Genomic DNA, 136,835 nt, shown 5'->3' on the forward strand with positions numbered 1-136,835 from the left:
AGGAGAAACCTAATGGAGGACAAGGGGGAGGGGAAGAGGGAAAGACAGTTGGGGAGAGAGAGGGATGCAAAACTTGAGAGACTATTGAATGCTGAGAATGAACTGAGGGTTGAAGGGGAAGGGGGAGGGGGGAAAAGAGGTGGTGGTGATGGTGGAGGGCACTTAAGGGGAAGAGCACTGGGTGTTATATGGAAAACAATTTGACAATAAAATATTATGGAGAAAAAAAAAGAAAATAAGAAACTGCACAGCAAAAGAAACTACAAAACTAAAGGACAACCTATGGAATGGGAGAAGATATTTGCAAATGACATATCTGACAGTGTCCAAAATCTATAAAGAACTTTTTAAACTCAACACCCATAAAAACAAATTTTCCAATTTATGTTTTTTTTTTTTAATGTTTATTTATTTTTAAGAGAACATGAGCAGGGGAAGGCACAGAGAGTGGAAGACACAGAATCTGAAGCAGGCTCCAGGCTCTGAGGTGCCAGCACAGAGCTGGAAATGGGGCTTGAACTCACAAATAATGAGATCATGACCTGAGCCAAAAGTCGGAGGCTTAACTGACTGAGCCACCCAGGTACCCCTAAATTTTCCAATTTGAAAATCAGCAGAAGACATGAACAGAGAATTCTCCAAAGGAGATACACAAATGGCCAAGAGGAAATACCACCTTACACCTGTCAGAATGGATAAAATCAAAAACACAAGAAACAAGTATGGCAAGGATTTGGAGCAAAGGAAACCCTCATGCCTTGATGGAAATGCAAACTGGTGTAGCCACTGTGGACAACAGCATGGAGATTCCTCAAAAAACTAAAATCGAACTGCCATATGATTCAGTAATTCTACGACTGGGTATTTCCCCAAGGAACGCAAAAATATGATTTGAAAAGGTATATGCACTCCCATGTTTATTGCAGCTTATTTACAACAGCCAATTACAGAAGCAGCCCAAGTGTCTATTGATAGATGAATTGGTAAAGAGGTAATAATGCAAAACTATTCAGCCACAAAAAAGAATGAAATCTTGGTATTTGCAACAACGTGTATGGATATAGAGGGTATAATGCTAAGTAAAATGAGAGAAACACAAATTCCATCATATGTGGAACTTAAGAAACAAATGAGCAAAATAAAAAGCAGAACAGAGTTTTAAGTATAAAGAACAAACTGATGGTTTCCAGAGGGAAGGTAGGTGAGGGGATGTGTAAAATAGATGAAGGGGATTAAGACACCCTTCCTGCGATGAGCACTGAGTAATGCGTATAATTGTTGAATTATTATATTGTACACCTGAAACTAATATAACACTGAATTATATTGGAATTAAAATTTTAATTAAAAATATTTTAAAGCCATGCATATCTGAGGAGTGAGAGTTTATTTTTTAAATTTTTAAATTATTTTTTAGTAGAATTTATTGTCAAGTTGGCTAACATACAGTGTACACAGTGTGCCCTTGGTTTTGGGAGTGGATTCCTGTGATTGATTGCTTACAAACAACAGCAAATGCTCAGCCCAACAAGTGTCCTCCTCAATGCCCATCACCCATTTTCCCCTCTCCTCTGTCCATCCCCCATCAAACCTCAGTCTGTTCTCTGTATTTAAGAGTCTCATATGGTTTGCCTCCTTCCCTCTCTGTTTGAAACTATTTTTCCCCTTCCCTTTCCCCATGGTCTTCTGTTAAGTTTCTCGAGTTCCACATATGAGTGAAAACATATGATATCTGTCTTTCTCTGACCTATTTCACTTAGCATAATACCCTCTGGCTCCATGTTGCTGCAAGTGGCAGCATTTCATTCTTTCTCATGGCCATGTAGTATTCCATTGTATAGATAAACGACATCTTCTTGATCCATTCATCAGTTGATGGACATTTAGGCTCCTTCCATAATTTGACTATTGTTGGAAGCGCTGCTATAAACATTGGGGTACATGTGCCCCTATGCATCAGCACCAGAGAAGTGAGTTTTTACATGAAGATGGAAGAGTAGTGATCTGGAACTAGCATTACAGGTGGACAAAATTCTTGACACTCCTGACCCAAAGAAGCAGGAGGTTCTACAAAGAAACCAGAGAATAAAAACATCAATTCTTGGCTTTTGATATTTCAAAAGCTGTTGTTTAGGTGTAAATCCTAAAGATTTGGAAGAATATATAATATATGACTATCCCTCTACCATCCCCCGCTCACTCCCACACCCGCTCCTGTGAGTCTACAGGAACGTTTATAAAAGCACTGAGAATTCTGGCTAGGGAAGAAAGAAGAAAGCCACTAAGGCAGAGAATAGACACTGGTGAGTGAGAGAAGACCTGCAACCTGCACCACCTGTGCCAGGCTGAGCACAGCAGTGGGAGTGCGGGATTTGCCATACCACATGACTAATGGACAGAATTCTTCATATCACACTTCTTTTTTTGTTTTTTAAAATATTTATCTTAGAGAGCAAGCAAGCAGGAGAGGGCTAGAGAGAGAGGGAGAGAGAAAATCCCAAGCAAGTTCTGCACTGTCAGCACAGAGCCTGAAGGCGGGGAGGGAGGGGCTTGAACCCATGAACCATGGGATCATGAGTGAGCCAAAACCAAGAGTTGGAAGCTCAACCAACTGGCACCCAGGTGCCCCTCATATTACACTTATTTTTAAATTAACTGTAGGTTTTTATTTTTAATGCAGTGAACATATTTAGCAGCTCTTACAAATCACTTTGTACATAACTGATATTAATTGAACTGATTCTTCAAAATGCTTCAAATTTTCATTTGGTTACAAATCTGGGTTGTTCCTTTGGACATTAAACATGTTACCCGTCAAATGTGCTACTCACTACATTTATGGTCTATTCAAACAATTCAATTTCAAACTGCCCCCAATGCTTAAAACATCCCCCAATATAGAGATTTTTAAACTTCCAGAATCTCCCTTTTCTCTTTTTAAAAAATTTTTTAAAATTTGTTTTTGAGAGAGAGAGAGAGAGAGGGAGACACAGAATCAGGAGACAGGCTCCAGGCTCTGAGCTGTCAGCACAGAGCCCGATGTGGGGCTCAAGCCACAAACCGAGAGATCATGACCTGGGCCGAAATCGGATGCCTAACCGACTGAGTCACCCAGGCGCCCCTCTTTTCTCTTTTAAAACCTATTTTCTAATTGAAGACTTTCCTTAATTCCAGCATGTATATAATGAAACATTCTATTTTATACAAACTTTAAGTGTAGCGACCATAGGTCCAAACCTTTTGCTGTTTATATTTTCCCCATAAATTGTCAAGTTTCTAAAAATACGCTGGTAAGCAGCAACCACATGAAACAAACATTTACCACATGTGCTTTTTATGCTTAAAAAAAAAATCTTTGAAATTGGCCTTCTATCAGTATAACCAGTACATAACTACTAAGGGTAACTCTCCTCAGTACTAAAGATGAAGCAGTAAACAAAATACATTCTTTACCAGAGTACTTGTGCTGATTCCTGTCAGAAAACAAGGTCTCATATTCACACTTCTCAAACTGATTCAAGGTATGGAAAATGCACCAGAGGAGTCAGAAGTACAGGCAGTGCAATCTTTCTAGTCAAAGATGGATGGGAGCCAAGGATAATACTAAACCACAAAATTTGTGATTACAAATATCATTTGTAATTTCAAGCTGTAGTGGGCCGTTTTGAGCTATGTCCATGGACAGTCAGTTCCCAGATTTGTCAAAACTCAAAGATGGAACAATCTGGACTAGAAACTCAGCGTTCAGGCAGTGCCTTCTCAGCGTCTGCTCCTCCTCAGACACTCTTAACCAGAGCCTCTGGTACTCGGTAAACGGAAGCATAGAAAGGCACAGCCATTCTTGGATTCAGCATTTCCCTGACAAAGAGTGAAGTGTGCACTGGGCATGGGTCAGTGTTTAAGGCAGCACCGGAGCACCAGAGCCAGAGCTCCCTTGCAGTCAGCCGTGTGGCTGGTGCACATCTCCCCTCCACCAGTTTGGGAAAAAGAATGAGGCCGCAGGCTTCGGGCACTAGAGGAACCTTTCTCGACGAAGTGTTCCGGGGACGGCGAGACCTCCTTCGGTTTCAGCTGCAGTCCGCGGCGCAGCCCCCGCCCTGCTCCGGCTCCCGCTCGGAATCCCCCCGCCCCCGGCTCCCGGGCGACGCCCCGTGACGTCAGCGCGAGGCGCCGAGGGCGGGCTGTGAGTCAGTAAATCTTGGTGACAGCTCGTGACCATCTCCTTCCCAAGCTTCTGGGTGTCTGTCCCCTCAGGTCTTGTGGTCTTAGCTGTAAGGGGGAAGGGCGTGGGACGGTTCTGATCTGACACTCTGGAGGAAGGAAGAGGCGCCAACTTCGACGGTGTGAGCACCGAGCGCCTTGAGAAGGAGTTACTGGAAGAAATCCATCTGAAGTGAGTTGAAGGGCGGCGCGCGGACTTTCGCGCGGGTATAGGGTTCAGGTACACGTTGCCCAAGGAAGGGCACCTGTGTGTGCTCCGCCCTTCAAAACTGAAGCCTGAGGTCGATGTGACAAAACCAGTGTGACCGTGTTTTATAGGAAAGATTCACTTGCTTCTTTTGATTAAGCATTTGGTATTAGAAATAGATTTTGAGGTAGGGGTTTCTGTCTTTAGGGTCAGATCAGAGGGAGTGTACTGTGTGCGTATACTATACTACTAAACTATATGTTTGGTTTTCATGTTCCACTAAATTCAGCTTTTCTGTTTCAAATAACAGGTTTTGTTCAATATGCTTCTCTTTCATCCCTTTAGAAGAACTTAAGAAATGGTGGCATTTTGTAAAAATGATGCCTCTCCTGTATACTTAAAAAAGTGCTCGTTATTATAATTCGTATTAAACCTTTGAAACATTTTAAGTATTAAAAAAAAATAATTCCAGTCCCACCAGCAGTCCCCACAAGATTTAGACTCTCCTGTGTGTCCTAAAGTCTCCTGTGCTCTCCTCTATTGTGGCTCCAACCACCCTGTTTTAGTTATTTGGTTATTTCTTGGTCTGATACTAAACCCTAAGCATTCTGAGGACAGGGTGCATATTCCCTGAGGCAGTTCGTAGGAGGAATCCTGCATACATTCAAATCCCAGCTCTTATCACTTCGTAAGTACCTAATCTTGGGCAAGTTAATGAACCACTAAGCTTCAGTTTTCTCAACTCTGAGGTTGGCGTAAGAATCATTATACTTGATATGGTTATTGCCAGGATTGAGTGGAAAGCATGTAAAGCACTTTTCATCAGCTAATAAGCATTCAGTGGAAGCTGCTGCTATTGTTCATTTCACTTATTCACTGTAGTATGTAAGCATTTAGCACAATGCTTTGACATTATAGGCAATCAAAAATACATATTGCATAAATGATTTGTCATTAAATTAAATACAGGAAATAGTAGTACCAAGATCTCAGCACTACTTTTTGGCAGCATTAATAATAATTTATTTATTATTAGGTTTTAAAGCTAATATTTTCAATGTCAAACCTGTTACTGTATAATTATTCATCTACTTACAAGTTCAAAATGTTCATTAGTTAGCAAACCTTTGTTACATGACATCAATACATTATTGTTTTTGGTAGATAATAAAATACCACAACTTTTCTATTTAACTTAATACCTTCTGGATTTGGCTATAACTTTAAAATCTTTATCTAGATTTTGTCTATTTGTCTTGGAAAAATGGCAGGGCAAGTGGGAGAAGGGACAAGTGTTGTGCACAAGCACACACACACACACACATCTGCACACCCACATACCCATATATCCTTAAAACTTAAAATGTATGTAAGATATTAATTCATTCCACAAATATGAGACCCTGGCATATGTCAACACATTGAATGGAAGACTTTTCTTTTCCCTGTTCAAAAAAGGTTCAGTGACTTTTGGGAGAAAGTATCAAACTAAAATATGAATACAAGAGGGGATGTAAGTTCTGCATAAGGAGAAATGGAAACCTAGTTAAGGGAACCTAACACAACTTGAGTGAAGGCATAAAGACAGCCTTTCCAGAGGAGGTAGTGCTTGAACCGAATGCTAAAGAACAGTAGGATTATATTAGGTTTATGGGGTGGACTTTGATTCTTAAACCCATTTATACTTTTCTATTAGGGAAACCATGAATAAAATATTAGTAACTATATAAGAAGTAAAATGCTACTTTTCTTAAGTACCCAAGCCTCTTTTAAAGCTTAATTGGAGAACACTGCTCTGTCCCAAGCCTGAAGTAGCTTGCTACGTCTTCGTATCTGGGATATAACTATTTCTGAGCTCTAACTGTATCTGTGGTGGGGAGACTGTGAGTGCACTTACCTAGTAGTTAAAGTGGCAAGCCTAGCTGAATTTTCTCTTCTATCCAGTTACAGACAAAACGGATCACACTCACAGATACGCATGCAGTGCAATAACCATGCCCACTAGTAAAATGTAAGCCCAACAAATTGTATTACCAACAAGTCTTCTCATGGGGAGGGGCTGGTTTGTGTGCATGAAAAGAAAAGGTAGATGTGCCTGGGTGGCTGAGTTGGCTGGGCATCTGACTCTTTCTCTCAGCTCAGGTCTTCATCTCAGGGTCTTGAGTTCAAGCCACATGTTGGGCACCGTGCTGGGCATGGAGCCTACTTTAAAAAAAAATAAAAGGTAAAATGATAGGCAGGAAAGTTCTTTCCTCTGTGGGCCAAAACTATAGCCAGAGATGAAGGGGTCAGAAACGTATACTCCTTTTTTAACTAAGGCCAGGACTGTGTCAGGTGAGGTGGTTGTTATTATTCCCATTTATGGAAAAATAGAATTTAGGAATTTAGTAATAAATAACTTGCTAAGGTCATATAGCATATCATTTCATCCTAGATCTTCTGTCTCTCACCATACTGTTGCTATGGCAGCTGCTGTCCACCACATCAGCATGAACAGTTCCGGTTGCTGCATGGCAAACTACCTAGGAGCCTGAAGTAGCAAATTATCTCTCACAAATTTTTGGATTGATTGGGTTCACCTGGGAAGTTAGTAGTTGGAGTCTCCTGTGATTGCAGTTAGATGTCTGGAGGTCGGTCGTCTGAATGTTCCACGGGGCTGAACATCCCCCGATGACTCACTCACACGGCTAGCATCTGATGCTGGCTGTTGGCTGGGAGCCCAGCGGGATTGCCTATGGCTCTTGTAGCTTTGACTTCTCACGGCATGGTGCCAGGTCCCAAGAGGATGTCTCCCAACAGCAAGCATTTCAAAAGGCACAAATGACAGAAACTGCCAGACCACTTAAGGGCTACCCCCAGAACTGGTATAATGTAATTTCCACTATATTCTCTTGGTCAAAAACAGTCACAGATTCAAAGGCATGTAGAAGTAAAGTGTACTTAAGAAGGTCACAGTACAGAAGAATATAGGGGTGGGATATATTATTTCAGTAATCTTTGGAAAATACAATCTGTCATAGGGAGCATTAAGTATAATGCCATTTGAGGAGAACTCTTAAATAATTGATAAACACGGAATATAGATGGGTTCGAGAATATAACAGGAGATGAGATTAAGGTTTACGAAGATGACAAAGGAAGAAAAGTCTTTAATATGATGCTAATGAATTTGTATTGATCCTAAAGACAATGGGGCAATATTAAAGTTCAAAAAATAAATTTATTACTTTTTAATATTATAAAAGAAATACGTGCACAAGTGACAACTATGGGTACATCTTTTAATTTTTTTAATGTTTATTCATTTTTGAGAGACAGAGAGGACAAGAGGGAGTGGAGCAGAGAGAGAGAGGGAGGCACAGAATCCAAAGCAGCCTCCAGGCTCTGAGCTGTCAGCACAGAACCCACCTTGGGGCTCAAACTCACAACCTGTGAGAGCATGACCTGAGCAGAGGCCAGATGCTTAACTGACTGAGCCACCCAGACGTGCCTGGGTACATCTGTTTAGGTGATTATTTCATACTTGCGACTGTCCCCAAATCTCTATCACCTCTCTCCCCATCTCACTGTCAGCTATAAGCTTGCCTTCAAAGAGAAAATAGAATCAGAAGATTTCCACCTGTTTCTACCAAGAAAGCTATGCACCTGCCTGCTTTGCACATCATCTTCCTTTCCTTCTGTTCGTCTGCGTGTTCTTAGCTAATGTTATTCCTCCACTTGTGTGATAGAACCCATCTTCTCTCACCTGCAAGGACGTGCCTCCAGCAATTGTCCTCTTTCTTTCTCATACCACCTGGATCATTCCCAAAGCATATGAATGGGCTGAATTTATTTTGTCAAAAAAATAGCAAAGCTCCTTTGGCCCCCACATTTCCTTTTATACTGTCATATTTCACTGTGTACAGCAAAACTCTTTAAAAGAGTGGTTTCTATTTCCACTCTTAACTTGTTTATACTTGTTTAATCTAGCAGGCTTGTAACTGGATTCATTTTTTAGGCTGAATAGCAAATACAACTGCAAAGGGCTTCACTTTTCATAGTGGCCTCTTGAAGCCCTTTAGGATTCATAGGAAATATATGCAGAAAAAGTGGTTTATATTTTAGCATATGTGCTGCAAAGAGGTGATTTATGTTTTAATTTGAAATTCATCTTAAAGCTTAGTGACAAGACAAAGAACAAGAAGGAAGATGTTCAGGTGAGTTTTTTTAAAAAGTGAGAAGAGTCAGTATTTGTGTAGAGCTTTAAGTGTATTTTAAAAATTGAAACTACCTTTTGAGAAAAGTACTGTTACCCCATTTAATAGATGAAAAAACTGAGATCCATGGGTCCTAAATATCTCTCTCAAGGTTAATGAGGTGGTGAGTACTAGATCTGTATTGGAATCCAGGAATTCTGGCATCAAAGCCTGCGCCCTTCGCCTCTGCTTCTTTTACCACTTATGCTTAAGTTTGTTTCTCTTCTCAATATCTTTTCATCTAGAGAAGAGAAATTTGATTTACTGAAGTTCTGGGACATTTGCTCATCTAGGGATAGGAATGGACTGGATTTGCCCAACACAATCATGATAGTCTGGTTGTCTCTTGAACTCACTCTAATTAGAAGTTTTACCTCCATTCAACTGAAACTGCTCTTGTCAAGGTCTCCAGTGACTTCCAGTTTGCTAAATCCAATGTCAACTCTCAGTCCTCATCTTACTCGACTTAGCAGCATTGGCACAAGTGATGATCCCCATCTTTGAAACCCTTTGCTCGCTTGGCTTCTGGGATACTACATTTTCTTGGTTTTCTTTGTACCTACTGTCCACTCCTTATTTCTCTTCATCATAATTATTCTGAAAACTTGGCTTACCCAGGGCTCAGTCCTCTCACTTTTCTTTGCTACATGCACCTACCGCTTAAGTGATCTCCTCTGATCATATACTGTTAAATCCCACCTGTATACTGACAACACAGATTTACATCTCCACCCCAGACCTCCCCTTTGAGCTCCTTTGAGCCTTCATTTATAGGCTGGTTTCTATCTCCAAGCCCTTTTGGTTATTGAGTAATACATTGATAGATCAAATAGTTTAAAAAATTTTTTTTGATGTTTATTTATTATTGAGACAGAGAGAAACAGAAGATGAAGGGAGAGGGGCAGAGAGAGAGGGAGACACAGAATCTGAAGCAGGCTCCAGGCTCTGAGCTGTCAGCACAGCCCAAGCGTGGGGCTCGAACCCACAAACTGCGAGATCATGACCTGAGCTGAAGTCGGATGCTTAACTGACTGAGCCACCCAGGTGCCCCCAAATAGTTTTTTTAAGACTCATCTCAGTAATGCTAAAAACGTTTTAATAAAATTCAAATTTTCTTCCTTTTTTTAATACAAAAGAATACTTCTGTTTATCTTAAACTGGCATAATACTAAGTGATGAAACACTAGAGGCATTCCTATTCATGGAGAAAATAAAAACCCCAAAATGCCAGGTGCTACCATTAGAATTTAATATTTTTGCAAGTTTCAGTCAAGCAATCAAATCTGAAACAGACATAAGAGTTGTAGCTATTAGGAAGAGATAAAACAATTATAATTTTCAGCTTTTATAATTTGATATCCAGAATTTTCCACAGGATCAATTGGAAAACTACTATATTAGTGAAGAATTAGGAAATGGTTGGGTACAGTAATGGAAGAAATATTTATTTAAGACAAGAAAAAAAAAACCCACCAGCAACACCAGTTTGAAAATAGGATTTCTAAATGACTGTGCTCCAAGTTCAGCCCAAACTATAAAATATCTGACAAAACCCTTGATAAAAGATATTCAGAACCTGTGTAAGGCAATAATAACAGTTCAGCCAGAATTCTCACCTTATTCAACATAAGGGATTTTACACTGGAAAGAAACCCTGGAATAAAGTGAAATTGAACTGAGAAAGTTTGCAGCTTTAGCCTTGCACATGCCTTGCTGAGTCCAAGATGAAGCTGTTGTCAGGTGGTTTTCTCTGAGGCCTCTCTCCTTGGCTTGTAGATGGCCATCTTCCTGTGTCTTCATGTGGTCTTCCCTCTCTACCTGTTTGTATCCTAATCTCTCCTAAGACCCATCATATTAGATTATGGCTGCCCGTATGATCTCATTTTACCTTAATTACCTCTTTTCAAGGCCCTTTCTCTATAGTCATATTCTGAGTCCTGGGGGTTAGGACTTCAAAAACATGAATTTGGGAGGAGGAAAGATTCTGGTTTATTAAAACCATATTATAATGGTGTGAAATTCAGAGTCAGATTATATTTAATTTAACTTCATATTTTCCATTATTTCTTCCAATTATTTATGGAAAAAAGGAGAAAAACATTTTCATTTATGAAACCTGTGGGAAATGCATTATTACAAACAAAGCCTGAACCATACATTGAAATAGGAAAGTACCAAAAGATGATTGTTTCAGTCTGCTCTGGCTGCCATAACAAAATATCACAAATTGAGTGACTTAAACAACAGATTTATTTCCTCATAGTTCTAGAGGCTGGGAAGTCTAAGATTAAGGTCCTGGCGAATTTGAATCCTAATGAGGGCCTACTTCCTGCCTTCTCATTGTGTTGAGACAGAGAGCTCTGTATCTCTTCTTCTTCTTAGAAGTGTACCTTCCCTATCAGGTTAGACCCCCACCCCTTCTGACCTCATTTAACCTTTATCACTTCCTCCCAGTGAACGTTTCCAAATAAAGTTAGATGGGGGTTAGGGCTTCAACATATAAATTTTAGGGGATGCAACATTCAGTCCATAACAATCAAGAAGCTGTCATTCTCTAATTGCTATCTGGCCCTGCCAGCCCAAGTTTGGGAAGAGGCTTCTGGGCAGAGAACTGGAATCAACAAGCCAGTTATCAATAATGTTTTAGTGGAATTTATGTAGACCTTTAAAGGAGCTGAAGGAAAAGTGATGAATTATTCAATAAGTTCTGTTTGGAAAATCAGTATAACATTTAGAAAAAAAATCCTTTAGATTTTCACTCTCTACTTAATTCTAAAACCTTCCAGATGCATTATGGGGTTAAATATTTTTTTAGTTATAAGAAAATATAGGTAAATATATATATCTGTTTATGGATAAGGAATGCCTTTCTTAGTTTAAGAGGAAAATATGTTTAGGTTTGACTTCAGAAAAAAATGCCTTTCTTTTGACTTAAAAAAAATTCATATGAGAAGTTAAACAGAAATATGGGAAACACATTAGTAGCCAAGATGATAGACAAAAGGGATATTTTCACTACATTTATATCCTCTGCAACTGAATTAGAAAAAAAAGAATAAGTCCTCAGTAGATAAATATGAGTAGAACAGAGAGAATTCATGAGTATAGAAAATATCCAACTTGTTCTTTCTTCAGAGAAATTTGAATTGAATTGAAAAACATACAATTTGTTGCCTGTTGAAGTAGAGTTTTGGTTTGGTTTTGTTTTAAGTGAAATTAAAACTTTATACATTGCTGTTAGCAATGTAGTGCTACCCTTTTAGAGAACAATTCTGTGGTAAATTGCTGCTGCTGATGACAGTGATGATGGAGAAGAAGAATAAAATAATGACAATATCAACAACTCTTATAGCATTTTGTGTGTGCCTTCCACCGTTCTAAGTATTTTATACATTTTACGAATCCTCCCAATATCCTATGATTTAGGAACTTCAGTTATCCTTATTTTATTTTATTATTATTATTTTTATGTTTATTTATTTATTTTGAGAGACAGAGTATGTGTGCAGGAGTGGGGCAGAGAGAGAGGGAGAGAGAATCCCAAGCAGACTTCTTGCCCTCAGCATTGAGCCTGACTCACAGCTCAGTCTCACGAATTGTGAGATCATGACCTAAGCCGAAACCAAGACTGGACAAAGTTTAACTGACTGAGATACCCAAGCACCTCTCATATCTAAAATATGAGAAATTGAGGTGCAGTATAGGTAACTTGCTCAAGATCACATAAATAAGCTAGTAAGTGATGGAGACATGACTCAAACTCACTAGTCCTACTTTTCCCTCATTGTATCCTCTCCTTTGTTGACACATTGGTAATTTTGTTCATGCTGCTCTTGCTGCTTACATATCCTTTCTCACTTCCTCTGTCTTGGAACAGGCGTCATTTCCCCCAAGAGCATTTCCTGACCCTCTTCAGTCTTGACCTCGCTATCTCTCAGTGGCTTGTGCCACCTTCCATATTGGATGTCCTGTCGTGCGTTCCATCGCATCCACTTAACCAATAGTCTCAAACGTTCTGGCTGTACATCTCCCCCACTCCCACCACCATTTGTCCTAATGCTAGTTGATTGCTGGGACTGTGTCTCTCTTATTTTTGTATCCCTAGTGCTTAGTACAGTGCTAAATATTCGGCTTTTTCCTTTCCTTGTTAACGTTTTCTTACTTTACAAAGTCTTTTCAATTCAACATAACTTCATCACTGTTGTCATTATAAATACAATGACCGACACAATTAAACTTGACTGAATTATTAAAATCTATGTAGGGTCAAGTTTCAACCAATTCAACTGTGTTCTTTTCAACACTTTAAAATGTATTATTTGGCATTGTTGCTTAGTGAGGCTTTTTGTTAACACTGCTCTCTCTCTTAGGCCAAAAAAAGAAATCCATATTTAACAGATGGGGTTTCACCAATTTTCTCTTGCTTTATGAGCTTCCTCTTCCAAGGTCAGTTCATAAAAAACTGATCATGAATTGAACTTCTAGAATGTTTCTGTTTTGGTTTGATTTTGCTTTTTCTTGTACTGATCCTAGCCAACATCCCTTTTTAAGATTACAAAGCAATTTGATTTTTTCTTTAAAAAATAGTGCTTATATTTTGTTTGTTTTTAGAGTTACTGAAGGAGCAATGGTTCATGGAAGTTTCCCTCAGGATATTTTTCTACCAAGAAACACAAATGTTTATGCTAAATTTTTATCCTCATAGTCTGCATTTTATTTTGTATTTTTGTATGTATGTATGTATTTATTTTTGAGAGAGAAAAAGAGGGAAAGCAGGGGAGGGGCAGAGAAAGAAGGAGCCAGGGAATCCAAAGCAGGCTTGTGCTGACAGCAGAGAACTCAGTGTGGGGCTCAAACTCACAAACTGTGAGATCATGACTTGAGTTGAAGTCAGAGGCTTAACCAACTGAACCACCTAGGTATCCCTCATAGTATGTATTTTATTTTATCTTATTTTTAAAAATGTTTATTTATTTTTGAGAGACAGAGCATGAGCGGGAGTGAGGCAGAGAGAGGGAGATGCAGTATCCAAGCAGGTTCCAGGCTCTGAGTTGTCAGCACAGAGCCTGACATTGGGCTTCAACTCATGGACCAGGATATTATGACGACCTAAGCCAAAGTTGGACACCCAACTGACTGAGCCACCCAGGCACTGCAGTCTGTATTTTAAATACTTGTGTATTATACGTGTATTGTATGCCTTGATACATTGACTGCTGTTGTGCTCAACATTAGGAAGCATATTTCTTGATGTTGAATTTATTGTGGCTGTCTCAAAGATAGCACATCTCTTATTTGGGTTAGTTTCAGATGTCTCTTAACTTCCCTTAATATCACAACTTGCTATTTTTTATTGTATTTTATTTTTTATCTAAAAAATATTTGAGAGGGTGGAGAAGGGAAGAGCGGGGGAGAGAGAGAGAGAGAGAGAGAGAGAGAGAGGGAAAGAAAGAAAGAAAGAAAGAAAGAAAGAAAGAAAGAAAGAAAGAAAGAAAGAAAGAAAGAATCTCAAGCAGGCTTCAGACTTGATGCAGAGCCCAACACAGGGCTTGATCCCATGACCACAGGATCATAACCTGAGCTGAAATCAAGAGCTGGACACTCAACTGACTGAGCCACTCAAGCACCGTCCCAAAATTGCTATTTTTAACTGCTACTCTTATTCTTATTTGAAAAGCTATTTAAACATCACTGCATTTTATTTAATTTTTATAATTTTTTAATGTTTACTTATTTTTGAGAAAGGGAGAGAGAGAGAGAGAGAGCGAGAGCGAGCGCGAGCCTGATGTGGGGCTTGAACTCACCAGCCATGAGATCATGACCTGAGCTGAAGTTGGACACTCAACCGACTGAGCCACCCAGGCACCCCAACGTTACTGCATTTTAAAGAGGGACAAAGAGTTATGCAAAAATTATAAACCTTAATATTTTGGGTACTTTTGGGTTATCACAGAGGAAAATGTGGTAGGGAAAGAAATAATCAGTGTTGTCCTTTTTTAGAAAAAGGGAATACTTGATAATTAGGAAGTTGATGTGATTTGTGGGAGCCAATGCTGTTTTGTGAAACCAATTTAATTAATCTCCAGTTTTGTGGGCCTCCATCCACTTGTTAAGGAATCAGAAATTATAACACATTTTGGTATTAGCCATGTAAATCAGTGATGGCTGCAGGTTTTGGTAAGTTATATAGTCCTCATTTTTATGCACTTCGATTTTAATTAATTATTAATTACTAAATGTTAATAATGTATATGCTATTTTCCCAGGGTTAGGAACATAATTGACCTGGAACAAATCAATGTTTTATTTAACTGATAGATCTGTCTGTCTTTTCATATCCTGTCAGTTCAACAACAGTAACTGATCAGTTGGGCTCAGTTTATACATCTTAAGGTTTTCCTAAAATAAATTCTCCTGTTAGTTCACACATCTTAAGATTTTTCTAAAATAGATTCTCCTGTTTTATGTGTCTTCCTTCTCATAGCAAGATCAAAACAGCAATGAATACACTGTCAGGTCAGCTTTGGCAAAGTGGCAATACTTAGTGCAAGTAGGATAAATTAGGTTTAGATATGAACTCATTGCAAAACTCAAACAAAAGTATTCCAAATTAAGTCTGGACATCAGTCCCAGTGATTACCCAGTAGTCTAGACAGCTTAAGAACAGAGTATTCTTTCCTCCGAACAGATTAATTTGTACTCTTTATTAAGAAGTTGACCTAGAACTAGCCAAGCTTGCTTTCATACTTTCTCTGACTGACTTATCCATTAGGCACAGTAGACACATTATTAAGGTCCCTTGATGATACCTTTAGAGGCCAATGAGATATTTTATTTTAAAAATCAGAAGAAAAAATTTAATATGATCCAGTTTGCATTATATTTGTCTTTATACCAACATAGTAGTCAAATAGAATTTTTAGTATTTTTTTTAATGGAGAAAGAGGCCCACAAAGGCAAAAGTGCCAAACTCCCATGAAAGTCCAATGTGACCCTACAGTTGCATAAAGACCATTTTTTCATTTTTTAATAGACACTACTGTTTTAAAATTTTGCCCTTTAATTCCACAGTCATCACGCTTTCTCTTTGTCTTTTGTCCCCTACAACACAGCCATCTGCGTACACCGAAGGACTTAAACGTTCGAGTGTGTACGTTTGAGGTCAGTTCACCACACTGGGGGTTGTGAATATTGACATCATTACCTTTAAGGCCTTGCACTTATTAATACATGGTAGTATACCATTAGGCTTACTTATATTTGAGGATTTCTAGATCAGTATATTTTAAAGTGGAGGCAAACATTTATAAACTATAGTCAGATGTGTTAAAGAGAATTACATTCTTAATTTTTTGGTCACTGCTCTGGTTTTGCTCTGAAGCCTCCATTCTCATGGTGGGGAAAGGGGTCGAATTACAAAGAGAACTTCAGCTAGTCAATTATACAGATAATTCCATCTGTTTGGACTCAGTGGTATCTTTTGGATAAATCCTCAGTCTCTCTTCTCTTTCAGCCTTCTCTTCAGACTTCTCTTTTCTTGTTCCCTAAAGCATTTGGATTAATGACTTCTGGCTTCAGTTGGGGAGGACGGCCCTGCTCGTCTTTGGAACGTTAGAGATGAGGCGCTAAGGGAGACCTGTGGCCAGGTTGAGGAGGCCGAGGCCAGTGATATGTGCTCGTGCTCTTGCTGCTTAACCTCCTCCGTCAACTATTATGGAACAGAAATTGCCTCATCTATGTAAAGCAAGCTATCTTTTTTTCCTCTCTATGAAGTGTGACTTTGAAGTTAAAATAAAATTAGTTTTGGGCCTTAAAGCCAACCAAAGATGTTTTAATTCTAGGCTGTATTCTCCTCCTCTCCTATAGCAATAAGACAAATGTCTTCGCCTTCATAGCCAAAGGATTTTGGTGAAATAAACCTGTTTAAGAATAAGGGAAGATGCCTGAATAGGCAGCTACATGTATTTGCATAGCAGTTAAGAGGATGCACTTGTGGGGTACCTGAGTGGCTCAGACATTTAAGTGTCTGACGCTTGATTTTAGCTCAGGTCATAATCTCACGGTCATGAGATAGAGCCCCATGTCGGGCTCTGTACTGGGTGTGGAGCCTGCTTAGGATCCTCTTTCCCTGTGCCCCCTCCCGGTTGCTTGCTCTCTCTCAAAAAAAGAGGGTACACTTTCAAGTCAGATAAAACCCAGTCCCCCATCTATTAGCTTTGTCATCTTAAGAATGTTATTTGACATCTCTGAGCTTTGGTTTCCTTGTATGTAAAATAGATAACTAAGTTTTTTTTTAATGAGGAATAATTACTTAATACATGTAAGGCATTGTGTACGTTACACATAACAAACAGAGTTCAGAATTTGTTTGCAAAGCAAAGACTATAAACATGACATTGGACGGAAGACTAGTATCATTTAGGCTATTATGTGTGGATATTTCAAGCTTCTATAGAAGCAACATGTTCCTGATAGTCCCTCTCATAGAATTCCTTGGAGATAGGGAGTGAGAAGACCAGGAATCACATTATTCCTAGTGAGGTCTGGCTGGGTGGTAATCTGACTGTGAATCTACTGTCTGTAATCTGAAAGATCCTACCTAACAGAGAAATGCATGCTGAAAAATTAGTTCACTCTAGGGGTGCCTAGGTGGCTCAGTTGGTTAAGTGTCTAACTTTGGCTCAGGTCATGATCTTGCGGTTCATGTGCCGGAGCCCAGCTCCAGCTGAGCTGACAGCTCAGAGCCTGGAGCCAGCTTCAGATTCTGTGTCTCCCCCTCTCTCTGTTCTCCACCCCCAGCCCTTGGCTCTCACTCTGTCTTTCTCTCTCAAAAATAAATGAAAATGAAACAAAAAATTAGTTCACTCTAGTTCATCTACATTGCTAACAAAGTCAAGTACAGTAAGATTGAGCCAACTAATAGCATTTTAATGAATAAATGAGAGGTGGCAAAGTGATCTTGATTTTCCCTCCTTTTTCATTCAGGTGGTGAATGGAGTTTGTTGTGAGACACAACTTGAACTGAATGATCAACTAGAAAAGCAAATTGTCTCTCTAGAAGACAAAATGGAAAAAATCTGTGGAAATCCTTCAGGTACAGAAGCACCTCTATCTCTATCTATCTCTATCTATCTAGCTATCTAGCTATCTAGCTATCTATCTATCTATCTATCTATATGTTTTTTAAGTTGATTTAAAAGTGATAGGATATTAATTGTTCATATTTGTTTTATTGTAGATAGATTGTCTTCCATTTGTGTCTATGAAAAAATATCAGTGGTGAGTCAAATCTGGTTAAATAAGAGTAATTGAAAGAAAGAAATGATGTATTTTCTTTTTAAGACAGATTCCCCAAAACATTTAAAGACTGTAGCAAGTTCCAAATAAAATATTTTGTTCAATGGAACTGTTCCTAGAAAGGAAAGAATCCTGTGGCAAAGCTTTCAACATAATGTCCACCTTATAAAGTTGGGCAGGTTTGCAGGTATAACCAAAATGGAAGAAAAAGAATTTCAGTATTCAGTCTGGGTGAAAACCAAGTGTGTTTATTTCCTGTAACCTAAAAAAACCTATGAAACACAGAAATCCAGATCTTACACTATCTAAAAACATTTGCATTCTATTTCCTCTGGAATATACATATACATGTATGTATGTATATATGAACACACACACACACAATATGTATAAAATCCAACAGAGAACCCACAAAATTACCCTATAACATGAAGGAAACCTCATTGAGCTGATCTGCCTACTTTTTTGGGGGGCAGCCCTAATAACATCCTTTCCTCCTGATAAATTACTTAAATTTATATGTTTTATATTATACAAAGTACATTTATTTGTTGTTCACTGATTTAAATGTTTATCCTTTAAAATGTAGAGAAGATCTGAAGTATGACTTTTGCTGGGTCTAGAGCATGCCTTTTCTTTATAATTCATGCTGCATTTTTCCTTAAAGGATATTCAAAAAAACATGGAAATCTTACTAAAAATCAAGGGTACCTAATATGAAAATGAAAATATAATACTCACCTAAATTGGCAGGATTACAACACTCCATGAAATAAAATTTAATATCATTCCCTTTAATACATGTGACGTTAAGCTTAAAACAATGAAGTGAGGGGTGCCTGAGTGGCTCAGTCGTTTGAGTCCAACTCTAGATTTCAGCTCAGGTCATGATCCCAGGGTCATGGGATCAAGCCCTGTATCAGGCTCCATATTGAGTGTAGAGCCAACCCCTTTCCCCTGTGCTCTCTCACTCTTTCTCTCTCCTACTCTCAAAACAAAAACCAAAAAAATGATTAAGTGATTTGCTCAAAATCACACAGTCTGGAAATGTGGAAGTCGATTTTCTTTCTCTAAAAAACCTATACCCATTTGACTACACCATACTATGCCACCTGCCACTGATCAGAAATAACATGGTTTTTAATAGTGTTACACAGAGCACTACACTGACTGCTATATTCACAGAGGTCCTGGGGACCAGAGCATTTATGGAGACTGCTGTTTGTTTGAATAACTGTAGACCTTCAGTGACAAATACAGAAAAATCTTGTATTTTTTTAAATAATGAATCAGGGAAGAAATAATCTAATCTGTATACCTCTGTTATTTTCAACCCAGAAATACCTTTATTTTTATGTCTTGGAAAGTCAGGAAAATAACATTTTTTCCCCTACCATAGAGTCATATCCCCATCTTGTGGTATTGAGAAATTGCTGCAAGGGCTCTTTTAAGCCTTGTCTTTCTTAACTGTAGATAGAATTTTAATTCTACCTATGGAATATAAAATACTACCTACAGAACATAAAATATTCTGGCTCCCTGTTTCTTGATAACTTATCCTCAGTATTAGCTGAAGAAGTCGGGTATCACCAGCCTTGTGGAGAGTAGCGGCCGGTGCTAGTGTGACATGGTACAAAGCTGTATAGCAAATCTGAGAGGCCTTTGATTGGCTTTCTGACGGGTGCCTCAGACCGTAACATACTCATATTGACAAAAAATACATTTCTTCCCTTTGATGAGTTTGCGTTATTCTTGGGGGAAAATGTGGTTTTCTAAGAGGTTTAGCTCTGGAGACAGAGAATTTTATTTCTCTTCAGTAAAGGATTAAAGAAGTTTTAGAAGAACCAAGAGTAGGGCCATGTACCAAGTAGAAAGGAAAGATAATGAAAGTTCAGGCTCTTGAGGAACTGATTCTCTCTGTCTTGGAGGCAGATGCCCTGCATGCTTGAGTATTTGGGTTTTCTTACACATGGAATCCGGGAGGAGTCAGCCTGAACAGCAGGGGATTAGGAGTCTAGCCAAGGACCTGGTGGTGGAAGTAGCCAACTACTGAGCAAAAAGCATTGGGATCCAAAAATCCAGGATCCAATGACAAAATCTCTTATCCAAGGATAAATGATAATATATTCAGTCTTATTCTTTATATAAAAACAATATTCTTTATGAAACGCAGACATTGTTGGTTTTCTAGTAGGTTGATAATCGGAGAAAAGGGTTTAAATTGTTTTTTTTGAGGGGGGATAGACTATGAATTCAAACGCTATTCGTAAATTTACTGATTCTTTATATTTGTTGTAGATTGTTTAGTCTTTAGGAGTAACCAATACAGACCTAACTTAAGAAACTGATGTCAGTTTGAATACTAATTTTGACTAACTTCAAATTGCAGGTTTGTGTATGGGCAAATACTCACAATACTCATTTGTGACCAGTATATATGTCATTTAAAAAAATGTTATCCTTTGGAAAAGAAATATAAAATATTAAGTAAATAATTTCCAAATTGGATCATTAAAGTGGACTTGATTTTAGTATTTTAGAAAAAGTATTCACTTAAGTGAGAATGAAGTTCTGGTCCTTGTTCCGATACAGATTGGTCAAGCCCTCAACCTTTTTGAAGATTATTTTTCTCACCCACAGGTAGTATAGATTAGGTAATCTTTAAAGTGCCCTTCAGCAGTATAGTTTGTTAGAATTTAATTTTGGCAAAGTATTTCAGTAATGGGTTACATTTGGTTGCACGTAAAAGGAAAGCATAAACCAGTAAGGTGTTTGGTTTTGTTTTCTCATGTAACAGGAAGTGTTAGAGGGATGCTGTTGGGGGTGGTATAATGGCTCCTCCAGGCTCTTGACTTGACTCTCCACTCGGTGGTCCTTTAATGAGTGGCTTTTGTCCAGCATGCTCATAAGATGGCTGCTTCACATTCTCATCTGCTTCACCTTCTCTTTCAAGAAAAGAAGTAGATGAAGGGAAAAGTGCAAAAGTGAAGGCCAGTCAAGTTTGCTTTGTTTCAAAGTATTTTCCAGCGTGCTACACCCATTGTCTCTCCTTACATCTCATTGGTTGGCACTGCATCATATGGCCTCCTGTATCTACAAGGAAAACTGGGAAACTTAGTGTTTTACTGAGCATAGTAGTAGGAAGAAGGGGAGAATGCCTATCAGTTATGCAGTTAGCTCTATGTGCCACACAAGATCATTTTCAATGAATACCATTCATTCTAAAGTAGTTTGTATTCATTTAATAGTATTCATAAAATAAAAGACAAAGATAAATATTAAGTCAAACATATCTACTGTTGCCTCTTTTTTAAAAGTTTTCCATGCATGAGTATTGATAAAAAATTATAACCTGGGGTGCCTGGGTGGCTCAGTTGGTTAAGTATCCAACTTCAGCTCAGGTCATGATCTCACAGTTCTTGAGCTCAGACCCCATGTCATGGTCTGTGCTAACAGCTTGGAGCTTAGAGCCTGCTTTGGATTCTGTGTTTCTGTCTCTCTTTGCCCTGCCCTCATTCGTGCTTTATCTCTCTCTCTCTCAAAAATAAACATTAAAAAATTAAAATTACAACCCAACAAATAAATGGACCCCACCAAAGGAACAAATAAGGATAGCACTTTATTTTTTTTAATTTTTTTTTAGTAAAAGGTAAGAGATTTATTCGGTCTGAAAAGAAACCAGAATATAAGGATAGCACTTCTAAAATATGTATTTTATAATTTTAACCTTACTTTGTGGACAATATTGTATCCTGTACTAATCATGGACAATTAAACCAATGACTTTCTTATGTTATATTTTCTTCATGCATATTTTTGAAAGCTATATTATTTTCCATTGCATTGGATTATTAATGTTCAGTTCCCTTTCCCTGTATTTGAATATTTTAGGTTATTTGTGGTTTTAATTTTGAGTAAAATAAAACCCACAGAGGATAATATGGCAGACAATATATTTTAGTATTAGTAAATCTTTAGGTTTTTTTTGTCAGTTTTTGATTTCAGTATTTTAATGAAAAAATTATAGAGTCAAAAGCCCTTTTGTTTCTCTCTCTGTCTCTTTCCCTTTGCTTCCTCCTTATATGTCAGTACTATCATGAACTTGGTATACATCATTCCAATTTATTTTTAAACAGATATTGTATCTGCAGATATTGTATCTAAAAAATGCATATAAAAATATCATGTTGCACATATAATACTTTTTAAAAATTCTGTCCCTGTTAATACATAAAGATTTGGTAAATGTTGTTTGCTACATAGTATTCCATTTTATATCTATAGATCTTTATTTGTATCCCTATTTATGTACATGTGGATTTTTCAAAATCTCACTGTGACAAACATTGTCACAGGGAACAGACTTAATACATGTCTCCTGGCATAAAGTGCTCCTCTAGAGGCAGGTAACTTGTCTAATACTCTCTGCTTTTCAGGCCATATGGTCTCTGTTTGCTGCTGCAATCGTAGTGTGAAAGGAGCCATAGATAATACCTAAATGAATAGTTGGGTTTTATTCTGACAATCTTATCTTATAAAAACAGGCTATGGTTGGATTTGGTCTTCAGGCTGTAGTTTGCTGGCCTTACTCCAGGTCAGTGGTCCTCAAACTATGGTAGGTAACAGAGTCGCATAGGCAACTTCATAAAAATGCAAACGCCAACCCTATCCTTCAGTCAGCTTGCCACTTCTGAGTTCTTTGTTAACTCTTAAGGTAATTCAGATATATGCCGAAGTTTGAGAATCACTGCTCTAGCGTATATTGAGTGAAATATTTAGATTATGGTATACGCATATTTTCAAAGAATGATAGAATCCCTCTGGATCAATCTAAAACACCCCAGGTCTACAGTTAGTTTAGTAGGTCTGGAGTAAATAAAAGAGGTGATGGGAGATAAGACTGGAACTATAAGCAGGGCCTTGATAACAAATGACTTTGTATGCATGTGAACCTTTTTATATGTGACGGAAGCTTTTGAAGTATAGCAGTCCAAGTAACGGAAGGTGAGTTGTTCAACTTGGGCAGTAGTATATGGGGATGGACCCAATGTAACAGATTTAAGAGATATTTAGGAATGTGGATTACATGAGCACTTGGATGCTGGGGTGAGACTGGGAGAGGATTGGGATTGGAGGATGAGTAAAGGCTTTTCTCTTGAACTGTGATTATAGTGAACCAACACTGTAAGAATCAGAACTAGGTGGAGTGTTAGGAAATGAGTTAGTGTTGTTTATATTACATAGATGAGAGTGGTCAGCAAATACCTGGACATGGCTTTAGACCATGGAAAGCTGTCTTTTCAGAAAGAGAGATCATGGAGTCATCAGTGTCCCTTTAAAGTTGTAAAAGTGTGAAAGTTCAGAAAGAAATACATGGTCTGAAAAGCAGGATTGAGGAGCAAACCCTAGAGAATACTAACACTTAAGGTGTTAGCTGAGGAGGTGATTCAGTGAAGATAACTGAAAAGGAAAAATATTGAGAAGGGGAGAAGGGAGAACTGGAAAAGAGTGGCATTACAGAAGTTCAGGGAGGAGAAGCTTTTAATGAATGCTTAGCAGAAGAATGTTCTCCAGGAAATTTCAGGTGCAGGATAGGACAAAGCACATGGTCCAAAGTTCTATGCATTATTGATTCAAAGGGGAAGAAGGTAAGCAAGTGCCAATTAGAAGATAGGCTACTGAGAGAAAATGTGGTGTAATGAAAAAGGAGGGGTAAGACAGTTGGAGTGAGTGTAACCCATTTTACCCAGAGACATGACTTTTAGAATTAGACTGTCCTGATTCAAATTCAGACTATGGGACACTAAGGAAATTATTTCATTTCTCTGAGGCTTAATTTTCTCATCTGTAAAATGGAGTTAAGTAAGCCCTCTTGCAAGGTTGTAACAAAGATTATTAGAGTTATATAAAGCAAATCATACATAGTGCCGGACACGGTAAGCACTTCTCTCGATAAAAGTGTTAGTTCCTTTCTTCCCTTCCCTTGATGACGGAAACTTTTGAGGGAACTCTAAGTTTTATTGGAAAAAGTCTGTTGTGAAATTAGCTTTATCACATTTTAAGGAAATAAGGACAAATGCTAATTGTGCAATATGTTTTCACTTATTCAGCTGTGCTCAAATAGAAGATGTGAATATTTTGGTACCCTCTTAAAACTATAGTAGAATTCTATGGCTCTTTAGTACCTGACCAGAAAGCAGGGACCTCTTCAGCCTAATGAAAAGCACAGAACTTTTACTTCTTTTGGGGTTACTGAGTGGACATTTTCTAACCCTTCTGTTTGTATCCATCAGAGGAACCTAGTGCTTATCTAATGTTCCCTCCAAGAATTTCCTGGTGTATTGAGCAAAGATCTGTATCCATTCGCTAGCACACTAGAATCTGCCTTAAGCATTCCAAATGACTAAAAGTTAAAAATAATTAGGCTGTGTTGTCTCTGATGAGCAATAACTATTTTTCAGGTTCTGACTTAGCATTCTAGGCTTCCTCACATTGATCTCCAATTAGAATACAAAGCTGTTGGGGTGCCTGGGTGGTTCAGTTGGTTAAAGCATCCAGCTTCGGCTCACGTCATGATCTCACAGTCGTAGGTTCAAGCCCCGCATCAGGCTGTGTGCTGACAGCTAGCTCAGAGCCTAGAGCCTGCTTCAGATTCTGTGTCTCCATCTCTCTCTGATCCTCCCCTGCTCGTGCTGTCTCTCTCTGTCTCTCAAAAAATAAATAAATAAAAAACATTAAAAATTTTTTAAAAACTTAGAATACAAAGCTGAGAATTTAGCTGTCCTCTTTATCAGAACTTTATGGCTCTTGGTGGATAGCCTTAGAGGTGGTTCCCCCAATAGTGTTTTGAGTACAGCAGCAGCAGCAACAACAGCAACAACAACAACAGATTTAGGGGATTTATGTCCCTCAGAGAAAGATTTACAGGGTAGTCTCTCTTGGGAAAAGTTACTGTAAAGTCTTTGTCAAAAAGTTTTGTCATATCCCTGCAGTCAACTCTATTGCGTGGTAGAAGACCTGTTCCTTGGTTCATTAGCAGTCATAAAACTGATGACCCCTTATCTGATAGTCTTTTGGGGCTGCTATATAAGAATAGTACAGACTGTGTGACTTGAGAACACAGAGATTTATGTCTCACAGTTCTGGAGGCTGAAAGTCCAGGATCAAGACACCAGCAGATATTGGTGTTTGGTAACAGCACAATCTCTGGTGCAGAGACGGCTCCTTCTGGCTGTGTCCTCACATGTGGGAGGGGCTTGAGAGCTCCGTGAGGTCTCTTCTATACGGGCATCATCCTATTAGTGAGGGCCCCGCGCTCATGACCTGAGCATCTCCCAATGTTTCCACCTCCTAATGTCATCACATGAGGCATTATGATTACAACCTGTGAATTTGGGCAGGTCATTCAGACCATAGCACTTCTAGTTCTGTCTGCTTCTTTTTTCCATCAGTGTATTATCTTGTTTATCATTGCATCCAGACAGTTTGGACCCTTCCGGGAAGCCTCTCACCAGAACTAACACTCTGTCAGTCAGAAGATCCTGCTCCTAAAGCCAACAAGGCTGTGTAGTGATGGGAGACATGGAGGAGAAAGTACGGAAACAGAAACTTTATTTAGGAAAATGTCGAGTTTCTCATTAAATGTTCTCTGGAAGACTCTTGATCAGTTTGTAGAAAAATCAAGTCATAGAAAGTTAATTTGTTGAAATCTAAATCTTTGAATATATTTTTATGAATATAACCTTAGTAGCATTTTAAAGAATGTTCAATTAGTTAGAAACTAAAACTTATAAAAATGGCTTACATTTAGTATCATCACTGAAAATATATTCAGAAAAAGAATATGTTTAGGTTATAATTTCACATGTATGGAAGATGCTACTAAAAGCAAATTTTTGATGAATTGGTAAATTTAGAATCCTGGGTGAATTGGCCTCTTTGCAAGTTAATACTTTGGTCAATTGACTTCTTGAAATGTGAACTTCGGGTATTTATCTAGTTTCCCTTCTGAAGTATGTTTCAGCTTTCCTTAGGACAAACCATAAAATCCCTCTCCTTGTCCTGCTTATTAACAGGAGGGGCTTGAAGGAAGAGATGGTTTTAAGTCTTACAAATCCCTTCAAATAGCTGGACTAGTCTCTTCATCATGCACTGGAGACTTCAAAGAAACAAGACTCTCTTCTTATCATTCTCTGTTTTGGTCCATTTATGTTCCTCATGCTGACTACCGATGTCCTTAATCATTGTCCTACTCTTCTGTTCATCCTGATGCCCCATACCATTTTCCTGACTGTGACTCCTTTTATTGTGATTCAGATTCTTCTTTTAGTTTTGCTCCTTCATGGGGTCCTGGACAAACATCCAGCCCAGTTTGGACCTTCCTGGGAGCCAGTGCTTCACTGATTCATCCAGTCATGCTCCTCGTGGGCTCATTCTGTCATTTTCACCTTCAGAACATTGTTTTTAAAGCCATATTTATACACATATTTACACATTTTAGAACCTAATAGCTAGGAATTAATAATAATGAACCTAAAGCACTACTGAAACCTCTAAATATATTTGTGTTTAAAGCGATATATCAGCCTATAGTGAAAGGATTACTGAGGGGCTTGTGGATTCTCAAGAATATGATATAAACAGAGCAAAAAGTGGGAATCCCTCTAGCCATCTGGCTGGTGGTAGATCTGTAGAATCCATGTAAGACTGCTTCCAGATATATTCTGTCCCAGATACCGTCAGATTTGTGTTCTCCCCAAAGATCATGTGTCAATTTGGCGACAGGTGTGGCCTCAAATCATAAAACAAGTTATACAGATTTTATGTATAAATCTAATAACAATGTTGTCCACAAGGGGGCACTTGGTATTTAAGCATACAGAAGGCTGTATTCATTCCTCACTGCAATTGCCTTCATTGAAAAACACTGCATATCTAGGAGCTGTGATTAATTGTATTCTCATATTTTTCTATTGTAAGCATTCAATAGAGTGATTTTTTTAACTTGTAGTTTTTATGTGTTCTTTAGTATAGCAATTACCATTGCTTAAAAAACAGGTGGCTAATAGGGCTTCCTTTTGACTTGAGATAGAAGAAAGGGACTTAAAAACAAAAATTAAGTATATTTGATTTCAGGTAAGTAAAAGAATGCTGAAATTTCTTAATTTTACCATGTTGTTTCAATGTACTATTGGAAAGTAGCCTTTTCCTATTTCCAGGGAAATAGGTGAAAGATTAAGAACTTACTAGTTTCAGAAACAAAACAGCTCTTACATGATAAGAGAAGAATTAATTTTTGTGTATGTGATTTGTTTTTGGTTAATTGCCAGTGCAGTCTTCAGTTTAGGTATAGCTTTCTATATCTTTCAAGACTGTAGTTTTATATTAGGTGACCATTGATTATATAATCAGATAAAATGAGCTCCTTAGAAAGATAAAAAAACATTAAGTTATGGGTCTTTTAAAAAATTATAAGTGATGGGATGAGAGAGTATGCCTTTGATAAAATAATTTGTAAACATAGTTCATTTTGGGGTCGATAAAATAAAGACATCAAATCTAGAATGAACCTTAAAGTTATTGTAATATAATTGTATAATTTTAAAGGATTTTTGATGTGTATAATAATTTTATGAATTAATAAATACAAATATCTTGCTTTTAATGGTCCAGAGTATTTAATGACTAATACAGTTTTTACACAATCCAAAATGTCTCCTTGTTTTCTCTCTAGAACAATTTTTTAAAATTAATTAATACTTTTCAATTATTTATTTGTTCATTTGTTATTTTTATTTTAGAGAGAGAGAGAGCAAGTGGGGCAGAGGGGCAGAGGGAGAGAGAGCCTCCCTCTGTGATGAGCAGGGTCCATGCTCAGCACAGAGCCCAACATGGGGCTCAATCCCAAAACTCTGGGATTATGACCTGAACTGAAATCAAGAGTCAGACATTCTACGGATTGAGCCACCCGGGAACCTCTAATTAATACTTTTTTAAAGATCAATTTTAGGTTCTTAACAAAATGGAGAGAAAGGTACAGAGATTTTCCACATATTCCTTACCCCTATACATGCATAGCCTGCCTATTACCAACATTATTCACTGGAATGAACCTACATTGACTCATCATAAGCACCCAAAGTCCATGGTTTACCTTAGGGTTTACTCTTGGTTTTGTACATTATATGGATTTGGAAAATGTATAATGGCATATATCCATCCTTGTAGTACATGGATGATGTAATACTTCATACACAGTATTGTCACTGCCCTAAAAATCCTCTGTGTCCCACTTATTCCTCCCCACTATTAACCCCCGATCACTGGCAACCACTGATCTTTATATTATATAGTCTCTATAGTTTTGCCTTTTCCAGAATGTCCATAGTTGGAATCATACAGTATCTAGGCTTTTCACATTGGCTTCTTTCACTTAGCAATATGCATTTAAGATGTGTCCATGTTTTTCATGGCTTGACAGCTCACTGGTTTTAATGCTGAATAATATTTCCTTGTCTGGATGTACCACAGTTCATGTACCATCCACCAACTGAAGAGCATCTTGGTTGCTTCCAAGTTTTGGCAGCCATGGATAAAGCTTCTGTAAACATCCATATGAAGGGTTTTGTAGGGACATAAGTTTCAACTCCTTTGGGTAAATACCAAGAAGTGCAATCCCTGGATCGTATGTTAAGAGTATGTTTAGTTTTAAAAGAAACTGCCAGATTATCTGCTAAAGTGACTGTGCCATTTTGCATTCCTACCAGCAATATATAAGAGTCTCTGTTTCTTCACATCCTTGTCAGCATTTGGTGTCTTCATTGTTGTTGATTTTAGCCATACTACTAATAGATGAGTAGTGCTATCTTGTTGTTTTAATTTGCATTTCCCTGATGCCATATGACCCAGAACATCTTTTCATATGCTTACTTTTCATCTGTATATCTTCTTTGATGAAGCATTTGTTAAGATTTTTTGGCCATTTTTTTTAAAGTTTATTCATTTTGAGAGAGAGGGAAAGATTGGAGGAGGGGCAGACGGAGGGAGAGAGAAAGAATCCTAAGCAGGCTCCACACTGTTACCATGGAACCCGATGTGGGGCTTGAACCCACAAACCGTGAGATCATGATCTGAGCTAAAACTAAGAGACACTTAACTGACTGAGCCACCTAGGTGCCCCTTTTGTACATTTTTTTTAAAAATCAGGTTGTTTGTTGTTGAGTTTTAAGAGTTCCTTGTATATTTTAGATAATAGTCCATTATCAGATGTGTCTTTGGCAGTGTGGCTTGTCTTAGAATTCTCTTGGCATTGCCTTTCACAGAGTAGAAGTTTTCAATTTTAATGAAGACCAGCTTATTTATTATTTCTTTCATGAATAGTGTCTTTAGTATTGTTTCTAAAAAGGTATCACCAGGGCGCCTGGGTGACTCAGTCAGTTAAGCGTCCAGCTTCGGCTCAGGTCATGATCTCATGGTTTGTGGGGTCGAGCCCTGCATTGGGCTCTGTGCTGACATCTATCTCAGAGCCTGGAGCCTGCTAGGGATTCTGTGTCTCCCTCTCTCTCTGACCCTCCCTTGCTCACACTATCTCTCACTGTCTCTCAAAAAAAAAAAAAGCCATAAAAAATTAAAAATAAAAAGGTATCACTGTACACAAAGTCTAGGTTTTCTCCTATGTCATCTTCTAGGAGTTTTATAGTTTTGCATTTTACATTTAGGTCTTTTATCCACTTTGGATCCATTTTTGTGAAGCATGTGAGATATCTATATTCTTTTTTATTTTACATGTGGATGTCCAGTTGTTCTGACACCATTTGTTGAAAAGATTATCTCTGCTCCATGGTATTGCCTTTGTTCCTTTATCAAAGATCAATTTTCAATTGATCTATTTCTCCTGGGTGGTCTATTTCTAGGCTTTTTATTTGTTCTATCATTTTGCTAATGCCAGTCTTAATTTCTGTAGCTTTTTGATAAGTCTTGAAGTTGGTAAACATCAGTCCTCCAATTTTGTTCTTCTTTTTCAATGCTGAATTGGCCATTTGGGCTTTTGCTTCTCCTATAAACTTTAGAATCAGTTCATCAATATCCATAAAATAACATGCTGGAATTTTTATTGGGATTACACTAAATCTGTAGATTGAGTTGGGAAGAATTGACATCTGACAATACTGAGTCTTTCCAACCATAAACATGGAATATTGTTTTCATTTATTTAGTTCTTTGATTTTGTTCATAATAGTTTTGTAGTTTTCCTTATCCAGAGCTTATACACATTTCTTTAGATTTATACTTAAGACTTTCATGGAGGAGGGGTTGCTAACATACATACTATTGTGTTTTTAGTTTCAAATGCTACTTGTTCATTGCCAGGATATAGGAAAACTATTTTTTTATATTAACCTAGTATCCTGCCATCCTGCTATAAACACTTATTAGTTCCAGAGTTTCTTTTGTTGTTATTGTTGATTATTTTGGATATTATACATAGATTATCATGTTATCTGCAAATGAAGATAATATTTTCATCTTCCTTCCCAGTCAATACACATTTATTTCCCTTTCTTGCCTTATTGTATTAGCAAGGACTTTTCAGTGTGATGTTGTAAGAAATGGTGAGAAGGTACATCCTTGCTTTATGCCATCTGATCTTAGTGGGAAAGCTTCAAGATTCTTACCATTAAGTATGTTACTATAGTTTTGAGGGTTTTTTTAAAGATATTTTTTGTGTAGTTGAAGAACTTTCCCTCTATTCCTAGTTCACTGGAGTTTTTGTATAAGTGGGTGTTGGATTTTGTCAAATGCTTTTTCTGCATCTATTGATACGATCACATGATTTTTTTTTTAGTCTGTTGATATAATAGATTCCATTAGTTGAGACAGTTTATTTTTATGGTTGCCTTATGTCCATGAGATTGCCCAATGAACCATCCTACTTTCCTGAGTTATGGCATAATTTCAAAGTAGAGAGCATCTAAAACTCAAGTGTAGGAAACAGGCTCAGGGAAGGAGAGTGAAATGGGTCCCAGGAATTCTGCTTCTGGGAGCAGTCCTAAGGTGAACCAAGAAAATAAAATACTTTGTGGCTAGCATCTCAAACATAATCTATTTTATAATTCATAGTGTTTGAATATAAAATGACTGAAGAACTATTATGGAATTAATACTAGTATGGTGTTTTTTTAAAAAATGTGCTTAATTGGAATGGTTCCCATTTTAGTCATGATTTTTTGGTTGTAAAATTAAGAAGGGAAATAGTATATGTAGTAGGCTCTCAGGCTCTGTTAGGAAAAAAAGTTTAATAACTACTATAGTTCATTGTTGGGCATATTCACTCTTACATGACCCTGTCTCACAAACCCATAGTCTTCTTCCCATGTACAAAATTTCTAGAATACTCCCACTTAACCAAATCCAAACATATGATGTAAAATTGGAAACTATGCTTTGTAACATTAAAGCATTGCGTTTATTGGGATATAAGTTGTGTAAAGTTGTATAAAGTGGTTTTGGCAAAATTGAGCTTGAAATGTCAAGCAAATGTTAAGAATGGACACACAGGACTCTACTTTTAGATTTGGATGTGACATTTATTAGCAGAGAAATGATAGTTTATAATTGAAGCGAATGAATAAGAAGAATAGAGAAGGAGATCTCAGCAGGTGAGAGGTTTAAATGAATTTTGGAAAATCCTCAGCTTGAAGAGTAGTCATTGACTTGACAAGACATATAGACAGGGAGCAGTTGGCTGCTGGGAACCCTTTGTTACCCTGCACAGTCAGGATACTCTCCTTCAGTCAGAAGTCTATTTTCTGGAAAAATTAAGATGCAGAAACTCTGACTTTGGGCCTTCAGGCACAGAGAAGGTTGAGAGTGAGACAGAGGTCTAAGAATGATGACATTAAACAAAAATACATAGCCTGAATAATGGAACTCTTAGCTCTGTCTCCCAGAAAACCAGTGGTTAAGATTAAGCCTCATAAGGTAGAAGACTGGACAGTTCTTCAGTTGAAAAACTAAGATGCCCTTAAGAAAAGACTGTGTGGTTGCCCAGAGAATGTGCCTCACAGACTCTCCATGACGGAGGTTAATTGACTGAACACCCCAGATATCGGACTTCAAAATCCATCACTACTTTTGCATCAAGACCATACCTTCTATGGCCTGCTTCATGTCCATAATCAGGTGCAGTGGGGATACTAAAGCAAACCTATTCCTGGAAATGGGACTCCATTGTCAGTGACTTTGGCTTAAGGAGGATTCCTTGATGTTTTGCTTAGGCTGCATGCCAACCTAGGATGTTTTCACTTCCACCTAACTTTCTTTTCCTTTTCCCTTCACTAAGGCCCAGACTTGCATTGTAATCAGTTTTTTGCATTCACAGCTGTCTCCTGCTCTTGCCCTAAACCATATAAGACTCTCAGTTTCATGAGGTCAGGGTCTGGTTTTATAATTCTCACTGGGTTATCCTTAGCACAATGTCTGGAACATAGGAGGTGCTTGATGAATATTTTTTTAATAAATGATTGAATTGTAAAATTAGCTCACAAGACTAGGAATTTAGCAGTGTGATAGGAATAGTAGTGTGATATAGTGTAACACAAAGAAAGTGTATTAAAAATATTTAAGCTTCAAAGCTTAGAACCGCAAATCCACATCAATAACCAACAGAAAACACCCTTCTGTCATAGAAATTGTCACTTGGTTAGTATTCCTAACCCTCTGCTTTCATCATGCCACTTATTTAATAATCTCCAATAGCCCCCTGTGTTTAGCTTCCTGAGCCTGGCAATCTAAGTCTTCTATAACCAGGTCCTTCCTTAATTATCTTCCTTTACCTCTTATTTATTTCTCAAATACTTTGGTTCAGCTCTATTGTTACCACTAAATAATCATTTTGACTCAAGTCTGATCAATATATAGCTCCCTTTTTTTTTTTTCTTTTTGCCCGTCCAAATTCTTCCCTTTTGGGGGATCTCGAATCCTCCAGTCCATGTTGATTGGCCTCTTTAAAAATCTTGCAAGGCATTTATTGTCTGTGCTTCACATTTTGGCATTTCATCATGTATTGCTTTGAATTTTACCTGTTTCATATGTCCATTTCTTGGATATGCTTCTAGAGTTTTAGGTCATGTCTCATTCAGGTCATCTTTAATATAAAAATAATTTGTATTCCAGTAGTTTATCATTAAGCTAATTTCTTTTTGAACTTAAGAGTGTGGAGTGCCTGGATGGCTCAGTCAGGTGAATGTCTGACTCTTGATTGTGGCTCAGGTCATGCTATCACAGTTTGTGAGTTTGGGTCCCACTTCAGGTTCCATGACGACAGTGTGGAGACTGCTTGGGATTCTCTCTCTTCCTCTCTTTCTGCCACTCCCTCGCTGACGGACTCTTTACCTCTCTCTGTCTGTTTCAAAATAAATAAATAAACTTAAAAAAAAGAATTTAGAGTGCATTTTCCCATTTCAACAATATTAAAAAGAGATTATCTTTTACATTTATAAAAATGGATTTAACAAATGATGTTAACTGAACCATATTACCATGGTAGGCTAAGCTTGGCATCCTTGGAGCAAGGGTCTGTGCAGCAGTATTGTGCACTACTTCCGTCACTCTCTGATTATTGCTTTAAAAACTCTTTATACTTGAGCAATGGCTTATTTCATAAGGGTATAGTTTCCCTAAGATAAATCAGTTTACCCTCCTAAGTTTGTGGGACTTTCATGGACCTTTTTCTGGAACAAGTTTGTATTTGGGGAAGGTGGAATGATGCCAGTGTATAATTTTCAAAGACAAATAATGCCTGCGTGAGAAATATCACCCAGTTATGTTTCAGTGGTAATCAAATATGCATAGTGGAGAATTGTCACAACCAAGGGATTTGTTTTATCACTGGTGTTATTTTTAGAGACAAGAACTTGCCTCATCTCAGCTGACCTAATTATCCTATTGATACAATTTTAAAAATCCTAATAATTATTTACAAATATCTAGGAGAGAATAAGTAAAATTTTTAGAGAATTGGTTGTTTTTCAGGAAGAAGGTATGAGCTCTAAAATACCTCACAGTTTCACCTTGTGGAGATTTAAATTAGCTGCTTCTGGTTTTTTAAAAATGTTTTAATAAATTCAGTGACCTAGATCATGACCAACAAGGATTATGTAGAATTCAATTTGAAGATTTTTTTTTAATGTTAAATGTGTAAGAATATGAGAAATAATTAGGGTTACTGCAAGTAATTAGTTATTAGTTTAGGGATTAAATTTTTTAACCAAATTGGCATAATGTAGTCTTGCTCTGGCAGTTGGCCAAACCTCTGCTCCGCTCCAGCTCTTTGTGATGAGCGGTATCTGGACTGAAGTCTTAGTTTCTAGAACCGTCCGACTCTGCCGAGCTCTCACTTCTTCTGGCCATCATCTTTATTGTGTGCTCTTCCTCGCTACTATTGTTATACTGGTATCCATCACATGAATATATACATAATAATTGTTTAGCATGTGTGTCTTATGGAGTCAGATTAATTTTTTTCCCAAAGGTTTTATTTTTAAGTTCTCTCTACACCCAACGTGGGGCTCAAGATCAAGAGGCACATGCTCCACTGACTGAGCCAGCCAGGCACCCCAGATTACCTGGCTTCTCATTCTAGCTTCAGCGCTTATTAGCTGTGTGTCTTTGGACCAATTATTTAACATCTATCTGATACAATTTTCACAACATCAAAATGGAAATACATATGTTAGCCATCTCTGTGGCTGTTATAAGGATTAACTGAAATAATTTGTGGAAAGCACTCAACACAAGTACTGACTTGACATATTGTTACAGCTCAATAAATATTGTAATTATTATCATTACTATTACTTAAAAGGTATATACTATAGAATTTGAAATCACAAAATATCATTTGCCAGTGAAGAAATGAATTGTTATTTAGGACATGAGTATATGTAAAGATTTACTATTTATGCTTTCAGGAATCCTTAAACACGTTACTTAAACAGCTAGAAAAAGAGAAAAGGAGACTTAAAAACCAAGTGCAAGACTATGCACCGAGACTGGAACAAGAATCCAAGGGTTTTTTTATTCTATACTAGAAATTTCTTTGTAACTCCCATGATTTTTAGTATGTTATCTACAAACCTACTGTATTATTATCACAAAATACTTACAGAACTATTTCCTACACTATTAAAAAACAGCATAGAGGCATAAACTTGACTTAGTAATAGTTTTGCTAGTATTGGCAATCTTCTCTCATGTTGGATTCTTTACTTTTGTATATTTCTTATAGGCTTACCACAAGACCAACAATGAGTGCCTTACATACTTAGCTGAAATGTCTCAGGTAACTTTTGTTTTCTTCCAAATTTTAAGAGTTTCCTCTCACCATAAATTATATTTTTCACTTTTATAGGTTTTTTATTGGCTTGATTTTGTAAACAAAGGTGTTGGGATTATGGGAGAAAATGTACCAAATTTCTAGATATGAAAACTGAAAAAGAAAATTTATAGCTTTTAGAAAAAGATAAAAAGGAGATAAAAGTTTTCCAAATTAAGGGGATATTTTCATATTTGCTTCCTTGTCATCCTTTTAGTTTGATGTGTAATTTCTAAAACTCAACCAAATAAGCAGTTCTCCCTGTGCTGTGATGGCATTTTCTGTCATAATTATGCACAGTGAGATCTAGGACAGATGCAGGGCTGTTATCGCCAGAAAGGGCTAGCAGTGCTTAACACAGAATAGGGAAGTATGCACTTTCCAATGACAGGACAGGAAAGTGATCAGTAAGTTATGAATGATGTTGCATATATTTTCCATAGTTTTTCATTTGCCTTTCAGTTTTATTTATGATGTTGTTAGTATTACAGAGTTTCTGTTTTGATGTTGTCAGAGCTATCTTTTATTTATGGCTTCACATGTCATAGTTTAAAAGACTGTCTTCATCTCAATGTTTCATAACATTTATCACATCTTTTTTCTTAGTAGTCAGCTACCTATTTAAATATTTAATCCTTAATTTTATTTTGATAGATGTTTTAAGATCACCATATGAGTTTAGTTTTCAGTGTGCATTATCTAAATGGAAGTGTTCAAAGAGCAGTTGGATATATGGGTCTTAGGGAAGAAAAGATAAAAATTGGAGATCTAGACATGGAAATTATTGGCATATAGATAGTAAATCAAGCCACATGATGAATGAAATGTATCAGGGAGAATACACACACAGGATGAAAAGAAAAGAGAGTCTATGTCCTGAAGCTCTGCAGAGTTTCAACAGTGATAGTCAAGGGACAAAGAGCCAAAAAGAGGATTGGAGTCTTCAGGACATAACTAGGTGAGGTAAGGAAGTGGAGGACCTTGAGGTCTAGGTTTGCCATAAAGATAATCTGCTAATCACTGATCTGGTGTTTCCAGAAGACCAAAGAAAAGATTGGGAGGATGGGAGTCAAGACAGGATTGGAGCTGATAAGGGGATGTATAGGACAATTTGGGAATGAAAGTCAGGGCAGTAGTGGGTAAAGGGAAGGTTAGAGATCTAGTACTAAGATTACGTTAGGAAATTGAGAGAAAACAGGATCACTCCTTGTAGTCTCCTACCCATAAAATGGTCCGTTTCCCCTAGATGGCCCCAGCTTCGTAGCTGGCAGCATGACTTCCTCCTGAGTGCAGGCCCCTCCACGCCTTTCCTCAGACCAGGACTCCCCCCTGGAAATGCTGCTTTTCACACATGTCAGCACCGCTTCCCTCAGGTTCTAGCAGAAACGCTACCTGCTTTGTGAGACTGTGATGTGATAAAAGACCACAGATTTTGGAGTCATTGTCAATTTGGATTTAAATCCCAGCTTTATACTTAATTGTCATTTAACCTTTTGGGACTTTGTTTCTTTCCTTCTTGGTAGAAGGGGAAATAATAGTAATGTCTTGCAAGGGATTTATGAGTGGTTAGAGATGTAATGTATGTAAAGTGCTGAGTAAAATGCCTTGCCTGTAATACATTCTAAACTCTAATAAGTGGTGAATATTATTTTCCTGTTTTTCTTTCCTGATCTCCCGAGCTTCCCTCTCTGTGACGGGCATTAGAATTTCTTCTTGCCTCAGCCTTCCTCCTTTACCTTTGTTTATCTGAAAAACTCATTTAGGTGGAATAGGTTCTACTCTGATTATACAGGATCACTGAACATACAATCAAAGCCAATTTTAACAGCTTCCCAGGGAGCTGTTAATCCTGTTCCCCAGTATAAATGTTAATAAGGATTTTCACTCTAGAGTGAATTGTTAATCTTTATAGTCAAAGATGATTCTGACCATGTGGATACTCCAGTGACTGGAAAGGTCAATGGACAATCTGCAGTTCTTTCCATGCTGAATACATAAATAATTGATTCTTAGATAGATAACTAGAGCTATTGGCTGAGTCTGCTGTTTATACTTCTGCTGTCTTCACTGTTTTGAATGAAATGGAGTTTCCCGGTCTCACGATTTTGCCAATTTACACAGTATGTAGTATGAACATTGATTTTTAAGAATATATAGGTATATTACATTACTTAAAAGTCAGGCAGAAAGACTGACTAGAGCTTGTTGTAACACATAATAATCCTAAATTCTGCTCCCAGTAATATAGAATTTTAGCAGTAGATCTGAGACATTGTTGAATATAATGCTGTGGTTTAAAGATGCAGAACCTGAAGCCATTCTGTTTCATTGTCAAGCAATTCTAATTATTAGAATTGTTAAAGCAGCATGTGATGCTCCTCATTCTCCTTCCTTAAAACCTATTGGTTTTAGATGCATTCTCTAAAGAACATAGAACAATTCTATACATATCCTATGTGACAACTTCTCAAAGATTTGAAAACAACCCTTAAGTGCCTCCATAGTTCTTTCCCCTAAGCTAAAATATTAAATTACAACAAAAGTTACACTAGCAATTCCTTCTGACATGGGTTCCAAACTATCCAGCTGTTCTGGTGTCTTTTCAGACAACTCTATTTTGTTATTTTTCATTTGAAAATAGAGTTACTCAGATTTAAATCTAGATTTGAAATATAATCTCAATACGATGGGTATTAAAATCTTGCCATTTTTTCTCCTCTACTGCCTTAGGAATCATTGTGAAATACAGATATGATGTTGTTCCCCATTTAAAACCTTCATTGCCTTTGCTTTGTCCAGAGGGTCTCACCAAAGCTTCATAGAGTGGTTTACAAGGTCCTTTCCAACAAAGAGTGCTGCCTTTCCAGCCACGTTCCTGCTCACACCTTGTACTGCAGCCGGACCAACCTATATGTAGTCCCTATATCTGTCGTGTTACCTTATAGGCGTACGCCCTTGCTACTCCTTCTGCTTGGAATGTCCTTTCCGCAGGTCTTTATTGGCTACTTGTCCAGGCCCCCTATAGCCCGAATTAGCATCTGCTTTATGCTTACAAAGCACCTGTGCAAACCTCTGCCAAGACAGTGAATTGTACAATCTATTTAGTGTGCTATTTTCTCCAATGGATTGTAAGAACCATGCCTTATCTTTGTGCCCTAGTGCTAAATTTCAGGTGGCCCATACTGGATGCTCAATAACATCTTCTGAGTGAATAAATTAGTGAATTCCATCTTCTGGTCCAACGTGCCCAAAATTGTCTTTCTTACCAAATGACCTCACATCTTCACAAAGATGCTCTTCTCTTCCACCAAAAGAAAACAAAAACAAACGTTTATTTTACCCTATTTTAATAGAACTACTACTAGGGGCATCTGGATGGCTCAACTGGTTAAGTGTCTAACTTCGGCTCAGGTCATGATCTCATGGTTTGTGAGTTTGAGCCCCATATCGGGCTGGATGCTGACATATCAGAAACTGGAACCTGCTTCTGATTCTGTGTCTCCCTCTCTTTCTCTCCTTCCCCCACTCGAGTGCTCTCTCCCTCTCTCTCTTTTTCTCTCAAAAGTAAATAAATGAATGTTTAAAAAATTAATTAAAAAATGAAACCACTACTTACCTTTCCTTTTCTCAGTTAAACTTCATGCAAGGGTGGATATACTGTTTTGCTTTTACTCCTTGACCTTTTTCAGCTCCCTTCTGACCCCACCACTGGGCTTTGCTACAGTTTACTTTTTTTTTTATTATTTTTAACATTTATTTATTTTTGAGAGACAGAGAGAGACAGATCATGAGCAAGGGAGGGGCAGAGAGGGATACACAGAATCAGAAACAGGCTTCAGTACAGAGCCTGATGCAGGGCTCGAACCCATGAACCGCAAGATCATGACCCGAGCCAAAGTCTGACGCTGAACCAACTAAGACACCCAGGTGTCCCATCCTCTATAATTGTTTTAAAAATCACATGGAATATGGGGTTGAGACAGAAGGATCTTCATAATATTTAGAAACCTTATAATACTGGAGAAGCCAGAGTTTAGTTTATCTTATGTATGCCACTTAAGGGCCTGGTTATCAAAGAGTTAATTAAGGATGAACTGTTTCTCTTAGCTCCAAAATCAGTCATGAAATAAGAGGACACATTCTCGAATGTTTGTATTTCAGGTCTCTGACTCATACCAAGTTTCTAAAAGGCAACAGATGGATCAACTGCCTAGAATGAAAAAGAATTTAGTGAAAATGTAAGTCTAACTATATCTTTCCTTTCTAATTAATTATATTTGCATGTGAATGGTACTGACAAAACAGGTGTCCATTATATTTGGAAGATGAACTTCTAGATTTTATAGCAACAATATAAAATAACAAACAGATGGTAGAAGAACTTAAAGAAGTTTGTGCTCTCTATTCACTATTTATACACATTTTTGTAGATCCCAAGAATATGTTTTGTTCTCAAACATAATAAGTTCTTGTTTTCTTTTTTTTTTTTTAAGTTCTTGTTTTCTAAGCAAAAACAATTCTGTACCCAAGAGGAGCCTAAATCGACACCATTAACAATATAAATACAATTAAATTACCAGCCTTAACTTTTTTACTGAGGAAATATGGACACAGAAATAAGTGTAGATGACAGTGCAGTTTAAACTGTGTTTTCCTATGTAAACAAAGATAATTTAGGATGAATGCAGAACAGAGGAATGTTTTATGGGTTTAGGAGGTTATATTTACACATGATTTTTCTTGTTCTGTACTAAGTCTGGAAGAATTAGGCAATTCTTGTCTTATATAACCTTATTCTATATAGGGGAATACATTTATTTATATGTAAGTTAACAATATAAAAAAAGTAAGCCAAGATCTAAATTAGATGTAAATCAGAATTCTTTTCAAATACAGGCACTCAAGGTATATGCAATATATTTAGCAAGGTTTTTTTGTTAGAGATTCATGGGATGCATTTTGTCTAGTATTTGACTAGATGGATAAAAGTATATTCTTCATTGAGTAGTTATATTTTATTTTATTATTTTATTTTATTTTTATTTTATGTAAGGTTATGTATTTATTCTGATAGAGATAGAGCCAGCACATATGGGGGAAGGGAGAGAGAAAGGTGAGGAGACGGAGAGTCCCAAGCAGGCTGCATGCTGCTAGCTGTAGAGCCCGATACAGGGCTCAAACCCAAGAATTGTGAGATCATGACCTGAGCCGAAACCAAGAGTTGGACACTTAACAAACTGAGCCACCCAGGTGCCCTGGAGTCATAAATATTTTAAATTATAAATCATTATCCTTTATATGTATCAATAGAAATATAATATAGTTAAAACATTAAATTCTGGAAAAGAACTTCCCTCTGAAAACTATGATACCTCTGTGCTAGGGGGCCCCAAGACCACTCCCAGGTTCAGTGATTTGCTAGAACAACTGACAGGACTTAGCATATGTTTGTGGACACAACTGGGATGGATTTCAGCCAAAGGATACAAAGAAAAATTATCAAAGGGAAAAGGTGTATGAGATAAAGTTTGGAGGCAACTAGACACAAGTTTCTAAAAGTCCTCTCGTGGAGTCACCTGGGACACACTTAATTCTTCGAGCCGCGGGTTTGTACCACGTGCGACAACACATGAAGTTTTATCTTCCAGGGAAACTCATCAGATACAGTGCCTGGGGGGCACTGGTCACATATGTGTCCTATGCTCAACACATACCAAATTCCAGACTTCCAGAAGGAAACCAGATGTTCACATAAATCACATTGTTTGTACAGCTTAAATACAGTGAGCCGTTCTTTTTCGTTTAAGTAAAGTTTTATCAGCGTACGGAACTTTTTACCACTAAGTTCCCAGACACTAACCAAAGGCCACCTGGCAAACTGGCCTTCATAAGGAAAGCAGTTGCAGGCCTGCTACACTCTTCATATTTCTTTTTTTTTAATTTTTATGTATGTCTTCCATTGCAAATTTATTTTAAAAAGATATTACCTCTTTTCTTTCAAATTTCCTTAAATAATAAAGGGAGAAATATTTTGAAAATACAAATAAAACTTATTCTGATCATCACACATATCCATATAAAACACTAGACTATAGGCCTATTAGAGCAATTTGGTTTTCCACTGAATACTGTTGTAGGTTGGATCTCTCAGGGAGCCTCTGAAATGGAAATCAGCATGCAAGAAGTTTACTAGTGAGCATTCTTAAAATGAGTTCCTGCAGGGGAAGGGAAGGAAATAGGTTTAGGCAGAGAGAATAGGACTGCAGTGCAGCCACAGTCTCTGCGTCAAGCTGACTCATCAGTGAAGGGAGTGTGGGCTTTCTTTCCTTCTGATGGGGTGACCTGCCCTGAGAATCTGAGTCCTGTTTGCCATATGTAAGTGGTACCGTCTACTCACTGTCACACTGAGCAAGGCAGTACTAAAGGGGACTCTGGTAAATGGCCTAGGTCTCAAGCTCATTTCCTCTTGCCCCTGCTGCGTCACCCTGATGATCACTGTCTCTGTGGGGCCCTCCGTGACACGGGTCTGAACTGAGCTGAAGGTGCTGGTGTGTCCGAGGAGGACGACATGGCCTGGAATACCTGCACAGCGAGCTTGTTTGTGCCCTCTGGCACCGCACTGCTGGAGCTCACATATGTCACCTCCGTCTTTGATAGAACCTAATGTTGAATATAGTGCCTGGCATAAGGAGGTGTTTACTAATTTTTTTTAATGTTTTTAATGAGAGAGAGAGAGACAGCGCGAGCAGGGGAGGGTCAGAGAGAGAGGAAGATACAGAATCCAAAGCAGACTCCAGGCTCTGAGCTAGCGGTCAGCATAGAGCCTGATGCGGGGCTCGAACCCACGAACCGTGAGATCATGACCTCAGCCAAGCCGGATGCTTAACCAACTGAGCCACCCAGGCGCCCCAGATGTTTACTAATTTTATTAATGAATGCATGAGTGAATCAATGATCACAAAAATAGACAAAAAACTCTTCATTTTCTGGAATTGTTAATAACCCAAATAACTCAAATATTGGAAACATTTCTATCTACCCATAACCTTTCAGATTAGATATATATAATTGGTACTACTTTAAAATATTATTATTGGAAAAAATATATTATTATAGGGGCACCTGTGTGGTTCAGTTGCTCAGACTTCCAAATCTTGATCTCCACTCAGGTCATGATCTCGGGGTTCATGAGATCGAGACCCCCATCAGGTTCTGCACAGATAGCATAGAATTTGCTTGGGATTCTCTCCCTCTCTCACTCTCTGCCCCTCCCTCACTTGTGCATACTCTTGCTCTCTCTCTCACTCATCTTCAAAATAAATAAATAAACTTAAAAAAAATTGTACTGAATTACTGCCTTAACTCCCAAATTTAGTATACCTTTTTATTTAAATTTTAGTCTTAAAACTGAGTTTTAGAAAAATAAGTAAAGAAAATCATTTTAGTGTTAAATATTCCACAAGAGGATATCCAAATGGCCAATGGACATATGAAAATGTACTCAACACCATTACTTATTCAGCTGAATGCAAATTAAAATTATGAGAGGCCAGGAGCGTCTGGTGGCTCAGTCAATTGAGCAACCAACTCTTGATTTCTGCCCAGTTCATGATCCCAGACTCGTGGTTCAAGCCCCACATTGGGTTCTGTGGTAGGTGTGCAGACTGCTTGGGTTTGTCTCTCTCCCTTTCCCTCTGCCTTTCTCCCTAGGTTGCCCTCACTTTCTCTCTCTCTCTCTCAAATTTTTTTGAGAGGCCACCACAAATTTTAAAGGTTGATAATTCCAACTGTTGTCAGAGATATGGAGGATGTGTAAATTTATGCAAACACTTTGAAATAGTGTTTAATATTACTTCCTACAGCTAGCTGATTGTATACCTGCTCTATGACTCAACAATTGCCCTCTTAGTTATATACCAAACAGAATGGTGCATACATTTACACCAAAAAACCTGTCCAAGAATGTTCATAGCAGCTTTATTCATAACAGCCATAAACTGAAAACAACTCTAATATTTATCAGTAGTAGAATGGGGGCACCTGGGTGGCTCAGTTGGTTAAGCATCTGACTTTTGATTTTGGCTCAGGTCATGAGATTGAGCCCTGCATTGGGCTCTTGGCCCACAGCATGGAACCCGTTTGGGATTCTCTCTCTCTCCCTCCCTTCTTCTTCTACCTCTCTGCAGTTCACACATACACCACCCCCTCTCTCTCTCAAAATAAATAAACTTTTTAAAAATAGTAGAAGCAATAAGATTTTTAAGAGATATATATTCATACATCTATGTTATTCTTATATAAAAACAAATATTCTTATGATTATTAATAATAACATAAGTATATTATATATATATGAATAATAACAATAAAAACAAACTACAGCTCACACAACATCATGGATAATTATCACGGTGTTGGGGAAAAGAGGCCAGAAACAAAAGAATACATAGGATTCTATTTATGTAATATTCAAAGGCAGGCAAAATTAAACTGTGGTAAAAAGAAAATTAAACCATGGTGTCAGAAGACAGGATAATGTTTCCTAATGGAAAGGAGAAGGGGATGATACTTGAGGGAGCACAGGGTCTTCGAGTGTAATGGCAGTGTTCTGTTTGTCGACCTGGGTGGTGCTTACATGAGGATTTGCTTTATTGTGATTCATATGCTTACAATGACAATTTGTGCACTCAGCTGTATGTGTTATACTCAAAACAGTATTTTAAAAATCAAGTTTTAGTGGCTGTTTGCCGTGGTTGATATTCCTATATATGCTAATGTTAAATAGTAACTTATAGAATTTTCCTAATGTTCAGAATAAATCAGAGCATTCAGAAATATCCATTTGAATGTGATATGCTGGGTTTTTAAAAAAATATTTATTTTGAGAGGGAGAGAGAGAGAGAGATTGGGAGTGAGCATGCATGGGGAAGGGGCAGAGAGAGGGGAGAGAGAATCCCCAGCAGGCTCTGTGTTGTAAGTACAGAGCACTATTGAGGGGCTGCATCCTACAAACCATGAGATCATGAACTGAGCTGAAATCAAGAGCCAGATGCTTAACTTACTGAGCCACCCAAGTGCCCCTGTGATATACTATTTTTTTTAAATCTATCAAAGAGGGATGAGTGAATATTAGCCACCGCATATATTCCTACTTTGTGGAGCCATGACCAGAAAGGAACACGATATCTATACTGCTATAGAAAGATGTATTCTAGAGATCCTTGTATACACTGATTTGTAAAGAAGATATGGAGCACCTGGCTGGCTCAGTCAGTGGAGCATAAGACTCTTGATCTTGGTGATGTAAGTTCAAGCTCTACATCAGATATAGAGATTACTTAAAAATAAAATATTTTTTAAAAATTTTGAAAAAGGATAAATAAGAAATATCCTTAAGATAAATAGGAGAAATCATCTCTTTAGGATGAGGTTTGGAAATTGCTGAAAGCTTCTAGACAAGTTAGTAGGTAACCTTATGATTATGACCCATGGCATGTATTACTATAAAAAATATTCCTGTAAGCAAGGAGTTCAAAGGCTGATACCACAAGCAGTGTTTCCTCAAAGTAAACAACTATAAAATTAATTTTTCTTTAGTGTGAACAGCCTCATTTTTTTTTCTCTTTAGAAGTGTTCTAGAGTGATTAAAAGCTCTAAAGGAAGAAAATAACAAAGCAATCCTTAGTGCCCTGGAATCACAGGACCTGAGGGAAAATGATTCTAGGACTCATTAAGAGATAGATTGTTTTGGGAACCTCCTTTTGATAAGAAAAGCAGCTAGAAAAAGAAAACACAACCAAAATATCAAACAGTAAGGGAATGAATTATTCCACAAACTATGAGGATATTATGAAGTTACAAAATATATTCTAGGAAATTATATAACTGACATAGGAAAATGTTTATAGTAGTAAGTAAAAATTATACTACAAAATAGTATAGTGGGATTATGAATGACTTATACCTTCTGGCATTTTCTATAAGAATATGTGTAATTTTAACACAGCCTAAAGTACCCAGCTTATAATGGGTATTCAAGATATGGAGCTATTTTTATACAGTTCCATTGGCTCTACGGAGAAAAGAACAATAAAGATTTTAAATAAGCATAGAAAAAAACCTAAACCTTTATAACTTCACTTGAAACTAGGAAGTCAAGGTAATTATTAATGGGATACTTGTGTCTAGTGCTTTTCATGTTTTCATTTGTTCTGTAGGATAGACTTGGAGCAGCCATTTTATTTATTTTTTTTATTTTCTTTTTTTTCCCCTCAACATCTTTTTTTTCTTTTTTTTAATAGTTTATTGTCAAATTGGTTTCCATACAACACCCAGTGCCCTTCCCCACAGGTGCCCTCCTCCATCACCACCACCTCTTTCCCCCGCTGCCCCTTCCCCTTCAACTCTCAGTTCATTTTCAGTATTCAATAGTCTCTCAAGTTTTGCTTCCCTCTCTCTCCCCAACTCTCTTTCCCTCTTCCCCTCCCCCTGGTCCTCCATTAGGTTTCTCCTGTTCTCCTGTTAGACCTATGAATGCAAACATATGGTATCTGTCCTTCTCTTCCTGACTTATTTCACTTAGCATGAGACCCTCAAGGTCCATCCACCTTCCTACAAATGGCCAGATTTCATTCTTTCTCATTGCCGTGTAGTACTCCATTGTGTATATATACCACATCTTCTTGATCCACTCATCAGGTGATGGACATTTAGGCTTTTTCCATGTTTTGGCTATTGTTGACAGTGTGGAGCAGCCGTTTTAAAGAAGAGAATATGGGGGCGCCTGGGTGGCTCAGCCGGTTAAGCATCCGGCTTCAGCTCAGGTCATGATTTCGTGGTTTGTGGGTTCGAGCCCACATCAGGCTCTGTGCTGACAGCTCAGAGCCTGGAGCCTGCTTCAGATTCTGTGTCTCCCTCTCTCTGACCCTCCCCTGCTCGCGTTGTCTCTCTCTGTCTCTCAAAAATAAATTTAAAAAAACATTTAAAAAAATTTAAAGAAGGGAATATGTACACTTTATAATCATTTTTAACTATGTTATATTAATGGAAAAAAAACAAGGGACACCTGGCTGGCTCAGTCGGTAGAGCATGCAATTCTTGATCTCAGGGTTATGAGTTTGAGCCCCATGTTGAGTGTAGAGATTACTTAAAAAATAAAATTAGAATTTCAACTAAACTAAAATGAAGAAAAAAAAGTCAAGAGAAAATTCATCTACTAGAATGACTAGTCCAGTCAAAGTAACAGTGTAACTATTTGTGTAGCTAATGCAGTATGGTATTTTTAAAAATAGTGAAAAGTAAGGTAGTAACTGAAAATTTACTAGATTTGGAGCAGATAGATGAATCCATTTTTGCCTCTGCCACTTAGATTTAATGTGGCTTTATGGAAGTAACCTCTCTCATCCTCCGTTTATTCACCTATAAAATGGGGATGATGAAATCCAGATTGATTGGTAAATATGAAAATTAGAGATTATTGAAAAATCCCTAGTTCCATAATACCAGCTATTATTATTCCTCTACAATATATAGTATTTTTTATTATAATGAATTAGCAAAGTAACAAATTATTTATTTGTGGGAAGAGAATAAAACATATGACAATAATTTGAAACTGCAAATGACAAAGCATAATCTTCAAGGGTCTAAGCTACTATCATGTATTTAATAACTATAACACGAGGAATGGAAAGTGGTTTCCAAATTTATTGACCATGACTGATAGCATATTGTGACCCAGTATACCCACATATATATTTATATATAACTGAAAAAAATTATGAAACACTACTCAGTCTTTTTAAAAAAATTTTTTAATGTTTATTTGCTGGGAGCCGCACCGGCCTTGCTGGATGACAGGGTCACAGTAAGGAAATGGCAGACGTTGCACGGCTCCTGCCATGAGAGGCAGAAACTGGCTTCTCCTTCTGCTACTACTGCTCATGTGAAATTAAGTCTATTGCTATTGATTAGGCCTCACAATGCTCCAAGTCAAACCGATATTCCCCACACAGATGCCTCATGGGAAGAAGCATATTCCTACCTCTATAAAGAGGAACTTAAACAAAGCACCTCAAGTATATTGTAGTATAGAGGTGGAATTTAAGGAAAGGTATTAAGCAGGCTGTGTTGTAGCTTATGGGCAAGTAATAAATTGTATCATTTATCTTGAATGTATCATAGATAAGCTGCTATATAACGATTGCCACTTCAGATAGCTGTGAAATTAGGTGATTAACTAGTTGTTACTTAGCCTTCTAATTTCTGTATAAGTCTAATTACATGAAATAGAAGTTGGTGTTTTGATTTTTTTACTTTGCTTTTCTGTTTGGAGTGTCATTGTAACTACTGTATTGTAAATGATGGAAAATAATTGCATATGTTAAAAAAATAAATTGTGTTATATTCAAATAAAATAAAATTAAATTAAATTAAAAAATAAACAAAGCACTGCAGATGTTTGTTGAAAGGCTCTTCTATTGAGCTTCACAAACTTAAGACATGGATAATAAAGGGGGTTAAAGAATGCAAGAATAATATTTACTCTGGCCAGGAGAAAAAGAGCCTAATTTAGGAATAAGAAAACAAACAAGAGCCAGGCATAAGTTACTGCGCATACGTATGCTAATTTGGTGCCCAATGTGAGGATAGGTAAGAGTAGTTACAACTTAAATTCATATGCAAATTCTGGCTTGTCTAGGGTGCCTATGGCGCTTACACCCTCAAAATCAAAGAACAAGGTTGACAAAAGGTTTATTTACTAACCATTCTAAATACATTCTTCCTCTTGTGAGCCAAATAGAATGCCTTCTAGCCTTGTTTATGCCTGAATCTTAGCATCATTGTTATAAAATGTGTTTGCTATCTGCTTCTCACTGAAAACATCCTGCTATCTTCTTAGTTGTAAGATTTACTGCCGGTTCAAACAAATGTGTATGTTATCTGCTTTTCACTGAGAATATCCTTTATCCTATGATGTGTAAATTTCCTCATTGTAATTAGAGTAGTTCTGCCAAAAATGCCTCTGTAAAACCTGTTTCTGCACCCTTTTCAAAGCATCTTATCACTGAGAATTATTTGTAAAAATTCCACGTTTTGATGTCATGTTAATACTTAAATCTATAAATAAAGGCACAAAACCTGGCAATGAAAGGACACAGGTCTGAACAAAACTGACTCCATGACAGGCTTTAAGTTTCCCCTCTGCGCTTAAAGCCCTAAGTTTCAGTCTCCCAGAATCATTAGACAATAACAGGAAAAGGGCACATATTGCTCAACAAGCGACCACCCTCGCAACACCCAATCAGAAGCGGCCAGCTAACACACTTAACATTCCTAAGGACAGGCCTGGAGATGGAAACTATAGATAGTTACCTGTTGTTTAATGCTAGATTAACCAGTTATTCACTCCATGTGGGGGTCCTTAGCCCACCCTGTAATTGGTTATTTTCAAAGAAACACCAAATGTCGTGATTGGGTCCCGCCAAAAGTAACGAACACTCTGGACAATGTGTATGGTTAAGATTGTTACTAAGGCTGTTATATGATGATGATTGGATTACTGTACCTATGTCATAATTTTCTGTAACCCCCTTTTCCAAGCCCCATAAAAACCCTACCCAGCCTTAGTTTGGGGCTCTCAGCACGGATCCACTGCATTGGTGAGGTCTGCGAGCCCAAGCTTAAGCCTGAATAAATGCCCTTTGCTTTTGCAGACGTGACTTGGTCTCCCTGGCAGTCTCTGGTTTTTGGGGATATTGCAATCTGGGCATAACAGCAAGAGAGAGATGCCAGAGAAATGCCAGACTGGTGACCTCCAACCAGGAAAGAGAGATGCCAGACTGGTGATCAACCGGGCTCTCTTCCCGCCAGTTTTGCCAATGCCAAAGCCTCCTTCAGGGGACCCTGGACCAGCCGGAGCTGGACTCCAGCATTTATTCATTTTTGAGACAGAGTGCAAACAAGGGAGGGGCAGAGAAAGAGGGAGACACAGAATCTGAAGCCGGCTCCAGGCCCTGAGTTGTCAGCACAGAGCCCGTTGAGGAGCTTGAACCCACGAACTGTGAGATCATGACCTGAGCCTAAGTCAGATGTTTACCTGACTGAGCCACCCAGGCACCCCTACTCAGTCTTATTATATGTGATGCATGCTGGCATTTTCTATTTTTTTTATATTGCTGTTATATTTCACTATATCAATCCACTTTTTTTTTTCTTAAGTAGGCTCCACGCTGGACATGGAGCCCAATATGGGGCTGCATTCGTTAACCCGAGATCAAGACCTGAGCTGTGATCAAGTCAGATATTTAACTGACTGACCCCCGTGCCCCACACCCCTCAGTCCACTTTACCTATGTTCTACAGTTTGAAAAACACTGCTCCAAAAGATATCTAAGAGGGGCGCCTGGGCGGCTCAATCCATTAAGGGTCAGACTTCCACTCTGGTCATGATCTCGCGGTTCATGAGTTCGAGCCCTGCTTTGGAGTCTGTGTCTCCCTTTCTCTCTGCCCCTCCCCTGCTCTTTCTCTCTCTCTCTCTTGCTTGTTCTCTCTCAAAAATAAACAAACATTAAAAAAATTTAAAGATATCTAAGAAACTAAACATATTTTTAGAGTTATGTATCTCAGCTTGATTAGTGTCATCATGTCAGTTGGATCTTGTAGAAATGGTTGATACTATTTGAAATATCTTTAACACAATATAAAAGCATTAAGTATAGTAAACAATGTAGAATCTATAATGAGCTATGAATTGAATATGATATAATTGAATGCTTGTGGTTAATTCCATATTATACCAGAAGATGAAATTATTCTAAAACATTGTTATTTAATTAAGGAAACATTTTAGCACAGGAAACGGTTTATTCCCAAAGTACAACATTTAAAAAATATTTATATTGAGATATAATTTACATACAATGACACTCATTGCTTGTTGATATATTCACAAAGTTGCAAAACCATCCCACTAAAACAATTTCATCTCCCCCCAAAACCCTTTTACCCATTAGCATTCTTTCCATCCCTTTCTATCCATCCCTCTCACCTATCCATTGCCAATCACTAATCTACTTTCTGTTTCTATAGATTTATTTATTCTTGTTATTTCATATAAATGGAAGCAAACAATATTCAGCTTTGTATGTCTTTATCATTTAGCATAAGTTTTCAAGGTTCATCTGTGTAGGAGCATATATTAGTACTTTATTCCATTTTCTGTCTGAATAATATTCCAATTTTTGGATCTAACACATTTTGTTTATCCATTAATCAGTTGATGGATGTTTGGGTGATTTATACCTTTTTATTATTATGAATAATGGTGCTATGAACACTCATGCACAAGTTTTTGTGCATGTATGTTTTTAATTCTGTTGGGTAGATGCCTTGAATGGAATTGCTGGGTCAACTGATAACTGATTTTTTTTTTTTTTTTTTTAGGAACTGCCCAACTATTTTCCAGAGTGGCTGTACCATTTTATATTCCCACTAGCAATGATGAGTGTTCCAGTTTCTCCACATCTTGATCAATATTTGTTATTGTCTTTTTTTTTTTGCCATTCTAGTAAAATGTGAAATAGCAATTCATTGTAGTTTTGATTTGTACTTCCTTAAGGACTACTGTTGAGCACCTTTTTGTGTACTTGCTTGCCATTCATATATCTTCTTTGTAGAAATGTTTATTCAAGTCTTTTGCCCATTAAAAAATATTTTTTTTACTCTTTTTATTTATTTTAGAGAGAGAGAGAGAGAGCATGAGGGGAGGGTCAGAGAGAGAGGGAGACACAGAGTTTGAAGACAGGCTCCAGGCTCTGAGCTAGCTGTCAGCACAGAGCCCAACACGGAGCTTGAACCCACGAACCATGAGATCATGACCTGAACTGAAGTCAGATGCTTAACCGACTGAGCCACCCAGGCGCCCCTTTTGCCCATTTTTAAATTGAGTTCTCTTGTTGTTGTGTTGTAAGAGTCCTTTATATATTCTGGTTACTAGACCTTATCAGATGCATGATTTGCAAATATTTTCTCCCATTCTTTGTTTTTTGGGGTTTTTTTTGTTTGTTTATTTTTGTTTCTTGACTCAGGTCATGATTTCATGGTCTGTGAGATTGAGCCCCACTTTGGGCTCTGTGCTAAGAGCTCAGAGCCTGGAGCTTGCTTCGGATCCTGTGTCTCCCTCTCTCTCTGCCCCTCCCCTGCTAATGCTCTGTCTCCCCATCTCTCAAAAAATAAACATTAAAAAAAGAATAGTCCCTTGCATACATTATGTGCTGTAAAAATGTTGCTGTTACTATTTTTATATAATCAACTAGTTCAGTCTCTATTTCACTTTTCTTTTCATTACCAACTGCCACCTTCACTCCCTGTATCTTTTTAATATCACAGACCTTGGTCTATCTTAGTTTCAATTTTATTATAATTTTAGGCAACATAGCTTTGGCTTCATGGATCCTTATTTCCCTATTCTCCTTTCTCAACTTTGTCAACACTGTCTATATTTTCTTAATTTTAATTCATATTTCCAGAGGCAATATCAGAATGGCCCATGTCATCCCTCTTTGGACAGAGATTTCTATATTAAGCCATCTCATGGACTCCTTCTTGGCCTTAGAATTATCTGCCTGTGAGTTGTCTCTCTATCTGTAATGATATATATGGTATAACATATGGCTGTTGAGGATGGTACTATAAGCATATAATGTTTTTTGTTGTACACAGTGGTGACTGAAAAAATAATGATTAACTCTTCTTTTATTTCAGGGGAAGATATAATCCAGTTAATCAGAAGACAATGCATGCCAAGAGAGGACAGTAAAAAAGATTATGAGGTCAAACCATCTTCCATAACTCCATCTGTAATTCTAGAACTGGAATTCTTTTTCTTCTCTTTTCTTGTCCATAATATTCAACTTGTGAAGTTAACGTTCAACACATTTTTCAGGAAGTGAAATAGACAAGAAAGAGCTATTAAACTCCTCTTTAGCTCCTCTTCCATAAGTTTTTTCCTTTATCTGTATGAAAGTAATTTTCTTAAGTGATCCTAAAATATCTAATAGTGTTGCTTATGATTTTAAAAATATCCTCAAGGTTGTCATTATTACACTTGCCCTTAATAATATGTCCATGATCTGTGCTGGTAGTAATTGGTTTCTAATTGGTTGTTAGCTAAAAATGTGAGCTCATCAAAACATTTTGTTATTATAGGCTATATCATTTTCATATCCTTTAAACTTATGTTTTAGCAACAGATGTTGGTGAGGATGTGGAGAAAAGGGAACCTTCTTGCACTTTTAATGGGAATGCAAACTAGTGCAGTCACTCTGGAAAACAGTGTGGAGGTTCCTCAAAATATTAAAAATAGTGTTACCTATGACCCAGCAATAGCACTACTAGGAATTTATCCAAAAGATATAGGAGTGCTGATTCGTAGGGGTACATGTACCCCAATGTTTATAGCAACGCTATCAACAATAGCCAAATTATGTACAGAGCCCAAATGTCCATCAACTGCTGAATGGATAAAAAAAGATGTGATTGGGGCGCCTGGGTAACTCAGTCGGTTAAGCCTCCGACTTCGGCTCAGGTCAGATCTCACGTTCGTGGGTTCAAGCCCCACGTCGGGCTCTGTGCTGATGTCTAGCTCAGAGTCTGGAGCCTGCTTTCAGTTCTGTGTCTCCTTCTCTCTCTGCCCCTCCCCCTCTCATGCTCTGTCTCTTCTCTATCAAAAATAAATAAAACATTTAAAAAATTAAAAAAAAAGATGTGATATGTGTATATACATGTATGAATTTATATATATAAATATATAATGGATTATATATAAATATATACATAATGGATACTACTGGGTGATGAAAAAGAATGTAATATTACCATTTGCAACAATATGGATGGAACTGGAGGGTATTATGCTCAGTGAAATAAGTCAGGAAAAGACAGGTATCATAGTTTTCACCCATATGTGATTTGACAAGCTTAACAGAAGACCATAGGGAGAGGGAAGGAAAAGTAAGTTACAAACAGAGAAGGAGCCAAATCATAAGAGACTCTTAAGTACAGAGAACAAAGTTACGGTTAATGGGGTTGGGAGGTTAGCGGGGGTGGGGAAAATGGGTCATGGGCATTGAGGAGAGCACTTGTTGGGATGAGCATTGACTGTTGTTTGTAAGTGATGAATCAAGGGAATCTACTCCTTAAGCCAAGACTAAACTGTATCTACTGTATGATAGCTAACTTGACAATAAATTTAATAAATTAATAAATAATAAACTTATGGCTTAGGGTGCCTGGTTGGCTCAGTCAGTTGGGTGTCTTAATTTCAACTCAGGTCATGATCCTAGAATGGTGGGATCAAGCCCTATGTTGGGGTCCATGCTGAGTGTGGAGCCTGCTTGGAATTCTTTCTCCCTATGCCCTTCTCCTCTGCTTGTTCTCTTTCTCTAAAATAAAAACAAAACACAAAAACTTATGGTTCAGGCAAAGCTACAAATCAGATGGATTTTAAACTTTGATTTGTGGTGTTATGGGTATAGCCTTCAATCAGTCATCATTTGTTACAATTCCCATACTGCCATGAACTTCATTTCCAATATCTGTGAAATGATGGAGGCAAATGATATAACTTTTAAGCTCTGTACTTTGCTAGAAAACCAATACTTACTCAACTACAAGGTCCTACTACTTAGCACATAGTAATTTAAATCATTTTATGTATGATGTTTCTTAATTTACAGTGATGGCCTAATTCTTTAGACCAAACATTGCAAGCATTCACAATCTTCAAGTCTAGAAGTAGAGATAGAATGAGGATAGGAGAAAGGTTTATTTAAGGCATTTATACAATTATTGAAATTTTCTATTTATGTTTAGGTTGTTTTGTAATTGTTACCTGGAACCTAGGTCTATGATTTATTTGCCCAACTTAATAAGTAAAATTATTAGACTTTATGTTTCCAGAAATAACTCATAGTTAACTAAGTATATTTTCTAGCTAATGGTGTTCTCACCTTATATCTGGAACCAAAACCTAAGTTTTTTTAGTATCAACAGTAATGAATAAATGCATTTCTGTAATAAATTTTATAGATACTCACTTTCTTTAAGGAATAGTGCATAAATTTCATATAGACAAATATTTTATGGGACTTTAAAAAGTAATGCAGAAAAACATAAAGTAACTTTCTATAAATGATTCCAAATGGACACTGTTTGGAAATATTTCTCCCATTCTTAAGCTAACAACAGATCTCAGGTATAGGGGCTCCTATTATTAAGGAAGTATTAGTTTTTTAAGTCTTATACAATATTTCTTAGCATTAGCAGGAAATTGATTATTAAATATTAATGATCAAAAAAGTGACATTAGAAGTAGATTCAACTTTAGAGTTCACAAGCACCTTTACATTGACTTATGTGTATTTTTTAATGGTTTTTTAAAATGTATTTATTTATTTTGATAGAGGAAGTGAGTGGGAAGAGGCAGAGAGAGAAAGAGGGAGAGAATTCAAGTAGGCTTCTCACTGTCAACATGGAGCCCAATGTGGGGCTCAATCCCACAAACTGTGAGATCACAACCTGAGTGGAAACCAAGAGTAGGATACCCAACACACTGAGTTACCCAGTCACCCCCAATTTTTTTTGAGAGATGGTGTGAGTTAGGGAGCAGTAGATAGTGAAGGGGCAGAGGATCTGACGTAGGCTCTGCACTGACAGCAGTGACCCCAACTCGGGACTTGAACTCACAAACTGTGTGAGATCATGACCTGAGCCAAAGTCAGACATTCAACCACTGAACCACCCAGATGCCCCCACATAAACTCATATTCTTTTAAGATCTATAAGATAGATATTACCATCTCTATTTTATGGATGGGTGTTCAAGAATAAACCTTATCCAAAGAAGAATTACCTTTATCCAAAGTTAACCTTATCCCATTAGTCTCAGTCAGTGGGAGGTGATTTCCAGGCCCTTAGAACATTTTGTCGCATAGAAATGTCTGTGGTATCAGCTCTACCTCCAGAAGAATTGGAAACTAAAGGTCAGCCATGTGGGGTGTATATGATTGAGCCCCAATGAAAACTCTGGACACCTAGAATTAGATAAGCTTCCCTAGTTGACAATTCTCCTTGTATGCTGTCACACATCATAGCTGTCATCATTAAGTAAGAACCCATGAGGAGAAGACAACTGGAAAATCTATATTTGGACCCCTCCTAAATTCTGTCCTATGTGTGTCTTCCCTCTGCTGATTTGAATCTCTTTCTATTCTCTATAATAGACTGTACTTAATGAGTCTAATGTCTTTCACTGAGTTCTATGTGCACTTTGCTAATTATTGAACCTCAGTGTGGTTAATGGCAACCCCTGAACTTGCAGCTGGTGTTAGAAATGAGGGAATTCTTCTTTGGACTACTGTTTCCTCTTACTTCTTAGGTGACTAAATTCTCCCAGTGGAGTAAATGAAGGTTGATAATATCAAACGTTTAAACAGCACTTACTGGGGCGCCTGGGTGGCTCAGCTGGTTGAGTGTCCGACTTCAGCTCAGGTCATGATCTCGAAGTTTGTGAGTTCGAGCCCCGCGTCAGGCTCTGTGCTGACAGCTCAGAGCCTGGAGCCTGGTTTGGATTCTGTGTGTCCCTCTCTCTCTGCCCCTCCCCTGCTCATGATCAGAGCTCTCTCTGTCTCTCAAAAATCAATAAATGTTAAAAAAAATTTTTTAAACAGCACTTACTATGTGCTAGGCCCTCTTTTAAGCAATTTGTATGCTTGAGAGTATCAAAATAGGCCCAGTGTAGTTACCAAATGAAAGATTCTTGTAATTATTATTTTTTTGTTACCACCACTCAAAAGAAAAGGGAAAGTTTCTCTTCTAAAATCATGACTGCTGCATTCATAATTTTCTCTTTCAGTTCTTTAATACTCTCTTTATCACATCATACTGTTTTTAAGCTAAAAAAATGTTTTAGTGCAATGCCCCCATATTTTTCATTTAACTCTAGCTCTTTGCAGGTTATCCTGTGTTACTCCCAAGATAAGGTTCCTATTTTTAAGGCCTTGATCCTAGCTAGATCATATTTTACTACATCATATTTATATTTCTTACGCTCGAAGTTTTTTAAATTCCTTGTATCCTTAAGTGTCCGTTAGAACCTTTACCTTATGTTTAGATCCATCCTTCCATTCCAAATACTTACTGAGTATCAAAAATATGCATGTCTCTGGGCTAAGTCCTGATGGAGATACAAAGATGAATAACCCCCCGAACACACACATCCTTCTCTTGTAACAGAAAAGACAAGCAAAACCAAAACATACAGCAAAATAAACCTATCATTTAGGATAGAATTTGGTTAGAGCCACAAAAGTAGCATAAGCAAGGGACTTAATCATCAGAGTTCAGTTACTAAAGAGGTTAATTCCAGTTAGGAAGATTAAGGGATTCTCCATGTCCATCAACAGTAAGTACAATTAACTAACTCTCAACACCCTAGTGTGACATTTTTACCACCTTTTTCTCCTTTGTCCAGCTCTCTGGCTATAATAAAGGCTTAACTAAGTTGAAGCAATGAGAATAAAAAGGAAAGGATAGAGATAAAGGAATACATTCTCCTTGAAAGTTCCCAAATCCCAAAGTGGTTATTTCATTGACCTCTTCCCACTATTGACTTATTCTTTGCTCCAAATCCTTTAACATTATAAAGACAAATTACTTTCGTGTTATGAGCTACTTTCAAGACTTTCTTAACTATTTACACACTGGTAAGTCAAAATGTATTTTCTTGATACCTTGTGATGTTCTGTGACTTCTATTACTTATTTTTATCATATGAAGATATCATAACTGTTGCAATAAAAAGGTTTATACCCCCCCTTCTGTGCCACACACACATAAGGGTACCTTTGAAATCAATGATTTCTATCTTTATTCTACAAAGCAAAAACTTGACAGGAAGGGAAGCAAGCTTCCCTTAAATTAGACAGCGTGTTCAGATATGTTCCCTTTTACTCCACATGTCTCCTCCTCACCTTCCCCCTTTCAATGGATCACCATTTGGACCCTACTCATGTTCCTCTGTAGAGCTGGACAAATCTGTATAACAGAAACACATCTTTTGGCATCAGTAGACTAAAGTCCCCCTTCTGTAGCCTCTCCTGTAAATATATTTAAATAGTTAAAACCATACTTCATGTATGACTTTGTACCACTGCATTAACAATTCTAACATTAAGTCATCCCATGACATTATAAATGGCTTTGCAAACATTCATTAAAGTTAAACAAAATGTATTAACTACTTGTCATATACTAGGTACTAAGCTAGCTGGTGACAAATAAAAAATAAAATTGTCTATTTAAGTGCTGGAGATAAATGACACTGAAGTGCTTCAAATGCAGGAAGACATGAGGAGAAATAATTTCAGTATAAAACAAAGTGCTAATTGCACCATAATAATAAACCATGTAGATGAATCACAATCCACTTATGTATATAATTGTACATTGAAGAAGCCTCCATATTTTGGTGTTAATATTGCTGATAAAATGATCATCCTTTTGTGTTTTATATATATATATATATGATTTTTCATTAGAATAGAAATATAATTATTGAGTCAATGTATGAACATTAAAGCTACTCAAAAATATAATCAAATTGTTTTCTAAATGGGGCTCTTGGGTGCCTCAGTCAGTTGACCCTCTGACTTTGGGTCAGGTCATGATCTCACTTGTGGGTTCTAGCCCGTTGGGCTCTGTTCTAATGGCTCAGAGAGGGACACGAGGAATCTTCTGGAATAGAAGGGAACAAGTTAGGTTAATGGTGTTAGTCTTTCAGCACATTAAAGATACCATTCCTTTGTGTTATCGCATCTGCAGTTTCTGATAAGAAGTGTGTGGTTTTTCTTTGTTCCTTTGTACATCATGTGGCTTTTATAATAGACCGATTTAAGATTATCTACCATTGATTTTCAGGAATTGCTTATAATGAGTCTTATTGTGGTTTTATGTTTATCATGCATAGGGTTCACTGAGCTTCTTGGATCTGTAGATTTTGAGTTTTCCAATCTGGAAGATTTTTGGTTATTTTTCTTCAGCTGTTTTTCTGTCCCTCTCCTCTCCTTTCAGGACTTAATTGCAACCTGTGGTAGGACACTCAATAATGTTCTATCTGTGTTTTTAATTTTTTATGTCTTCTATTTCCCGTGCTGTGTTTATATTTCTCTTTATATAGTCAATATAGATATAATAGCTATTTTAACCTACTTATTTGTTAATTTCTTTATCTTTATCTCTGTCATTTCTAGGTCTGTTTCTAGTGACTGATTTTGTGCATGGTTTTGGGTCTCATTTTCTGTGTCTTGTCACACCTACTAATTTCTCATTAGATGTTGGACTGTTTTTTTTAAGACACTCAAATGTTTTATTGAAAATTTATTGCAGTTGTATGAGCAGAAATCTATAACCATTTAATTACCTTGCAATGGTCTGACTGGTTTTTAACTTTGTGAATGTGAGTCTGTTCTTGAAAAAGTATTGGCTTGTATTCAACAAGATGTATCTGAACTGTACATATTGTTTTTCTTTTTTTTATACAATATATAAGCAAGTATATGTTTTAAACATAAATATAACTGAGAATAGTCTATGTTTCTACGGAAATGCACTTGTATAAAGGAATTACAATTTATACAGAAAATTATTTAGAGTTTCCCTAAAATATCCAATTTAAATGAGGTAACACATTTCATAAGACATTGTTTGTGTTTCAAGTTAATTATAGTGTTTTATATAAATACTTTCATCCCAAAAGACACCATTAATAATCTATAAAAGGGAGACAAACTGTAATTTCAGAATTTCTATCTCAAATTCTTTTTTTAATGGATCAATTGTGATTTTATTTTATTTTATTTTAAACTTTACTTTTATTTATTTTGAGAGAGAGATAGAGAGTAAGTGAGGAGAGGAAGAGAGAGAAAGAGAGGCTTATAGCACAGAGCGAGATTTTGGAGCTTGAACTCATGAACCGCAACATCATGACCTGATTTGAAATCAAGAGTTGGGCATTTAACCAACTGAGCCACCCAGGCACCTCTATGTCAAATTCTTTATAGTATACCAATCCCAGAATTAAAAATTTTTATTTTATTTTTTTTTAGCAAAATAAGGGTTAATGGTTTATGGCTTCTCCCACTGTATAATGTTTTCAAAACAAAATTTCTAATAAAGAAAAGAATGTGTACATTTTATATTTGGAATTAACTTACAGTAAAATAAAAGCTTTATGACCATGAGCTAACTGTATTTCATAAATACAGATTAGGAACGTATTTGACAACTTGGGAAGATCTAAAAGAACTTCCAAGGAAATCAGATTGGCTTCTTATAATTATATGATGGGAAATAGATTCAGAAGTGAACATTTCAGTTATTATTTCAAACTTTATCTTATGACTTATGGATATTATTCAAAATAAAAAATATTTTCATAAACATTAAAGCCTGTAATATGAAATTGGTAGCAATTAATAGCTTCTTTTTTTAGTCTTTCTTTATAAATAACCAATGAACCAATTTATCCCTATTCTGCACAACTAAGTGGTCAACACATTTCATTTCAGATGTAGCATTTTTAAAAAAATTCACGCAAACATTTACTTATTTTAGTGCTTTTGGAGAATTATAGGAATATGAAAGAAAAAATTTTAATTCTTGTACCTTTTATTATTAAAGAATTCTAAGACATTCAAAAGTATTTTCTTTTTAACTCATCTAAGAATAGTAATGAGCAGAAAGAGATAAGAAATTTTTATTATGCAGGTAAATAATTGTGCTTCAGACTGGAATTGCTTCTAAATTTTTGTCATTTTCCCCTCTAAAAAAGAAAATCCTGTAAAACTAATAAGCCATCCCAGGTGTTTTAAATTATTTCTTTTTGTATAGGAAGTTGTAAGCCATTGTGCTATGGTGTGGGTGGATATCTTCCACCCCACTTCTGGCAGACAGGGTTGAGGCTGGCTAGACGCGGCCTAAGGGGAGGGGCACTGGTGAATGGAGAGACTCTATCCACATCCCCTTTGAAGGCAGTTTTGTCTGTGTCTGTGCAATTTTGTTCTCATTGCCAAGTTAGCTGGTCTCTGTCCGTTGATAAGAAGACTCATACTCAAAATAGAAAATACAAAAAAGTTCTCAGCTTTATATGTGCTTTATAGTCATATAATTTTCAGCATACAGATCTTTTACATTTTTGATTAGGTTATTCCTAGGTATTTTATGTTTTTTGTCCAGTTTTTTTTTTATGTTTAATTTTGAGAGAAAGCACAGTGGGGGAAGGGCAGAGAGCAAGGGGAAGAGAGAGAATCCCAAGCAGTCTCTGTACTGTTAGCACAGAGCCTGACATAGGTCTTGTGCCTTTGAACCATGAAATCACAACCTGGACCAAAATCAGGAGTTAGATGCTTAACCAACTGAGCCACCCAGCTGCCCCATTTTGCCCAGTTTTTAATTTGTTCACAGCAAGAGGGCAGATCTTGCCCTTGATACTCCATGAAGGCAGACATAAAGGATCTATCCACATAAACTGAGAACATCAAAACATGGAAAATATTTTTAAATCCAGTATAAAAACCCATCTTACTTAGACTCTAAACAGTTTTTTAAAATTGTTTATCACTTAAATAAATTATTCTCACTTTCATTTTAAACTGAAATTTATGTTGGATAAAATGACTGGACAGGGCTTTGGTTTATCTTTCTTGGTGGGAAGGTAAGTGTATTGTGGGAAGAAAGGAACAAAAGGATGGTTAGTGATCATACTGATGGATTGTGGTGGAGATTGCTATGTCCTTCCCAGACCATTTCCTTTTTTCTAATGTGACAGAATTAGGCCACATTTCCCATGTGTGAAACACATTGTTTACCAGTGCCTGGTACATACACTACTTTTTTTAGTGATATGTGCATGAAAAAACACTGTTTAGTAGTGAGTGATGTGTATGCTACTGTGATTAGAGAAACGGTGTGAAACACTGTGTGCAGCTAGGTGTGGGCCTGTGACTGACCTCAGGACAGTGCAGTCTAGGCATACATTCTGTGACTGGCCCATGAAGACCTCCCAGGTGATCATTCTTGGTTGTGCTCTCTGAAAACATTGTTTGATGAGTGGATGTTGAGGGTCTAGAAGTAAATGCCAAGGCTCCAGAGCATGGTAGAGCCACAGATGGAAGAAACATAGGTGCCTGAATTATTGCACATAGAAGATCCATTGATTTCACCTTGCTGACCCTCATTTGATTGTGGTGAATGTGAAAAGCAAATCCTTTTGTGAGTATCTGTATGTGTGCATATGTTGTCACTGAGATTTGTGTTTTACTTGCTGAAGCAGTTAGCTGATGCTCACTAAGATAGTACCAAACAATATTTTTAGTAAGCCTTACAGGTATTTGGATGGTTTTTTATTTTCCTGTTTGGTAGATAATGATATCATTCTTCAAAACTAATAGAGATAAATTCAATGATTCATTGATAGTGATGGCCCCTGGCCTGCCTGCATCATCGAGTCAAATTCTAGAATGTCAATTGATATTTTTAAATTGGTTCCAATTCAGTGTATTTTCCAGTTTGCTGAACATAACTACACACACACCCACCCCCCCACCCCCCCCCACACACACATATTGTTTTTTTACTAAAGAGAATCTCTTGTTTTTCCATCAATGACTTTCTAGGATTCTGTTCTTTTAAAACCTTGTGCACATGCTGCAGAGAATGATAGTCAAACACAGGCTGTACCTAAACATTGGTGGAATGCACCAACTAATGTGAGAGAGGAAGGATACCCATAATCACTTTTACTTAGAAAAGGAAGAATGCACAGCATCACTGGTCCATAGCATTCATGGAACCCCACTGGCTAGACACGGTGAAAGCTTCCTTCCCTGCAAATGGGGGAGGTTCCCTGATCAGGCTCTGATTTTGCTTCCAGGGAGGAATATTCTTATCCACTTTTCTCAGTGACCTCTGGCACTACTTCATGGGAGTTTCTTCCTTTTCAGTCTTCTTGCCTGTATCTGAAGTGGATGTTGTAGGTTAGGCTTTCCTGTGGGGATGCACAGCTTCTAGAGTTCATTTTTTGAACAAACTGAGCTGAGTGCCCTGACAGAACTTCACAGTTCAAATAATCAAAAGCTTTTGGTCAAAGTTTATGATTTCTTGGATAATACAACTCCATCAAAAGAGTAGTTAATTCCATGTGTAAAAGTGATAAATGTTGGAGCATAATTTATTTCTTTGGCCTATATCTCTCTCTACCTAATGGCAACTACCTTGCAGCTACTTGAAATAATAGATTAGGGTGTAACTCTAACAGTCATAATCTGATCTTTGCCACAAGTCTGTCTTAGTGGCCTCCTGTTGCTCAAAACACTTCTCAGTCTTATCTCTTGCTTTTGGGGGTCTAAAGGTATTGGCCTGTCCAACCCTTTAATGTCCTAGATTCTAGAGTCTCCCTCAGATTCCTTCTAGTCCTTTGTATTTCTCCTTGCAAACTGGCTATTAATGTCCCAAGCTCATCTTTCCTTATTTCCTCCCAAAGGCAGTCAGTAACATCCATCACAAATTGGTAATAGTGGGTTTTTTTGAACATCTTTTCCTCCATCAACAGGTTTGGTAAGCACTTGGACAACTGTGGTGTGACAGGGATGTCCAGACCTCCTCTTTCATGGCTGTTTTCCATGCCTCCTCCGCAGATCTGCTATTTTAGTACTTTGTTAATGCAGTACCTAAATTCAAGTTATTCTGAATTATGACTATACGAAACAATTCCAGACTTCAGAAGCTTAACAAAAAGGTTTATTTCTCTCTCAGGGCACAAGCAATTTGAGTTTTAGTAGTTAAAAAAAAAATCAATAAGTAGTCTTTATATCTTGGGAGAGAGAAAAGAGAATGGAAATGGGAGTGGCACATACAAGATTTCAAAATTATGCATTAGGTGGGGTCATAGGCATATACACATTCATATACTTTATATTGTACATCTGTAATATATTTACTATTGGATAGTATGAAATTTTCCTTAATAAAAAAAATTACTCCGCTGACTTTTAAATCATTACTATATATCTAGGTACTTACAAGGAAAATGTGAACTACATTTTTTTTTCCTTCACCGTGTCCACCTTCACATACAAGAAACTTCTCTCCTTTACGACTGACTTGTTTGTGTTGTAGAAATTCCTTAGGACTTCAAGTTGGTAGTCGTTGTGACCCAAGAAAAACTAGTTATTTTCTAACCAAGTGCTCGGCTCAGGTAGTAGAGCCCTACTCAGTAACCCCAAGCTGCTTCTAATGGTTCTGCTGTGTTGTTGCTCTGGGAGGATGCCCTCCAAGTGAATCAGTGTGGCACGCCCTGCCCTGACGTCAGCGTCAGAGCCCTGCATCCAGAGTTACAGTGTCACTTTGGTGTAGCTCCACATTTTCTTGCAAAGACTTGTGGTTAGTGAGGCAAATATACCTCATTTAAATTCAGTAGAACTAACTCCTCATTTTGAAGATAAATTGGTATATTGGATGATGAGAAAACTGTCACATCTCAGTGCAGTTGATTACAAGACATCACTAGATGTTGCTATTTTCCGACCTTTATCACTGCCTACTGGCAGTAGTTCCTAATTCATTGGGGAAAACATGTATTTATTGATCACCTTCTTCATACCAGGATATGAAGTCTAGTAAAAACAACCTCTGCCTTAACATTCTACTGAAACAGAGTTCTACTTGTTGAGACAAGGTATAAAATGGAATTAGGAATTCTTTGAGAATTTTCCTGTCTTCCCTGATTACTCAGAAAAGGAGAAAGTGAGTCAGAGAGTAGTATGGGAGAGAAAGCCAGGACACAGAATGCTCAGGGGAGGTGGTTGTCAGAACTGAACTTGCTGGTTAGGAGAACTGAGCCAGAGGCAAGAAGGAGGCATAAGAGCAGGAGAGATCCTAACCTGTGACACAGGGATCACAGGGCAGGTAAAGTTTTTAGGCTGAGGTCAGAATCAAAGAAGACCAAGGCATAGATGAATTAGCAGCTGGGAAGGATCAGAGGAAATACCCAGGGGAGTTCCCAAGTAACTGATCTGTGCTCACAGAAGTTTACTGGCCAATAATGTCCTTTAGAAGTAGCTCAGGATGTCTTAAGCCTTCCGATGATTGACCTTGCAGTTCCAAAGAATGACGTTACTCAATCTGATTGTCCAGCTCCTACACTGGACACTGTTGGGGGAATTCCAAGGACACTGTCAGGGGATAGAAACAAATTTAATTGACTTGATTAAAAGCAGAATCTAGAAAGCCAAATCAGGCAAGATAACATGGGCCCTAATGCCACACCGAGGAACAAGAATTTAATCAGATAAGCATAGGTGTCTTTGCACATTTTTAAATATGGAAAAGACAGGATTAAAACTGATCTATCATCTTTTCTGGGCCACAACCAACACAATTTACACTAGTCCGAACTTTGAGATACCAAGCTTGTCACTTTGGTGCAAACAATATTTTTTTTCCTTTCCCCCAAAGCTTGTCTTTTTCTTTCCACTACAAAATGAGTGGCATTGTGAAATAGAGAACAGATCATAGACAGCCAGAAGACCTGAACCCGTCTACATATACCAGTCAAGTTCTAAAGTAACTTTAATTCATGCATTCAATTAAGCTTCTGCTATGAGCCAGGACAAGGTGATGGCAGTGGACAGTACAGACAGATCCTCTGTCTTAGGGGAGAAAGATAAGGAAAAACAAATACATATGCTGTCTAACATAGAAAAGTGATATAAAAAGTAAAGTAAGAGGTTAGATTCTGACAGGGAATGTCTGAAGAAGTGACATCATAACAAAATTTAAATGAAATGGAGCAATCTGGGGGGAAGACAGGTAAGAACATTCCAAAGAGAAGGAAGAACATTCCAAAGAGAAGGAAGAACAGGGCAGAGTGTTTTCACCTATCTGGTATTCTCAGAAGAAGGCAGTGTGACTAGAGGTCATGAAAGGTCACAAGAATGGCAAGAGATAAGGTGGGAGGGGGAGAGTCATGATATAAAGTCATGTTGGGCATGGAAAAGACTTTGGATTTTTTTCTGAGGGAATGATTTTGAGAAAAGGAGTTAATATTTCAATTTATATTTTAAAAGATTATTCTGGCTATTCTATAATGGACCTGAAAGGAAGGGGGAGGGGCAGGAAAGATGGCTTAAGTGGAAGCAAAAATCACCTTCCTCAGTTAAGAATATGAAAATATCCCTGCTTGTAATCCTATAATAGAACTTAATGGTTAGTCAAGCTAGGGTAGACTCCTGGATTTAATATTCCAAGGATAATGTAAGCACGGTGTTTAAAATGTATTTAAAAAGTGAGTCCAGTGCACTGTTAAATGTAAAAGTTATCAGTGAAAATTATTGTAATTAGTTAATTCTCTGGCTTCCAACTTCTATGGTTATAGTCCTACTTATGAGACCATGGTTTGGGACTCACCATCTTTGAAAGGGATGGCAATTAGGTCACCTCTAGGGTCTTGTGGGGTTCTAAATTTCTGAGTTTCTGAGAACAAGTCAAGCAGTAACAATACTAGAGATAGCTTTCTATATTAGTTCCTGTAAAATAGCTGGATGGAGAAATTCCTAACATTTTAACATAGATTCTTCAAAAGAGCTCATTGGAAAAGACCATGCATACTGTAGTACTTATAAACCTATTCAGGATTGTATGCATATTGTGAAAAATACACAATTGGAAGGGAAAATAATGTAAAGCGTATACTATGAAGGCAAATAATCTTAAATGATGAAACACTATTTTTTATTTATGTATTTATTTTGAGAGAGAGAGAAAGAGAGAGAGAGAATGCTGGGGAGGGTCAGAGAAAGAGAGGGAGAGAGAGAATTCTGCCCTGTCAGCACAGAGCCTGAAAAGGTGCTTGAACTCACGAACTGTGAGATCATGACCTAAGATGAAATCAAGAGTTGGTCACTTAACTGACTGAGCCACTTAGGTACCCCAGAACACCATTTTCTAAGAAACGACTTGATTTTAAGTGCAAGTTTTAAAATATATTCCTCTGTGTAAAATTATTCTTGTCCTATTTTTATAATTCATCATATTCAGTTTTCCATCAAGAGTATAAGTAGCATATTGTTATTTTTGGGAACTACAGAGAGCATCCATCTGCCCATTTTTCTGCCCAGTAATAGGAGTATGATTCAAGAATGTTAAAGGTGACAAAAACTAAATGGTTTTCATTCCATGTTATAATTTAGAAAGTTTATAGTAGAGTTTCTCAACCTCAGCACTCAGGGCATTTCAGGCTAGATAATTCTGTTATAGGAGGCTGTCCTGTTGCGTTGTAGGATGTTTAGCAGCAAGCATCCCTGACTTCTACCCATTAGAAGCCAGTTGTGACAACCAAAATGATGTCTCCAGACCAGGGCGAGTGTCCCTTGGGGGGCAAAATCACCTTCAGTTTTATAGTAGATGTCTGCTCACTTGTAAAGTAAGGTTGCTTTGTCTTTCTTTTAGGAGATTTAAAACTATTAAAATATCTTAAGTTGATTCTTAGGAAACTTGTCATCTTATATTACGGATCCTGGAGAGATTTATTATTTTCTCTTACTTCCTCCAACACGTAATTGGAGTGTTGATTACTTCCTCTCACAAAAACTTAGGGGCATTGTCCCCTCAAATTTAAAAACAATGAGTCTGTGTCAGTTCCAACAATGTCTTTGTTAGTATTAGATCAGATTTGCTCATATAGACCCCTGGAGCAGTGCCCTGATTACCATAGAGGGAGAAATGCTCACAACTGCCTCAGGTCACAACCCACCCAGGGTTTGGGCTTGACTTCACCTTTGTCCAATATTGGCTAGCAAAGTGCCTTAGAGATGTTTATCTAATACTCAGTTCCTGATTAACTGGAGAAGCAATAAAGAGCCAATATCATAACTATTAAAATGTGTATATTTACTTCCCAAAACATTGCAGAATGATCTAATCAGAAATCACCTTTTCTGCCCATCAAAATCAGAGAACCATAATAATATTTTTTCACACTTTCATGTTCAAAATTAGGGCTTCAGAACACCTCAGGACCTGCTCAGGAAACCAAAAGCTTGCTCAGAGACAGCAGACTGGTGATTTAAGTAGAGCACGTTTGTATTACATTAAGTGAGATCAAGAATCTAGGGAAATCCCAAGTGACAACTACCAGATACCATCATCCTCTCCCCTCATTCTCCTGCCCCCAACCCCAATTTCTAGCAATAGAAAAATCTGGAACAATAGTAAAGACCCACTAGAGAGAGGATTCCCTACTGGTCCTGACACTCATTAGATCTCAATAAAATGTCCCAGCCAAGACTGAATTAAGTGAGTTCCATAGCAGCTACCAGAAGACTTTCTGATCGTCCAAGTTCCTCAGCTGAGAAAATGAGGACAATGCTGAGTCACCGGACAAAATGAAATACTTCTAAAATATTTAATTTCGTTGGAAAGAAAGCGCCATAACAGCACTCGCCTTCCCTAGCTTCTACATGTTTGTCTAGGGAAAGGGGGGGAGGGGGGAGGGGAGAAAACGGTTTGCTCATCCCTAATAAACTTGAGATTTCCCAAAAGAAAGATGGCCTCAAGATTTTTAGCGCAGCCTGAGGCGAGGCGGTGCTTCCGCTTTCTCCTGGCTGAGTGTGGCAGTTCTACTAAGGCCTGGTGCTGTGACCTCTCCGAGTGCGGGACAGGGACTGGGCCTGGGGCTGTGGGAGAGCAGCGGGCCACTGACGGGGCTACCAAGGTCCCCCAGGGCACCCTGGACAGCCCCTCCCCCAGCCCAGATCCGGCGGGGCCCCTTGGAGCAGCCTGCAGCCTCCCCAGGTGCTCAGTCCGCGGCTGCGTGGCCACTTTAAGGCGAGTCAGGGCCGGAGCGCCCACAGCTGCGGCCCGGGAGAGCCATCAGCACCAGCTCTGCCCGGCGGCCGACTTGGCGGCTCCCTCGGCTGCGGTGAGGCTGCCCCAGGACCCGGTTCGTGGGCAACAGGCCATGGCGGCCTCAATTATTGGCCCGAAGGGCGGTCGAGTCTCAGGCCAGGTAAGAGGCAGAGGAGGAGGAAGGGGAGGCAGCTGTGTTGATCACCCCGCGGGCCTTGGGCCCAGTGGCCCCCTTGGCCCGCACAGGCATCTCTTATTCCGGGGGGGACGCGGGAGCAGGGCGGTGCCAGGAGGGCCACTTCCAGGGGCCCCGAGCCGGTGCCCGAGTGGGGGAGGGGTGTCTGGCTGGACGGAACCCCCGGGGCCGGAGCGAACTGAACTGTATCCCACAGGCCTGCCTCTGAGCCCTCCACGCCGGCCAAATTCCGATTTCTAGCCGGTCCTTCGGAGGGGTCGCCGGGAACGAAGCCTAGTGGGTGTCGGCGCGGAATGTGAATGCCGACTTTGGTTTTACTTTGAATATGGGAACGTTCATTTAACACGGGGAAGTTTATTTTGAGCATTCTTGTCTCTGCACAGCTTGGCATGCTTTTTTCAGTTTGCTTATGGGCACGGGGTCCAAAAAGTCCTCGCAAGTCCTTCCTCAGGCTTGCTTACAGCCAGACAGGCAGTTGTGCCTGGAAACCAAAGCCGTTGGCGGGAAAAGGCATCTGCGCTGTTCACACGTCCTCCCACCTCCAGGGGACTCAAAAAGTCCCCTGGCCTCTTTTGAAGGCACCTGATTTATCCTCCCCTTAGCAGAAGCACAGAATCACTTGCTTGACTTGCAGACCGGAAATGACTAGCCCTCTAAAACGAAGGCATAAAACCTCACCCACTAAGAGAGGCAAACCTCTTGGGGTGCCTGAAGTTTTTTTTTTTTTTTAAGGCCTTAGACTGTTTTGCATACTTAAATCTCTGTGCTTAAGCACAGGCTTTCTGAAATTACCACTCTGAAGTGGACCAGTTTCATAGGTTTCCTTAATTATTTCAAAATGGCGGCACCTCTTTAAAGTCAAAGGAAAAATAGTATTTTATGGCACGGGATTAGGCAAAGCTGTACAAAATGGAACTCAGAGTAAAATATCTGGTTATCTAGTAGTGCACCAACAATCTCGGCCCCCCACCCTTAAGAAAGGCTGAAGCCCCAACGGAACCTTTTGTTTGCATTTGAAGAGCAGCTTGATCAGTCTCTCCAGCTAGAGCTGTTTAAATCCCTGGACTCTTGGGGAAACTCGAGGCCATCAATTGCCCTGTGAGACCGTCAGCCCGTGCAGCTGCTGCTGATTGTCAGCCCTGCTCCTGGTGATAAGAGTGACATAAATAACAACTCACTAAAATGTAGGAGTGATTTGCTTTAAGCACTTCAGCACCTGCTGTTACTAATTAAGGGTTTAGCCTGCTGCAGATTTCAAATGGAAATAGAGTGTTTTAAACATTGTAGAGACTAGAGTGCTCTGTGTGGTACTGTGATTTAGAAATCAAACTGAGTGGATAAAGACCAATGGTGACGACGTTGAAATCTAAAAACTGCCCACACTTCGAAGATTACACCAAGGTGTTAGTAGTATTTATCCCCAAGTGGTGGAATGACACATGCTTTTTATTTCATTAGACTTTAAAAAATTTTTTCCAGTCTTTCCCAATGAATATGTGTTGCTTTTGTTTTTTTGTTTTTAAAAGTGCAGTAAGCAATTCGAATGGAAAAAAAAAAAAATCCCACCACATGAAGTCCAGCATCAGTTCAAGTTGTGATATTCAGGTGAAAATCTTGGATGTACTAGAAAAGGCAGTTTCCCAAAGCAGAATATACTAGAAACTTTTGTTCATTTTCCTTTTATTATTCCTATCAGTGGATTCTTCTCATCACCTGTGTTCATATTATACTGCAAGATATTTTTAACTTCATGAATATTCAGATTTAAGTTGATTAGAAGCTATTCAGTGAATTCGAGTTACCTTGGGATAGTGGACTAGGGCAGTGTTCTAATTCGTCTGATTATTAACATTCCATGTGTGCTATGGTATTGATTTTTGTAGGGCAGAGAAGGAAGCCTTTGGTAGGAGAGCAAGTCCATTCTTTCTAGAGCTGCTTTTTTTTTTAAGTTTATTTATTATGAGAGAGAGAGAGAGAGTGAGTGAATCAGGAGGGGAGCAGGGGCAGAGACAGAGGGAGAGAGAATCCCAGACACTGGGATTCTGTCAGTGCAGAGCCTGATAACTTGGCTCGAACTCACCAACCATGAGATCAGGGCCTGAGCAGAAGTCAGTTGCGTAACCGACTGAGCCACTCAGGCGCCCCTCCGGAGCTGCTTTATTTCTTGTTACTGTCTGCAGTGCCTGGCACCATGGCACAGAACTATGGACTCCTGTGCAAAACAGCCTGTTAGTGCTGCTGCACCTCCTCATCCCTTTCTGGATCTTTCCTACTTTCTCTCAGATTTCTCCCCAGTACCTGTGTCCTGCCCTTCAGGGTTTACTCTTGACTTCTCCATAATACTAGCAGAGAGCTTCTGGGGAAGTTGGGCAGTGGGCCTCAGCAGGGAATATTCAGTCAGAAGCTTCAGAGGTGGTAGGAAAGGGTTGAAGTTTACAGCTGGTTTCTGTTGTTCAGGGCTTACCTTTTCTTCTCTGAGTCGTTTCCTCTCTCTCTGGCTCCAAGTAATGCAAAGACCCATTTGATTTAGGGCTGTTTTCAGGCACATTTTCCCCTTCTACTCCCTCCCTCCCCCATCATATTGATTTGATGTTGTCTTTGCTTAGGTTTGATATTATTTGAGAACACTTGGTGATAACTACCACCTACAGGGCATCGTACCAACATTTCTTCCTATAACAGTCTTGGGATTTAAGTATTATCAACTCCCAGATGAGGATTCCTTGTATCTTACTCAAAGCAGCTAGTAAGTGGCTGAACTAAGCATCAGACCCTATCTGTGTGCATTGAAAGCCTTTGCTGTCTTCCCACTGCATCCAGCTGTTTAAAGAGAATCAGTAGTAGCATTGCTAGAATGAGATTCCTACCCGATTCTTCCTGTGTTCCAAAGAATGAAAGCTATATTTAGTAGTGTTATGCCCAGATTTGTAATATTGTCCCCCAAAACCAGAAACCGCCAGGGAGACCGAGTCATGCATGCAAAAGCAAAGGGCTTTATTATTACGGGCTTCTAAGCTCGGGCTCACAGAGTTCACTTCACCAAGGCAGTGGATCCATGCGGGGAGCCTGGAACAAAGGCAGGGCAGAGCCTTTATGGGCTTGGGAAGGGGGAGTTACAGGAAATTGTGACACAGGTACAGTGATCCAATCACTATTGCCTATCAATACTGGCAGTAACTTTAGCCATACATTGATACTTTTAGTGCGAGCCAATCAACATTTAGAGTACTGACCAATTACAGAGTGGGCCCAGGACCCTCACGTAGGGCGTGACTAGCCTCGAGCAACAGGTGACTATCTATAGCTTCTATCTTTAGGCCCGCCCTTAGGATTGTTAAAGGTGTTAGCTGGCCTTTCCTGATTGGGTGTTACAAGGTTGTCTCTCCTTCCTTGGGCAATGTGTGACCTTCTATTATCTAATGATTCTGAGAAGCTGAATTCAGACCTGAGACCTTACATTGTAGCAGAAAAAAAGGATTGTTATAATGTCAGCTCCATGAGGGCAGGACCTTGGCTGTTTGTTCACTTTGTGTTCCCAATACAGCATCTGCCTTGTAATAAGGGCTCAAGAAACATCTGTGGAGGGAATAAATAGATATCAAACTGAAGCAGATGCAAAGTGGTGGGTTGTTTTAAAGGAAAGAGGTAGAAAGTTTTACAAGTTATTCATAGCCCAGGACACCTTGGTTTATATGTGTTAGTGTAATTATTAATAGTTCCCCCTTTCATTCTCACAAGAATCTCAGTTTGGAAGGTAAATTAAATGATTAGTTTTGGACATTCATAGGTTGTTTTAATTAACCAGGTGAATTAAAAAAAAACTATGAGCCTTTTATGACTACTTGTTAATGAGCATTTCAATTCTTGGCATTTGGTTCACAAGAGAATATACCAATGGGAGTAATCCTGTGCTACCGTGGAGCTTTACAAACAATCGCGTACGAAAGCATCACAGTGGTTTTGATCCCACATTGCTCCTAAAGTGCTTTTGGAAATAAGGGATGTTTATAAAATGAAAGACCCTCTAAAGGGTCCTAATACTCTCTACTATAGAAATTCCAGATTTCAAAGCCCATGTGAAAGTGTTATGTTGTCTTCTTAGATCATGGGGCATTTGAGGGCATGGATGGAAATAAGGCTGGTGACGTGGGTTGATATTAAGCTATTGAAAGCTTAATATCCTGTTTAAAAACAGGGTGGGGCATGTAAGTCAGATTGACTCCTGATGGTGAATGGAATGCGCATGTCAACAGCCTCCTGGTCCGACGCTGACCCAGAGCAGGAGATGCTTAAACATGTGCTGATCCCTTCAGCATGTAAATACTATGGGGAGGGGGGGCAGGTATTCCAAATTAGAGGTCCAAGAGTAACCTAACCAAATGTAATGCATAGGCCTTCATGGGATCTTGGTTTGAACAAAGCAGCTTCTCTCTGACCATTAAGAAAAAAATATCCACAGAAACTTGAAATTTAGAAAGCAGATGGTATGAAATTGTCACTAAAAGAAAAGTAGAAAAAACAAAGCTTAAAAGACCTAAAGAAGAAAGGCAAAGGCAAAAGCAAATTTAGTGGTAGCTCAGGCTGAATGTTAGAAGAAACAGATGAAAGTTGACTAGAGGGTGCTCATCTGGTGACGAATTCATTTTAATGCAGGGCACCTGGGCCAGGTAGGCCTATGGATTTCTTTACCCCTTGACTCTCCCAGCTCACACCTGTTTCATCCTAAAGAGAATGAACTGTATATGGCACCCAGCTCCTGGTGTTGGTCATTTCCAGACCTTTATAACTGACAAGGAGGCAGCTCTGCCCAGGAGGGAAATACACTAAATGTTGCTTGGTGTTCAGAGTAACACCTGCCATTATTATTACTTCGACAATTAGCTGGTCCCACTGTCTGTGCTCTGCACCCTTGCTTCTACTGTCCACTGAACCCCAGTCAGTTGTCCCTTCAAAGGTGAGATTACTTCTACACAGTGACGTAGTCCTTGATTCTTGTTTATGTCCGGAGAACGAGGGGTCTCCAGACATTAACAGAACCAGACACAAATGCAGCCAGTAGACACAACTGTTCCAGAGACAAGTTATTAAGGGGATAGAAAAAACTTTTAAAATTCTAATTTGTATTCTCAGTGAGGATATCACATCCTAAAAATAGCAGGTTATGAAGAATTACCAAAGATGAAAAAACTTAGAAGGGAGCACTTCACATTAAATGAACTGAAATCCTAACAATCTTTGGAAGGACTTAAGCCTGAGCTGGTGATATGAAAAATAAAGTTAAGGGACTCTCTCTGAGAGAAGCTGAGCCATGAAGGATCAACTGTGGATGTCCTGCATCTAGTGGAAGATTGCCAAGGAGAGATAAGACAGGAGGAAATAGAGAAGTAGAAGGAAACTTCCAAAGCCAAAGATCCACTGAGTGCCAAGTAGGATGAAGAAGATCCACACCCAGACACATCCCAGCAAATGATCAGAACCCACAGCATAACGAGAAAGGCACTGAGAGGAAAGCAAAGCAGCTTATTCTTTTTATCAGCAACTCGATGCTAGAAGAAAATGGACCAATAGCTTCAAGGTTCAGAGGGAAGGGATTTTAACCTTGAAAGTAATTTACCAGGTAAAACTAGCACTGAATTGTGGTCCCTAATGCCACTATTAAGTAATAGAAATAAGGGGGTTAACTCCCAAAGTTTTGTAGGAACAGAAGGAGGGAAAAAGGGACATTCGATCATCCTAACAGAAGGCATGAGAAAAAGAGACAAAATTACTGCTGATAGGAAATGTGAAATAACAAATGAAGGCAATAAGACCACGTCAGGTTAAGTTATAAGTGTTTCACAATTAATGTTATTACTTGATATTAATATACAGTAGTTAATGCCATTAATGAAATTAATTAATTCCTTTATTAAAAACTAAAATCACATTGTGAAAAGAAACCTAAAAACTCAGATATAGTCTATTTACAAAATTCTCACAAAATCAAAATGATATATAGAAAGGCTCAAAATAAAGAGATATGAAAAACTACTGTATACCAGAAAAAAGTTTTGAAGTAAAAAGCATTAAAAAGGAAAGAACAATATTTCATATATATAGTTTTCTGTCCATATACTATCAATGTATGATATACTTGATATAAGTATTTAAAATATGCTATATAAACATTGTATGTTATTTAATATATATTAAATATTATGTTTTTATGTGAATATGTATAACTATCATGAACCTTTATATATCTAACCCCAAATTAGATACAAAAGTCTGTAGTTGGAGAAATTGATAAATTCACAAAACATAATTAGAGAGGAAATAAATTGACACATGCCATAAGCTAAAACTTCTAGTAGACCTAAAGGAAGAAAGAAAACAATTACCAAGTTATGTACTCAGCAGAAAATACACATTATTTTCAAGTATCCATGGAACATTAATAAAAAATGATTATTATGCCACAAAGAAAATATCAACAAATTCTAAGAAATAGTCATGTAGGGTACATACACTGTTGACAATGCACTGAAATAAAAAATTTTGTCAAGAGACAAAAAAAATTAAAAACCAAAACCAGAAATACTGTGCTTTTGAAAATTAAAAACATATAGGCATTTAATGTGACTCCTAGGTTAAAATGGAAGTATAAAGTGAAATTACAAACTAGCAATGAATGAACACAAATGCAATATAGATCACACTCTGTGGGGGTACAGCAGAATGCCATTTGGAGGTCTGTGCCATCCAAAAGCACTTTCTGCAGTGATGACAGTGTTCCATGTCTGATATGGCAGCCATTTGCCACACATGATATTGAGCCCTTGAAATGAGGCTAGTGTAACTGAAGTGAGTTTCAGACTTTAATTTTAGTTAACATAAATATAATTGCCACATGTGGCTATCAATTGGACCACACCCTTCTATAGTTTCTAATAAAGCATTACCATGAGAAAGAAGGTAGAAAAGATTTAATTATATATTAATTTCCAGTCAGCAAGAATAACTCAACACAAATAATAAGCATTATATACATTTAAAAATCAATACATTTGAAAAGATAGATAAGGGGAACCTGAGTGGCTCAGTTGGTTAAGTGTCCAGCTTCGGCTCAGGTCATGATCTCACAGTTCATGGGTTTGAACCCTGCCTTGGGCTCTGTGCTGACAGTTAGCTCAGAACCTGGAGCTTGTCTTTGGATTCTGTGTCTTCCTCTCTCTCTGACCCTCCCCTGCTCCCTTGCTGTCTCTCTCTCTCTCCAAAATAGATAAAACATTAAAAAATTTTTTTAAAAAGAAAATATAGATAAAATAGATTTAAAAAATATATGTATATGAACAAATTCACTTAAGAGAATGTAGAAAATGTAAATTTACTGGTAGTCATTAAGGAACTGTAAAAGGTACTCTAAATGCCCATATCTCTAAATGGCCTTAGGCCCAGATTCTGCAGACATGTTTACCTAAATTTTAAGAAGCAGATAATTCTATTTTATAAAATATTCAAAGCCATAAAGTAATATTGAAGCTTTCTGTTTTAGTCTTCAAAGCTGGCATAACCCTGATGATACCCAAACCAGATAAGACAATATAATAAAACAAAATTGTATGTTTTGCTCATGAATATAGATGGAAAAATCTAAGATAATATGAATGAATTTAGTCTGCTACACATTATGTATAGGTTTATCCCAGCAAGGCAATGATGGCCTGTCATTAGGAAATCTATTAATGTAATTCACTATCCAGCAGAATAAAGGAGAAAAAATATCATGTTGATACTAAAAGATTTGTTAAATACCAGCACCCATTTCTGATTTAAAATTCTTACCCTCCAAGTAGAAAGAAACTTCTTTAACTTCGTAGAGGGTATTGACTGGTGACCTTCTGTATCATATTTAGTGATTAAAAACATTTCAGATATTCCCACTAAACTCAGGAACAAAGTAGGAATATCCAGTGTTACTCCTTCTATTCACCACTGTTTTGGATGTTCTAGCCAGTGCTTTATGATCAATAAATAAAGAGCATAAATTTTGGGTATAGGGATAAAATTGTCATTTTTGAAGACAATGATTATTTACATTCCTAGAAAATTCAGAAGAATCAACTAAAGTATATTGGAACTAAAGAGAGTACCAAAAGTTTCTTGATGGAGATTCCTCATACAGAAGTTAGTGGCGCTGTCAGCGTTGGCTATAATCAATCAGAAAATACAGTGAGAAAAGCTATCTCCTTTACGAGTCCTCAACTTTGACATATCTAGGAATAAACATGAGGGCATGTGCAGCATCTGTATGAAGGTAACATTTAAAAAGCCCTGAGTTTTCTAAGTCCTACTTCCTAAATAGGGAGATTTAATATTGTAATGATATTCCCTAATTAATCTGTAAAATAAATGCAGCCACAATCAAAAGTTTAACAGGCTTCTTTTTGGAACTTGACAACCTGATGCTAAAGTTCTATTGGAAGAGAAATTGGGGGAAATATCTAAGAATCAAATTGAAGGGTAGCAAGGAGGGAACTATAAGCTCTATCAAATATAAAAGATGTAAAAAGCTGGTAATTTTTGTCTTATTAATCAGGAATAGGCAAATAGATCAATGGGTCAGAATGAAGCCCAGAAAATCACACATATATATAAAGGTGGCATTTGAAAATACTGGGAGAAGTTTACTCTATTCAATAAGGCTACTTGGGTAATTAGCCCTGCATTTGAAAGAGATGAAATTAGATGTATCACCAAATAAATTCCATATGAGATAAAAAGCAAAATGTAAAAAATACGGTAAAAGTATTAGAACACACTATGAAAGCATACTTTAATAATAGAGATGGCCTTTAAGGCAAGATGAAATTCACCAAACTTATAAAAGAAACAGTGGGTGGCTATTACTAAACATTAAATATTTATTTGTTACAGAACTTATAATCAAAGTTAAAAGCCATGACAAATAGAAAAAAGTAGTTAACATGTCCAGAATATATAAACCATGGAGCAATAATAAAAAGATAAACAACAAATAGGAATGTAGAAAAAGGTAATAGACAAGCATAATAAATAGAATATGCAATAAATAGAAGTGGAAATTACCACTACAATGAAAAGATACCCAACTTCACAGTTAATTAGAAAAACATAAGAAGATTGAGCTGTTTTTTTGTTTTGTTTTGGTTTTTTTTTGCTCATAATATTGGCAAAAAAATGGGAAAAAAAGTCTTCTTAAGGATTGGGGGAAATGGTACTCTTATACACTGTTGATGGGGATGTAAATTTTTCTTTCTTTTGGGGAGAACAATTTGGCGGTATCTAAGTTGAAAATCAAAAGCAAAAAATTACCTTTTAATCTTATAGTTTTGCCTCTAGGACTTAGATTTGTACAACGATATATTTCTTTCTCTATTTTTCCTTTAAACTTTATTGAGACATCATTCATAACCATGCACTTCCATGGTTGCTATTCACAGAATTGGACTAACATCACCACAGTAAATGTTGGTACGTTGTCTTCATCCCAGAAAGAAACTCTGTACCCATTAGCAATCACTCCAACCTCAGTATCCCCCGGCAAGCTCTCAAGTACTTGTCTCTATGGATTTGTCTACACTGGCCATTTCGTATAAATAGAATCATGGTCTTTTGTGATAGGCTCCTTTTACTTAGCGTAAAGTTTTTAGGCTTCATCCATGTTGTAGAATATATCAGCACCTCATTCCTTTTTATTAAAATTGTGGTATAATATATGTAACATCCTATTTACCACTTTCACTATTTCTAAGTATACAGTGGTATTAAGTATATTTATGATGCTGTGCAACTTTAACACTATCCATTTTCAGAATTTATAAAAAAAATCATTCAAAAAAGCAATGCTGTATTTCATTAAATACTAACTCTTCATTTCCCTCTGCCCCCAGCCCATGGTAACCATTGCTCTATATTCTGTCTCTTTGAATTTACCTATTTTAGGGACATCATATAAATGAAATCATTTAGGGGCACCTGGGTAGCTCAGCCAGGTAAGCATCTGATTTTGGCTCAGGTCATAATCTCATGGTTCGTGGCCTCGAGCCCTACATCGGGCTCTGTGCTGATAGCTCGGAGCCTGGAGCCTGCTTCAGATTCTATCCCATTTCTCTCTGCCCCACCTGTGCTCACACTCTGTCTCTGCCTCTGCCTCTCAACAATAAATAAATGTTAAAAAAAAAACTTAAAAAAATAATAAATGAAATCATTTAACATTTCTGCTTTTTTGTCTGCCTTATCTCACTTAGCATAATGTTTTCAAGGTTCACTCACATTGTAGCACATATCAGAATTCAGTTCCTTTTTAAGGCAGAATAATATTCCATCCTTTGTATATGCCACTTTTTCTTTTTTATTCTTTTATTATTTAAAATTGTTTTATTTTTATTTTTTTTCTTTTTAATTCTTTTAAATAGTAATCTTGTTTATTTCTTTGATTCAGTCCTGTCCGTTATTCATATTAGATTTGTCATAAGTTACCCACAGTTTGCTTTGAATTTAATGAGACTAAAAATACATATGTACGAAGATATATTTACGAAGGCGTTTATTACAGCATTCTAACAGCACTGGTTTAATAAATTACTATCATCACAAATGAGGAAGATTGGATCAAGATGACAGATGAGTGCCTGGTCTTCCACTCCAGCTCCCAACACATAGAAAACATGTATTTGAGAGAGTAAGTCTTTAACAGCTTGGGAAGTGAGAATGTTCCCAGTGAACTGGCATTTCTGAGGAATTGTTGAACTACAGTGAGAAAAGCAACTCACTTTTAAAAATACAGTTTCTCCTTTATGGAAAAAAGGCACATGTGTTATGCGGTTAACCTGGAGTTCACCTGGAAGGATGTGGCCAAAATCATGGATAGTGGTTGCTTCTAAGGAGTGAGGCATAAAGGAGGACTCACTTTTTCTTTCCTTCCTTTCTCTCTCTCTCTTTTTTTTTTTTAACAACAGAAAGAAGAAAATTAGAAGATGTAAGTAAGAAGGGCCGAAGTTTTACTTACTTTAAACCTGACTAGTTTCTTGCACCTCCTAAGTTCCTTTCAGCAGCCCCTGGGAAACTGGGGTGAAGGAGAGGGAAAGCTCCATGGTGGGCACCTTCACCAGCATCCTGCCTACCCTGAAGGGTTGTGTCCCTGGCAAGCTGCCCTTCTCCCTCTTTTTTTATTTTATTTTGTATTTAACATTTATTTATCTTTGAGAGACAGAAAGTGAGCTGAAGAAGGGCAGGGAGAGAAGACACAATCTGAAGCAAGTTCCAAGCTCTGAGCTGTCAGCACAGAGCCCGATGTGGGGCTTGAACCCATGAACCATAAGATCATGATCTGAGCAAAAGTTGGGCACTTAACCAACTAAGCTACTCAAGCACCCAAGCTGCCTTTCTCTTCATAGGCATTTCAAACTCCTTCACCCATTTCTTCTGGCTGCAATTCTGGTCAGCTTCCAAATCTGTTTTCCCATGTGGACCTGTCTGTGGCCTGCCATTTCCGAGTGTCTGCTGACTGTTTCCATTAATTTAAGCCTCCCCCTTCTTTGATGGTTTTAGTGGATTGTGTTCAATAGCTGTAGAGAATAAAACAGGAAAATAAAAGGTGAAGATGGAAATTATATTTGTCCTGATTGAATGTGCTTGAAAATAACCACCAAAGGAAAGAAAGATGCTTTTTGGCTCCAAAATATTGGAGTTTGAATGGCATGTATATTCCATTTAAAGAAAAGACTGTGAGTGTCTCTTGGAATTTAGGAATTTAAATCTTACTTTGTTCTCTGGAATGTGTGTTTTATTAAAACAAGTGGTTTAGGAGAGTCACCGGTGTTTTGTTTTTTTGTCAGATTTTCCAGCAGGATGAGTGATTAGGAAACTGGGCCTTAAGAATCCTGTCTATTGTTCCTAGGATGGGGAAAAAAAAAAAACTGGAGGAAAAATCACAGTAGAAGAGTTACTTGTAGGCAGAACTTTTAAAAATAGCATGACCTTCAGGGCACCTGGGTGGCTCAGTCGGTTAAGCGCCCGACTTTGGCTCAGGTCATTATCTGACAGTTTGTGGGTTTGAGCCTGGTATCTGGCGCTATGCTGACAGCTCGGAGCCTGGAGCCTGCTTCGGATGCTGTGTTTCCCTCTCACTCTGCCCCTCCCCAGCTTTTGCTCTCTCTTTCTCAAAAATAAATAAACATTAAAAAAAAAAAACCTAAAAAAAAAAACCCTATGACCTTCAGATCCATTCAGTATCCTAAATACTGAGGACAAGAAACTAATAGTTCCTGTCCCTGAGGTGCTGATAGTTCACCATTCAGTCTACATGTATAGTCAGTGATGGTATTATTTGTCATCTTTGTTTTATCCTCCCCTACATGACATCTTCTCTGTGTTCCAGTATTAATTATGTGGTACTTCTGCCTTTTTTCCTTCTCTTTCAGGCAAAAATAGACCTCTTATTAGTTGGAGATGTCACTGTTCAGTACCTGGCTGATATTGCCCAGAGATCCTTTTCAAATATTGCAAAAGTCTTCGTAACCATCAGGGATGTGGAGGGGGCAGCAGCACTTCTGGAAGATTGTGCCTTTGACGTGGTTTTCTTGAAGATGACTTCTTTACCACCTGCTTTCGAGGCAGAAGCTACCAAACTAATTAGGTAAACTTCAAAAACCTTTGCTCTACATCTCTATAATAGTTTTTTTTTAATTTACTTTTATTATTTAAAGTTTTATTTATTTATTTTGATTTTTTTTTTAATTTGAGAGAGAGAGTGTGCACAAGTGGGGAAGGGCAGAGCGAAGGGGAGAGAGAATCTCAAGCAGGTTCTGCACCATCAGCACAGAGTCCGATACAAGGATTGAACTCATGAACTGTGAGATCATGACCTGAGCCAAGATCAAGACTCAGATACTTAACCAACTCTGCCACCCAGGTGTCCCCTGAAACATCCCTATATTAAAAATAAAAAACAAAACAAAAAAAACCACCTTAAAACATGGTACTATTTATGCTTTAATTTTTAAGATGAGAGATATTTCCATGGAAGAATAGGTGTACATAATGTTGTTTTTATTTCCAGTTTGGCATATATAAGAATTATCATTTTAATTTAAAAAGGAATTGATGCGAAGGCACCTAGGTGGCTCAGTCAGTTAAGTGTCCAACTTCAACTCCTGTTGTGATCTTGCGGTTAGTGAGTTCGAGCCCCCATGTCGTGCTCTGTGCGGACAGCTCAGAGTCTGGAGCCTACTTCAGACTCTGTACCTTCCTCTCCCTGTTCCTCCTGACTTATACTGTCTATCTATCTGTCTGTCTGTCTCTCTCTCTCTCTCTCACTCTCTCGCCTCCCCAAATAAATAAACACTGGGGGGAAAAAAAAGTAATTGATGTGGGTGAATGTGAGAATTAATTGGTTCTAGAAATTTATTTGGTATGGGGTGCCTGGATGGCTCAGTCAGTTAAGTGTCTGACTTCAGCTCAGGTCATGATCTCACAGTCCATGGGTTCGAGCCCCACGTTGGGCTCTGTGCTGACAGCTCAGGGCCTGGAGCCTGCTTTCAGATTCTGTGTCTCCCTCTCTCTCTGCCCCTCCCCTGCTCACTCTCTGTCTCTGTCTCTCAAAATAAAATAAAGACCAAAAAAACATTAAAAAAATAAATTTATTTGGTATATAGTATTTACTTTAATCCCATAAATACTCCTTTTTAATAACTCATTTAAAATAACACATTTTTTCAGAGTTGATTAATTTTTATGGCAGATATGAAGGTGAGTACTCTTAGCTCTATGTTATATTAGTGATGGACTAAAAGTGTCTCCTTTAAGAGATGTCCTAATGTGGAAGAGCCCCAAAGTTCTCTGGATCCGACAAGTCCAGATCAATATCACCTCCAATGTTTTTGTTTCATCTTGTAGCTCCATAGATGTCACTTTAGAGATTTGAAGTCTGGTGGTGGGAGAGTGAGGTGCTTCCTTGCCTAACTACATAGGATTTTGAGCCATTGTGGGTGTTTTTTAACAAGGTTAGGTCAAAGAAAATTTGATAGAGAAAATGTAGTTGCAGATAATATTGGAATATATAAGGTCTTGTAATAATTACTGGACAGGCCTTTCAAGACTAAAGGAAAATGTTCAGAGACAATATTATTATCCCTGAATAAAAAGGAGCAGGCATATTGTGTTAGAGGACAAGAAAAGCTGGAATGGGAAGAGGCCAAAGTAATGAGCTCTTTGTTAAAGAGAGACGGAGAGACGGTTGCAGCTCCTGGGGTTTCTTAGAACAGATTATCTCTTCCATTTGTTTTGGCTTTCTCCTGGGAGTGTGAGCTCCAAACAAACCAGGCTGACTATCTCAAAGTGGATTTCACTTCCAAGACAGGTTGTGAGCTGTCCTCTTCCTGAAGCCATACCTATTTTATTGTACACCTTTAAAAAAAAATGACTCCTATGAGTAGAATTCCCCTGGCTGGGGCCTCATCCTAATATTGCATTTATTATAGTATTTCAGCATTTTTACAACAGTGTTATGGGGGAGATAGAACAGGTTTCTTCATCCCTACTTGGCAAACAACTAAGGTGAAGTGGTTTACTTAAGACCACATGGCTTGTTTTTACAAAACTTAGCATAGAACTCTTTTCTCTACATGTTCCTTATACAGGTCTATAATTACTTGGCCTCTGTGTTGAAGCTTCTTCTTTTACACCTGTGAAATTCAATATGTGCCAAACTTTGTATAAACTAAACATACATGTCCTTTTAGAAGAGCACTGGACACATCAGTGTGTCTAATCTCTTCATTCCAAGAGTGGGAGCCTAGCCAGGTCCCTCTGACTGTAGTAAAGGCTTTGTATTTCCTCAGTATTGAAGCTACATTTTGAACAGGATGAGATTAAATTTCTAATTAAGAACAAGTTTTATGTCCATTTGCAATTATTAAAAGGTAGAAGATAGGAGGATAGAACTGATTCACCATGTTGATTCTCCCTAAGGCTGGTTTCTTTGCTTTGAATAACACAGCCAAAGATTCCTCAGCAGAGAAAAGAAGGTATTAAATGAAGGTATTAAATATATAGACATGCCAAAATAGTAGATTTATCATACTGTTCTACTATTTTTCTATAAAAAACATTTGTTTGGCAAGAAAAAAGGATCATTTGAAAATACCTGGGTTTTTTTTTTTTCTATCTCTTATTCTGCTATTCCCAATATCTAGGTTAGATTTTGACTAGTAGCAAGTATTCAGTACGTTGCTGTGGGTATGAGTAAGTGACTATGGATGAATAGGAAAAATGCCATTCAGGACAGACAATGAGTTCTAGCTTTTGTGTTCCTCCCTGAAAGATGGACAGTTTTCTCTGTGAAATCTTTGCCTTTCATGATACTGGCCTCAGAGGCTAGGGATGCCTCTGGAATTCCCTTTCTTGCCCTCACAACTGTTATGAGTTTACTACTTATGAATTATTTAAACCCTTGTGGAGCATGTTTATATTTTTGAACCTGTGGTTTTTTCTTACAGTAATGAGTCCTATAAACATACTACCCCATAAGCCTTTATCTTTCCTACAGCACAATATATTTTGAGTTTGGGCTGACATTTAGTGACTAAACCAAAATAAAATGGCTTGTTTAGCTTTTCTTTTGCTGTTTTTTAGATTTTTCCCTCTTAGATCTTTGTTGTTGTAATACTTCAAAATATGGATAGGTTCAGAAAGATATACGACTATTTATCTTTTTTCTCTCTGGGCACTTTATATGTTTTGCCAGTTAATCAGGAGTTTAATACAGAGTAGAAATGTCCACATTTATTTGCAGTATTAGAGCCCATGATCACAAATCTATATATCTATAAGGTATATGGATTTCTATTAAAAATAAGAATGATGTATGTAACCATGTTAGCTATAGTGTTAGGCTTATTTTAGAATAAAATGTAAGTAGCCTGTTTGATATTCCCAAATTTATTCTTATAGAAGAACTAGGTTTTCAACTTGAAGCTAATCAGTGATCAATTTTAATCATTCATTAAAATATTGTTACTTCACAGACTGACATTCTCAAGAATTATGGCACATCTCAGTTACAGGTTAACATTCTTAATAGTACTCCCCAATTGGGTTTCATTTTATGAATACATTTTTATTGAGCTAGATGAACTCAGATATTATCCATTAATAAAATATATTTTAAAAACATTTTTAAACTTTATTTTTGAGAGAGAGAGTGTGAGCAGGAGAGGGACAGAGAGAGAGGGAGACACAGAATCCAAAGCAGGCTTCAGGCTCTGAGCTATCAGCACAGAGCCTGATGCAAGTCTGGAACTCATGAACCACGAGATCATGACCTGAGCTGAAGTCAGACATTTAATTGACCAAGCCACCCTGGTACCCCAACATTGATAAAAAATATTTTAAGATAGTTTTAGGGTTCCTATGCTTAGCTTCAGAATTCTAAAATTGAGCAACACTCAAAAACCAGATACTTGATAATTCAGACACGTCCTAATACTTTATCTTCCAAAGACAGGTATGGAAAATTAAAATATCTTTAAAACTCATCAACAATGTATGGATCCTGTCTGACATTGCGGTTTTCCATTCCATGAAGTGTCACTGCAGTCCTTAGAATTCTATGGTTCTCATGAGCTCCAAGCAGTCCAGCAGTAGCAAAGCAATGAGGTTCCATCTGTTCAGTCTACAAGTCAAGTTTGGCTCTGACTTTATTTTTTCCATATAGTTTGAATTGTCTGATCAGTTAACTTATTAATTCACTAAGAAAACATAATCTTGTGAGCCACAGGGATCTAACAAGTTGTGTTTTTGTGTCCCCAATTCCAAGAGCTCTTTGACTTGACAGTGCAACTCAGTAAATCTCCTTAGTCAGTTGGCAATGACCTACCTGCTGAATGCTTTATAATACACAAAATAACAACAAATATCAAAGTAGTTTTACTAGAAACATTATTCTGTAAATTGATAGTTGAGTATAAATAGGAATTGAGGAAAATTCTAGGTCTTAATATGTCTAACATCATGTGGTCACCTCGACTTAGGATGGTCACAGCAGGAACTCTTCTGAAGAATAGCATAATGGGAAGAAAGCACAGCAACCTTTACTATTGACCAGAATAAAGTCTCAGACCTCAACTACATTTATCACAGCTACCCTGTTAGTAGCAAGGTAACTTAAGTGTTTTCACATGTATAGTAAAGCTCTCAATGTTCTCATTGAAAATGTTTGTTTTAATTAATTGTCATTAGCAAGTCCCAAAGAACATTATTTGTTAAAAGTCCCAACTTAATTTGGCTGCATTTGGCCAACAGACAGCGTAATAGATATCCTACTCAAGAAGACTACTACCCCAAAATGGCGCTCACTTTTGTCCCTTGAAGTCCTTTTGACTCTAAAGCAAATGTTAGGAGGTTTTCCTGGCTTCATAGGGACTTATAAGATATCATTGGTTCTCTTATTGATGATAGATTTCAGAGGCCAGGGCTTTCATGAGGCTGAGTGTATAACTCAGCTCAAGACACTTTATATGATATTTTTAAAATTTATTTATGTTTAAATTTTTTTAATGTTTTTTATTTTAGTTTTGAGAGACAGAGACAGAGAGGGAGACAGTGCGAGCAGGGGAGGGGCAGAGAGAGAGAGGAAGACACAGAATCTGAAGCAGGCTCCAGGCTCTGAGCTAGCGGTCAGCACAGAGCCTGATGCGGGGCTCGAACCCACAAACTGTGAGATCATGACCTGAGCCAAAGCCGGACGCTTAACCGACTGAGTCACTCAGGCGCCCCTAAATTTATTTATTTTTTCTCCAGCTACCAGGGACCAGACCCGGGGATAGTGGCCAAACTAGGGATCTGTACTGCTGCAATTTGAGTTCATAATTGCCTCCAGTTTCAGAGAGTACCTGAGATGGGCATAGGAAGGGACACTAGCATATCGACAGCCGATCTTGTGTGTAGAGTATGGTCTCAGGAACCATCACAATATTTAAATAGTATATTGTATGAAATACAATGAGGAGAAATGAATTGTCCCATAATGAATTGCAAATTTTTAAAACCCAAGAGACTTCAACTGAGAGAATACTCATAAGGTCTCAGAATCTGCAATTTTACTTTGGCCTATAAAAGAAGTGCTTTTAATTGGGGTAGATAAAAGAGGTGTTTGCTTTGTTTTTGTGTTGCTTTAAGAACATTTGTTCATTAGAAGACTTTAGTTTTTCTTTGCCTTTTTTTTTTTTTTTTCTTTTTGGTGATCCTGGAAACCAGAAACTCTTTTAGCTTATCGATCTGTAGAGAATGTGTGAGCAGCTGAGCTCCAGACAAGTGTGTTGGATTCTGGGAATTCTATTGATTAGTGGGGCTCCTGTACAGCATCACAAAAAGGGTTTCACTAGCAAGGGAAGTGTTTGGGTTGGTAATTGATTCTGTGCTAATGACAAAAATTCAGGAATTCCAACTCTGATATAAAGTTTGAAAGTCATCATGAGGATATTATATATTCATATATCCAAATCTAACATGTTTTTATGCCAGTAACATCAATTTATAAAATGGAAAAGAGACATAGAATATTTCTTTAAAATTTTTTTTTAATGTTTATTTTTGAGAGAGATCGAGACAGAGTAGGGAAGGGGCAAAGAGAGAGGGAGACACAGAACCCAAAGCAGGCTCCAGGCTTTGAGCTGTCAGCACAGAGCCAGAAGTGGGACTCTAACCCACGAACCATGAGATCATTACCTGAGACGAAGTCGGACGCTCAGCTGACTGAGCCACCCAGCACCCCAGACATAGAATATTTCTAAAAGCTAAGAATCTGTTTTCTTTAAAATTCTCTAATTCTAAAGTGTGCTTATAATTTACTTTTTGTTGAAGCAACACTATTTTTATTCCAAAAGTTGTACTAAACTACCTTGTTTCTTTTTGTGGTCTCATTTGTTCCCTTCCACTTCTGTTTCTCATCCAGGAATCATACTTCCATTATACCCCACTTACAAATATACATGAAATACTTAGATTGTGGCCAGCCACATTCATGCATTCATGCAGCTTCCATCCAGCATGCCCTCCCATACCAATATGCTCATGTGCCTTTCCTGCTTCCGTGTCCAGTCTGCCAGTCTAATCCTATGCTCCTTCCCATGCGCGTGCCTGTTTTGATGGTATTATTTCTGCCCGAGCTTCTCATTTCTTCTTAGAAATGTGCATTCTCTCCTTTTTTTCTCTTTTAGTTCAAACTCCTCAGAATTCATAGAGCAGACTCAAGCCTGAAGAGACCTCAGTTGTGTGACTCTCACATGTTGGCACTAATCCTGCTTGTTTGAAGTAATTAGTAAATATTCAGAATTACTTATTTATAACAATTTTGTTTTACATTTTAAGTTTATTTATTTTGAGAGATAGTGAGTGGGAAGAGGCAGAGCGAGAGACCGAGACTATCCCAAGCAGGCCTTGCACTGTCCGCATGAAGCCTGATACAGGCTCAAACTCATCAACTTAGGAGGTCATGACCTAGGCTGAAACCAAGAGTTGGACACTTAACCAACTGAGCCACCCAGGCGCCCCAGAAATATTTATTTTTTTAAAGAAAGTTTTCAGGTATGTCTACTTTTTTCTACCATCAGTTCTTGCCTGCCTAACTGCAATATGGTCTCTTAAATCCACCCTGCACTACCACCTTCTGTCTGTCCATCCCATCAGAGTGGCCTTTCTAAAATGCAAATACAATCATGCCCATGGCTTAATAGCTCCCCACTGTCCATTTTAATAAAATACCAAATATTTAATTTGGCTCAATGGCCTATATACCTCTCTGGTCTCATCATATGTGTCCTTCACATATGTGGACATTTTTCACTTTCTCAAACTTACCTGTTCTCTATACCCCATGCCTTTCCCCAGCGTCTGTTCTGTTGGTCTCGGATATACTTGACTGCTTATCTGTTTCTGTGCTCCCTACCGTTCTAACTTTTGTGTGGCTAACTCCTAGTCTGCCAGAGAGGCCTTTCTTCCTGGAAGCCTGAGGCTGCAGAGTAGGTTAGTTTTCAAGTGTGTATTCCCACTGGCCCCTATGGCTTTCCTTCACAGCACCGGGCACATATTTCTTCAATGTCTGACCCCTTCAAGAAACTGTTAACTCTATCAGGGCAGAGACCTTATCTTCTTGTCTGTTTATGATATCTCCCAGAGCCTAGCACAGAGTCTGGCATATTGTGAGCTCTCATTATATATGACTCAGTTATATAAATCTTACATATAGTTGACTCTTGAACAACATGGGGTTTAGGGGCATGAATGCCTTGCACAGTTGAAAATCCATGGATAACCATTTTTGTGAGGGGTATATTTTTTTATTGTGGTAAAATCCCATAACACAAATTTTACTATCTTGTCCCTTTTTAAAAAATGTTTATTTTGAGAGAGAGCATAAGCAGGGGAGGGGCATAGAGGGAGAGAAAGGAAGAGAGAGAATCCCAAGAAGTCTCTGCAGCGCCAGTGTGGAGCCCCACACAGGGCTTGAACCCATGAACTGTGAGATCATGACCTGAGCTGAAATCAAGAGTCTGATGCTTAACCCATTGAGCTACCTAGATGTCTCCCATCTTGTCCATTTTTAAGTGTTCAGTTCAGTAGTGTTAAGTGTGTTCACATTGTTGTGAAATATGTCTCCAGAGCTTTTTCATTTTGCAAATCAGAAATTCTATTCCTATTAAGCAAGTCTTCCTTTACCCTTCCCCACATCTCTCAGTAAACACCATTTTACTTTCTATTTCTATGAATTTGACTGCTTTAGATACCTCATATAAGTGGAATTATATAGTACTTTTTTTGTGAGTGACTGGCTCTATTTTACTTAATGTCTTAAAGGTTCATCCATACTGTAGCATTTAATAGATTGTTTCTTTCTTCCTTTTTAAGGCTGAGTAATATATTCCATTGTATGGATATAGCACTATGATGGGTAATTTTATTTTTTTATTTTTTAAGGTTTATTTATTTTTGAGAGAGAAGAGACAGAGTACTAGCAGGGAACAGGCAGAAAGAGAGGGAGACACAGAATCTGAAGCAGGATTCTGAGCTCTCAGCACAGAGCCTGATGCAGGGCCTGAACCCACAAGCCATGAGATCATGACCTGAGCCAAAGTTGGATGCTAGCTGACTGAGCCACCCAGGTGCCCCTGTGATGGTTAATTTTTATATGTTAACTTGATTGGGCCATGGGATGCCTAGATATTTGGCAGAACATTCCTCTGGGTGTATCTGTAAGGATGGTTCTGAAATATTTTCACACCATGTTCATAGCACTATTCACAGTAGCCAAGAGGTGGAAGCAGCCCAAATGTCCATAGACAGATGAATGGATAAACAAAATGTGTCTACATTAATCAGGATTCTTTAGAGAAACAGAGCCAGTAGGATAGTGATCTGTCATCTATCTAGAGATAGGGAGAGACATTGATTTATTTTAAGGAAGTGGCTCATGTGATTATGGAAGTCAAGAAGTCCCAGGATCTGCAGTTGGCAAGCCAGAGACCTGGGAAAGCCAATGTGTGGTTCCAGGCCAAATCCAAAGGTCTGAGGATCAGGAAAACTGATGGTATAGATTTCATTTGAAAAGCTGGCAGGCTCAAGAAGAGCCGATATTTCAGTCAGAGTCTGAAGGCTGGAAAAGGCCAGTGTCTCAGCTCAGTAGTCAGTCTGGAGGAGTTCCTCAGACTTTTTGTTTTATTTAGATTTTTAGTTAATTAGATGAAACCCACCCACTTTTGGAATGGCAATCTGCTTTATTCAGTCTTTCTCAATTCAAATGTGGTTCTCATTCACTTGTAACTTTCGACTCCCCCCACCCCCCCAAATTTAACTACTGGTAGCCTACTATTGGCCAGAAGCCTTACTGATAATTTGGCAGTCAATTAACACATTTTGTGTGTTATATATATTATATACTGTATTTTTGCAATAAAGTAAGCCAGAGAAAAGAAAATGTTATTAAGAAAATCATAAGGAAAAGAAAATAGATTTACTACTGTATTGTGCTTTACCCAAAAAAAGCCACATAAAATCAAAGCCATGCTGTTCAAGGATCAACTGTAATGCAATTTGGAGCATAGCATAATTTATCTTTACTTCCAAACGTGCATATAAGACAATATAACAATATTATGGAGTGAGGGTTCTTCCAGGTTCTGTCTTAAGGAATAAATAATAACCACCCATGACCATATATTAATGTAATAAGTGATGCTTTAAGTATTAAAGAGAAGTTATGTTTTCTTAGGCAGTTTCGCTATTCTCTTTATTATTTTTAATTTTTTTTTTTTGAGAGAGAGAACGTGAGCAGGGGAGGGGCAGAGAAAGAGAGACAGAATCTGAAGCGGATTCCAGGTTCTGAGCTTTCGGCACAGAGCTCGATGAAGAGCTTGAACTCAGAAACTGCCAGACCATGAACTGAGCCAAAGTCTGATGCTGAACTGACTGAGCCACCCGGACACCCCTCGCTGTTCTCTTTGAAGTCTGGCTCACACTAATTGTCTCCTTGAAAAATAATTTCCTCTTAGCCAATGCCAAAGTTCAGTGCCCATTAAATTATCAGAAATTCCAACTTGCTGAACTCCTAAGTATAGTTTATTGTAATACCACATTTCTTTGCTTTATTTTTTTTATTTCAAGTGTATAAAAGTAGAGAGGAAACTGTAATGAACTTGAATGTACCCTTAATGCAGCTGTAACAATCACCAACACATGGCCAATCTGGTTTCATCTGTGACCCTTCCAGTCCTCTGACCCCTCCTCAATGGAACTATTTTAGAGCAAATCCAAGATATCATTTTTCATCCATAAGTACTTTAATTAATACCTCTAAAAGATAAGGACTCTTTAAAAAAAAATAACCCCAATAACAATACATACCTGAAAATTTATAACAATTCTTTAATATTTCAAATATTCAGTGTTCAAATTTCTGTTTATGATTTTTAAATTTTTTTAAAGGTTTTTTTATGTAGTCTCTACCACCAATGTGGGGCTTGAACTCATGACCTCTAGATCAATGGTTGCATGCCTCTCCGATTGAATCAACCAGCCACCCATCTTATCATTTTTTTAAACTGTTAGTTTATACAGATCAAGATTCAGTTATCCCTTTCCCCTGTGTGTGTGTGTGTATTTTTTAAAGGGGCCATTTGTTTCACAGTTTTTCACATTCTGGATGTGATTTTGCCGATTTCATCCCCACGGCATTTTTTTTTTTTAAGTTTAAGAGCCCGGAATTGGGCTCTGTGAGACGATGAACAGAACCCAAATCAAGAGTTAAACACTCAGCTGACTGAGCCACCCAGGCACCCCGTCCCCACAGCATTCTTTAGAATATTTCTATTTTCCTTAAATTTCTTGTAAACTGGTGTTTAGCTCAAGAACATGGATAAAAATTAGGCTTTAAAAAAAAAAAAAAAAGAATAAAGGTGGTCCATCTTTTTTCCGTTGCTAATTTGAGACACTACTTTTACTGAATTTCCATAATGCCACTATTTTAAGTTCCAAAGAAATAAAATCACTCTAGCTTAGTTCTTAAGGTAAAATATTGAATCCCAATATTTTAAATGGTGATTTCGCTTCATTTTAACATATTTTTCCTCTCAGATCTGGCAAGAAGAAAAATATACATTTGCTGTTTGTTTTCATAATCCCCGAAAACTTCAAAGGTATGTGCCTGCCGTATATATTATGTTTTTTCTATAAGAAGAAGTTATAAGGTCAGTATTTAACACAAAAATTCTTAGGTTGTGTTTCAGGGCATGGAGCAGATGTTACTTTAACTGAACCACTGACAATGGAAAAAATGAGTATTGTGGTAAAATACTGGAAAAAATATTTCTCAAATATTGGTGAGTGAAAACCAAATTTCCAAAGTTCTGAAAAACTCGAATTAAATCCTACAAAAACTATATTTATACACTTTTAAGTTGGTATTCCACTTATCCCTTTTATTGGCTGAAGATTAACTGTGTGCTGTGTACTGTAAAGAACATGTAATCCTTACTACTCATAGTCTGAAGGAAGAAGTATAAATAAAATAAAAGGAAACATACGTTCCCTACCTGTGAAGAAAGAATTTACATCTTCCAAAGTTTAAAGTGTGTTGCTCAAGGGCGAGGACAGTGTTGGCGGCAGTCACAGGGTTTTCCTTTTAGTGCCCTAGCTGTTACCAGCATTTCTTGTTCTCTCAGATGGAACTAATCATGCTGTGTCATTGTATCTGTGTCTGAAGACCAGGGCCACTAACCTTAAATCTTATCATACTTCCTTCTTAGCAAAACACTTGCTCATAAATTACTTTACTTCTGTAAAGATAATAGGGTGGTTATCCTTTCTGTTTTAGACATAAGTAATTACTGTTAATGCTTCAATTAGACCTCACATTTCAAAATTCTTCACTTACATTGTATTATGTGCATCACCAGCATCTAAACACTTAGGCTAAATTAGCTTTAGTTTGACTCATGAAAGGACAAACTCCAATTTCTGAAATTAAATCCTACTGGAATCATTGTGGTCAACGACTATTTATGGGATACTAGCTAGGAATCTTTTAAGATGATGTTTTTCATAAAATGGACCTGAAAAACATTTTCAGGATTATCCTGTATAAACTCATACTCCAGATGATGTAGGACTTAGTATACCCCCTCCTGTTTTCATGTCCTTTTTTAACATTCAGGGCAGATTGGTGAGTCTGTTCTATGACATTCCAATGGCTTTCAGCCCCTGAGTTTCAGAGTTCTTCCTGGAAATGGCTAACTGGTAACCCAAATCCTCTTTGCAAACTCTTACTTGGTTCTCAGTGGAAATAGAGCAGCTGCTCGTCACCACCTGTCTAGTACTCGTCCTATTGGTCATAACCACATCTGCTTCTGGTCATCTCATCTTTGCTCTGAGAATGAGCAGCTGCAAAAAAAAAAAAAAAAAGAAAGAAAGAAAGAAAACGTCAGATGTCATATTTTGACCATACAGCTGCCTACTGCAGACTCATACATATTTTCTGGCTCTGACATTTACCTATAAATAAGAACTTAATAAATAAACTCAGTTGAATGTGTTTTAAGCACACCTACCACTAAGTTCCTAAAATTTGGTTGAAAGAGGATGTCTTGAGTGAAGAGAATGTAATATTTTCATTTTTCTTTCTAACCTGAGTGGTTTCATGCTGTATAGACTGAAATCTATAACTTGCTTTATATTTTAAAACTACTGCTTTGTAAACTCTGTTGAGTAAAAAGTGGCAACTGCTTTTTCTTCAGGGCTTGTATGTGAGATTAACATCATCCCTACCAGTCATGTTAGAATTAAAATAGTCCCCCTTTAAAACTTTCAGTTAAGAATGAATCTTCTTTGAAGCCTGAAGAACCTGGATTACCCATGCAGAAGTCCTGCAGTGAACACTTGGGATATTTTTCTACTGATATATTTGCTTGGTTAGTTGTTTGTTATTGTTTTTTGTTTTTTGTTTTTTTTACTTTATCATAATAGAAATTTTTACTGTGTAATTTCTAGAAAGCTCTGTGTGTTAGCACAGAGCCCAATGCAGACAGCTTGAACTCACAAGTTGTGAAATCATGATGTGAGCCATAGTCGATGCTTAACTGACAGAGCCACCCAGGCATCCCTAGGAAGTACTTCTCTTATTTGACCACAGGGGACAAGGGTGATTGCAAGGTAGTAAGTTCCTCAACACTGGATGTGTTAGAGTCTGAGTTATCATTAATCAGAGTTAAATAATATCACTGGTATTCAGAGTTTTTAGAAACAATAAAATTTTCTTCAGACAAAAATTTTACATATAACCCCAATATTTAAACAGAGAAGAGCAGCCTCAGATGTTATCCACCTACCACTAAGCTTCTCCCTGTTGTCTTTTTTGAACTCATGAATCTATCCCCTCAGTTACTGAAAACAACCTTTAAAAAAAGGTCTATCTCTGTCGCCCCATCCACCCCCACTCATATTAGAACTGGTATTCATACCTTCATTGGATAGATAGTTGAACTGGGGTTCAGACCTTTCTAATGCTAGCTTTATCTGCTTATTAACTTTCAATTGTTGTGAATTTCTTTCATTCACTTTAAGCTGATTCCCAAAGGGATTTTAATTTTAAATAGAGCATAGGGCTACAAGCAATGAACATAGCTGCTGAGGACATGAGTGATGATGGTGAGAATTTTGAGTCAGTCACTTCCGGAATTTGTAGAATGTGGCCATCAACTGTTTGTAGAAATGTGACCACCTACTATTTTGAACAAGGAAACAACTTGGCAACCAATAAGTGTGGTTAAACCAAAGATGTGCTCACTTAAGTAGGGCAGAAACATCAACAGGTTTCTTGATCTTACTTAACATTTTAACCAGAAAGAGACTGATTGTATTAAACTTTATCTGGGATATGAGGTTGGGAAGGATTTGGGGAGGCTTTGTAATTTCCCTGTATCATTTGCAACTTTTTTCGAACCCTCCTTGTCTTGAAGCTTTGTGTTTCCTCAGAATTCTACCACTACAAATAAAAGTAAATTTTCAAATTAAGTTATGTCCCTTGGGGTAAAAGAGCTGGTTTATAAGTTTCTTAGAGAAATATATTTTTTAAAAAAACATTAATCAAAATGCATGGAGAAATTTTAGAAAAATGGTAGAGCCAGAAAATATCCATAAATGGAGTATATTTGACCTTTGCTGATCAGGTCAGAATAGTGTAATGTGACCCTCTAATCCTTTGTGTTGTTTTCCTGTTATAATCTTTTCAATACAGTCCTATAATTTGAGTAGTCCTAATCAGTAAGATAGGAATATTTTAATACTGCTGGTATCTGTTACTCTGTATATTTTAGAATTTTAATCAGTCATGGATTTGTGATGATCTTGATCATAAATTCTTTAGAGTTTTTGAAATAAAATATTATTCACCAAAGTATGCAAGGTAAAGTGCTTTGGTATTTACTGCACCTTTGCATGAAGCAAGGAACTTAGAGAAGCAGCTTTGATTAGTGTATTGGTGCTTATTGTTTAATATTGCCTGACGGTTTTCCTCTTAAATCTGTGAGATGATTTTCTCTTGTTTCTAGCTCTGAATTGCTAAGAAGTGACACTGGGCTTGAATTAAAGGCTCAATTGCCAGATTTTGAGAAAAGCAGAAGGGTTTCTCTTCTTCATTCAAGCAAGGAAAAGTGGAGAAGGTGAGTTATGATATAGTTCTTTTTTTCTTTTTTTTAGCATTATTCCTTTCTAGGAAGAAATTGCTTTCATGAATTTCATAATGTTTTGTATTACTGTTAAAAGTCTCTGTGAGACTAGTTAATCTGGCAACTAAGTATATGTCACTCATTCATTCAAAAAATATCTGTATCTGATATGTGCCAAAATATGACTAGTGAACTGAAATTTAAAAAAATCCCTGCCTTTAAAATCTTAGTGTAGTGCTCAGACAGACTTCCCAATAGTATATTACATAGAAAATTATGTTTTAATAAGTGTCATGATAGAGAAGAGCACATAGTAACCAAACTAGGAAAGTTACCTAAGACAGAATAAGAGGGCAGGAAGGCTTTCTTGAGAAAACCATTGCTAAATTGAGCTTTAAACAAAAAAGTGACTATTAATTGTTTTAAAATTCAGGGGAGGATGTTACATGTGGCACAAAGAGCAAGTATGAGTCTGGCAGTATGTGAAAATGCAATGAATTTATGAAACTTCCACGTGTATCCATGTACTTGGCTATAATGGCACAAGTGGGAAGAGGCTAGAGGTGAGAGGTAGTAGGTAAGGATTATGCTCATCATGTTAAGGAATTTGAATTTTAATCTGAAACTGTTGGAGAGCACTAAAGGGCTTTAGCCAAAGAGTGATATGATAAGATTTGCGCCTAGAGTAAACACTCTAGCCGGATGTTAGAGGGTGAGTTGAATCTGGAAGCCTGTGGAATCTGTCAAAAGAAGTGATGAAATCCTGAACTATGGTTTTAGAAATGGGATAAGGAGGAATAAGTCAATTCCAGATATCCTAAGTAGGTAGATTCAGTATAAGCATGGATGCAGGAGGAGTCAAGTGTAACTTTCAAATAGATGTTGCATTTACCAACTGACTGGGAAGTCCCACGAGAATGGAAGTCTGGAGGTGGGAGGTGATTTTGCTCTTGTTGGGTGTGAACACTCCAGGTTTCCATGAAACTGTCCAGGCAGAGTTGACCCTTAGATTCTAGAGAAAGATCTAGGCTAGAAATATGGACTTTGAACTCCTAGGATACAGCATCTACTTGAAGCAGTGAATGTAGGGATGGATAGGATGACTTTGCAAAGCATGTAGAGAAGACATAAGTGGAAAAGAAAACCTTGGGAAAAATCTATTTAAGGTACAGGCAGCAGAGAAGAAATCAGGGAGAAAAGAAGTTACTAGGAAGATAAGCCAAGAGGGACTGGAAATGAGGAGACCAGAGAAGAGTTTCCTAAAGGAAGGAGTGTTCAATGACATGACAGAGAGCAAGTAAGAAAAGAACTAATAATAACTCTATTTGGCAAAGCCTACACATTACTGGTCTTGGCAAAATAAATTTCATTGGCATGATTAGGGAAGAAGCACCATTGAGGAAAGATGGAAAATGAAAGGTGGGAACATAAATGAAAGGAAAAAGAAAATGAGTGTGTGTGATATGTAAAAGGGGATCTTGGATAAAATGAAAAATGTTGGTAAGATTGGGCCAGACATGAATATAGAAAACACCTGGAAGGGGGCGCCTGGGTAGCTCAGTCAGTTGAGTGTCCAATCTATAGGAAGGGTACATAGAACCCCACCTCTCAGTGGGAGGAATGTTAAATAATATTAATCCCCTATAGCTGGAGGGGGGTTGGAGATGGACTTAGCATCCCTAAGTAGATAGAAGCTTATGGTATCTAGAACCAGGTGGAAGAACACCTCTTCTACTAAAAATGGAGAGAAGAAGCCAAAGCTAAGTGTGGATAAAGTTGAATCTTTTCATGAGAAATATTGAGTAATTTCTGTTAAATGGCCTACGTTATCTGCTGAAGATTAATGGGAATGTGGTAGGGTTTGGGCTTGATGATATGGGCTGGTAGATGGCCTAGTTTAGTTGAACTTTGGCTGAGGGAAGATTTAGGTGAGACCTGCTGGTTAGTGCTGTCCTACAGATTTCACCGATCTGCACCGAGTGGGAAAAATACAGTGCAATGAGTATTTTTAAAGCCATATATTATACAATTTATATCTAAGCTTGTGTTTTAAATACTTTATTTGGTGTTAGAATTGTGATATTTCTAAATGGCTGCAATGAAAGGATATTGGGAAATGCTACCTCTCTTTTATTATTTTTCATGTCCAGATCTAGTGTAAGTATGGAGGGGGCACAGCGAGAGAGAGAGAGAATCCCTAGCAGGCTCTGTACTGTTAGCTCAAAGCCTAGTTGCAGGACTCCAACTCACAAACTGCCAAGTTCGTGACCGGAGCCCAAATCAGGAGTCTGATGCTTAACACTGAGCCACTCAGGCACTTCTGTACACATTTTTAGTTAATACATGACTTGAAAGAAATTCTGCTCACAAGAGGTCATTTTGAGTTGTGTCTCAGTCAAAGGATGAAACTTTACTTAATCTCTTTGCTCCACTATCATTTAAAAATACAGGTCTCATTTTCTTGCCCTCTCCTAACCTTAAGTTTTGAAACTTGATGTTAGAGCCAGAAAGATTTAAGAAGCAATGAACAAAGCTAGATCCATAACGTTTGGTAATACACTATATATAGTCTCAGGATTATTAGAGAACTTAGGATAAAAAGTATTTCATTGATACAGAAGTAAATTAGTGTCTATAAGAGATAAGTTGCATGTGTTTATGGTTTTATGAATTTATTTTTATTTCTTATTTTTTATTTTGGGGTGAGAGAAAGAGATTCCATGATCCTGGATCATGACCTGAGCCAAGATCAAGAGTTGAACACTAACTGACTAAGCCACCCAGGCACCCTTGGCTTGATGAATTTTGGAAAATGGTTTGTTACCCACAGTTCCCAAGAGGAGGAGGTATATCACACCATTTAGGGCTATAAAGGGAAGAGCCAGCATTGGTCATGAGGCAGACAAATGCATACATCCATCTAAACCACATTTCCATGATCAGAATGTTCCCTTGTGTATTAAGCATGTCTTTTTTTTTATGTTCATTTGTTTTGAGAGAGAGAGAGAGCAAGCAAGCAGGGGAGGGGTGGAAAGAGAGGAAGAGGGGGAGAGAGAGAGAGAGAGAGAGAGAGAGAGAGAGAATCCCAAGCAGACATCCCAAGTCAGCACAGAGCCTGATACAGTGCTTGAACCCACAAACTGCAAGATCATCACATGAGCCAAAATCAGGAATCAGATGCTTAACCAACTAAGCCACCCACTGCCTCCTAGTATGTCTTTTTATTCTGATGTTTTGACATTGGGGACCTTATTGGCCATGGAGAGACTGCTCATCCCAGCGCAAGCCAGTTTCTAGAGATAGTAAATGATTTGCCAGTAACCATGCCCTCCCTGCATTATGTGCAAACTGACCAACCCAGAGACCATCTACACCCACGCTCTCTATCACACTCCTATGCTCCAGGCCAATATTCCCTTGCCCTTATCACCTCAGGGGATGTGCCACCAACTTGGGACTACCCTGACATCCCAGAGCCTGCTAAAATTATTCAAAGTAGCCAATCCTAGGCTTGCTTACCCACCTTTCCTGTTCCTTCTCTCAGAAACCACAATAAAGTGTCTTATCCTTGTTTTCCTCTGGCTCCTCCTGCCTCCTAACTGACCCTGGTGCTTATCCATGTGGCCTCGAATAGTGTGAAGTGGCCCCTTCCTCTTGGGAACAGTGAGTAACAAGCTCTTTTTTAATGGTGGCCATCTTCTTTTTTTTTTCTTTTTTTAATTTTTATTTATTTATTTATTTATTTTTTGAGAGCGAGAGAGAGCGTGAGCAGGGGAGGGTCAGAGAGAGAGGGAGGCACAGAATCTGAAGCAGGCTCAGGCTCTGAGCTAGCTGTGAGCACAGAGCCCACAACGGGGCTTGAACCCACAAACTGTGAGATCATGACCTGAGCTGAAGTTGGACACTCAACCGACTGAGCCACCCAGGTGCCCCAATGGCAGCCATCTTCTGATCTGTTGGCCTCACCATACCTGAATAATAATAAAAGCTGCATTTTATATTATCTCATGTTCTTTCCTGGTCTATCCTTTCCCATATCCTAGAGGCAGCTACTATTCTATTGCTAGAGATTTGTTTTGCTTATTCTAGAACTGTATATAAATGAAACCATCAATATATACACTTATGTCTGGCTTCTTTGACCTAGCATGTTTTAAGATTCATTAGAGCTTTGTGTTTTAGTGGTTTGTTCCTGTTGAGGAATATTCCATTGTGTAAACATACCACATTTTGGTTATTCATTCTCTGGGTTTCCTCTGTTAAGAATAAAGCTACTGGGTGTTGAGGGGTGCCCTGCTGGCTCAGTTGGTAGAGCATGTGACTCTTGGGGTCATGAGTTCAAGCCTTATATTAGGCATAGAATTTACTTTACAAAAAAAAAGAAAAAAGCTTCTATGCACATTATTTTATATGTTTTATGGACCTACATCTCCATTTTTCTCAGATACAGAGTTGCATATCATAGGATTGGTGTATGTTCTCTTTTTTAGGAGACTTCCAAGCAGAAATCCATAATAGCATCATTTTGTACTCCCACCAGCAATACGTGAGAATAATAGTTGTTCCACATCCTCATCATTTGGTATTGTTAGTCTTTCCATTTTAGTCGTTCTTGTGGTTGTGGAGTATGATCTCATTGTGATTCTAAATTTGCATTTTCCTGATGATTGATGAGGTTGAGCAGCTTTTCACATGCTTTTGGTCACTTGTATATCTTCTGTGAGCAGTCTATTAAAATCTTTTGCCTATAAAAAATTGCTTACTTGTGTTTTTATTATTGAGTTGTAGGAGCTCTTTAATATTCTGGATTCAAATCCTTCGTCAAATTTATGTCTAGAAATATTTTCTTCTAACCTTGGCTCACTGTTCATTTTATGAACAAATTACATCTTTTGATCAGAAGTTTTTTAAAATTTTGAAAAGGGGTGCCAGAGTGGCTCAGTCGGTTAAGCGTCGGACATCAGCTCATGTCATGATCTCACGTTTTGTGGGTCCGAGCCCCATGTCGGGCTCTGTGCTGACAGCTCAGATCCTGGAGCCTGCTTCAGATTCTGTGTCTTCCTCTCTCTCTGCCCTTCCCCCGCTTGTGCTCTGTTTGTCTCTGTCTCAATCATAAATAAAAATTAAAAATTTTTTTTAATTTTGAAAAAGTACAATTTATCAAAATTTAAAAACGTGCTGTCTCTATCCTGTATTAGCAGTCATTGCCTACCACCAAGTTCAATTATATGCCCTATGTTGTCTACAAGATGTTTTATAGTTTTAGCTATTATTCTTTATCTTAATTTATATGTATGAGGTGAAGTGATTGTTGAGATTTTTTTTCAGATGGAGATTTTAAAGATTTTGTTGAAATGACTTTTCATTCTTTAGTGAATTGTTTTGGCACTTTTGTAAAAGCCAACTACTGTATAATTGTCAGTGTATTGCTAGATTTCCTGTTCCACTGATCTACTTTTCTCTCTTCTTCACTCCAAGATTATACTGCAATGATTATTGTAGCTTTACTAGTCTCAAAATCAGAAAGTCCTCCAACTTTATTCTTCATTTTCAAGTTGCTTTGGATATTAAGGTCCTTTGAATTGTCATGTAAATTCTAAAAGAAAGCTTGTCAATTTCTTTCTTAAAAAAATCCTGCTAGGATATATTTTTTTTAAGTTTATTTATTTTGAGAGCGAGAACATGTGCATGCCTGATGAAGGAGCAAAGAGAGAGTGAACTAGAGAGAATCCCAAGCAGGCTCCACACTGTCAGCTCAGAGTCCAACACAGGGCTGTGAAATCATGACCTGAGATGAAAGTATGACACTTAATGGACTGAGCCACCCAGTGCTCCTGCTAGGCTATTGATTAGGATTGTGCTGAATCAGATCAGTTAGGGGGAAAATTGATGTTGAACAATATCCATTCTGGCAGTTCATCTCTCCATTTTAGAAAAGATCTTTATTTCAACAGTGTTTTGTAGTTTATTATTTCTGAATGTTTTGGGAAGTTTTAAATTTTGTGGTAAGCAGGTTTTTTAAAATTGTATTTCCAAAATTTTCATAAGTAGTATCTAAAGTTAAATTTATTTTGTGTGTTGACCTAGTATCCCATGACCTAGCTTTATCTATTCATCACTTCCAGTCAGTTTTTATAGATTTCTTGCATACACAATTATGTCACCTGTGAATAGAGACCTCTTTCCAATCTTTTTGGCTTTTATTTCTATTTCTCACCATAATGCCTTGACCAGTTCTTTGAATTAGAAGTGATGAAAGTAAATCCTTGTTTTGTTTGTGGGCTTACATGGAAAGTATTAGGTCTTTTAGCATTACATATAATATAGACTCTGCTTTGTACATGCCTTTTATCAGCTGAAGAAAGTTTTCTTCTATTCCTAGTTCAAGTTTTCATCATGAATGGATGTAAAATTTTGTATGTTTTTGTTATCAAGATGATTGTATGATGTTCTTTTTTTCTGTTAATGTACTGGTCACATTGATTATTTTAAAATGCTATACTCTGCCTTGATGTACTCTTTTTTATTTATTGCTAGATTTGATTTGCTAATATTTTGTTAATTTTTGTATCTGTTTCATGAAGGTTATTGGTATCTAATTTTCTTATGTCTTTATTGGATTTTGGTATCAGGTAAATGCTGACCTCAAAAAATGAAATAGAAGGTCTTCTGTTTTTCTGAAAGAGTTGTGTAAGATTGATATGTTTTATAGAATTCAACAGTGAAGTAATCTAGGCTTGGAATTTTCTCTGTGGGAAAGTTTTAATTAAAAATTCAATTCCTTTAACGATTATAGGACTAGATTTTCTGTGTTTTTCCTCTTAGTTGGTTTAATTTATGTCTTTCAATAAATGTGTTCATTTAACCCAAAATGTTAAATTTATTGAATGACTTTTTGTTCATAATTCTCTCTCTTATAATCCTTTTAATGTCTGTAGGTCTCTGATGTTTTCTTTCATTCCTGGCATTGATAATTTGTGTTTTCTTTATTTTTCTGGATCAGTCTCACAAGGGATTTATCAGTTTTATTGATCTTTTATCCGTGAATCAGATTTTTATTCATGGATTTTCTCTATTATTTACCCATTTTATATTTCACTAATTCCACCCTGTCATTTCCTTTTTGTGTATACTTTGTTCTTTTTTCTATTTTCTTAGATAGAAATTAAATCCTTGATTTTAACCTTCTCGTCTAACCCTTTTGTAAAACTATAAATTTCCATTTATAAAAGGTTTTTTTTTTTATCAGTGCTTTAGCTGCATCTCATAAATTTTGGCATCTTACAGTTTCACTGTCCTATAATTCAAAGTATTTTTCTCATATTGTTTGTGATTTTTTCTTTGACCAATGATTATTTAGAAGTATAACTTAGCTTCCAGTTATTTGAAGATTTTCCAGATATTGATTTATAATTGAACTCTATCATCATCTGAGAATATATTCTGTCAGGTTTCTATCTGATATTTTCTGAGATTTGTTTTATAGTCCAAAGGCTGCCTTTGATGAGTATTTCACATGTGCTTGAAGAGAATGTATTCTGCTGTTTGGGTGTAGTGTTCTAAATATTAATAAGGTGGAATTGGTATTATTTTTCACATATATTCTGTATTCTTATTGTTTTTTCTGAGAGTTAAATGTCCAATGGTGACTGTAGATTGCTTTATTTTTTTTTACCTCATTCCTTTCAGTTTTTGCTTCATGTATTTTGAAATTGTTAGGTGACTGTCTTCTAAATGAATTGACCACTTACTGTTACAAAATGATAAGTGCTAACTATGTATGCTAATACTTCATCTTAAAATCTACTTTGAGGGACACCTGGGTGGCTCAGTTGGTTGAGCGACTGACTTCAGCTCAGGTCATGATCTCGCGGTTTGCAGGTTTGGGCCCCGTGTCGGGCTCTGTGCTGACAGCTAGCTCAGAGCCTGGAGCCTGCTTCAGATTCTGTGTCTCCTTCTCTCTCTGCCCCTCCCCCGTTCATGCTCTGTCTCTCTCTCTCAATAATAAATAAATGTAAAAAAAATTTTTTTAATTGACTTTGATATTCATATAACTTTCCTCTGATTAGTGTTTGCATGTTTTCTTGTAACCTAAATATATTTTTATATTTAAAAGTTTTTTTTTTAACATTTATTTATTTATGAGTGACAGAGACAGAGCATGAACAGGGGAGGGGCAGGGAGAGGGACACACGGAATCAGAAACAGGCTCCAGGCTCTGAGCTGCCAGCACAGAGCCTGACATGGGGCTCAAACCCACGAACTGTGAAATCATGACCTGAGTTGAAGTTGGATGCTCAACTGACTGAGCCACCCAGGCACCCCAATATGTTTTTATATTTAAAGGGTATCTTTAAATGTAAGCAGCTTATAGTTGAGTCTTATTTTCCTTTTTTTTTTTTTTTTTAATGTTTGTTTATTTATTTTGAGGGAGAGAGGAGACCTGTTAGTGCAGAGCCTGACTGGGGGCTCTATCCCACGAACCGTGAGATCATGACCTGAGTCAAAATCAAGAGTAAGATACTTAACCCACTAAGCTACCCAGGCACCCCTTATTTTCCTTTTTAATTTGCCCATTCTGACAATCTCTGCTGTTCAGTTGGAATGTTTATTTGATTTACCTATAGTTCCTGTTAAGTTTGATTTTAGATCCATGAGTTTTCTATTTGTTTTCACTAGTTCTGTCTATTTCCTTTTCCTTTTTTTCCCCTCTTCTTGCCTTTCTTAATTTGGATTAATCAAGTATATTTTGGCATTCCTTTTTATGTCCTCTATTAACTTTTGAGCTAAAACTATCTTTTTTTAGTCACTGTTCTAGGGTTATAATATGCATCCTTAACTTATCATAGTCTACCATGATTTGACATTATGACGTTTAATATACAACAGTGTATTTCCACCTTCCATCTATTTTTGTTATTGTCATACATTTTACTTTTACATGTTATCAACTCCACATTGTTATTAATTTTGCTTTAATTGTAAGCTATTCTTGTAGTTATTTTGCTATGTAACAAATTACCCTCAAACTTGGTGGCTTAAAATAGCCTATTTATTGTATCGCACAATTTTATGGATCATCAATTTGAGTAGAACTTGATTTTGTGATTCTTCCACACAGTGTTCCCTCCATGGTGTTCAGCTGGCAAATAGCCTGTCTGAGAGCCCAGCACAGCTCATCCACGTGGATAGTCTCTTGGAGGGGTGTGGAAACGTTGTACTCAGATGGATTGGTGTCTTTCCCTATGGTCCCAGGACCACATGGCCTCTCCAGCAAGCTCAGACAGACCTCTTGTCTGACAGCTCAGGGTTTAATGAGACCAACATTGAAGGTTCTCATACGTTAGTCCTGGAACTGTTGTTGTCAGTTCTCTGGATATCTTTTGATTAAGGTGGGCACAGCCCGGGAGAGATTGAAGGGGAGGGAAAGTGATAAAAGTGATAAATAATTTTCAATTATTTTAACCTGTAAATATTTTTTCTTATAGCTCAAATTTTAGATTTTTTTTAAGGTAAAATAGGCTTTTCACTCAGTTGGAAAAATTATTTTCCCATGTTTTTTCTGTATTGCCACATTTTTTCCCTTGTATTCTCCCATTCAGTCGTGGCTGCCACGATCAGACAGGTAGGAAGTGTGAGAACACTTTGTTCTTGCATCTGTAGTGGAAACCCCAGCAGCAGACATAACTGCTCCAGATCTGTCAGACGCCTACTAATTGTTTTCTAAGATGTTAATAAATGAGAGATAAATTAGTTTTTTATGTATGCTACCGTACTTATATAGCTGATACCCTTCACCTCTTTGTATAAATCATATTTCCGTCAGGTTATTATTTCCTAACAGTAAATAATGAAATAAGGTATTTTAACATAAAGGCAACTCAAAGATTGTGACAACAGCAGACCTGCAGGGTAAGAAAGCTAAAGGGAATTCTTTAAGCTAACCAGCAATGATAACAAATGGATACTTGGATCTTTAGAAAGGGCTGAATAGAATCAGAAATGATCAATACATGAGAAAATATTAGAAAACAAACATTTTTCCTCTATTTATATAAAATGTTTCAAAGTGTTACAAGTGAAAATTATAGTATTGTATTGTGGGGTTTGTAATACAGTTGACTCTTAAACACCGTAAGGGTTAGGAGTGCTAATGCCCATGCGATCAAAAATTAGCGTATAACTTTTGGTTCCCCTCAAACTTAACAGTAGGCTAATAGCCTACCGGTGACTGGAAGCTTTACCAATAACACAAACAGTTGATTAACAAATAGTTTATGTGTTATGTATATTATATACAGTACTCTTACAATAAAGGTAGAGAAAAGAATGTTATTAATAAAATAATAAGGAAGAGAAAATACATTTATCATACATTTATAGTGCCCTACTATATTTACTATAGAAAAATCTAAATTTAAGTGGTTGAGTGCATTCAAACTTATCTACTCAAAGGTTGTTCAGGGCTCCACTGTATATGTAGATGAGCACATATGACAACTATAGCATGAAGGATGAAAATGGTAAAAGTAGTTACATGATTTTAGCATTTATATATTTATGTGATGTCACAAAATTGTAACTCTAAACAGACTATGAAAAGTTAGATACAGTAATCCCTAGAGCATTCCTAAAGAGATATGCATAAGGTATTGCTATAAAGCCAATAAACAAATTAAAATGGGATTTTAAAAATTATTTAAAAAGAAGCCAAGAAAGGAAGAACAGAAGAACAAATAAGCCAAAGAAACTACAGGCAAAAAATTATGAAGATAGACCTTTATCCACCTATATCCAACTTATAGCACAGATTGTCAGAACGAATAAAAGCAAAACAAAAACCAACGTCCAGCCATCTGCTGTAAGAGACCACTATAAATATAAAGGCATGGCAAAGTAAATAAACAGAAAGATATATACTTTGAAACATGTATAAGAAAAATCCAGACTGGCTTTCTTTTGGTAATCTGGGTTCCTGGGTGGCTTAGTTGGTTAAGCATCCAACTTCAGCTCAGGTCATGATCTCATAATTTATGAGTCCACACCTTGGCATCGGGCTTTGTGCTGGCAGCTCAGAGCCTAGAGCCTGCTCTAGATTCTGGGTCTCCCTCTCTCTCTTCCCCTTTCCCACTTTCACTCTCTTGGTCTCTCTCTCTCAGAAATAAATAGTAATTTTTTTTAAAATAGAAAAAAATAAATTGGTAATCTGACTTAAAAGTGAAAAGGACCTTTAATATAAAAGGACTTAGAATAAAGCACTCTTGGAAAAGCACAACAAAATTGGAAAGCTTAAACTATCTGACTTCAAGACTAATTATACAGCTACAGTAATCGGTGTGTTACCATCGTAAAGGTTGACCAGTAGATGAGGGGAACATAGTACCCCAGCACTAGACCAACACAGTTGTGTTCATTTGATTTTCAGTGAATCACTAGAGCAAACTTGGAAATAGCAGTCTTTTTTATAAATGAGGTTGGAACAGCTGGATATCCAAAGGAAAAAACAATGAACCTTGACCCCTTACTCATACTGTATAAAAATTAATTCAAGATGGAGCATAGACAGAACTATAGCATAAAGCTAAAACTATTAATAATAATAGCACTATTAATATAATAGCACTATTGTGCTGTTTAGTAGAAATTTCTGCAATGTTAAGAATACCCTATATCTGCATCCAGTAAGAAGCTGCTAGTCATATATAATTGCTGAGTATTTGAAATGTGTCTATTGTAACAGGAAATGAATTTTAGTTTTATTTAATTTTAACTAGTTTATATAGACTCCTGGTTCTGTAAGTCTACGTAAACCAATCTACTGGCTACTGGATTGGACAGTACAGTTCTAAAAAAAAAAAAAAGCATAGGAGAATGTCTCACAAGCTGAGGTTAGGCAGCTGTTCCTTAGGACACAGAGAGCAATAACCATAAAAGAATAGATAAATTAGACTCATCAAAATTTAAAAGTGGCTATCAAAACATACCACTAAGAAAATAAATAGGCAAACTGTGGACTGGGAGAAATTATTTGCAAATCAAATATGCTGAAAAAATTCTGGTATTAAAGATGATAACTTCTAAAGCTCACTACCAAAAAGCCCTGCTATCAAATTAAAATTGAAACAAAATATTTGAACAGACACTTCACAAAAAATGTGCAAGTGTCCAATAGGCACCAGAAAAATTGCTCAACATAATATTTTTTTGGTCACGAAATGCAAGTTAAAACATGAGGTACTACCATGTACCAAAAATGCTAAAATTAAAACTACTGACAGTATGCTAAATTGCTCAGGCCAACATGCTAAAATTAAAATTACTGACCATATTAAATGTTGTCAAGGATTTGGAACAAAAGGAACTTTCATACATTGACAGTGGGAGTGTACAATGGCACTATTTTGGGGAAAGTTCTGCCAATTTCTTATAAATTTATAAAATTAACCCATAAATTCTATTCCTGGTTGTGTTCCCAGAGAAATCAAAACATCCATTCACAGAAAGATGTACAGGGTGATCTAGCAGTTTTATTCATAATGATTGAAAGAAAGTGTTCATCAGTAAGAGAATGGATAAATAAGCTATGGCATATTTATCTTATGGAATACTATTACTCAGTAAAAAGAAACAAACTACTGATAATAAACAGCCACACGGACAAATCTCAAAAACATGCTGAGTGAAAGAAGTCTTCCACAAAATGGCACATCCTGTAGATTTAGATTTATATGAAGTTCAAAGACAGGCAAAACTAATGTGGGATGGAAAAATATCAGAATTGCCCCTTTTGAGGGATGAGATTGGGAAGAAACACAGGAACTTTCCAGGGTTTTGATCATGATAATTAGGGTTTTTGTTAGATAGTTTTGTGCATTTGTGAAAACTCATAGAATGGTACTCATAAGATTTGTGTATTTTTAATTTTATTTCAAATAACTTATATTTGAAAATAAAATAATTGAACTCTAGCTAATGATAAGGTGAAGAGTTTAGTGTCTTAAGTTTATAACTTCCTTTGAAATGCTTCTGTATAATTAAATAGGTTGATATATGGCCAGTATGATGATTCGTATGTGACCAAGTGAGGACAGTAAACGTTGTAGTTTCTAGATGGGTGAAGTATATACACGTTCTTTGTACAAATTCTTAATTTTTTCAACTGTTAAGAATTAAGATTCTAAGTTCTTTCAGTCTTTCTGTGTGTTTGAAGATTTTCCCAGCGAATGTTGGAAAAAGTGTATGATTTTTTAGTATGAAAGTATCCTTGTACCCAGCAAAAATATTTGGGAAAAATAAAAAAAGGAAGAAATAATATTTTCCATATAACCCAACCATCCAGAAATAACTATGATTTGATGGATTCACTTTCAAATCTTTTTTGTATGCTTTAGTTTTACTTTGTTTAATGTCTATGATCATATTTTATATACTGCCTTATAATTTATAGTTGTATCCTATAAAATATCCTATTTTTCCCATAAGATTTATACCATATCATTTCTACTGCCAGATAATATTCTACTGAGTTAGTAAGCTATAGCTTACTTAAGTATCCACATATTTTGTGTGTTTAGATTTTTTTAAATATCTTACTGATATACTGCTATAATGGATATCATCTTGCAAAAAGTTTGTTCTATGTTTTAGGTCCTTGTAAGTGAAATTACCATGTTAAAGGGTATGAAAAAGTTCAACCCCTTTGTATACATTGTTAAATTGTTGACTTTTTCTAGAATAGCCCCTGAGACACCCCTATAGAACTGTCAACTGCTCAAAGTCCCATTAAAATACCACTGACCTAGAATATTTGAGTTTTTCATAGGCTGTGTATCAATTTGAGGTTCAGAAAGGTTTAGTGACTTGCTAAAGGTCCTATCTGGTAATTGTCAGAGCCAGCATTTGACCGTATATATATCAAGGTGCTTGCTATTCAGCATAAAACAGGTGCTTAATAATGCTTATTAAACGAATACATGCAAATAGAAGTTCCAAACACTTAGATCAAAGGCTTGGATTTAGATTTCCTATGCATTTCCCTTCAGAACCATGAAAGACTTAGATTAATTGCTTTCTGATACTAGCCTGAACCATGTTCTCGTTTGCATACTGGTTTGTTCTCTTCATATCTACCTCATTTGAAGAAAGCAGCCTTCTGATTTTCCTTTGGCTCAGAACACAGAGTTACATGTAAAGCCCATGTAATAAAAGATGCTAACTGATCTGTTGTTGGAAATGTGGCCCAGGTCACAGTGACATGAAAAATCTCCTGTTTTTTTTTTTTTTGTCTGCTAGTCTTCTAGTGTGAATTACAAAAGGACTTATGTATAGCATGCCACTCCCTCTTGAGGGGGATTTCCATAGGCGGTGTCATTCTGCACACAGCAGCAGGCCAGGGGCAAGTGAACTGGGCTGCCGTCAGCACAAACACTGCTGGGCGGCAGTGTGAACAGATGCCTGGTTCCAGGGGCTGTGGTGGCTGCTGGCTGATTGGGACATGGCCTTTCTGTGAAACAGAGACTAGGCAGGGAGGAAGCAGTTCCACTGTTAAGAGACCCAGCAGGAAGGCCTGTTTGTCCTTGCGTACAAGGAAGAAAATGAGACTAATTGCTCCTTATTTATTATAATTCTCTGCTCAGAGAACGAATCAAGTATTGCTGTGAGCAGCTACGTACTCTGTTGCCATATACAAAAGGGAGAAAGAATGATGTGGCTTCGATTCTTGAGGCAACAGTTGATTATGTGAAGTACATCCGGGAGACAATCCCTCCAGCCGTTATGGCCCAGGTATTTGATTCTAAGCCCTTGAATTTTATCCTCCTAGACCATGCTTTAAAACTACAGTTCTATTTTTTATAATTGGAAGTGTATGTGTGTCTGTATATATGAAAAAATATCTAAATAGAGGCCTCTCTCAGATTACAGAAGTACTTCAGAACAATACACGGTTTTGTAAGAGACAAGTATCCATCCAGCTGTCCCTCCCAGGTCCAGTCGTGGCACAAAGGTATGATGAGGGCCCTCAAGAGTTGGTAGTTGGCTTTTTATTTTCCTCAGATGCTAGAAGTATTGCTAGAAGTATTTCAGATAGGCAGTGAACACACCCATAATGAAAACTCAGAAATTTATGAAGAATCCATGAACTTTTCCCATTGCCAATATGTATCATTTAGTCACAATGATAAAATATGTAATATTCTCAGGCCCATGATCCTTTCATCAATTGACTCACTCTTATTTCTTGTTTTGTTATTTCTGAAGATCATAAAACAAGGCTTTATCAGTAGTGACAGTCGTGACTAGCAGACCAACAGAGGCAGGATGCATTCTGCCATTCCTTGGTCACAGGAGGTCATGAGTCCTGGAGTAGTTCAGGCCTATTTCAGTCGGGAGTTATAAAAAAAATTTGCTACTACAAAATGTGACACACCAAATGAGTGTTTCCATATTTAAATTTATTAGAATATATAAACAAAAACTATAAAAACAAATCATTCCTCCACATCTGAAACTATCATGAGTCCTGTTCACCAATTTGTTCTTATGCCTGAATAATGCATAATTTGTCTCTGCCAAGTTAGAACTTGAAGGATAGAGGGAGGAACTGAACTCAGCAATGTTCATGTTGTCTTCCTTGGGAATTTCATAAGGTGTTTTTTTTCTGTCCTTTTAAGGGAAAATGATGTGTTGACAAGCACTTACTCACCTGTGAGAGAGATCAGATTCCTGGCTAATAAGTGTGTGAATGTGTACTCTGTTCCTGCCTCAGGGGATGCCCTGGATAACGCTCTGAGAGGTGAGCTCCGCCTGATGCCCTGTGCAAGTCATATGCTTGGGTTGTCCTGTGCACCCTTGTGCCTCTGCATTCAGTGCAGTAACCAGGGAAAGGAGTGCAGCTAGAGGATGGGCCATGAGTTGTCTGCTTGAAGTACACAAGATGGCCACAGGGCATTTATATGGTGTTGTCCCAGAGATTGGGCTCAAACTAGACCATTGTTAACCAGAAACCTCATCTTTTTTTTTTTTAATGAGGTATTATTGACATAGAACATTATATTCACTTTAGGTGTACAACATAATGATTTGTTCTTTGTACACATTGTGAAGTGATCACCACCGTAAGTCTACTTATTGTCTGTCAACAAAATTATATTTTTTCTTGCAAACTTTTAAAATCTGGTCTCTTAGCAACTTTCAGATACGCAGTGGAGTAGAGTTAATTCTCTTCACTATGTTGTGCATATATCCCCATAACTTATTTATTTTATAACTGAAAATTTTATACATTTTGATTGCCTTCACTCATTTCATCCATTCCCCAACCATCACATCTGGAAACCACCAGTCTGTACTCTGTATCTATGAGCTCGATTTTTATAGTTATTTATTTAGAGATTCTGTATATAAGTGAGATCATACAGTATTTGTCATTCTCTGTCTGACTTATTTCACAAAACATAATGCCCTCAAGGTCGATCATGTCACAAATGTCAAGATTTCATTTTTATTTTTATTTTTTTAGGATTTCATTCTTTTTTTATGTTTGAATAATATTCCACTGTATGTGTGTGTGTGTATGTGCATATGTGTATGTGCGTGCATGCATGCGTGTGTGTCTCTATATCTCTATTACATTTTCTTTATTCATTTATCCATCAGTGGATACTTAGGTTGTTCTTGGCTCTTGTCAGTAATGCTGTAATGAACATAGGAGTGCTTATATCTTTTTGAGTTAGTATTTTTATTTTCTATGGATAAATACCCCGAGATGGGATTGCTGGACCATATGGCAATACTACTTTAATTTTTTTGAGGAACTTCCAAACTGTGCTTTCCAGTATGGCTGCATCAATATACATTCCCACCAACAGTGCACAAGTACATATCATTACCAACACTTGTTATTTCTTGTCTTTTTGATACTAGCCATTCTAATGGGTATGAGGTAATATCTCATTGTGCTTTTGAATTACATTTCCCTGATGATTAGTGATATTAAGCATCTTTTTGTGGGGATGCCTGGGTGGCTCAGTTGGTTAAGTGTCCGGCTTCGGCTCAGGTCATGATCTCATGGTTCGTGGGTTTGAGCCCCACATCAGACTCTGTGCTGACAGCTAGCTCAGAGCCTGGGGCCTGTCTTCGGATTCTGTGTCTCCCTCTCTGACCCTCCCCTCTTCATGCTGTCTCTCTCTAAAATAAATAAAAACAGTAAAAACAATTTTTTTAAAAAGCATCTTTTCATGTACTCATTGGCCATTTGTATGTATTTCTTGGAAAAAAGCCTATTTAGATCCTCTGTCCATGTTTAAATCAGTTTGCTTGTTTCATTGCTATTGAGTTACATGAGTTCATTATATATTTTTGGATATTAATCCCTTATCAGATATATGACTTGTAAATATTTTCTCCCATCCATTAGGTCTTCTGTTCATTTGGTTGATGATTTCCTTTGCTTTGCAGAGGATTTGTGGTTTGATAGAGTCTCACTTGTTTTTTTTGCTTTTGTTGTCTTTGCTTTTGGTGTCAAATCTAAAAAATCATTGCCAAAACCAATGTCAAGGAGCTTCCTCCTTATTTTCTTCTAGGAGTTTTATGGTTTCAGATTTTATGTTTAAGTCTTTAATCTATTTTGAGTTAATTTTTGTGTATGGTGTAAGGCATCCAGTTTCATTCTTTTGCATGTGGCTGTCCAGTGGGAAGCTTATGTTACTGGTAGATAATAAGCACATTAGTGACTTTATTACATGAATAGAATCTAAAGGAAAGGGAAATACTCAAATTAATTTACTAACTATGTAGTGAGCATTTAATATAATAACTTATTTTACCTCCTTCATTTCTTTAATTGTCTTCTTCATAGTGAGTCTCAACCACCCAATTAAAACTGTATCCTTCCCAGCATCACATAATGCATGGGACTTCTTTTCTTTTCTTTCCTTTTTTTTTTTTTCTTTTTTTTTTTAAAGCATGGGACTTCTTACCTACATTTTCTGCTGTATTTTTCTTCATAGCACTTATTATTTTCTAATATTATTTATTTGTGTATGTTCTCATTATGTGCTGTCTCCCACTAGAATATCAACTCCATGAAGACAGGGAAATTTTTTGCCTGTTTTGTTCATTGCTGTATTTCTAGTACCTAGAGCAATGACCAGCATACAGCAGGTGCTCAAGAAACCTCCCCTGTATGAATATTCCTTGGAAAACAAGTATTTACCCACTGTAAAGCATTTTTGTTATTTGTGTTATAATGTCAAGACATGCCCACGTACTTGTAGAAATAAGAAGATAGAAAAAAGCAGAGCCAAAGTAAAAGAACACAGCTACCAGTTGTGACTTTCCTATTCCTGAAAGTTACTCCTCACTGAGAAGCCAGTAAGGTACTGAGCTCCTAATCTGCATGTTAGATGCTAGTTGACAGGATACCCTGACCTGTCTTTTCAGTACCCAAGTCTGAGGTCACCCTTCTGCCGACTTCCTCGAAGGGATTCCACTCATTTACTTCAGCATCTTCCCTGTGCTCGGAATGTCCTTTCCATAGTCTACCTGGGGAACTCCCAGTTCATCCCTTAGTTCTCAGCTTAAATGTCCCTGATTGAAAGATGGGGGCACAAAGACAAACAGGGTGCAGCTCTTTTTCTGTAGAGCTGGCAGATTAGTAGGGAAGAGGGTCACAGTAGCAAAATAGGATTCCTGTAGTACTGTAAATGCTGTAGTAGAGGTACTGTGCATATGATGAGGACATGGGAAAAGCCAGAGGAACAAATGTTACTAGGGATGGTGTCTAAAGTCAAAAGAAAAAGAGACCTAAAAGAGCATACAGTCCTCTTGTTCATATAATCAAACAGGCTTCAGGGTGTTTTGTTAGTGATTTCAGACTTTTCCCCTGACATAGAGGAGAGGGGAAGAAAAGAGAGGAAAAAAAAAAAAAAAAGAAGTAGCCATGAGCCACAGTTAATCTACTTAAAGTAGTTGTGGCTGAATATCACCCAGAATGATTAAATCAGCTCAGACTAAATCAGAGGTTAGGCCACAGGCATATGCCTGTTAATGTTACTTTTTGAACATACACTACTTACTTCTGCATTCTCACAGTTTATATTCTGCAGAAATTCAGAAACACTGCTTTAATGGTGGTGAGTTCAGGTCTCTCTGTGCCCCAGCATCTCTTGGCTTTATATCACCTAACGCAGCTGCTCTTGGGAAGACACAAATATACCAGGACCGTGGACTTTATGCCATATTCAGACTGGGGAAGACCTTGAAGGTCGTTGAGTCAGAACCTCCATTTTAATTTTATTTATATACATTTTAACATTTGGAAAGCAATATTAGTCCTTAACTAGCCCGGCTAAAATAAATCTTTTTCTATGTATCTTCTTCCACAGCAGTAATCATATTGTACATCCAATTTGTTGCCTGTTTTACTTAACACTGGGTCAAATATACTTTAATTTTTTACTTCTTACCACCATTTAATGGGTTATCAAATAATTTATAGAAGATTTTCTTAGCTATCCTCCAATAGTTTTGTGGGGAGAGTGACTCTATATATAACATGTTAGGAAATATTTCCCCATACATGGGTTTTCCAATATTTTGAACTTTTCCTTGGGCTCGGTAACTGGAAGTGTGTGATGAATGAGCTTGAGAATGTGAGCACATACTTAGGTCATAATGCATGTTGCTAAATTGTTTTTGAAAGAGGATTGGAACAGTTGAAATCAGTTAAGTCTTCCAGTGTCACTTTCACCACGTAGGTCAGTAAATTGAAGACTGGAGAAATAAAATTACCACCCAAGGTCACCAGGTGTCTGCTAACATCTGACCTGTAACACAGAAGTGCTGAATGAGTTCAGTGTTTAGATTTTATTAGGTTACCTTTACCTGTCCTTGCCATAAATATCTGTACATATCTCCTGAAATGTTTTTTTCACAAATATTCTGGATATATTTGTATGTAAAGTAGACACAAAATTTCTATACTTTCATTACTACTAATATCCAAAAGAAGATAGGTATTCACAGTGTTCTTTCAGATTACATTGTTAATATTCATTATATATATATATTTTGAGAGAGAGAGAGAGAGAGAACATGCATGTGCAAGTGGAGAGAGAGGGAGAGAGAGAATCTTAAAAACAGGCTCTGCATGCTGTCAATGTGGAGCCCAACATGGGGCTCCATTCTACAGTCCTGGGATCATGACCTTAGCAAAATCAAGTCATACACTCAACCAACTAAGCTACCTAGGCACCCCTCATAATATACTTCAAATTTTTTTTGCCTTCTAGTTACTGTACACAGTATAGATAGATATATAATTATACAACTCATTTCACTGATAGAAAATTGACCAAACTTTACTTGTGACTGAATAGAGTTCAACTTTCCAACATTCTTTCATGTTTCTTTGGGCTCATAGGGATGGTTAAAATTTTGGTTATGATGAAAGCCACACACGCACAGTCACAGAGATCTGATGATGCTCCTCTAAAATCTGTCAAACACTAATTTATAGTATGTGTATTGCACTAACTGTCATTACTAAAAAGTTCACTGCGTTTTTCCATCAGCATTTGAGTATAAGAATAGTAGAAGTTAGTAACAGGAGGGAATGACATAGAGGACAATTTATTTCAAATATAGTAGTTCCAAGTTATAGAGTCATGAATACTGATGGATATTTGTTTTCTTTTTTATTAAAGGTCAGTCCAGCTCTACTTCAGAGAATGCAATCGATGATATGTATAAAACTCGAATTCCCAGCAAAGCTCTCTCTCTTAATTCCTTCCATGCTGTCAGATACTATTCTAAAGTCCCTTCCTATGATGCAGCTGCTGTAACAAATCAGAACATTTCAGTTCATTTTCCATCAGCTGTGCCCAAAGTCTCAAAGTTTATTCCTGAGCACTGCAATTCTGTGCTGGGCCAGACGTGCTCAGCACATCCCAACTGTCTGGTAAGTCTTCTGGGGTCTTGGATCAGATTGGATTCTTTCATTCTAGCTATCAGCGCTCCCGGCTTGCAGTTTGTTACTAATACTCTGGTCAGAAGTCTCTTAGACTGGGACCAGGTGCACCTAACTCAGGCTCTCATTCCCCATGCTGCAGGACTGGATCGAGATATCCAGAATTAGTGAATCTGGATATGACGCTGCTGGTGTGACTTTAAGTGGCCAGATGGGACCTTTTTCCTCTAGAGCCCCTCCTTTCAGCCCCTCTGCTTCTGTGATGCCAAATCCCATTTCACCAGCCTCCTCAACTACAGCGTCACCCCCCTCCCGCCCCCAGCAACTGTCTGCTGCTTTATCTCATCGGCTGGTAGTAGTCAATCATGCTAAAGGAAAACCTCTTCATCTAACACAAACCAGGCTGATTTGAGATCCTAGATGTCTTCATATCACCGATATTTATCAAGCATCCACTCTATTCCAGCATTGTGCTTAGCTCCAAAAATGTGGTGTATAGACAGACATGATCCCTGCCTTAGTGTCATAGGGAAGCATAGAAGCAGGCAATTGTGATCCATGTTGGGGCACGTAGGAGGAGCACCCTCGTATATATAGTATAATCTAGATTTGGGGGAGGTTAGTGACTGCTCACCCCTGCAAGAAGGACTATCTAAGCTCAAATCTGAAGGATAAGAATTAGCCCAGTAGAGAGGTCAGGAGTTGGGAGTGAGGAAGGGAAAAGCATTCTAGGTGGATGGATATAAACAGTGGTATCATTTTTTTTTAATGTTTGAATTTTTTTTTTAAATTCTAGTTAGTTATATAAACTAACTAGCTGTATCTTTATTTTTTGGAAGAACTGTTCTGTTGTATCTTTATTTTTTTTGGAAGAACTGTTCTAGATGAAGACCCAAATCCACCTGGCCTGCTTTAAATGGACTCCTAATAACCTTAATATAGTTGCTAATACTTTTGCATATTAATAATAGCTAACATGTTTTGAGCACTCTATAAGTAATGTGCCAAATACTGTGGATTATCTAATGAATCTCTGAAACAATCCTTTGAGGTAGGTGCTATTGTTATTTCCATATTACATCTATAAAATGGGAATAATGTGATCTTCCAAAGAAAAACATTTATTAGAAAAATATTTTTAAAATACTTAGAAAATTTGAAATATGAATTATTTACATATATAATACTTTTACTAATGATCATCAGTATATCAACAGGAAAACCAAGGTCAATGAAAAAGAGATTTTAACATTATTATTTTTTTATGTTGACCTTTATTTTTGTGTGTAGTTTTTGCTGGAGAATTGTAAGATAATTATTACTTTTTTCTTAATTTTTAAAAAATGTTTATTATTTATTTGAGAGAGAAAGAGCACAAGTTGGGGAGGGGCAGAGAGAGAGGGAGGCACAGAATCTGAAGCAGGCTCCAGGCTCTGGACTGTCCACACAGAGCCTGACGCGGGGCTCAAACCCACAGACGGTGAGATCATGACTTGACCTGAAGTCAGATGCCCAACAGACTCAGCCACCCAAGTGCCCCTAATAATTACTTTTAATAGGAATACATAATACACATTTTAATGGATTTATTCACCTGAAGATTTCACATGGTTTTATAAATCATTTCATATTGCTTTAGGACATAGAAAATATATTTGTGACATTATGAGTAAGAACAGGCCAAGATTCAATTAATGTGGTTTTCTTTCCCCTTTGCAGCAACAGTTTTGGGCATATTAATAGCACATGTTTGAAATTCACACTCTAGACCACCTGTTGAGTGCAGTTTGACAATAAAGGAAGAATGGAACAAAGAACGATCTTGAAAGCTACACCCAGAGACCTAATATCAAAAGAGTTTGCACTGTATGGCTTCTGATAAATGTGCTAAAAGCTTCTGCAGATAGATAGCAAAACTGCTAGCCACTCGCTTTCACTTAATCTCATGTATACTTGGATCTCCCCCAGCCAGAGCACTAGAAGAACAGATGGCCTGGTGACCTAGACTTTGTTTTTTCCCCCCTCGAAGAATATTCCACAGTAAATTTATGACCTGCTACAAAGAAGGTCCAGGTACAGTTGATAAATTGGTAAGATTAGGGAGGTGCTTTGCTACTCCAGCCTCATTGAGTATAGAGGTTACAACCTGATCCCTATTTTTAGTATCACTGAATTACTGTCACTCATTCTAGGTGGTATCTTTCTGGATTTGACGTCTTAGAGAGCTTCCTCCACTAGGCACCATCCCACCTAAGATCTCTCAGTTCAACAGAGGTGTTTATCTCCTTACTTGACCACTAACAAATAAACTGATGTGTTTGTTTTTGCATTTGTAAATCCCTTGAGTGAAATGATAGCTAATAGGTGGCTTTTTCTTTCTGGATCTTCAGCTATAGGCTTTCTTTGTTATTCATCTCTTCCTCCCTATTGATATTAGAAAAGGGGATATTAGAAAAAACTCCTGAAAATAAGGGGAGAAAAATATTTGTTTTATATTTCACAAAATGTTCTTTTATTTATATATATATATATATATATGTGTGTGTGTGTGTGTATATATATATATATAATGTTTTATTGTCAAAGAAAATACTTAGTTTTGACCCTGAAAATGGTAGTCCATTTTTGTTTTGTTTAATAAATACGTGTTCCCTTTTTTAGTAGTGCAATATAGGGAATTTAATTTTACTAGATTTTTGAGAAGTTTAAAAATTACTTTAGGCATAGCCTAATTTTCATGTTAAATTGTATAACGTTTTTTTCAGGATGCCATGATAATGGAACCTGTAGATGTTTGACCAACTTTATCTTTATAAAGTAACTACAAGCTTCCAACTAAGAGTCTGTGCTTTTTATTACAAATGTGTGCTTGACTCTTTATGCTCTGGCTTTTAGGAGTGATTGCTTTGACCCTGTAAGAGAACCTGTTGAGGTATTTTGGGCACTTGAGGCCACTTTCTGTGTTCACAACTGGTCTTGTTACTAGGACTTTTGCTTCACATGAGGATTTCCCTAGGTGCGTATGTGCATCCTGAGAGACAGCCTGTGGTTGTGAACTCAGCAGAAGACCTGGAGAGTACATCCTGGCTCCTGGCTGCTCTCAGTCCCTTTTCCTTTCAACATGAAGAGCAAGGCTATCCAACCCATTGTTAAAGCTCTGTTTTTTCCATGACTGCTTCCCATGATCCTGAACTTCCCGCAGGTGTCCAAATGTTTTTATGTTTAAAGAATATTAATTGTTTTAATATTTTTTAATATTTATTTTTGAGAGAAAAAGAGACAGAGCATGAGCAGGAGCTGGGCAGCAGTGAGAGAGGGACACACAGAATCTGATGCAGGCTACAGGCTCCAAGCTGTCAGCACAGAGCCCGACAGGGATTTGAACCCATGAACAGGGAGATCATGATCTGAGCCAAGGTCGGCTGCTTAACCGACTGAGCCATCCAGGCACCCCTGAAATTTATTTCTAATACTAGAACTTCATTTTTAGTTAATTGTACTCTTCCAAGTAAGTTCAGCTCTCAGCCAAGGAAAGAAGAGCCCATAAAAAAAGGAGCAGATTTTCCTTTGTAAAATCAAGATGGCTGGTCATGAGACAGTTGCAGTGTTATTTTTACAATGAAAAGGGTGCAAGGCATTTGTTTAGAAAAGGTGACAGCTTGCAGGTTTCACACTGGTGGTACAGCAGTCACTGTCCCTGTCTGAACAAGAAGGGAGTGGGGCAGAAACAAACATTTATTGAGCTCTTACTATGGCCCAGGCAAATTATTAGACGTTTTCTGCTTTTTTCTTTTTTAAGGTTTATTTATTTATTTTGAGAGAATGAGCACGAGTGCATGAGTACAAGCAGGGAATGGTAGAGTGAGAAAGAAAAGGAGAATCCCAAGCGGGCTCTGTACTCTTAACATAGAGCCCAATGTGGAGCTTGAACTCATGAACTGCAAGATCATACCTGAGCCGAAATCAAGAGTTGGACACTTAATCCACTGAACCACTCAGGTGCCCCAGCAGTGGATTTTTTTTAAAGTTTATTTATTTTGAGAGAGAGTGAGAGCACATGAGCAGGGGAGGGGAAGAGAGAGAGAGAGAGAGAGACAGGGATAGAGAGCATCCCCGACAGGCTCTCAGCTGTCAGTAGAGAGCCCAACACAGGGCTCAAACTCATGAACTGTGAGATCATGACCTAAGCCAAAATCAAGAGTCAGATACTTAACTGACTGAGCCACCTAGGTGCCCCTAGACTTTTTCTTGAGGAAAAGAACTTAACCTTACTCATTTCTATATCCTCAATGTCAGCCATCTTGCTAGTTGGATGGATAGATGGATACACAAGTGCTTGGATGGATATCTCTGTGAATGTGGAGCCAAGAGGTGTCAGCGTCTGAACTTGGGGGTGATGAGTATGAGAAAGAAAAGCAAGAGACATAGTCAACTTAGGAGCCCATCTAAAGCCAAGATAGATGGAAGAATGAAAATTGATGTTTAGCCATCACTATGTAGTTTTTATCAATAGTTTATCAGTCTGTTTACACTTATTTCCTTCCCCTCATCACACTCTTCTAATATATGAGTTAGATAGTCTCCCACAAGGCCGAAATGACAGTAATTGGTAATGTTCATAAACGCAACTGTTACATGTTTAAAGGTGTCACTCAGGTGTTGAATACCTCAAATTATTCAGTAATTAATTTGCTCAGCCACTATTTATTTGAGAGGCATTGTCTTAAATTCTGGGAATACAACTGTATATGAGCCATAGTCTTTTTTTTTTTTTTAATCTTTTATATCCAAGAGTTTGGAATCTGTTTGGAGAGACAGGTAAAACAGAATTATGGTGGAGTTTGGTGAGTGCTGTGACCGGGGAAAACACGAAGTATTACTGGGTACCTACAAGCTTCACACAACCATTCAGGGGACTCATGGGACGCTTTTGAAGATAGGAACTTCTGGGGCACCTGTGTGGCTCAGTCTGTTGGGCATCCAACTCTTGATTTTGGCTCAGGTCATGATCCCAGGGTCCTGGGATCGAGCCCCACATTGGGCTCCGTGCTGAGAATGGAGCTTGCTTGTGATTCATTCTCATTCTCTCTCTCTGTCTCTCCACCCTCTCTCCCTGACATGTTCTCTGTCAAAAATAAATAAATAAATAAAATGCAGATATCTTAGATGTCACTACATTTCTAAAACGAGTGATAAAGTACTTGCTTCCTAAGGTGGTTGTGAGGGTTAAATGAGATATGTGTGAAATCCTTTAAAACAGTGCCCTGGCACATAGGAAGCATTTAATACCTGTTTGTGAGAATGATTAAGCTGGGATTTTAAGAACCAGTAGACATAGCTCAGCTAAATGGTGGCGATGTGGAGACCAATGAGGGAGATGAGTTTCCAGACAGAACTGCATTTGCAAAAGCATCAAAGAAAGGACTGCGTAACACAAATGGAGGAGTAGAGGAAAATCCGTGGGGCTGTGCGTGGAGTTCAGGTGTGAGATGGAGAATGAATGGAGCAAAGAGACAGCCAGGGGCCATGCGATACTGCCTTGACTGCACTCTTGGTGCTTGTTGCTGTTAAGAAATTGACAGTCCTATTTGCATTTTAGGATGGCTGCTCTGGCTTCAATGAATTAAGGGCAGAATGAGTTGAAGAAGGCTAAATTGGGGGAAGGAGTGACCATTCTAGCAATTCAGGCAAGAGATGGCCCGAAATTAGTCATGGACACTGGGGATGAAAAGAAGTAGACAAATTTGATTAATGTTAAGGAGGCAGAGTTAGCAAGAGTTGGTAGATGATGCAGTATGAGGCTCATGAAGAAATAAGGCAAACCCCTAGATTCTGGCATCCGCTGCTGGGCACAGAGTAATGATGGCCACTGAGGGAACATAGAGCATTTAGAGGTCTGGTGCTGGAAGATGACAGTTTTATGTGGGGCCATGCTGTGTGTAGGATATCCTCGTGGAGGAGCCAAGAGGTATTCAGATTTGTGCAGCACAGGTGGGAGATCTGGATGAAAGATGATGTGGTTTGGGGAGTCCTCACCCACCCCCCAGGGTTAAAGTAGGGGATTCAAAAATGAAACATTAAATGGTGTGATTGACTCGCAGACGCCTTCTAATCCTGCAGTTCTATTATAATCCATCATAAGGAGTCACTTGGTCAGGCCCACAGTGTGTCATGACATTGTAAGTCCCCAGAGATTTGAGATACTTCAGAAAAACTCAAAGGTAGAGGGCACTACTTGCCAGTGGCAGCTGTTTCTTTGCTGGTTGTTTTTTGAATTGTGGGGAATTTCTCTGAATCTCTAGGTTCTGAAAAATTCAGAACTTAGGTCTATTTCTAGTATGACAAAGTAGCAATAAACTATTCAGGCAAGTAGTGCCGGCCCCTCCTTATGGGGCATCAGTTTTACTCTGGTCACTTCCTAGCTAGCTTGCCTCATTCATTGAGCTGACTTGCCTGGTCCCTGTAGGCATTCTGGTGTGACTCCCATATAGGGAAATCACTTTGAGGGGGGAGGCGGCGGGGGGGGGGGCGGGCGGTGGTGGCAGCATGTTAAAATGCAGATTCCCAGGCCATACCCCACAGGGTCAAATTAGTAGACTTGGCTGGGCTAGTACTTAGAAATCCACATTTAAACATTGCCAGATGTGCTGTGGTATCTGATTATCCTACTTAAAAACTCAGTGCACATAAATGGATGCAGACACCCATAGAGACATAAAAACAGGGTAAAACCACACATCACTGACTTCCAAACCTGGCAGTGTATCATAAGCACTTGTAGGTTTATGAAAACTATACATATCAGGACTCCTATCCCAGAGATTCTGATTCCTTATTTTTAGAATGGAGCTTGGTACCCCGCATAGAAGGGAGCCACTGTTAAGATTTATAACATGCTAATCATGTGTATGTCAAGGGCTGATGTCAAGAAGTGTAAAGCAAGGAGCATAGCCCTCCTAAATCTGGACAGGCCAGCATTGAGAGAATAACCACTCCACACCAGTTGATTGAGAAAGGTTTTACTGAGGAGGTGAGATTCAAAAACTGCTGTGGTGAGTCAGATAATTAGGTAAAAACATTCCATACCCAGAGTATAGTTGTGGGAAAATTGAAAGGTGAGAACAGACCCAGAGAGTTTGGAGTAGGTACAACTAGGAAGAGTGAAAAACAAAAAAAGCAAGGTAGGGTTTTGTTCTCTTTAGTTCCTGTTGATGGCAATGAACACTGCTTACATGAAGACAGGTGATTTCTCATTAAATCTTTTGCATTTTATAAAATTATTCCAAAGGTATTTTTAAAAAGCAGAACTCCATTTTTTTTTTTTTTTTTTTTTTGCAAAATAATGAACATTGGAAAACCATGTCATGTTTTTGGGTACTTGGCATTGACATATCATAACAAGATCTTAAGACCAGAACCTGTCAATTTTCTGTGCAACTCTTGGGCACGCAATTGTTTTCCCCCTTTCCTTCTGCCTGTCTTCCTGTTACATGGAGTAAGGAAGCAGGAAGCCTGCAGATCACCTTGGTTAATCTGGTATTAAGAGCTTGTTTCATCACCATGGAAATGTGACACTCCCACGGAAGACTGCGAAACCTCTTATCTCTGTATTTTTAAAGGTTGTTTTTACATCCCAGAATAATGTTCTTTCTGAACACAAAAAAACAGGAAGACACACACACAATCACATTACTTAGTATCATGTACACTGCTGAATTTTACTCCTCAGATTCTAGAAGAAAAGATTTTTTCATTTTTGCTTGAAGCGAAGGTTTCTATGGGCTCACTGGACTTGAGCACTGCTGGGAGGAACTTCAGGGAAACAGACTTCAAAATGCACAGATAAAGTTGTTCTGTGGAAAGTCTGCTAAACTGTATATCCTTAAGGAGTCCATGCAAACATTTCTTCCCTGAATAGTCTTAAGGCAAATGTGCGGGTGCTGGGAGTGGTGCGTTTTCCCAAGCACTGAGCTCCTCCTTTCATCTGGTTTCAGACAGTTTTCTTATGTCTTGCAAAATAATAGCCAAAATCTTTAAAAATTCTAGGGCTTAGGCCTAACGAGGCTCCATGGCACTTTTAAACCCCAACAATAGATCTCAGTGCTGCAAACACTGTGAAAATCTTTGACAGTCATTTCCCCCAACAGAACTGAAGTTGATATCAGTTTTGAACTAGAAACTACTGGAAAGTAGACCATTTTTCCCATAGCTATGTGTATGTTGGAGTAAGTGCACAGAAACAAGAATAAACATTGATTCCCTGCCCCCTCCCCGGCCCCCCACTGCTTTGGTCTTGCATTGCTTTTCTCATGCTGTGGTATTCTAATACTCTTAAACCTGTTGTTTATAAAGCACTAAGGGGAGAAAAACCCCTAAGATTCACTTCCCTGTTGGTAACTGTTTTTAAAAATATTTTTAGATTTTATTTACTGTAATTGAAAAAGGCCAGTGTAGTTGAAACATTGATTTTTATCTCTTAATGGAGCACTATAATTGACCTACCCTTTTATGACCTCTAATTGGTAAAATAATGATTTTAAATATCTTGCTAAAAAGACCCTCTAGATTTTTTTTCTTCCAGTGTAGCAGGAAGTTCAAATTTTTTTATAGGGTTAAGTGAGTAGAGACCTGGCCAAAATGCCTCTAAGCTTTTGATAGAGTCAAGGGAAGGGGTAGGGGTTGAGATGCCAGTTAAGTTCTTTTTCTTTAGAAGTAAAAAAATAGTGTTTGAAAAATTGAATGAGTGTATTATCTTGGCATTAAAAAAATGACTTTTTAAAGGGTTAATCCTAATCTTGAGTAACTGGGAAACAACTGTAAGATTTACTCTGAGCTCAAAATACTCCCTTTCTTGAGTCATGTGAGAAGAATTGTATATGGGGAAGGGAATTCCTTTCTTGACCATCATTGCCCTTACCCTCTGCAGCAAGAGCTGAGTTTCAATGTAAATATTATTCCTGGCCACAAGACTTCTCAGCTCCTTTTAAGAAATCTAGCCACAGAATCTGACTGGCAGAGAATGTGTTTATACTTAGTATCACTATCAAGTCTCCCTAAAATGGAAAACCCAACAAAGGATGCAATAAAATGCTGCTCTCGGGGTGAGATTGTGTCTGCCCAAGGGGCAGTTACAGGGAGATCATGTTGAAGGATTTGTACTTACAATCTTGGCTTTGGTCCAGCCAACGCTGGGAAAAATACTCCCAGTTCTCCAGCCCTACAGCAAACGGTGTCAATTCACTCCACAAGGAGGCACATCCTCTGGCCTTGTTTGGGGGAGGTGAACTTGAAGGTGCTTGTGTGAATGGCTTGCTTGTTGGGGCTCAAAATAGTTTGTGAAAAGAAGGTACCCAACCAGGTTAATTGCATTAGAGAAACTGAATTAAAATGCTAAATCTCAGTTACTAGAATTGGCTTTGTGTCATCTGGGTATTTCCTTCAGATGCTAATAAAAGCTCAAGAATACTAATCAGATCCCATTGGCAAATCCAAGCTAGTCCCAGCCGGCTTCCAGGTGGATGATTTTTCACTGTCTGCGCAGGGATGTTCTGCTACCACTTAAAGGCAAAGGCAAAGCCATTGGTGATTGTGTTCCTTCTATAGCCAGTCTAGGCTTCCCACAGCGTGTTCCTCTTACTCCTTGCTCTTTTACATTTCCCTGCCCTTTACCTCTTTATCATCAGTGTCTGATGCTCTTGCTCTGTTCAGCTCTGGATGACTGCCTTACACATGGGCCCTAAGCTTCACAGAGAGGTAGCTGAGTTTCTAGGAAAAAGCATGAGGTTAGGGGTCATACTAGCTTAGTCGAAGCCTGATTTCACCGCTTATTAGCACATATATTTGAGTTAATCATTTACTTCATTGCACTTTTCCCTTTTGTAAAATGGAGGTGACAGTATGCCCTTATTCAGGTTCTGAGAACTGAAGATAATGTTTATGAAGTTCCTGGCATGAAGCAGCCCCTCCCTGCCTGGAAGCTGCTATTATCTGGCTGCCTGCCCTCCCTGCAGCTTCTCTGCTCATGAGGACACGGCACAGGAGAAACAAGAACCATGGTTCTCGCTATTCCATGCCTCTCCTCCAGCTCCATAGGGTTCTAAACTGAGGGTCTCTCTCATAAGCTCTCTCCCTCCCTCCATGATTGTTGAGCCACCAGAGCAGAGCACGTATGTTTGATACCCTCTTCCCCATCCCCCACAACTCCCCACACCTTCCACCAGAGTCAGGCTGAGGCATTTTTGTAGCAGGGAGGGAAGAAGCAGTTTGTGTGGATTCTCCACATGATTCTGGGGTTGCTAAGGAACCCACTCCTGGGTTATTAATCTCCAGGTCCTGATTTCTCTTCTGCCATCACACTGCAGCTTTAGGGGCCCATTTTTGTGAGAGGCACCAGGGCAAATTTGAGCCCCAGCTCTGTTGCTTCTGGTCTTTACTCAGGGCTCATGAGCCCTTGGTTTCTCTGAGCCTCATTTTTCTCATCTGTAGAGCTAATGCCTGACCTGCAAGTTTGTACTGAGGATTAGAGAAAATGCTCACAGCATGTCACTGAGGATAGCATTTTTCCCATAGTAGGGGCTCAATAAATAAAACAGATTGCTTGTTACACTTGTACAGGCTTGCTCTGCCTCCTTTGCTGAAAGCAAGCAGCATCCCACTGGTCATTTCCCCCCATAACTTCTGCTTTCTTACCTTTCTTACTTAGACTCACAGACGCCATCAACCAACATTAATCATTGGTCCCTTTTTAATCTTTTCAAAGATACTTTGTATTATGAAAGTAATATGGGTCTATAAAATTTGAACCAAACAAAATTGTATAAAATGGAGTAAAATCTCTTTCTTCCTCTGAAATCCCACTGTCTCTGGAGGTAACCACTCTTAACAGATTGGTTTGTTTCCTTCTAGATTTTCCTTTATGCACACAAAAACATATGAATTATGCATATGAAGAGACATTTAGATTTCTTACAAAATTAGAATTCTATAATACTGTTCTGCATTCATTTTTCCCCTACTTAACTCGTTTATGGACATCTTCCATACCAGTATGTCAAGACTTCATTCTTTTTAAGAGCTGACTTTGTGTTCTATTTTAAGAATATCTCAAAATATATTTAACTGTTTTTCCAATGACAAAGATTTATTTTTTTCTTCATTTAAAAAGTCTTAACAAACACTATTATAATAAGCAACAAAATTATATCTTTGCTTGGTTATGGCAATATATCTGGGTGATATATTTAGCCAAGAAATATTTATTGAATGCCCTCCACAAAACAGGCACTGTTCTAGCAAACTCTTTAACTTCAGGGAGCTTAAGTTCTAAGAGGGAATACCTTAAATAAATATAAAATGCCATGTCAGCTAGTCATGAGCTGTGATGAATACCGTAAGGAAGAGAGAAAGCAGGGACAGGGACAGTCAGGATGCTATTTTAGATAGGGAGGTCAGGGGAGAGGGGTTGAGAAGTTGGCATTTGGAAGACACTTGACTCAAGCCACAGAGCAAGCATTTTAGTGATCTGGGAAGAGCATTCCAGGCAAGAGGCACAAGGGTGGGTGTCCTCACTGAGCAGCAGGGAGGCCAGGGAGGTTGGAGTGGAGCGAAGGAGGGGAGAGCGGGGAACAACATGATGTCGATCCTCAAAGGCCTGTGGTTTCCTAGCAGATGGAAGCTAGTCTAAGAGCAGGGAGGCATATCATCTGAGGTACATTTTGAAAGGACCAGTGTGTTGGCTGGGCAGAGCGTACGTAGACTGTGGGGGCCCAGGGCACAAGTGGAGAGATGCAGTTAGAACACTCTTTCAGTAATCCAGGCAAAGTGGTGATAGTACTTTGACTAGGGGTCCTGAAACATAGTTATTAAAAATAATGGTTGGGGCGCCTGGGTGGCTCAGTCGGTTGGGCCTCTGACTTCGGCTCAGGTCAGATCTCACATTTGTGGGTTCGAGCCCCGCGTTGGGTTCTGTGTTGACAGCTAGCTCGGAGCCTGGAGCCTGCTTCTGGTTCTGTGTCTCTTTCTCTCTCTGACCCTCCCCCTCTATGCTCTGTCTCTCTCTGTATCAAAAATGAATAAAACATTAAAAAAAAATAATAATGGTTTTGGTGGCCTGAGGAAGATATAAGCCTAATGAGAGGGTTCAAGGGAGAATCGGAGAAGATATAGAGGCATCAAGAATAGCTCTAAATGGAGTTTTGCCATGACTTGGGTCGTGGCTTGGGAAATGAGGCGGTTGCTGGGGGTGGGAGGAGCATGTGTGGTTAGAGAAGGAGACATTTCTGCATGTCTGCATGTGAGAGATTATCCTGTAAAGAAGGCCATATTTATAATGCGAAGAGGTCTGGTAATGTGGGCACAGCGTCTCTGAGTTGCAGAGACAAGAGCAGGTGTGTACTATGGTGGTGGTGGAGGGAAGGTAGCCTGCATGGGCCCAGATGCAGGAGAGAGGATGGGTGCAATGGTAGGAGTTTTGAAAGGCTGGAGAAGGGAGGAGGATGTTCAACCTAGTTTTCTAGGAGAGCAGGAGTGTGAATCAACTCCTGCAACATGGGTGGCTGCGCAGCAAGAACTCTCCCTTGAAGTGTGTGTTCATGAACTGAAGTGAGACCGGTCAGCACATGTTTGTGTTTTCTCCAAGCAGATCAGCTGCTTGGAGGGTGGTGTTGAATAGGCAGAGACTTAATTGGGGTCTAGAGAGAGAAGATCGGGTCTAGAGAGTCCACGGAATGTACGAAAGTCACGATAATGAAGAATCAGGGAGCGCAGCATAATGTATAAATAAGCTTGTCAAATAACTATGTTGTCTCCTTCTCTCTCTGCCCCTCATTTATCCACTAATTTAATGTTGTATGTCAATTATACTACATTAAAAAAAATCTCATTCAGGAGAAAAAGAAACAGGGTGCCTCAGCTAGATAGGAAGGGTGGAAAGGGCACTGTAAAGAGGATCAGTGGATTGAGGTCTCAGTCCTATGTATATAAAAAAATCTTTGGCATCACAAGACTGGATCACTGAGACAGGGGGTGAGGGCAGCTGTGGTGGTGGGAGAATGGGATGCTCAGCGTGTGGGTATGGGGCGGTGCTGTATTGGTATAATCATGGAAGTGTCCCTTCTCACTTGCGGAAAAGTGATCTTGCAGGGCTATTGAGAGAACATATACACCAGTAACTACAGCAAGGCCTCATTTATCCAGTATTGTCAGAAATTGAGTGGGGCGCCTGGGTGGCTCAGTCGGTTAAGCCTCCGACTTCAGCTCAGGTCATATCTCACGTTCGTGGGTTTGAGCCCCGCGTCAGGCTCTGTGCTGACAGCTAGCTCAGAGCCTAGGGCCTGCTTCTGGTTCTGTGTCTCCTTCTCTCTCTGCCCCTCTCCCTCTCATGCTCTGTCTCTCTCTGTGTCAAAAATAAATAAAACACTAAAAAAATTAAAAAAAAATTGAGGATCATATTCTGGAATGTGAATATCCCAGAAAACAAATACTTAAAGCATATGTTTTATTTTAATACTTTTGATAGAATTCTAATGGCCAGTTAACTGATTAGCTTCAATCCTATCACTAAGAGATTGTACTAGAATAGAATATGTGCGCAGAGAGAGAAAAAGCATGAGAAAGACTATGTAAGCATGTTAAGAAAGAATGTACATTCATCAGCCAATATTTTCAGAGATCAACCATTCCCAGGGAATTAGTTTTTATAAGATAATAAATTTCCATTTTTATAACAGATAAAGGAAGGAGACTCTATTTGCTGATCAGTCATTTATTTAGCCTATAGCAATAAGTACAAAACTAAAGACACAGAAACACAGAGACTCAGATTATTGTAACCCCAGATGCAGAGTTCAGGAATATGGAGTAAGTGCCAAGTACTCAATGTGCTGAGAAAAAAAGGACAAGTCCTTAGGTTGATAGAGTGTGACTGGATCCAGCTGAACCTCCTCTTGAGTTGAACGGTCAGGGAGGATAAAGTTAGCATTTCAAGTATGGTAACAGAAAGTAGATTTTTCCAGCAACTTGATGAGACCACTGCTAGTTATTTAAAGAGAAATAGAAGCAGTACAGCTGCCTTCCTACTCCTTCAAAATAATTAATTCCTGATCTATTAAAGACTTAGGAGTTAAAAATCAAAACCAAAACAATTATTAAAAAAAACAGATGTATATTTTTATAAACTCAAAGTGATGACTTCTTTTAAAGAATGGCAGTGAAACCCAGACCCATGTGATTTAGCGCGTGCGCACACACACACACACACACACACACATCATATTTTCAATTAATGACTGGCAAATGGCCTGTTTCCCTAGCATATCAGCTCTTTAAGTCAATAAGGAAAAGACAAGCAGCCAGAGAGAAAAATGGGCAAAGTTCATAAACAGGATTTTATAAAGAAGCATAAGGAAAGCAAATGTATGAGAACATATTTACGTAATCATTGATAAATGAAAACACTGAGCTATTTCCCTCCTCCTAGATTTGGCAAAGATTATAAGCTTTTAAGTCTGTGTTGGTAAGAGGGTGGGGAAAAACCATCACATATGCGGGCAGGGGTTTAAATGTGCATCACCTCTTTGGCAGTGTTTGTCAGGACTCTAAATGCACATACTTTTAATTCCACAGTCCCATATCTAGGAATTCATTTTGAGTTCAAGACCTTCTTCTCCTCTAGAGGTGACATCAGGGCCATAGAGACAGCCATGGTCCTATTTTCCCTCCAGTCATAGCACAGTCTGTCCCACCGCTCCAAGTGAGAACCGATTGCCCAGCTTCCCCTAAAAGGCCACAGGGACTCAGGGCCCCATCACTGTTTGATGCCTGTGTGATTCAATCTCCACCAGAAGTCTTAAGGCTTCTCCAGTCACTCTCCTGCCATTATACCTCTTAATTTGGACTCAATTTCCCACCCCCCTTTCAGCCCAAAATCTTCTTCTGGAAATCCAGGCATCAGCAAAATCCTTTGTACCATACTTCTTTCTAGGCCTACCCCTCTACTCACATCTGGGGTTACCTCTCCTCTTGACTCGTCAAGGACATGCCCCTAGCGATTGCCCCCTCTCCTTCTTGAGCACTGGATAGAACCTTTATATAGGGTAGATCTCACAGAACAATAAACATGTGTTAATGTCTCCCATTAAAAAAATCTTTTCACTTTCCGTTCTTCGTTCTTCTCCACACTCCACTCTACACCCACACTCACTTCCTTCTGGTTACCATTCCATTTCTCTATTCCCCTTTAGAGTAAAACTCCTTCAGAGAATCGCTTTATGCTTGCCTTCACTGTATCACCTCTCATTCTCTCCCTGGAAGCATTTTTACTGAAGTACAACTAACCTCGTGAAAGGTGCACCAAAAGTAGGAATACAGCTCAGTGAGTTATCACAAAGTGAACATGCCATGTGCCAACACCCCAGTCCAGAAATAGAACACTGTCTACACCCCAGAAAACTTGTTCCCTCTTCTACATATTCTAGACTCCTTCCCTACCATCTCCCCCCACCCAACGAATAGCTATCATTACTTAAAAAAAAATTTTTTTTAATTATTTTAGAGAGAGAAAGAACATGAGTGGGGTAGGAAGGGCAGAGGGAGAGAGAGAGAGAGAGAGAGAGAGAGAGAGAGAGAGAGAAAGAGAAAGTGAAAGTGGCCCTTAAGTAAGCTTCATGCCCAGCACATGGAGGCTGATGTGGGGCTTGATCCCATGACTCTGGGATCATGACCTGAGTTGAAATCAAGAGTCAGATGCTCAACCGACAGAGCCATCCAGGCATCCCAACTATGATTACTTTTAAAAAAATTTTATTTTTGAGAGGGCACAAATGGAGGAGGGGCAGAGAGAGGGTGACAAAAGATCCAAAGCAGGTTCTGTGCTGACAGGCTGACAGCTGCCAGCTTAATGAGGGACTTGAACTCACGAACCACAAGATCATGGCCTAAGCCAAAGTCAGACACTCAGCTGACTGAACCACCCAGGTGCCCCATCATTTTAATACAACACATCATTTTGTCTGTTTTTAAAAATTGTTTTGGAATAATATATATTTCTTTGCTCATGTTTTCTTTAAAAAACTTTTAAATCTGTGTTTTCTGTTTATTTTGAGAGAGACAGAGAGAGAGAATTCCAAGCAGACTCCATGCTCTCAGTGCAGAGCCCGACGCAGAGCTTGAACTCATGAACTGTGTGACCATGTCCTGAACCAAAATCAAGAGCTGAATGCTTAACCAACAGAGCCAGCCAACCAACCGAGTTAAACCAACGGAGCTATCCAGCCCCAGTGAATGTTTTCTTTAGCCAAGTATTATGTTTGTAGGATTTATTCAAGTTGTGATGAGTATGAGGGACTAGATCACATCGGGCCTAGAGGGCCTGGGGATTTATTTTCTGAGTAAAATGAGGCCCTTGGAAGGTTTTAACAGAGGAAGGATAGGACACAATTTTTGCCCTTAAAGGCTCACTTAGCTTGCTACCTTGAGAATAGACTGAGCTGGAGGGTGAGGATGAAAATGAATGCAGACAAATTGGTTAGGAAACCATTGCAAGAATCCGATCACATCGTTCTCCAGCTTTAGAAAGAAGAGGCATTTGAGGTCAGTCCCTCAGCGAAGCTAAACAAAGCAATAATAAACCGAGCTCAGTGCTGGACCTGCAATAATTAGGCCAGCTCTCACAGTTTAGGCCCAGAAAATAATTAACACCTTCACAACAAAAATAGCCGTTGGAGGCAACTGTAATTTTAAAAATTAAAATAGGGTAATTTATAGCTGAGAATGAATAGAAGCTTCAATATTCTGAAAATTTGTGTCTTAAAAGCAATTAATACTTTATCAAACTCAAAAAGCAGACTCGAGGCCAGAAAACCAAACTAATTTCAGCTCCAAGAGGGAAGGACAGGATGGTAACGCTCATCAAAAGCTGACTGATAAGCAATGTTAAATCTATCGATTACCCCAACACACATATTAGAGAGATGGTATAATACACTCCAGCATTTTGCATTACTGTTTACACTTGTCCTTATTACTCTTAGCACTTGTGGCATCACGAAGATTTGTTTTCTTGGTAACCAGTGTTTTAAATGATACAGTTGAAACCAAGATTGAAACCAAGGTTGGTTTTTTTTTTTTTATCTATGCACATTTTGTCTTGATTCTGCGACTTGTCAGCTTTTGAAGTGGAAATTTTAACACTTTTACTCAGACCCAAATATTTGGTTCTGTGTTGGTTTTCATAGCTCTCTGGACAGGAAATAGGGCTAGAACTTAATGGATTTTAAACCTAGTACCATGACAGACCCCTATTTTACATCACACACGGAAGTCAACTCAAAATGGATTAAAGACTGAAACCATAAAACTCCTGGAAGAGGGGCGCCTGGGTGGCTCAGTTAAGCATCCAACTTCAGCTCAGGTCATGATCTTATGGTTTATGAGTTTGAGCCCCACATTGGGCTCTGTGCTGACAACTCAGAGCCTGGAGCCTGCTTCGGATCCTGTGTCTCCCTCTCTCTCTGCTCCTCCCCTACTCACACTCTGTCTTTCTCAAAAATAAATAAACATAAAAAAAAATAGATCTACTATATAATTCATCCCATCTCTGGATTTGTATCCAAAGGAAACAAAACCATTATCTTGAAGAGATGCCTGTAATCTCCTGTTCATTGCAGCATTGTTCATGATAGCTAAAATATGGAAACAACATGTGTTGGTGGACAGATGAAGGAATAAAAAAATGTGATATATATATACATATATATGTGTATATGTGTATGTATACTATATATTATATATTTACATATGTATGATACATATTTAATATACATATATTAGTCTTAAAAATGAAAGAAATCCTGTCATTTGCAACAAATAGATGAACCTAAGAGACATTATACTAAGTAAAATAAGCCAGACAAAAAAACATCGACACTGCATGATATGACTTCTATGTGCAATCTAAAAAAAGGAAAATAAAAACTCAAGCTCATAGAAATAGTAAAAAAGTTGTTGCCAGCGACTAGGATATGGAGGAAATGGGGAGCGGTGGGTAAAAGGGTACACAGTTTCTGTTATAAGATGAATAAGGTCTGAGGATCTAATACATGGCATGGTGACTGTAGTTGGTAACACTATACTGTATAATTGAAATTTGGTAAGAGAAGTAGAATTTGAATGTTCTTACTCAAAAAAGGGGCTGAGGGAATGGAAGAGAGAAAGATAAAAGTAAATAAATAAACGTAGGAACATGACAATACCAGAACACTGGTCTATCCAATTCTATAATTGCTCTCAGGCACGGATGCATATTTTTTGTGGGGAAGCCTGGCTCATGTAATATCAACATCAAAAGATTAGAGTTATAACAAATATAATTTGATAAATAAATCTCAGTTATGTACCAGTTAAAGGTCTTTTGCTAATGCATTTTTCTGGGCATTTTGTTTTAGTGGACTTTATTTTCAACTTTTACTGTTTGAAGGAATGCTTCCCTTTGAGACAAAATTCGTCAGAAGGATTTCTCTAATACTCCCTTAAACCTATTCTACAGGCTTTTGCCCCCAATATGATCTTGAGGAGGTGACCCCAAACCTGCCTATTCCTGTCCCAAATCAACTGCTCAGAATCATTTTTTTTAAACCAACCAGTTGAAGATAGTGCTTTTGTCTGTATCTTCTGACCAAAAAAGGTAAATCAAATGACAGTTTGAAGCAAGGTTAGACAGGAAGCCAATAGTGCAAGAGCTTTGGAGTTGGACAAATCTCCACTGAGGTCCAACACCATCACTTATGAGTGGGTGACTATGAACGGGTTGCTTTATCCCTCGACACCTTGGTTTCCTCATTTGTGAAAATGCAGAGTTAACTGAGACTGCCTCTTAAGGTTGTGGGAAAATTCAGTGAGAAAACGGGCCTGGCACTGTGGCCATTCATTACGTGCTAGCTGCCATGATTATTGTTGTTGATGATGTTATTGTTCCCATCTAAGGACAATGGGACAAATCTATTTTGTGTCAGTAGATCCCACTCCCCCCCCACCCCATCCTCCTGGGTGAGCAGCTGCTTCGTACGGATTCTTTCTCAGGCTGCTTTGCTGGACTTCCGCCTGCCGGAGGCACCGATCAATAACATGCATGAAGCCACCGCCTGTGAGATGAGGCAGGGGAGGCAGTTGTTAAGAGAGGCTGGTGAGCCCTGAAACAGTAAACAGCAGGTGTATAAACCCAGCTCCCCGTGGATGCAGGAATTAAATTGGCCTTTCTCTTTTTACATCTGGAGTCTCTTAATAAAATTTTAAACTTTGTAAACAGAGGACATCCTCTCTTTCTTGGGTCCCTCCACATGGCTGTCCTTAGATAGCTAAGTCATCAGCACTCAGTCTTTTTTCTACTGATTCACACCGTGGATACCACCCACAGGGTGCTAACATTCACAGGGATGCTCAAGATTTGGTGACATTCTCCACACACCAGCAAGTGGTAATTCCACTTTATTCCTTATCCAAAATTCAAGGGAGAGTGACAAGGTAGAAATACCTCTGAGGTAGCGCCAATCATTTTTCAAAAAATAAATAATTTGCACATCCATCCTTACTGTTAGTAATAAGTTACTTTATTATTTTTTTCAAAATGTTCTTATTTATTTTTGAGAGAGAGAGAGAGAGAGAGACAGTGTGAGCAGGGGAGGGTCAGAGAGAGAAGGAGTCACAGGATCTGAAGCAGGCTCCAGGCTTTGAGCTGTCAGCACAGAGCCTGACACGGGGCTCGAACCCACGAACTGTGAGATCATGACCTGAGCTGAAGCTGGACGCTTAACCGACTAAGCCACCCAGGCGCCCCAATAAGTTACTTTAGACACCTCACACAGATCACCTTCAACATTTTGACAAGTAACTTTCTGGATGCAATATGATTAAATGGTCCAGGGGAGCTAGCTATGAGGAGATAGGAGGAGAATGTCTGGAGATATTTATCTGTGTTTCCCAGAAAGTGTTATGGGGCCTTCTTTTCTTTATTTCTTTCCTATTCTTTTTTCTTTTCTTTTCTTTCCTTCTTTCTTTCTTTTCCTTCCTTCCTTCTCTTTCTTCCTTTTCTTTCTTTCTTTTTCCTTCCTTTCTTCCTTCCTTCCTTCCTTCCTTCCTTCCTTCCTTCCTTCCTTCCTTCCTTCCTTCCTT

The 136,835-nt window shown here is 38.0% G+C and overlaps 1 protein-coding gene and 1 long non-coding RNA gene across 2 annotated transcripts; both read left to right on the plus strand.

The window, feature by feature from the left end:
- Positions 1 to 4,166: 4,166 nt before the first annotated feature.
- LOC115290593 (spermatogenesis- and oogenesis-specific basic helix-loop-helix-containing protein 2-like) lies at positions 4,167 to 119,511 on the plus strand. The gene is made up of 19 exons (XM_029938473.1): positions 4,167 to 4,393; positions 17,629 to 17,737; positions 17,882 to 17,922; positions 35,228 to 35,281; positions 39,476 to 39,552; positions 50,759 to 50,780; positions 63,694 to 63,811; positions 66,709 to 66,787; positions 67,970 to 68,435; positions 80,915 to 81,129; positions 92,118 to 92,179; positions 92,258 to 92,362; positions 93,850 to 93,949; positions 95,588 to 95,698; positions 110,341 to 110,488; positions 110,620 to 110,708; positions 111,376 to 111,497; positions 116,410 to 116,663; positions 118,392 to 119,511. The coding sequence occupies exons 2-19, from the start codon at positions 17,710 to 17,712 to the stop codon at positions 118,410 to 118,412; spliced, it is 2,112 nt and encodes a 703-aa protein (XP_029794333.1). The 5' UTR covers positions 4,167 to 4,393; positions 17,629 to 17,709; the 3' UTR covers positions 118,413 to 119,511.
- On the plus strand, positions 51,511 to 52,307 carry LOC115290812. Its single transcript, XR_003908221.1, has 2 exons — positions 51,511 to 51,941; positions 52,079 to 52,307. It is a non-coding gene; the product is annotated as an uncharacterized LOC115290812 (long non-coding RNA).
- Positions 119,512 to 136,835: the final 17,324 nt, after the last annotated feature.

Source organism: Suricata suricatta, chromosome 4, assembly GCF_006229205.1.
Source record: "Suricata suricatta isolate VVHF042 chromosome 4, meerkat_22Aug2017_6uvM2_HiC, whole genome shotgun sequence".
In the NCBI taxonomy this organism is placed as follows: domain Eukaryota; kingdom Metazoa; phylum Chordata; class Mammalia; order Carnivora; family Herpestidae; genus Suricata; species Suricata suricatta.

What these genes read in the sequence shown, in the direction of transcription:
- LOC115290593 (XM_029938473.1), top strand. Translation starts at nt 17,710, where the DNA reads ATGGAAAAAATCTGTGGAAATCCTTCAG. An exon ending in ACTTAGCTGAAATGTCTCAG is followed by an intron (nt 35,282 to 39,475) that starts GTAACTTTTGTT and finishes TTTGTATTTCAG; the next exon opens with GTCTCTGACTCATACCAAGT. An exon ending in TCTACTGATATATTTGCTTG is followed by an intron (nt 93,950 to 95,587) that starts GTTAGTTGTTTG and finishes TCTTGTTTCTAG; the next exon opens with CTCTGAATTGCTAAGAAGTG.